Source organism: Drosophila santomea, chromosome X, assembly GCF_016746245.2.
Source record: "Drosophila santomea strain STO CAGO 1482 chromosome X, Prin_Dsan_1.1, whole genome shotgun sequence".
Taxonomy (NCBI): domain Eukaryota; kingdom Metazoa; phylum Arthropoda; class Insecta; order Diptera; family Drosophilidae; genus Drosophila; species Drosophila santomea.
Window position 1 is genome coordinate 19614797 of NC_053021.2, and position 137238 is coordinate 19752034.

General features: G+C 45.1%; 18 protein-coding genes across 44 annotated transcripts; 8 read left to right on the top strand and 10 right to left on the bottom strand.

The window, feature by feature from the left end:
• Nucleotides 1–10460: 10460 nt before the first annotated feature.
• Nucleotides 10461–25102, bottom strand: LOC120454979 (nuclear RNA export factor 1). 2 transcript variants are annotated; one of them, XM_039640771.2, is made up of 10 exons: nt 24476–25102; nt 24247–24407; nt 24088–24180; nt 14196–14717; nt 14019–14128; nt 12316–12352; nt 11875–12104; nt 11633–11804; nt 11068–11564; nt 10461–11003 (listed from the first exon to the last, which is right to left on the bottom strand). In XM_039640771.2, exons 1-10 carry the CDS (start codon nt 24576–24578, stop codon nt 10904–10906), a joined length of 2025 nt encoding a protein of 674 aa, XP_039496705.1. In that variant the 5' UTR covers nt 24579–25102; the 3' UTR covers nt 10461–10903. The 2 variants fall into 2 exon arrangements, with proteins under 2 accessions (XP_039496705.1, XP_039496704.1); XM_039640770.2 differs by having other exon boundaries at nt 24088–24183; nt 24476–25101.
• LOC120454983 lies at nt 16822–17592 on the top strand. Its single transcript, XM_039640774.2, has 2 exons — nt 16822–17076; nt 17137–17592. The coding sequence occupies exons 1-2, from the start codon at nt 17008–17010 to the stop codon at nt 17275–17277; spliced, it is 210 nt and encodes a 69-aa protein (XP_039496708.1). The 5' UTR covers nt 16822–17007; the 3' UTR covers nt 17278–17592.
• Nucleotides 20022–20835, top strand: LOC120454981 (putative mediator of RNA polymerase II transcription subunit 10). The gene has a single exon (XM_039640773.2). The coding sequence runs from the start codon at nt 20118–20120 to the stop codon at nt 20565–20567; it is 450 nt and encodes a 149-aa protein (XP_039496707.1). The 5' UTR covers nt 20022–20117; the 3' UTR covers nt 20568–20835.
• Nucleotides 20972–22997, bottom strand: LOC120454980 (putative sodium-dependent multivitamin transporter). The gene has a single exon (XM_039640772.2). It carries the CDS (start codon nt 22806–22808, stop codon nt 20991–20993), a length of 1818 nt encoding a protein of 605 aa, XP_039496706.1. The 5' UTR covers nt 22809–22997; the 3' UTR covers nt 20972–20990.
• A 350-nt stretch (nt 25103–25452) lies between the features above and the next one.
• On the top strand, nt 25453–26572 carry LOC120456971 (probable 6-phosphogluconolactonase). The gene is made up of 3 exons (XM_039644118.1): nt 25453–25638; nt 25770–26245; nt 26401–26572. Exons 1-3 carry the CDS (start codon nt 25500–25502, stop codon nt 26515–26517), a joined length of 732 nt encoding a protein of 243 aa, XP_039500052.1. The 5' UTR covers nt 25453–25499; the 3' UTR covers nt 26518–26572.
• Nucleotides 26573–26713: 141 nt separating this feature from the next.
• On the top strand, nt 26714–30212 carry LOC120455514 (zinc finger protein 420). Of its 2 annotated transcripts, XM_039641786.2 has the most exons (5): nt 26714–26841; nt 26911–28023; nt 28082–29012; nt 29080–29675; nt 29738–30212. In XM_039641786.2, exons 1-5 carry the CDS (start codon nt 26739–26741, stop codon nt 29803–29805), a joined length of 2811 nt encoding a protein of 936 aa, XP_039497720.1. In that variant the 5' UTR covers nt 26714–26738; the 3' UTR covers nt 29806–30212. The 2 variants fall into 2 exon arrangements, with proteins under 2 accessions (XP_039497720.1, XP_039497721.1); XM_039641787.2 differs by having other exon boundaries at nt 26751–28023.
• Nucleotides 30213–30372: 160 nt separating this feature from the next.
• Nucleotides 30373–32792, bottom strand: LOC120455515 (protein regulator of cytokinesis 1). Its single transcript, XM_039641788.2, has one exon. The coding sequence runs from the start codon at nt 32514–32516 to the stop codon at nt 30546–30548; it is 1971 nt and encodes a 656-aa protein (XP_039497722.1). The 5' UTR covers nt 32517–32792; the 3' UTR covers nt 30373–30545.
• A 299-nt stretch (nt 32793–33091) lies between these two features.
• On the bottom strand, nt 33092–35347 carry LOC120455010 (protein regulator of cytokinesis 1). The gene has a single exon (XM_039640831.2). It carries the CDS (start codon nt 35203–35205, stop codon nt 33367–33369), a length of 1839 nt encoding a protein of 612 aa, XP_039496765.1. The 5' UTR covers nt 35206–35347; the 3' UTR covers nt 33092–33366.
• A 235-nt stretch (nt 35348–35582) lies between these two features.
• LOC120455009 (protein split ends) lies at nt 35583–42336 on the top strand. 2 transcript variants are annotated; one of them, XM_039640830.2, is made up of 7 exons: nt 35583–35844; nt 36193–36284; nt 36355–37035; nt 37103–37297; nt 37493–38796; nt 38860–38988; nt 39552–42336. In XM_039640830.2, the coding sequence occupies exons 1-7, from the start codon at nt 35831–35833 to the stop codon at nt 40548–40550; spliced, it is 3414 nt and encodes a 1137-aa protein (XP_039496764.1). In that variant the 5' UTR covers nt 35583–35830; the 3' UTR covers nt 40551–42336. The 2 variants fall into 2 exon arrangements, with proteins under 2 accessions (XP_039496764.1, XP_039496763.1); XM_039640829.2 differs by having other exon boundaries at nt 37103–38796.
• A 4938-nt stretch (nt 42337–47274) lies between these two features.
• Nucleotides 47275–49476, bottom strand: LOC120456576 (annexin B10). Of its 2 annotated transcripts, XM_039643464.2 has the most exons (5): nt 49328–49476; nt 48152–48863; nt 47860–48041; nt 47747–47749; nt 47275–47484 (listed from the first exon to the last, which is right to left on the bottom strand). In XM_039643464.2, exons 1-5 carry the CDS (start codon nt 49337–49339, stop codon nt 47428–47430), a joined length of 966 nt encoding a protein of 321 aa, XP_039499398.1. In that variant the 5' UTR covers nt 49340–49476; the 3' UTR covers nt 47275–47427. The 2 variants fall into 2 exon arrangements, with proteins under 2 accessions (XP_039499398.1, XP_039499399.1); XM_039643465.2 differs by lacking the exon at nt 47747–47749.
• An 802-nt stretch (nt 49477–50278) lies between these two features.
• LOC120455315 (cytoplasmic dynein 1 intermediate chain) lies at nt 50279–58752 on the bottom strand. 23 transcript variants are annotated; one of them, XM_039641373.2, is made up of 10 exons: nt 58456–58749; nt 57887–58125; nt 57666–57812; nt 57078–57205; nt 56620–56652; nt 55689–55709; nt 54383–54430; nt 52678–52833; nt 51522–52444; nt 50279–51458 (listed from the first exon to the last, which is right to left on the bottom strand). In XM_039641373.2, the coding sequence occupies exons 2-10, from the start codon at nt 58039–58041 to the stop codon at nt 51105–51107; spliced, it is 1965 nt and encodes a 654-aa protein (XP_039497307.1). In that variant the 5' UTR covers nt 58042–58125; nt 58456–58749; the 3' UTR covers nt 50279–51104. The 23 variants fall into 23 exon arrangements, with proteins under 23 accessions (XP_039497307.1, XP_039497305.1, XP_039497304.1 ...); XM_039641371.2 differs by having other exon boundaries at nt 52678–52830; nt 55689–55733; XM_039641370.2 differs by having other exon boundaries at nt 55689–55733.
• Nucleotides 58753–62279: 3527 nt separating this feature from the next.
• Nucleotides 62280–65119, top strand: LOC120456741 (protein obstructor-E). The gene is made up of 4 exons (XM_039643730.2): nt 62280–62449; nt 63464–63667; nt 64174–64377; nt 64442–65119. Exons 1-4 carry the CDS (start codon nt 62401–62403, stop codon nt 64696–64698), a joined length of 714 nt encoding a protein of 237 aa, XP_039499664.1. The 5' UTR covers nt 62280–62400; the 3' UTR covers nt 64699–65119.
• Nucleotides 65120–67066: 1947 nt separating this feature from the next.
• LOC120456800 (protein obstructor-E) lies at nt 67067–70411 on the top strand. The gene is made up of 5 exons (XM_039643834.2): nt 67067–67191; nt 67294–67354; nt 69269–69484; nt 69557–69751; nt 69808–70411. Exons 2-5 carry the CDS (start codon nt 67303–67305, stop codon nt 70035–70037), a joined length of 693 nt encoding a protein of 230 aa, XP_039499768.1. The 5' UTR covers nt 67067–67191; nt 67294–67302; the 3' UTR covers nt 70038–70411.
• A 1056-nt stretch (nt 70412–71467) lies between these two features.
• LOC120455367 lies at nt 71468–74110 on the bottom strand. The gene is made up of 2 exons (XM_039641473.1): nt 74001–74110; nt 71468–73890 (listed from the first exon to the last, which is right to left on the bottom strand). The coding sequence occupies exon 2, from the start codon at nt 73698–73700 to the stop codon at nt 71616–71618; it is 2085 nt and encodes a 694-aa protein (XP_039497407.1). The 5' UTR covers nt 73701–73890; nt 74001–74110; the 3' UTR covers nt 71468–71615.
• Nucleotides 74111–74136: 26 nt separating this feature from the next.
• LOC120455369 (ras-related protein Rab-10) lies at nt 74137–77419 on the top strand. Its single transcript, XM_039641476.2, has 4 exons — nt 74137–74510; nt 74978–75177; nt 75239–75328; nt 75878–77419. The coding sequence occupies exons 1-4, from the start codon at nt 74384–74386 to the stop codon at nt 76073–76075; spliced, it is 615 nt and encodes a 204-aa protein (XP_039497410.1). The 5' UTR covers nt 74137–74383; the 3' UTR covers nt 76076–77419.
• Nucleotides 76736–79749, bottom strand: LOC120455368 (N-acetylglucosamine-6-phosphate deacetylase). The gene is made up of 4 exons (XM_039641474.2): nt 79376–79749; nt 78509–78777; nt 77907–78447; nt 76736–77856 (listed from the first exon to the last, which is right to left on the bottom strand). Exons 1-4 carry the CDS (start codon nt 79629–79631, stop codon nt 77675–77677), a joined length of 1248 nt encoding a protein of 415 aa, XP_039497408.1. The 5' UTR covers nt 79632–79749; the 3' UTR covers nt 76736–77674.
• Nucleotides 79750–89685: 9936 nt separating this feature from the next.
• Nucleotides 89686–91439, bottom strand: LOC120455875 (innexin inx6). The gene is made up of 2 exons (XM_039642353.1): nt 90593–91439; nt 89686–90512 (listed from the first exon to the last, which is right to left on the bottom strand). Exons 1-2 carry the CDS (start codon nt 91268–91270, stop codon nt 89763–89765), a joined length of 1428 nt encoding a protein of 475 aa, XP_039498287.1. The 5' UTR covers nt 91271–91439; the 3' UTR covers nt 89686–89762.
• A 24193-nt stretch (nt 91440–115632) lies between these two features.
• LOC120456976 (chondroadherin) lies at nt 115633–129775 on the bottom strand. The gene is made up of 3 exons (XM_039644124.1): nt 129458–129775; nt 124540–125723; nt 115633–117939 (listed from the first exon to the last, which is right to left on the bottom strand). The coding sequence occupies exons 1-2, from the start codon at nt 129578–129580 to the stop codon at nt 124569–124571; spliced, it is 1278 nt and encodes a 425-aa protein (XP_039500058.1). The 5' UTR covers nt 129581–129775; the 3' UTR covers nt 115633–117939; nt 124540–124568.
• Nucleotides 129776–137238: the final 7463 nt, after the last annotated feature.

Sequence of the window (137238 nt, forward strand, 5' to 3'; positions counted from 1 at the left end):
GGATTTTATTTTATTGGGTTTCGTTATTGATTTTTGCGTAGGTGACAACTCTGTGTGTGGGTGACTTTGGGTGGGCGCTGGATGGTGTGGGTGCGAGCGAGACGGCAGGAGATGCGTGAGTGCGTACAAAGTAAGGCTGAAAAACACTCCCTCCCATTCCTGTTCCCACTCCCTCTCTCCCTCTCTCTCTTTCTGGGTCGGTATCTCCTTTTCTCTTTCTTGCACTTACACTTTGGTGTTTTTGTAAAACCTCAAGAATTCTTGTCGAATTTTTGTTTGTTATTCTTAGATTTTTCACTATTATTTACGCTTTTCTTATCGCTTTTCACTTGTTTTTTTGTTTCAATCTTTTTACGTGCTTTGTCACTTTTTGCTCATACAAGAAAAAACAACAAAAATCGCAAATGGCGGCGGCGTTTGCATCCGTATCCGTATCTGTATCTGTATCTGAATCTGAATGTGAATGTGAATCCAAATAACTATATCTCGATAGCTGTGCGGCGTGAACTATTGACTATTAACTATTTAACTGCGAACTGTGAGCTGAGAGTCGAGAGTCGAACGAACTGACGCAACGGCGACGAGTGAACTGCCTGCCTGCCGGATATACGGATCCCAATTTCCAAGGTGTATGCTCAGCGCGTCGATGAAAATGCGAGGAAAACTCTGCTCTGCTCTGCTCTTCTCTCAGGACCTCTGCCGCAGCGCTGTAGCAGCGGCGTGGGCATTGGCGTTGGCGTCGCATTTTCCCACCCATCCAAAACAGTGAAAGTTGTAAACCAAAATGGCTGACCCTGCTCCTTGGCATATTTGTATCTGTATCTGTAACTGTATCCGTGTCTGTATTCGTATCTGTATCTGTGTGTGTGTGTGTGTGTGTGTGTGCAAGCGTCTATCCACATTATCCGCTTTAAAGGGCAGCAGCCGTCTTACACCACACTCACTCTAAACAGTCGACGACCACTTTAAAATTAAGATTAAGTTAAGAAAAAGGTATGCTTTCATAAGCCATTGATTTATGCCGGTAAACTTGGTCAAATTACTGTACAGTTACAGCCCTTAGAACATCCCTAAGTTACACATTTTTATAACTGATCCCTCAACCTGAGAAGTGTTTTATATACAAAGATGATTTAAATGCATATATGTTTTATAAGTTAGAAAGATATATGGATATAAAACCAATGTTCATCAATGTTCAATGATTTAATGGACGAATTTCTGTTGATCTGTTCTGTTTCATCTAGTGATCACTGTGCCAGCTGTTAGACCTGTACTTTGCACTGCTGTTGCCGCTGCAAAAGGTTTTCCCGACCGAAAAAGGGAAAAACATCCAAAAACGCAACGGATAAACGAATATTTTCCATCTGATTGGTTTGGACCGGCTGGCTGTTGGCAGCGCAGTCGACGCTGACGCTGACGCTGCCGTTGACGACGACGACGACGACGCAGCGGCGACGGGGGTGAGTGTGAACTGTGTGAAAAGCGAAAACCCATTGTAGCAAGCGGAAAACTCAGGGAAAACACTCTGAAAACAAGGGTGGCCCGGGCAGCGACGCCAGCGTTTTTCACGCTCTCTCTTCGCTCTTCGCTCTTCTACTTCCACTTTTCTCTCTACTCCTCTACTTCTCTCCTCTTCGCTCTCCTCCTTTTCTCTCCCTTTTAGCGCCGTGTCTGTTTTGTCTACTGGCTCGTGAAAATGTCAGGAAAATTCAAACTGCCACAGCTGCTTGACAAAAGGCAAGACTACAATTTTGAGAAACGAGGAAAACAAGAAAACGGAAAATGTCTTTCGGGAAAGTGTGGACTCTTTTCCACTCACGATTGCCACTTGTGAGGCAAGTTATTGGCATTTGTAAATTGCGATTATGCATGACTGCAAATGTATCTTTAATTTTGGCCTATAATAAAATTGTATATATTTGCTTTTTATCAATACCATTGTTTAGATTTTAGATATTAAATTGTGGCGCATTTAGACTCCAGAAAGTATGCAATGAATTTTACGACACGCGTTGCTAGTTTATAGCAAATGGTTCATATATAGGTTCCATATGTAGGATCTGGATATAACTCAACTAGATATAAAGTGTCCCAAATGATCTCAACGCATGCTCATCAAAATAGTTTATTCTAGCTATTAAAGCAAATTGTAACAATAACAAGTATCCAATTGTTATAATAGTGATATAAAAGATACATTTGATTACATATATGTATGGTACTTGATACCTCGGCTGAATTTTCCAACTAGACTGGAGGCAATGAAGCTGAAGCTAGCACGAATGTGGAAAAGTCTGCAGCTCACAATCGTGTTTCGATCTAAGACAACCCCTCCTCCCCTCTCCCGCCGTCGCCCTCTCTCGCTGACCTTGCTGGCATCGACATGTCTACTTCCTGCTCTCCTACATTTTCCTCTTTTCCCGTTCCTCTTTGCCGCTGCTTCCACGTTCTTCAGCTAAATCTAATGCGCACCACAGAGCAGCAACAAAAATAAAATATATATATGTACAAAGGTATGTATGTACATACATACATATACATATATCCGACTGTTACCAACTCAACTCAGCCCACACACACACACACACACACAAAAGCCATACCCTATCGCACGCACACACACACAAGCTGGTTGCGTCCCGTTTTCGAATTTCGAGCGAAACTTGCGTAGTTTTTCAACCCCAAAATACGGGACAAGGACAAGGTCGAGGATGTGGCCCTACGCCCCTGGCCATGGGTGCACAGTGGGAGTGGTGCTTGTGGGTAGCCCACTGCACTGCCCCCATCCAAGATCCAACTGCTGGGCTCCAACTTTACGCTTAAACTGGATATTACTGATTGTAGTTGAGAAGTTCTCTAAGACACTTCTCTTCTATATCTATAAGATAACTTTCCTGCTAAGATACAGAAATCCAATAGATGGGTCATTCAAGGACTTAGGATCAACATATGTACATTGTGGTATTCGCGTGTGGATCCTGAAGGATCCATTTACTAGCGAAAGAGTTCCATCTTTAATGGGAGGCTTCTTTCAAACGTGTTCAATGCGTTGATGGAATACTTTAGTGGGCATTTTCAGGAGGCATTTTCAGGAGGCTGTTGAACCCCCGAAAACCCCGTAATTTGTTTGCCACCACCGCTGCTGCCGCTGAATGTGCTGTGTGGTTGAGATGATGCGTTGCTGCGTTACTGAGTTACTGCGTTCCTGAGTTTCTGCGTCTGCCAGGAATGTTTACAGCCGGCTGGGCTGGTCGTGCGTTCTGAACTCTCAGTCTGGGCTCTAGCTCTAGCCTAGTCCAAAGTGGACGAGGGTACAAGTTGGGTGGCGTTAGCACTAATGGTAAAGGGAAGGGCATGGGATGTGAAGGGAAGGGAAGGGAAGAGGGAAAGCCACCACCCACCCCTGAGGCAACTGCGACGCACTTTTGTGTGTGCGTCCTGTGCGTTGCCATGCTGCGATTTCCATTTCCATTTCGATTTGGGATGGCTGGGATCGCATTCGCTTAGATTCTATGGTATAACACGCTGCTTAAGTGTCGCGACTATTAGATACCCGTTACGCACGAGAATGAAAGTTTGAGATTGTGCTAAGCAAGATCCTTTACCTATTTTAAAAAAACTTTAAATACTTATGAAAAAAATTCATTTAAATTAGTTTATATTGATATAAATCATGCTGAATTACATGAAATTATTTTTATGAGTGCGTTGGAAGGGGATGGCTTGGCATGGAAAGGAAAGGAATGGAATGGGTGGGGGACCGTTCCATTCCGCTGTCGCCCAGCTTTTTGGTGGTGGTGTCCCGTTACGCGCTTGCCACTCTTGCCGTCTCTGTTGCACCCACGCCACCCGTCGAGGATCGAATTGAGCTGCGTTCCCCCCCTCCCCCTCCCTTCCTTCACGCTTCTTTGACTTCGCCCCTTGCCTTATTTACTTTTTTATTATTATTATTTCATTAGATTGCAACCCTCGTGTGTCTCTCTATCCTGGCATCCCCCCCTCCCCCTCCCCCTCTCACTCTAGCCCGTTGTTGTTGTAATCGTCCCGTCGTGGAACAAGGACGAATGGTAGTGGGGGCGGGGGTGTGGGGTGGTGGAAGGTTGGAAGTCAGTGCGCACTTTTGAAATCTTAACGGAACTCGCCTGTTTATGGCGTCCATGGCAGATTTCGACTGGCGCTGACGTCATCGCAATTGAAGTGGATAAACTTATGGATGCAAATAATTCGGCTTCCGTGTTTTTGGCTTTTTTTTCCGCTTCTGCTCTTTTGCTAATTTTGCGACTCTAGTTCTGCGTTGATATGAACTCGTTAATAAAGCATTTTCTTGGCTTTCCCCTTGCGATCCACTTAAAAGCTAAGTTGTATAAAAATACCTATGGACATGGGTACAGTCGCGGTATCGATAGCTTTCTTCTGGCATTCTTCTGCAGTTGCTCCCTTCTTCTGTTACTGTTACTCGCGATTCTTCGTGTGCTTCTTTTTCTTCTTCTTATTGTTCTTCTTCTTCTGCTGGTGCGATGACCTCAATGCGTTTTTAATAAGTTCTGGCTGACACGGAGACTTGCATTCGGGACGCGGCTGATTTGATGATGGCAATCTCACGGCAGGACCTGCCACAGCCGCCCCACTTCTTGCACATTTGTGGCAAAGAAAGCGCGTGCGGCATGCAACGTGCATCCTGCGAGCGAAAGTGCTTGGCTGTCCGCGTTGGCACACTCTCCCTTGGGGATTTTTCGGGACCAAGGATCGCGGACAGCGGACGGAGGACTGTGGACTGTGGACTCGGGTCCCAGGACTCAGGACCCAGGACACAGGACATTTCATACATACACAGATACTCGCATATATGTACATACGTATGGAGTTTACAGAAGACCCTATCATCGGCAATCGGCGATCCTTGATCTCGTCGCCAGCTGCACCTGCTTGTTGGTTTTGCGGCTCACTCCACTTTCGCGACTGGCCATTTCTCACTCGCTTGTTGGCCAACTCGGCTAACGGTTCCCGTTCCCTGTTAACGGTATTGCACCTGGGAGAGCAGCCAAAAAATAAACAATAACATCAATTAAAAAACCAAGTGTTGCCACGCATAGATGCTGTCCTTTCCCCTTCCCCCTTCTTTTCCCAGCCTTCTTTTCACGATCCGCGCAATCTTGACTCTCGCTCATAATTATCATATCAAGGGACAACACAGCGATAATGGGAACACGAGGGCACCGAGCATAAAGGATTGCATTTCAAGCGGCAGCGAGCCGTTCAGTCGCGTGGCAATGGCAACCCTCCAGCCATGCATGCAACTGCCACGTTGCATCGTTGCATCTCTGCCTTGCTGCAGCCTCCTCTTGTGTCTTCCTCACTCGTGTGCTGCTTCTGCATCTTGATCGCTCAGAGGAATTAGCATATGCATAACTGGAACAAAAAGGGGATATTTTAATTATTATGTTAAGCAGCAAAAGCAGCAAAGTAAATAATAATAGTAAGTAAGTAGTTTACAAGCGGTTACAATTTAATCTTAAATCATACGTACCCAATGCTACACAAGTTGGAGATGTAACTAAATAGTTTCTAGTAAGTTTATCTTTTATTTTTATTTATTTATTTATATAGAGCTAAGTTACAAAGTGAATTTATAATTTAACTTAAAGCTATAGCAAAGTTTACCTTTTAGTTTTGAATGGACCTAAGAATTTTCCTTCTTTCGTTGTGGCAAGTCGTCCTCTGATAAGACTTCAATGCTTAGTCATTTAATTTGAGATGGGTTTATTTGAGATTTCATGGTTTGAGCAAGACGCTGCGTTATTTTTCCAAGTGTGTATCTCTGCACACAGATCTGCAATCCGATCTGTGTCGGTGTCTCCCAGCTCGCCAGTTTGCCAGTTTGCCAGTTTGCCATTTAAGCAGTCTTTTGGATGCTCCTTTGGCATCCTCGCTCCTTTTTGCATACGAGTGGGGCACCCAAGTGTCTTAATCAGCGCTTAATGTGTTGTGATTGCGTAATCGAGAGGAGGGCAGCTGGCCGGCAGCTTCTTTCGCTTTACCTGTGGCAAGGGCACGCGTCATTGGTTCGCCAACTCACCTGCCGCCACCTGAGAAGCAAACATAACCGAGAGTCGCCCCAAAAGCAAAATGAAAATGTAAATGAAACAAAAAAATGAAGCAATTATGCACGCATCCACAATCGCAGAGCTGAGACTGCACTTTTGAATGACTGAATGGAAGGATGTAGAATGCAAGGGGTCTAAAAAGGCGTAGTTCGATAATGTTGTCAGCTCAATTACAAGCTATTGATGGCCCCGCTGTACACAGAAACGAGCGGCGGAAAACGGCAACGGCAACGGCAAGAAGAAATTAATTCATAAAATTTCATAATGCAGCAGTGCACACAGTGAATGAGTAAATATTGCCCAAGTCCAGGTATTAAATTGCCAATGAGTGGTGGACCCAAAAAAAACACAAAAATGGGGCATGAACCGGAGGCGATACCACTGGTGGTACCTCGGGCATCCCGTTGGGCGATAATGCTCGGAATTGAAGTGGCAAGCTGGAACTAAGCCAACAGAGCATTAAGGAACGACCCGATAATGTCCCAATTAATGTGGATACACTGGACAGGAACCGGGAACCGGGAACCGGGAACTTGGACAATGTCCCAAATTAAGAGCGGATGCGTTAATTACTTTCCCCATTTTCCAATAATCGAATAATCCATTTGCATGTGAATGGCCAAATTTGTAGTTTTAAAATGTGGCAGCAATAATATTTATGTAGCGGCTACATTGCAAACTGAAAATGATCTTTTCACTAATTTTTTAGCTCATTTGGTCTCATAATAATAATCAACTGGTAAGAAAAAAAACACGTACTTTTTAATAATAAAAAAATATATTTTGAAACTCATTGTTTAAAAACATATGCCAAGTCATTAAAGACAATGCATGCTTATTAATGTGCCATTCTTCCACATTTCTTTTGCCCTCCTATCTGGCACCATCAATCTTGGGCAGGACGATCAGGATCAGGTTGGCCTGATCCTGGAGATGGAAGGTGTCAGCGGCGGATTGCATACGCTGGCTGGTTATTATCGTTTATAAAATAAATAGCAGCCCGCAATAACCATAATAAGCAGTCGAAAATTGAATAGCTAAGGGAGACCAGGACGACATCTGCATCCAGGCCACCCAGGCATCGAGGAACGAGGATGCACAGGACACACAGGAGACTACTCGTTGGCGACGCTTAGCCTCATTAACGCCGCGAATTAACGGGCATTTAGCCGGCGAACAAAATGCACACAAAATGCACCGAAATGCGAACGAACGAACACCCAGGAAGCCTGGTTGCCCTAAAAAGGGGGAGGCAGGATCACGAGGAATTAATAAGGATAAGGCGATGGCGATGGCGAAGGACTCCCGGTTGCATGTCTGGCGGCCATAAAAATTCATATTTAAAATGCATAACAATGAGTGCCGCACGCGAAGCTTTAACGGCGCACAGGATCGTTAGGATCAGATCGGCTCGAATGGAATGGAATGGAATATACTTGTGCAGGGGAAGATCAGAGGAATTGGGAATTGGGATCAAGGATCGCGTGGCGGCGACTGGCACCCACATATACTCTCGTGTGTATGTGTGGCAAGCGGGGTTGCTGGCTGCACACTGCACTGCACTGCACCACCTTTAGTTTACATTTATTTTCTCCGCTTTTTACTTATTTTTTTTTGTTGTATTCTTTGTGTGTGTGTTTTGTGTGTTTTTTGGCCACACAACAAAAGACGAAGGATGGCGGCGAAATTAAGCTGGAATTTTGAGTGGCACGAGTCACGTCGATCTTTGCGATCCTCGCGATCCTGCACTGCACTGCTTATCCTTAATTTCGCTGGCCCGGCTGTCGTCTTGCGGCTCCTCGCGCCCCTCTCCTCCCCCCGCTCGTCCTTCCTTTTGGGACAGGTGCAAACAACGCGTTCTTTTCTTTTTTTTTGTTCGGCTGTGTTGGTTTTTCGGCTCGGCTCTGTCCCCCCAAAAAAAAAGTCGCTGCCGAGTGTCCCGAGAGTGTCCTTACCCCTTGATCCTTGAGCACACAAAGCACACTCACACAAACACACACACACACACGCACAGACACACACTCCGCCACACACAGGCGCTGCATTAATTCGCTTCTTTATTTTTTTTGGTAATTGCCGAAAATGTTCCGAGTGAACGAGCGAATCCTCGTGCCCACACACCCTATCCTGCGAATGTCCTGCGAATGTGCTGCCGTGTCCTGATCCAGCGTCAGCCGGATTAGCCGACCCTCTCCAGCCAGCCAGATCCTTTGCGCTCGATTGCGATTGCGATTTCACGTTCCTCTCATTTTTTTGAACAGTTTCAGCAGCCGTGCGATCATTGACTTTTGTCAGGCAACGAAAATATGCACCGGGTGTCCTGCGGCAGAGTCCTTAATGCCCATTTTTCCCATTTTGCCCATTTTCAAGGGGTTGACAGTCTCGGAATTGATTTTGGCAACTTTACAACTTGCATTTTATATCCCTAAGCAAAGCACGCTGCTCAAATATCAAGTTTTATAACCTAATTGATTGAAAAACTTTTCAGCCTGGCATTTGTCATCACTGCGATATTAAACTAAATTAGGTAAATCGTTAACAAAGAAAACAGTAACAAACGTATGCTATTTCTTGAAAAGAGAAGAGATTACTTTAAAATATTGTATTGTGCGGCAGGCAGCTGAAGATTGGAACTAGCTGAACTTGATTGACCATTTTGGGCGCCATTCGAGATCCGCGACAGATGCTGGGCTGGGCATCCTGGTCAGCTCCTCGTTGCCCCGCTCCATTTACTACTCTACACATTCTGGGCTAATTTTGAATGACAAAAGGTTGTAGCTAGATTCAGTGTCCATTGTGTGGACCACAAGAGTGGGCCAGCTGTCCAGCTGGCCATGGGTTTTCACTTGGGATGCTGGGCGCCCGCCGCTTCTCACGCTGCCCACTGACCAGTACCAGTGGTCGCCACCAATGGCAACCAGTTGCTGACCAATTGTTGAGTACCGGACAGCTGTGGCCCTGTGGCCCAAAAACCGAGGAGCGCCGACACCGCAGACAAAGCAAATCCGGCTCTGTGTGTGGAAAGCTGTGAAACTAGAAAAGCTTTTTGTTATTCGACTCCTTTATTGTCCCAGCCCCGACACTCGCTCTCAAAGGCGTTCGCACAATGGGCCTAGGTCCTGGTCCTCGTCCGTGTTCTTGTCCTGGTACTGGCACTGGGCCCTATTCCCAGACACTTTCGGCATTTGGGCGCTGTCTCGTCTCAGCGGGAATGATGACAATGCGCCTAAAGAGCTGCTCCCAGGCGCACCGAACTGGTTACCATTAATGAAGTAGGCTAGATAAAAGAAGCTCGACTTCCCAGATTAGGCCCATTGAAATAGGCTTTGACCCTCAAAGTCTATTTATTATTTAAATTATATTATATGTCTTATTGCCAGTAGCAGAATATCAACTGTGTTCTAGCCGGAATTCAACTTAATAATATTGAATTTTATGATAGTACTCAAAAAGATATTTCATATTATTTCTTACAAGTATCACTAGTATTACTTTATTACTATAAAGTTAGAAAAAGTATAGCTTATTATTGCAACTTTTCGTACTTATCAGTTGTTATTTAAAATCATTTAACTTAATTAATTTAAGTTTTATTTACACGACCAGAGCGCCATCTAGCGACTGGATATATTTGACACGCTATTTACATAGTTTATTAGCGACACCTAGCGGTAGTTTCAGGGTCAGTTTTCTGCTGGTGACACCTCGCGGTAAAAACTGCGTTTGTGTTTGACACACTATTTACATAGTTTATTAGCGACACCTAGCGGTAGTTTCAGGGTCAGTTTTCTGCTGGCGACACCTAGCGGTATAAACTGAGGTGTTCGAATTTCTTGAGAAAGTTAAAACTCTTTATTCTTAAGAAATAATCCAAATCTGTAATTTATATTTGTGAGTTAAAATTTATTTGGTTTCATTGTTCATATTGAACTTATTTGCAGAATAACAAATAGTAAAGTAAAACGCAGCTTTCTTCTTCGATTCAGTTGAATTTATTTATTTTACATTTAAGCCTTAATGTATATAATTCCTATATACCGCGCACTTAAATTCAATCGAACTTACGGCTAAGCGTGAATTGTGAATCTTATCATTTTTGCTATTAAGGAGTAAGGTAATGTTGGTTTCCGAGTTGTTAGAAAATTTATACAGTGGTCATTGTTGTTACTCGTCCAAGATCTCTATTAGCAAAGTGTTTCTTTTATTCGATGGTTTTTGTGTACAAAAGTTACGGCTAGTCGAGGATCTGGGAAAGCGGGAGGTTATAGAATAATTGGCGCGACTACGACATGCACTACGACTAACGCCTTGGTTTGGCTATCGTCGTATATGTTTAAATAATAATTGGGTTTCTTTCGATTTGACAACATTGTTGTATTAAGACTTTTATGGTGTGCACGTGTTGTGTGTGTGTGTTTGGGTATGCTTAGAAATCTAAAACAACTCTAAATTCTAAAGGGCAACCGTTCGCAGACTCGTCCTGGCCTCAAAATGTAAACCATGTAAACGGGTCTGCGGGCGGAACTTAAAGCGAGTTAAAAATACCTATCAAAGGACTGTGACCGCTGTGGCACATTGTCAGCAGTGCTGGGATAACCATCGCTACTGCTCGCATGTGCGCACAACTCCGCAGCTTATTATAATATAGAGGGGAGTCTAGGAAAAAATTTAAAAGGTAATTACAATAAGAAAAGAAATAAACGACACATTCGAATCTGTGTATGTGGCACTTGGCTCTGTCCTTCGGAAACGGAAGCGGGAGCGGCAGCAACTCCTTGTGGTCAACCGTCAGGGATTTACTTGACAAAAGCCTCGGGCGGTATTTTGTTTTCCTTGAACAGTTGCTCAAACACAAAGGCGGCATGGTTGTAGTCCCAATTTGTTTCCTCCAGGCATCTGTTTAGTGGAGAGATGGGTTTACTTATGGATCGAGAGATATGGTTTAACACGTGGATCTTACTTGCGACTCCAGATCACATTCATTTGGCTTTGCGCGCTCATGGCTTGGATCATTTGCATTTTGGTGTTCTCATCCTGGGCGCCAGGTGCCACTGCTGTTGCTGATATGGCGGCACTGCCGCTGTTTACCGGTGCGGTGGCCGCCAGCGGATCTCCTGGTAGTATAGCCACCGGTCCAGTCGCCACGCCCACCGTATTCAGTCGACCCTGCAGACCCGCCGCTGTCCCGGCTTGCGGACTGGCCACCGCAGTGGAAGTGGTGGGCATAGCACCGGGAGCAGGCTGGTGCTGCGATCGCTTGAACTCTCGCACCTGCTCCTGGGAAGCGTTTGTGATGAAGATCGTCTCGTTGCGGATACAAAAGCCAGTATTCTGGGGCACCACCACGTAGGTGCGGGCGAAGTGGCGCAGGTCATACAATTGCATGGAGGCGGGATTGCTGGCCTCGCCGTTCAGCTCCTTGAACAAACCCGTCACGGTGAACACCATCATCGAAGTCTAGATGAACATGGATGAGATGAATTTAGCTTAAGCTCAATGGAGTTTTGAATCTTTTGAATGCTTACATTGTAGATGGTCAGATCGACGGTGAAGGTGCGACGCTCGTGCTGCGTCCTTGGCCATTCATCCAATGTGGAAACACAGGCCAGGCGTCCGTACCTCAAGTGCCGGGTGCGAATCTCTTCGCCGTTTACCAAGCGCCGCAGATTGCGATTGAACTTCCAGAAGCTGTTCAACCTGGTCGACGATTGGGGGAGGCGATTAATGGGTAATGAGTGTTTATTAATTAATCTAGTACAATGCTCACCTGCCCGCCTGACTGGCCGAAGGCATCGATATGGAGAGCATCGCGTTCTCATGGTAAGCATCTAGCAGGGATTGCCGATTGTCCGAGTCAAATATGCGGAAGTACTGGTCCAGGAACTGGCGCACCACCTCGGCGCCAGCGACGTCGCACAGATAGGAGGCCTTCGTTTCGAGAAGACGTCCCTGCTCGGATAGATCAAATGTGACCTGCGGCGCCAGGATCTCTCCATCCTATATGGGATTTAATTTGGTTATGGTCTTGCGATTACCTAGCTGTGTATGGGAATTGGTGAGCCGATTTATCGATAAGGAGATTCCAAACCTTAGATCCAAAGTACAACAACGTATACAAAGTATACAAACAATGGAACTTGTGTATGATTCATAGGGAATTCCCATCGTTTTGCTAACATAGGGGAATCTATGGGTGCTTTGAACTTACCAACTTTACCAGTTTGGGGAACTTGCGGCGTACTTCGCTGTAAATAGTGGATATTCGGCCGTATTTTTGTTGGCATTAGCAGGGTGGCGATGATAGATATGCGAGTTAAATAGCGAGAAATAATAATTAAATGGGGGTTTTTTTTTTTTTGTATTTGTGGGTGCTGTATGCGCTGCAGGAGTTGCGGATTAGCCAGTGACCAGGTTGTGACTCCTCCTCCTCCACCACACGCGGCATATGTCTTTGATCTGCATATTGTTTTACCGTTACTCGACCGACTCACACACACAAATTGGCGGAGCTTTGATCAGCTGAAGAGGCAGAGGCACTGGGTGCTTGGCCATTGTGGTGCCTTCAATGGATGGATGTGCAAAGTGCAGCGGAAAGGTGCGATTGAGCAGTGCATTGTGCCTGGGCATCTTTTTTTTATGGAGCATCTCTTTTTATTTACATTTTTTTGTATACATTTTTTCTTTCTTTTTTTAAATATTTTTTTGTTACATTCTTTTTTTTTGTTTTTTTTTGTAGTGGCCCCAAGCAAAAAGTGGCTTCTCAACCTGACTGCGCTGTGTGTGACTTCAGTATGTCTCGTCATGTTCAAACACGTCGCATCCGCAGGCGGCTCATGCGCCCAACAAAGCCGCACAAACTAATTGCAATCGGCTTGCAACACAACGCGGCGGCCGCTGGCGCCAGCAGGAAGTCGCAAGTCCGCACGTGAGTCTTGTCTTGTCAGTATTATTGTTGTTGTTGTGTGCTTGGTCCTAGGTCTTGGTCTTGGTTGTTCTTGTCTGCTCCTGCTGGACGCTGCGCACCCAATCTGCCTCCTCCTTCGCCTCCTCTTCTTGGCAACCACCGCAAAATCAACAAGCGGCGACACAGCAATGCAACACAACGGCGCGCACAGGGCACGCAGCTTTGAATGAATGTGGCAACAACGCTGCTGCGTGCGGTGGCGTGGAGTGGCTACATGCGTGCGCCCGTGTGTGTTGTAGCGGGGTGCGCGGTGGGTGGGTTGGTGGATCACTTGTTATCCGTAATAAAATTCTATATTTCATCATGTGATTACTATTGGTGTTTGGCCAACGTTGTTGCTACTGCTGTTGCTGTTGCTTCGCTGTGGGACTGCTGCATGTCCGCCTGCTCAAGTGGAAGTGCGCACGGTGCCGGTGTTTGTTTGGTATGTCAAAAGTACAGTTGCGTCCTTAGTTCAGCGTTGCCACATCGTCGAATGTTTAGTGCACTTGGCTTGGGCTCTACTGTACTTATTTTTTCTTGTCATTCTTTTTTTTGTTTCCTTTTTTTTTTGTTTGGTTAAAATTAACTCTTTTTTTTATTTTTATTTTTTTTTGCTCTGCCCAATTTCCATTCCGCTGCTTAGGATCTGTCCTGGCTTTAAGACAGCTGATAGGGAAAATGTTCCCAAAATGCTTTTGCCTACTCAGCTGCTTTTGACTTTGGCTGAAGGCCATACAAGCTGGCAATTGCCGGCAGGAGAGGAAGTTCCACCTGATCACACAATCCACAATTGTGCAGCGCATTCGCTTCAAAGAAAGGCAATGGAGACAACAGAACAATGGAAATATGGTAATCCTAATTCCTCTGTAACTCCCGACGCGGCAAATCCCACGTCGAATATGCATATATGCGGGGCAGCATCCTCTAGAAAGGTTAAAAGATCAACCAATCACACCATAGTATACCTGATAAAGTGCTGGGTATCCTTGTAGCGGGAACGGCAGGGATTGTTCTTTAAAACGAGTTCCAGGATCGATAGGTTGCGAAACACAACGAGATGGGCCAAAGATGGTATCTGGAAAAGGTCAGGTCAAGTTATTGAAAAAGGTAAATCTCTCTCACTTATAAAAATCAACACTAACCTTGTTATCACCCAAATAGAGAATCTTGAGGTTCGGTATGCGTTTCTCCACGCCCTTAAACGCCTCCATGCTGGACATGGAGTTGTCATTCAGGTTAATGGCCTCCAAGTCGGGTATATTGTCGCAGATAATGTCAATGGCGGCGCTCATCACGTTCTGCCGGAAGAGTGGGCAGAAAATCGTCTTGAGATCGGGATCGGTATGAAACCGGGATAGATCCAGCGCCTTGGTTTGCACATTGTAGCGCTTGGCCATGGTGACCTTCATCTTCTCCTTGAAGTTATCATCGATGGCCACCAGTGGTATGCCGCTGCGCACGCGTGGCATTAGCCGATAGCCATCTGGCAGATGGGCATGTCTGCCCAGATGTTGGATGCGTTCGGCCACCTCATAATCGTCCGTGAAGAAGATGACGCAGTTCCGCTCCGCCCGCCAATATTGCGGAATGAAGACATGTGGCGACATCGCCGCCAAAAGGGCACGCAACAGTGTTTCCTTTTCGTATATCTGGGCGTTTTGTAACTGCAAAAAACAAGCAAAAACAAAAAATCAGAATAAGAAAAACCATTAGGCGTCTTCTGTCAATTATATAAACTCATATGGCGCACAGATAGCAGAGCAGAGCAGCGACCGGAATTATCTCATCGGCCAACTCATGAACTGTTTTGCCAGTGCCAGTGCTCCATATTTCGTGTTGGTTCAGCGATAGATCACCCAATGGGGTGGGTGTGTAAAAGGCAGAGATATCACAAAAAAGTCTAAAAATAAGAAACAGCACGTACACGTCTCTGTAGGAACATGCCGTAATATTGAACTTTCTCCAGTTATCTCACTGGAGATCTTTGCAACTTGAGTAATATCCCGCCTAAAGCTCTTTCTACTAACTTTGTGCATACTATAAATTTGTATATTATTACTCTACCTATGGATAATTTTGTAGATATCATCATTTATTCCTTGCTTAAACACATAACTTCTTTACTATGGTAGTTGACTTTGTTTATTTGTCAAATTGAAAACAATTACAATGAGTTAAGCGATTTGCATGCCATTCATTTGCATTAACCAATACGTGGAACTCGTCACCTAATTACAACTTTTTTGTGTGTGTGCAGCAGTCTAATCATTGAAACCTTCAGTGATTTAATAACGAGCACTTATCCGGATATGGTGAGTGTGAGTGGAACGGAGTAACCACTTCCTCTGACACCAATGCGAAGGTCAGAGATCGGGGGAGCGATACGCAATATCGGTCACTTGGCTATTATTATTGGTCGATGGCTATCTAATCGGACTGAGTGCATCCAGGCACATATACACATATGAGCCAATGATGGCTATGTGTGTACTGTGTGCACAGAGAATCACTGGAATCCATCAGTGGAAGGTAATTCAATTTATAGGATCACTTCGAGTACAGTCGACAAAGATGGGGGGCCAGGCCATATGCGTATAATGATCGTGTGAATGATCGCCATGCTCATAGCTCCCAGCTCCCACTCCATCCCGATGCCCCAACTAATACACTCGACCCTATTTATATCAACGGTATCACCATATCAAGCAGATAAGTCCGGGAACAGTCACAGCAACAGCACATCTACTAGCCCACTCATTCATTGCGCATTAATGCGATAAATTTATTTATTACGGGCATTAGCTGTATATTATTTGTATATTTTAGCTCTCCTCCTGCGTTCCATTGGGCTCCTCGATATGGTTAACCCTAGTTTTCCATTGACTGAAACATGCAAACATAAACCCCCTCGTGATATCGCATTTGAAAATGACAAATTGTAGTGTTTTATTAATTTACAACCGTTGTCTTTACGAAATTTCCCACAAAAATTGGTGTGTCATAGGCGCTTTAAATAAAGTTTGGTGTTTACTGCAAAGCTATTGCTGCTTTTCGGTCTAACGTCGCTAATTAGTTGAAAGCCCCATATTGGGGGCCGCAATTTAATCGATAAATGGCCCATTTGGTTTATTTTATTTACTACGCTGATTTGCCAATGTGTAGTACTAAGATCATAGATCATTAAAGTTGTCTGTACATTTGATGCATACTGTAAAGTACACCATCCCTCTTATGGAAGGACTTTTACTTAAGGTTTAACTTTGAGTCTATGAATAGTGCCTCAAAATAGGACAGACAACTTGGGCAGCCTTGAGTTCAAATGCCGCACCTGCTCGATAGGCAAATAGAACCGTTAAGGCGACAAGGTCAGAGGTTCCCATTTGGAAATAAAGATAATGACTGTATTTTGGAGGGAATCAGATCAGATCGGATGGGGACATTCTCGGGAACTTCGAGTTTCGCCAGGGGCGTTGTGGTGGATGGGTGGGTGTTTGAATGGGTGTATGGAATGTGAATGGTTTGTTTGTACAGCTCACAGGCATACATGGGTGCTATACATATGCTTATTGTATTCAACACAATACAGTATACACCGAAAGCGAGTACTGTCTGTCTGTCTGGCTGTCTGTCTGTCTGGCTGAGACATATTTCTAGAATTGATATGGAGCTATATAGCTAAATGACAAGCCAACTCCGGCGTCGCAGTCGCAGTCACAGCTGGCGGCGCAGCTTGGATTGGGTTGGGCCTTCGGTACGTTCGTTTGGCTAACAAGTGAACAGCACACCGAACACCGTACACCGGCATTCGCATTCGCTGACAGACGTGCGCCGATGAAGCAGCAGCAACAAGTAACTGCTCCCTGGACAGCGATATAAACAGCAAAAGGCATCCCCAACGGCATTCATAGCATACAACAAATACGTACTATATATATACACGCTTGAAACCAAAGAATGGGAGGCTGTTGCTCAAAGGATTTGGATGACAAACGCTCCTGGAGTCCCGAGGAGACCAAGAATGGCGTACGACACGCAAATATTCCACATAATATCCGTATCAAATGACTAACATTTCGCTTGCAGAGCACCACATCGACCATCATTGCCCAGCCGCTGGATGAGGTGGGCTCCACCGGTGTATTCACATTAACACGCACCACCACCAGCACCACGCGGCAGGAGAAGACGGTGACCACCACCAACGAGGAGCGGGAGCAGGATTAGCTGCCAACGGATTATGATGAAAGCCAAAAACCTTCTTTTTTTTTTTTTACACCTTTTTGTTGAAACGAATTCAATGCCAATGTGTGCGTGAGTGTGTGCGTGAGTCTGCTGTGAGTGTGTGAATACTAATAAAATAAAATAAAATAAAAAGAAATGTACATACGAACAATGTGAATATGAATATGAATATGCATCAAGTTAAGCTGTTAACGAGTAATAATTAATTGTTATGCGCCTGAAATTCGATTTCGTAATAAATTGTTGAATCGCTAAATACTGCACTTTGCTTTGAATTATCGGCAAAAAGAAAAATCAGAAAACAGAAAAAATGGGTTCTCATCTAAATCAAAGTGGCTTCGATTCAGGAACTCATCAATCAATTTTTTTTTGCATTCAATGGGATTCTTTCATGATCAACAACCTGTAAGCTGTGCATCTATAACTTTAAAACTATCACTAGATAGCATTCATTATTTTCCTGTTTATTAATTTGATCGATTGTGAGTGATTTTACATACAAAATAATAACATCTCTAGCAACTTCTTCAATTTCACATGCATTTGCTAGTTTTTTTTAATTGGTGAACAATTTACATGATTTCTACACAGGTGCGAGTGCGAGTTCGAGACTCACCGCTGCTCCATGAACTTTTAATGAATTACTATCAATACTTGATTAATCGAACATGCATTTGTATCAAGCTATATGTTGACAATAGACAATCGCAATCATAGTGAGAAATAGCAGTGATCGAAATTCTCAGTAGAAAGCAGATTCACCCACCCGATATCTACTGTACAAGTGTGGGATAACAGACGGGAAAGGGGGGATGGGCGGATAGGAGCAGGGTGGAGCAGGTTGGAATCGGCGGAATCTGCCAGTTCAGCTGGCGAGCGATAAGGGGAACGATCCAACGCATTATTGGTCGATGACATCAGGGGAGATGCACACAAAAGAGCACCAAGCGAATGCTTTCAAGTGCTTTCAAGTGGACTGGGTGTTATTGGGTGGAGGCTTCTGGCTTTGGTATTACCCCCCATAGCTCGTTGTGGAGCTATCCTATCCAGTGAGTCAGTTCTGTTTGGACACAAGAACACAACACGGTTATCAACGGTATTCACATTCGGCCAAAATGACTAACTACTAACAAAGCGGGCACGTGTTTGCAGTCTAATAGAAAATAACAACGATCAGTCAGTCAGTGGAATGTTTTGGCCATTCCATTCGCACGTATGTACATTCATTTTATATGTACTATATATAGTAGCATAGGTGACATACATACACATGCCAGATGTGAATCCATTGGCAAAATGCAAATAAGACTGTCAATTACGATTTTCCATTTAGAATTTACATTTATCAATAATACTTTGCCAGTTCGTTCGTTACATGCCACTTGACAATCTCGACTTGTTTTCAGTCTCCACCATTGTCACTCTAGAACGTCGTTACGTGTACTTGTCAAATCGTTATAATTCAACGCATAATAGAGCGATATATTTAAAAATAATAATAATAAGTACCTTTATTGACATTGAATCAGCGTGCAGTGCAAGCGAAACTATGCTAAGGAATTTGTTTATGAAAGAGCTTTTCCCAACGCCTGAAGGCAGGCAAAGTAATTGAAAAAAAGCCAATTGCCGATAATAATGTAGAACTGTAGACAAGGTAAAGACTCACTTTCCATTGTCTAAAGCATTTCACTTCGAGCTGTATGCTTCGAAGATAAAGCAAAAGGTATATGAGCAAATAAATCACTTGTTGCTAAAACTGATAAATAGTCACAATCATCAATATTTCGCACAGTCAAACGGAGTTCTTGGGCTAAAAATGCCCGACTGATTGGTTCCTTGAAAAAAAAAGAAAAGAAAACATTGCGAACGATTAACCCATATCTAGAGCTGAATCATTGAAAACTCTAGACCATTACAACTCGTTCAATTGGTTATGAAAAAGAGCAGATAAGATTAGGCCAAACAAACATGCAGAAAATGGAAGACGGCGAGCGGGCAAAAACTGCGCAGATAAATTGAATTGGAGGCGGACAGTAAATAAAAAATAACGTAGTCCACGAAAAACAAAATAAAAAACGACAAAATACGAAATACGGAATACAAAAGGCACAGACAATTAAAGAACATATGTACCAGACCCCGAACGAGAGGGGTCGATGTATAGTGTGCTATATGGTATATGCTATGTGCTGCATATGCAGATAAAATAATTTAACCGACCCTACACACTGACTTTTCAATCAAAAAGCAGCCCCCCAAACGACAGTGCTGCGCTTCGTTTTTAGCGGAAAAATCAAATGGAAATTGAAACAGTATGGCTTAATAATAATATTCCTTTAAACCCAATAAATATGGATAGCTTATGAAAATATAGATTTCTGAAAAGCTACACTTTTGCAAACTCAAAACGGCAGCTACTTTATGAATGAATATAGAAGAGAGCTTTCAAAATTGTATGCATTTGGTTTTTGCAAACTGTTTAACTAGAGTTTTTTTTGTGGAATAATTTACAATATATATTAAGAGTTTAAAAAGTTTTAGAAGCCAAAGAATATAATTCCGGGCGTACTTGTAGTTCATGGACTTCAGCAACCAAAAAGTAGCCAAATGTTGGAAGAAAGCGAACGTCTTGGCCCGCCAGCACTGCCACACGGGGCGTTCGCGTTCGTCGAGTGAGCGATAGGGAGGCGAGCCAATGAGCGAGCGGGCTGGAAGGCAGATAGAAATTGGAGCGCACCCCGAGAGTCCAGGCCACGATCGATCGACATGCGAGACGGGCAGCAGCAGTGCCACAGCAAAGCTACTCGCAGTCGGACGCAAGCATGAAACCCATGGGGGGCAACAGCACAACGGTCATCTTCCTGGTGATCCTCGGCCTGGTTAGCCTGGTGAGCCTGGCCAGCTCACTGCCCATGACTCCCGAACAGGAGCTGAAGGATGTGCAGGAGCCGTTGGGTCAGCAGCAACAGCAGCAGCAACAGCAGCAGCAACAACAGCGCATGGTGAAGAGCGAAGCGGAGTCAGAGTTCGTTGGAAGAATTGCGCCACGCAATGAGCACAATCCGGAGGAGGAACAGGAATACGATGCCGTCACATTGGTGGAGGAGTTGGAGGCCGCCGGAGTGAAGCTAGCCGATCGACGGGATCTGCGCAAGCTCACCTATACGGAGCTGGCCCGCCTACTGGCCCTGTGGCATCTGTCCCAGAATCGCAATGTGTACAATGCCAAAGGTCCGGAGGAGCAGCCCAATCAGGCCATCGATGCGCGTTAATTTAATTGCTTAATGAGTAAGCTCTCAGTTTATTTAAAGCCAAAGTTCACTTAATATATATTGTGTGTGACAAGTGTAGAAGGCTAGTACGCTCTTGGGCTAACGAAGTGGGATGACCCATGCAGATATACTATGGCAACTACATATATGATATTCTCTAACCCGACTTGCGTTAGAACATTGTAACTTCAAAAACCACTTCTTCAAATGATAGTGTGTGCCCCATTTGGAGTCGTATAAGATTGCAAATAAACTAAACCGTAGTGTATAGCAAAGTAGTTATCTCTTGGAGTGATGGGTCGTATAACCAACATTTGATACACTGATGCTGACTCAGCTGAATGCCAGCACCAAAATAAGGTAGACACAGCAAGGGTATAGAGTAACTATGATCAAAAAATAAACTATAAAAGTAATGCTCAGCTACGCCACTGCCTTGTGTTTCTCCCACTCGATCTCGTCCAGCCGAGGAGGCGCCGTAGCAGTCTCTGTCGTGATGCCGCCAATCTCCGAACTGGTGCCGGTGACCACCAAGAGCGGCATCTGTCGCCGTTGCAAGCGTTTGGCTATTGGCGGCACAAAGAGATCGTGCTTGATTAGCGTGCAGTCCGCATCCTGGTAGATGCGTCGATTGTTATCCCATTTCAGCAGGGCAAACAGCCAGGACAGCAGCCAACCGCCAAAGAAGGTAATCAGGAAGCCTAGGGCAGCGTACCACATGTAGCTGATCCTGTACAGGTAAAAGTAATGCTGCTCTTCCTCGGCCAACGCTGTTGCAGCCTTGAGAAAAATGTCGCTGGCAAAACTCCTGTCCACCGGACAACCAGCCGTGGACATATCCAAGCTAACCAGTGGTGGCTTTGGCTGCCCGAATCCGATCCAAAAGCAGAACGCCAGCGATATGAGCAGCCCTCCAATGGCACCCTTCTCATTCGCCTTCGTCACGTACATGCCCAGCGTGAAGAGGCCCAGCAGAGGGCCTCCAATGATGCCGAAGATTGACAGTGCCGCCTGCAGTAGTCCACCAATCGAGCCCGCCATGAATGCCATCCCAATGCAGAGGGCTCCGAAGAACAGCGACAACAGCTTGGAGTACCACAAGGTCTGGCGATCGCTGAGCGTGCGTTTGGCGCAGCAGCTGACCAAGGGCTTGAGGTAATCCTCCAGGGTGACGGCCGCCAGTGAGCTGATTATCGAGCTAATCGTGGAGAGGCTGGCGCAAAAGATTCCCGAAACGAAGAGACCAGCCAAGCCGGTGTACTCGCCCATTGTGTCCACGACGAAGAGCGGCATCACCTGATCGCGGGAGTTCACACGTCCCTCCAGCAGAGGATCGCAGTCGCGGTAGTACCAGTAGATGCACAGACCGGAGAAGCAGGTGCTCAGGCTAAGCAGGCAAAGAATGGGCAGGCACCACCACAGGGCCGCTCGAGCAGCACTTAAACTCCTCACCGCCATCAGGCGCTGGACCTGCGTTTGATTAACTCCATAGATGGCCAGGTAGGTGGCACTGCCGCCCAAAATCTGGGTGAACCATGTGTGTCGTTCCGTGGGATCCACACTAAAGTTGGTCAGATTGATGCGTCCGTTCTCCTGCGCCACGCGCCATATCACCTCCAAGCTGCCCGCCTTCACCCAGGCACAGATAATCACGCTAAAGACAGCGGCAAACATGAGGAGCGACTGATAGATGTCGGTGATGAGTACGGCCTTCATTCCGCCAAGCGTCGCATAGAAGGTGCACACGACTCCCACAATTACGATGGAGAAGACCTGGTTCAGTCCAGTTACAGCTTCCAGGGCCAGAGCCGGTGCATAGACCACAATGCCCATGTACAGGACCATCTGGAGTGTGAAGCTCAGCGATGCGGCCAATCGGGTGGCATAGCCAAACCTCAGTTCCAGATACTCGTACACACTGGCCGTTTTGAGGCGATAGAAGACTGGAATGATGAGGTAGGCGGCCACCGGCGTGGACAGCACATACGACAGGTTGATCAGGACGAACATGGTGCCGTACTGATAGTTCTCCATGGACACGCCCAATATGGTGACGGCCGACATGAAGCTGGCCATCAGGCTAAAGGCCACGGGGGTCACGTTCATGGAGCGATCCGCCAGAAGGTATTCGGTGGTGGTGCTCTGCTTGCCGCCCACGAAACGGTAGTAGATGCCAATGGCCACGGAGATGACCAGCACTACGGCCAGGATCGCGTAGTCCCAGGCGCCCAAGGTAGCCATTGCAGATGACGGGTTCAATGGGGGCACGTGTTAAGCTGGTTTCCCCGACGGAAAACCTAATCGCACATTTAATCACTCCTAACTGATAAGTTGCCCCTAATCGGGCCTCTTGAGATTCAGCGATATATATTCTATGGGACGTCGGACGTTAAAACACGTCTTCACCGTCTGCCGGCCGTCGATGAAATAAAGGCCCAAACGGAATGAAACCGCAAGCTTTTGTTGGTGAGCCAGCATTGGGGCATTTTACTATGGCATTTACGACCCCGTCGAGAGATAGCGACCTGTTGTGTTGCACCACGTGCGGCTGGATAGGCTGGCGAAGCAGGCGAAGGATAACACAACCGCAGGCACCAAAAGCCCTTTAAATGGGAAACCATTTAGGTGAGGGTCAGGTCATCCCAACTGCCAAACCACCAAAGGCTCGGCAGCGCAGTGCACTGGCTCATGCGGACGAACACTTGTGGCTGGCACTGTGGCCAACTGAGTTTAGCCATCCATAAATATTTATTTGCCCGCTCGTCGGCTTGCAATTGTAATTGTTGTACCCCGATTGTCGTTAGCTGTGTAGAGCAACTACCTCCCCCGGCCCAACTTTTGCTTGTTTGCTTTACGATTTTTACGAGTGAAATTAATTAATAAACACAAAGAGCACAGGCGGGAAGTCAGCAGTGGAGCAGTGGAGCAATGGAGCAATGGAGCACTGGAGCAGTGTACAAATAAACAAATAAGCCTCAACATTTCGTGTTTACAAGAAAGTTGCAACTTATGCGATTCTTGCCGGATGCTTTGCTCTCTCAAAGCGACCTTTTTATCAATAGCAAAATAAGCAACAGACAAATCACATGATTTTTCATGGAGACCAAAAATAGTTCTTTGGCTGCCGTCGTAAATCTGGTATCTATATGGACCAGTCTAAAGTTTGTAGTTCTCTTTAGTGGCGGGAAATTAGTGAAGCACTGGATCTGCGTACACATTTTATGTTTATGTGGTTTGTTACCATAGACGATGGTTAGTAAGTCTGGGGTTTTTATGTGACTTCAGTAATTGAAATACATAAAACTACCTTGAACATATACTTTGCAGTCGATTGATTTGTAAATGGCGGGCATAATAAATCTGGAATGTATATGGATCATGGATCTTAAGTGATTTCTAATGGTAGCTGGAGGACTAAAAACGACCTTTAACTTGGTAACAAAACTAGTATCAAATCACATGATATTGGTCTAGACCATTGCTGCTCTGATATCTATATGACATAGTTGTCCAAACTCACCGTGACTTGGTACCAGCCAAAGCTGTTGGGCATCAGTTTGCCGAACTTGCCGCGCGGAATGGGCGATCCCCGACGTCGGGAGGTGGGTCTATCCTGCTGAAATTACATATGACATTAGGCATTTGCATTTGGATAAATGTGATAAAAAGTGGTGGGCACCTTGACGGTCGTGGTCATGTCGCTCATGTCATCATCCTCGTCCCATCGACGCAAATCTTCGGGTCTCAGTTTGATGTCTTTTTTGTTATGTGGAAATTGGGAGGGCTTGAAGCTGACGCGTCGCTTGTTGCGATCCTTGCGTCGCTGGCGATCCTCCACTTCTAAAGGAATATAAAATTATGGGTTACTGGAGAAGTTATTTCATTTTGTTGCACATTCATGTACTGACCATCAAAATCCTCGAGAGCGGCGTAACGTCCGCCGCCATTGCCCACGTTGTTATTGTACCGCTGGCCACCGCCGCCGCCTCCGCCTCCGCCGCGCTTGGGCATCCTTATAATTTTTGCTCCAAAATTAATGCAACAACAAGAAATGCGAACTACAGCACGTTTTTCACTGCGTGCGTGTGTGTGCTGTTGTTGTTGTTGTTATTGCGAAAACTGTGTTGCGGACAAAAAACTGTAAGCGATGTATTTTTGCGCATAAAATGCTTCACGCACAAACTGCCGCCAACTTCTGGAATAATTTCCTCGACTTTGTGCACCTATTTGCAAACACTTTGAACTATTTTGCTGCTGTTTTTTGGCAAATTTCAACTGCCAAAGTACAACGCAATTTTGTGAAATTTAATTTACTTATATAGTGACGAGCGATCTTCTTTCGATAGCTACTGGCCGATGGTTTGTACAAACTGGATGGATGATAGCTGGATTTTCAGGGTCTGTGGTTCGCGGAAAATGGTTTACTTGCGTCGAAAACGGGAACGCAAAGAAAATAAACAGGTAATATGCAGCAGGCGAAGGATTCTTGCTTGGTGTTGTTTTCGTTTCCTCAATTTCGGAAAGGTCTATCGATGATGGCGAACCAACTATCGCAATGGTCGTGATCAGTGATGACAATCTAGCGCACAGCATTGCGATGACCTAAGGGAGTTTTGGCTATTTTTGGTTTTAAAGATATTCTCATATTTTATTAACGTTATTTTATTCGATGGCCTGTTTTTTGGATTTTAAAATCATTAATTCATTCTTACTTTAAGTATTCTATTATTGTAGCAATCAATTGCGCACATTAAATTTACTTTTGTTTTGTTTGCCTAGATAGTGAATGTTTGTGGATAATATATCTTTTACTTTATTTTTTTTCCAAACGGTTCAGTGTACTTCATTAATTGGTAATCGATAGTTAAGAGAGGGACTGATGATTACTGGAAAATCGAAGTCGAGTCGGGTTTTATTATCAGATCAAGCAATATGTCGGAGCGAAAGAGTACGCTAAAGGTAATCCCGTCCGCTTCGGAGGAGCAATTGGTTCAGGCCCTGGGCGATCTGCTGACGCGCTGCTCCCAGGAGGCGTTGGCGAGACAGGATAAGTTCAGCGTGGGACTTTCGGGTGAGGATCACGCATAGGTCATGCAGGTCAAGTGGGTTGGCTTGTGATAAGCCCAACTTGAAGGGTGACCTTGCCAGGTGCGATCTGCATAGTTGCGCTCACCAATGTCAAGTGTCTTGTTTCGTTTACAGGTGGTTCCCTTATCCAGTTGCTAACAAAAGCTCTGAAATCTTGCAACTTGAAAACCGCCAACTGGGTGTTCTTCTTCTGCGACGAGCGGTATGTTCCCCTGGATGATAGCGATTCCACCTACGGTGCCTACAGGGCCGAGTGGCTGACCCAATTGCCCTCCATCCAGGAATCCCAGTTCGTCCGCGCCGATACCAGCATACCGTTGGACGCATGCGCCGCAGATTACGAGGCGAAGGTTAAGAGCCAAGTAGATCGGTTCGATCTATTGCTGCTGGGCATGGGACCTGATGGTCACACCTGCTCCCTCTTCCCCGAGCAGCCAACCACACTGCAGGAGACCCAGCGTCTGGTTATCCCCATCCGGAACTCGCCCAAGCCGCCGCCCGAGCGGATCACCTTCACCCTGCCGCTTATCAATAACGCCCGGAATGTCGCCTTCGTGGTTACGGGCGGCGGAAAAGCCAGTGTCGTCAAGGTGAGGTTTTTAGCTTAATATGAATATGATAAAAAAATATGAGAAAGAAATCAGACATTTTGCCCGCACTTCAGAAACTTAAATTTTAGGTTTTTATGTTGGGCTTCATCATTATAAAGATTTTATTTTAGTATTACTTTATATCCCTTTTTCAGAGTGTGTTTGTCGATCTGGACAAGAAGTTTCCCGCTGCGTGGGTGAATCCGACAAATGGACAGTTGACGTTGATGGTAGACGCAGGAGCTGGAAAAGAAATTGAAACCTTAAAATGACATTCCCTAGAGTACTATTATATATTGTAAATAATAATATTTTTGATAAACTTTATGAGTGTTTTTAATTTATTGAGCTACGATGGTTGGAGACAATAAACATTATCTCTCTTACTATCTGTATAATTTACTATACTTTCTGAGCGTCTGAAATATTTGTATTTTTTTTTTTCGAAAATTCTCAGGAAATCCAAATTTGGCTTGAAAGTGCTATCGGTAACATGAAACTTATCGATATTTGCGTAGTGTGCCCGCAGTCAGTAACACAACAAATGACGCTTCCAGTAGGACCGCACTCGATTCCACAACAAACGCTTCGTATTGGTAAAATAAATGGAAAATTAAGGAAATGCAGCAGCAGTTGTGCTAATTGTTGATGCCCACATGCAATAGCAAGGATTGAAGGAAGCGCAACAGCCATGGCAACGCCACAGCCGCACTTGCATCCGCAGCTGGAGCCGGGTTCGTGCCAGGAGACGGAAACTGAGCCGGCGGGCAGCAAGTTGGTGTCCCAGTTGGAGCCCCTGACCACAATAGACACCGTGGACGCGGAGCGTGTCTGCCGCGTTTGCCTAAAGGACGGATCGCTGGAGGGGGAGCTGCACTTCATCTTCAACGAAGCACCCGTCGAGCAGGGCGCCAACCTGGCCCGTATTCTGGACGAGTGCACCCTGCACCAGTGCGAGCGGTACGACGGGATGCCCTCACATATGTGCGGATCCTGCGTGGAAGCGGCCCGCAATGCCTACCGCTTTAAGCGGCACGCGGAGCGCTCCTACTGCTCACTGGTGGCCATGCTGGGCCGTTCGCCCCAGCTTAAGGCACGAGGAGCCGAGGCGGCCAGTCAGACGGATCAGGTGGCCTTGCTGCCATGCGAAATGTGCCACGACCAGTTCCTCAACAGCCTGGAGCTCCGGCTGCACCGCAACCAGGTTCACAGAACGACCAAGGAGGGCACGGCAACTGGAACAGATGGGCTTCCATCCGAAGAATTTAAGTGCAAGTTTTGTCCGCAGCATTTCCCGCATCTCCGACAGCTGCGCAGCCATTTGGCGCGCAGCCACGAGCAAACCGCACGACTTCAGTGCGCCCATTGTCAGCGCACTTTTAGCCGCCGGGATCATTTGCTGCGCCACATACGCAATCAGCACCGGGATGTGGAGGAGGATCTTCTACGTACCTGGACGCCGGCGGACGAGAACACCATGAACAGCGATGGCGGTGATGAGCTGGTTTCTGCCGAGGTGCTGTTAAACGAGGAGGAAGACGATGATGAAGGCGTCGCAGAAACCTTCCAGTGCAATACGAATCCCATTTCCAGCAACGACGAGGATGACGAAGATGCCAATGGGGTCAATCAAACGCTGTGGCTGCACATCAAGCCGGAGCCCTGCCTGGAGGCGGAAGAAGTCGACCTGGCCATGCAGCTGAAGCTCGAGAAGAAGCGTCGGCGGCGGGAAAAGGCGGAAGCTCAAGCTGAAACTTCCATCGATCGGACTGTGAAAAGTATGTGTCCTATGCTTAGATAAAGAGAAAAATATAGTACTTATTTATCATTCTTTAGACGAACCCATTGCCATCGGCGACTCTCAGTTCAGCATTAAAGAAGAGAGTCACCTTGTGGGCAGCGAGGACGAGGCGTTAATGGGAGTGGAAGACTTCATGAAGCTCCATGTCAGCGGAGAGCTGCCTCTCAGCGATGAAGAGCGGTTTGATGATTTTGCAGACGATAACAGTGACCTTGATGATGATGACGACGACGACGAGGATGGTGGGGAAGATGATGACGGCGAATTTCGGTTTAAACAGGAGCCGCTGGACGGCGAGAAGCCGCTGAAGAAGTCGAAGTCAGGCAGGCGCCGGCGACGCAACAAGGGCGAACCCAATCCCGAGAATCGCTGCGAGGTGTGCCAGCGCACCTTCTCGCGCCACTGCCACCTGCTGCGCCACAAGTTGTCGCATCTGGAGAAGAAGCCCCACAACTGCCCGCACTGCCCCAAGGCGTTTGCGCGCAGCGACCACCTGAAGGCGCATGTGCAAAGCCTGCACAGCAACAAGGAGCACAAGTGTTCGCTCTGTGAGGCTGCCTTCTCGCGTCTGGACGCCTTGGAGCGTCATAAGGTCAGCAAGCACAACGGTGAGGGCCTGGAGCCGGGCAGCGAGCTGAAGCTGCAGCTGGCGGAGCACACTTGTGAATACTGCTCGAAGCGCTTTTCGAGTAAGACCTACCTGCGTAAGCACACGCTGCTGCACACCGACTTCCTCTACGCCTGCAAGACCTGCGATGAGACATTCCGCGAGCGAGCGCAGCTTAGGGAGCACGAAAAGACCCACACCGGACAGCGTAACTTCCTCTGCTGCATTTGCGGCGACAGCTTTGCCCGCAACGACTACCTCCGCGTGCACATGCGGCGCCACAACGGTGAAAAGCCTTACAAGTGCCGCTTCTGTGTAAAAGCCTTTCCCCGCGCCACTGATCTCAAGGTCCATGAGCGGTAAGTGTTGAACATACTTCACTGCTTCTTCAGTTTGGTTTCCTAACCGATTTTCCTCAACTTGTAGTTACCACACGGGCACCAAGCCGAATCTGTGCAATACCTGCGGCAAGAGCTTCCACCGCGCGTACAATCTAACGATTCACATGCGCACGCACACCGGCGAGCGGCCGTACAAGTGCGACCAGTGTCCCAAGAGCTTCACGCAAAGCAACGACCTAAAGGCGCACATCCGGCGGCATACGGGCGAGCGGTACAAATGTCCGCACTGCGATGCCTACTTCCTGCAGCTGTACAATATGCGTAATCACTGTTTGAGCGCCCACAACAAGCACATCGAGACGAAGACGGGACGTCTGCAGCGGACGGGTCTGCTGGAAGATGGTGGTCAATCGCATCTGACCACCGTCGTTATGCCGCCGGCACGGTATCCAAATGAACTGGATCCCCAGCTAGCGGCGACTGCAGCTGCCGGGGCTGAGAGCTCATCGTCGACCACCGTCATTCACTCGCCGGGTACATACAACGCCACATCTGCTGGACTGTCCACGGGAGCAGCGGCCGCAGCTCCAGCTAATACGCTCGATGGAGCAAGCTTCGCACCCGCGGCAGTGAATACGTCTGCACCGTTTGGTGCCTTCAACTTTCCACCGGTCGTAATGGGTAAGCAAGAAATATCCCCATCCTTGTCTTAACTAACTCTATCTCTGTCGGTTTCGCTTTAGCGCATCTCATGTACAACCACGGAGGAAGCAGCCAGCATAGCCAGAGCGGAAGCGAGACGGGCAAATAGCTATCGATGCTGAAGTGCGTGATCCTGTTCCACCTGGGCACACGGCTCCACCTCATCCCGGATATCAAACTATTCCAGTGTAGTCTTAAGCTTCCCTCTGTACATAACCGACGGAATTGGGAGGAGTTGTTGCTCCGCACCGGGATTTGGCCAACTGAAGGGTTCATCACAGGCGCAGGCACGACCCATGCCGGCCATTTTAATGTGTTAATATGTATTTAATAGTCGAATAAGAACTGCTCTACATCTTAATGCGCAGTGTAGGCGGTTGGAAACTTTTTATAAACCTTACATCAGTGCGCATGTATATTAAAGTAAAAATAATAACTCCCATCCCCCTAATAAGTAACAAATTTAGTTGATGATCAAATAAAAATCGTGAAAGCATAGTAAAACATCGAAATCTATACCTATAGCGATTTCTTCTTCACAATGTTCATAATATACTTGGTGGAAAACTGAACTGTTAAATGAAAATAGCAAACATAATTAACAAATTTACAACCTTTAGTCCTGAATTTAGACCACAACTGTTTGTCTCCCTTACAAAAGTGAAATACACTCGAATCTTGTGGTCAAGCGAAAAACACACACATAATTTTTATTATGAAAACGTAAAACAGAAAATAAAAAATGAAATACATCAAGAAACGCCAACTGTTATGAAATAGTAAAGTAGGTACGTGTTAAGCTAGTTAATCTCCAGTGTAACTAGAACTGTCTGCGCGGCTGCACGATCATCAGGCGTTCCGTGGCACCGGCAGATTGGCACGACGAGCTCGGGGCAAGGCCAATTGGTGACGCTGGCGCGGCAGCATCGAAGAGCGACTGGACGGCTGGAATTCGTCATAGCTGACTCCCTGCTCGCCATTCTCGTCTGTTGTGTAGTCGGTGTCTGGTGGGGCGTTCTGGTCGCTCGACTTGGTGCGCGCCTTTTTGCTCGAGCGCGTTCCAATGCTGCGCCTGCCCAATCCGCCGCTGCGTCGCAGTGTGTTGTCCAGAACGCGCACGCGCTTTAGCGGCGACTTGGTGCTCTTCAGCTGGTTTTGCTGCTGGCTGGCGGCTAGCAGGTGCTTGGCTGGCGATGCCTTCATGGAGTTCAGGGTGTTCATCAAGCTGCGCTTGGCGTTCGGTGTTTTGGGGCCTGTCGCCAGGCTGGATGGATTCATGCGCTTGTGCAGATTGCCCGTGCTCTTGGTGATGTTTAGGGGACGGAGTTGCTGCTGCGAGGGTGTCATGCGCAGCGACATGGTGGAGCTGGAGAAGGTCGACATGTTGCGCAGTGTTCGTGGCGTGCGAAGGGCCGTCGAACCCGCTGCTGGTGGTGGCATTATCTTGCTGGCCGACGCCGGTGCCTTCTTGCGCGCCGAGCTCTGTTGCTTGGTCTGGCGATGACGCTCCCAGTCGGCGGCCATCAGATCCAGGATTTTCTCCCCGTGCACCAGGAAGGGTGTGTTCTCCTGTGCCTCGTATGCCTGCACCAGCTCCGTGATCTGCTGCTCAATCTTGGGCAGCTTGGAGGTGATGGCCTTGCGCTCCTTCTCCTCCTTAAGCAACTGGCCGCCGCGATTGTTGAAACGATTTGGCTCGCTCGCCTTGGCTTCCAGTGCCTCCATGCGCGACCAGAGTTCGGCTCGGCTTTCGTACAGATCGAAGATCTCCTTGTTCTTGTTGTAGAAGGTCTTTAGGTCGTCCAGCTCCAGTTCGTGCAGCTCCAGCAGATCTTCGTTGTACCAGTCGTTGTAGTAGTTCGAGAAGCGCTTGCGCTCCTGCTGGCTCTTAAGTGTGAGATCCCACATCTCCTTGATCTCGATCCGCAGCTGCTCGATGAAGGTCTTCAAATTCTGACGTCGCAGTGCCTGGCAGCGCTGGAGTTCCTCTCGCAAGACATCGTAGGTGCGTTGTGTGTATGACGTGGACTCGCGCACGCGACGCATGGCATACTCGTCCGTCTCCTGGAGTCTGTCCCACAGAACATGGATCTTTTCGCGCATGTCATCGATGCGCTCCCTCAGCTCCTTCACCTGGTCGGCGAAGTTCTTTTGCATGTGACGCAGGCGCTCGAAGGTCTCTGGCGTTAGGCAGTGATCCACCTGGTTGAGCAGACGCTCCTCTGTGTCCGTTTGGGGAAGGCACTCCAGCAGCTTCATGTCGTACTTGATGCTCTGGCGCAGCTGGTCCATCTCCTTGAGGCGCAGCACCCGCTGATCGCGTAGCTGAGCTAGGCGATCCCGGAACGCGTCCATCTCCTCGGGCAGCGGCAGTGGATCGGCCAACAGTGGCTTAGGCAGTTCGCCCAGCTCCTCACACAGTTGCTCCTGCTGGAGCAAAAGCTCACAGATCTCCGCACGCCGTCTGGCCAGCTCCTCGCGCAGATGCTCGATGCTCTTGTCCAGCTTCAGCTCCCAGACGACCAGCGGCATGTCGTCCGGCCGCTCGCCCATGTCCACCGGCTCGTGGAGCAGACGCGTCAGGTCTGTTGCCTCCGCCCTCAAGGCGGCTATATCATTGAGGATCGCCTGCTGTTTTTCGCGCGACTCGTTGAGCAGATCCGTGAAGAAGCTGTGCACATGGTCTTTCAGCCGGAGAAGGAACTCGCCGCAGGTCTTGGCCTCGAACAAGTGCGACCACATCGTGTGCAGCTGGTCCACGTGCTCGCCCGTCATCTCCAGGATCCGGGCCTTCACCGCGATGGCACTCGGATTGTTCATGTTCACCGTTTTCGTTGCGCAATTAATTGTTTCTTCTATTTTTTTCCTTTGCGAAAATGCTCACTTGTTTGCTTTCGTTGTGTTCACTTGGGGAAAATAACAATGACTACTTAATCAGTCTGAGTTAACTTGATTTGTAGTAGATGCCCGCCGCTGGACGGGATTGGCTCGGGAATGTTACGGATTGTGGTTTATTTAGAGTGCATCGTTGCACGAAATTTTGCAGCTGAATGAATCGATGACGCTAGACTGAAATTTCGGTAAATTCAAATTTAAATGGCGGCCAAAAATGTTGCCACCGCATTGCGGAGCAGCGTTGCCACGTTGCGGTGCCTTCTGGCAAATCCAGGGCTGGAGCATACGATTTTTTTTTTAATAATTACAATTCGTTATTTTTGTTTTTAAGGAAATAAAATGTATATTTCTCTTGTTCGCTTATAAACAACTGATGCGACTGCTTAAACATTTGTTATGTTCACTTATATCACAAATTATGCAAATAGCACAGATCGTTGACAACCTTTTGCATAGAAATTAATTGGTAAAAGTGTACAAAATAATTTGAATAGTCTGGATAATGTAAAAATTTTTTTTTTATTTGACTATAATTTAAAAGTTGACAATTGCTCATATACTCAGTTGCAGTCCCAGCTAAAGCAAAGTAGTTTGATACGCGCTAAATATTGTAAATTTAGATAGTCTTTGTGTTATGAAAAACCTAAAACTATATACATATATATTAATCCGATGTGTCTGCAACTGTGAGCGAAATACTTCAGTACAGGTAGATATAGAACACAGATCAGTTGCCGATGCGATTGCAAATCGATTTGATTAGAGTGTAGCTCACTTAGTAGACAGCGAACGCCTCCAAGTCGCCGCTCTCTTCGTCGGGGCTTTCGTTCTCCTCGCCCGACGGCGGACGCACATGGATTTGGGGGATGGGCCGATTCCGCTGATGATTCCTGTTCCCTGTGCTCGGCCTGCCGGATGCCTTGCCGCGGCGCACCGAATATTCCAGCACGCGCACCTTTTTCTGCGGCGACTTGATCGGCTTCTGTCCATTACTAACACCTATCATGGGAACTGAATTGTTGCACTCCAGCGATGTGATAAGATTTCGCTTGGCCGCAGCTGCTGGCTGTGGACTGTTTCTGCCGTGGTTGGGATGCCGCCTCTTTTGCAGATTCCCTGTGCTCTTGGCCGTGGTGTTCGCATTCAATTTGGACGGCGTCTTCTTCAACGAGGATGAGGATCCATGGATTCCCCGGTTGCCCTTCATCGTATTGGGTGTAAGAGGCGCCATTGGCGGCTTCATTTTGATGCTCGCATTATTTGTATCCTTCTTCTGGGCGGAGGGCTGCTTTTTGGACTGGTGATGGCGCTCCCAGTCCGCCGACATGCTGTTCAGTATGTTCTCGCCGTGCACCAGGAACGGCGTGTTCGCCTGACTCATGTAGACCTTCACCAGCTCCGTGATTTGCTGATCGATCTTGGGCAGTCGGGACATCATAGTCTTGCGCTCCTTTTCCTCCTTGAGCAGCTGTCCACCGCGATTGTTGAACCGATTGGGATCGTTGGCCTTGGCCTCCAGTGCCTCCATGCGTGACCACAGCTCGCCTCGAGTCGAGTAAAGCTCAAAGATCCTTCTATTGCTGTTGTAAAACTCCTTAAGGTGGCCCAACTCCCTTTCGAACAGCTCTAACACATCTTCGCTCTGGGTATCACAGTAGTAGCTGGTGAAGCGCCTGCGCTCTTTGGTGCTTTTCAGTGTGAGATCCCACCACTCGTTGATCTCGATGCGCAGCTGATCGATGAAGGTCTTAATATTCTGCTGCCGCATAGCCTGGCAGCGCTCCAGCTCCTCGCGCAGTATGTCGAAGGTGCGTTGGTTATAGGACGTGGATTCACGCACACGACGCATGGCGTATTCGTCGGTTAGTCTGAGCCGCTGCCAGAGTAGGTCAACCTTGTCGCGCATCCCGTCGATGCGCTCGCGTAGCTCCTGCACCTGGTCGACGTACTCCTTGTGCATTGTTTGCAGCCGCCCGTAGGATTCGGGAGAAAGCCTATGAGTATCCGAATTGAGCAGTTGCTTTTCCGAGTCCGTTTGCAAATGAAGTTCGAGTAGTTTCATGTTGTGTCTGATGCTGTGCCGCAGCTGGTCCATCTCCTTGAGGCGCTGCACTCGCTGATCGCGCAGCTGGGCGAGGTGATCCCGAAAGGAGTCCATCTCCTCGGGCAGCGGCAGGGGATCAGCTAGAAGGGGATGTGGCAGTTCGCCCAGCTCATCGCAGAGCTGCTGCTGCTGCTGGAGAAGCTCACTGATCTCTGCCCGTCGGATGGCCAGCTCTTCGCGCAGATGATCGATGCTCGTGTCCAGCTTCATGTACCAGATGGTCAGCGGCACATCGTCCGGCCGCTGGCCAATGTCCACCGCTTTGTGGAGCAGCCGCTTCAGGTCGGTGGCCTCGGTGCGCAGAGCGGCCATGTCGCTGTTGATGGTCTCCTCCTTATCGCGCGACTCCTTGATAATATCTGTGTAGAATGAGTGTGCGTGGGCCTCGAGACGGACGATGCAATCCTCGCAGGTTTGCGGCTCGAACATCCGTGTCCACATTGCCTGCAGTTCGTCCACATGATTGGCCGTCAGTGCCAGGATCCTTGCTTTGTGTTCACTGAATTTCATTGTTTACGTGTTGTTCGTTTTCATGTGGTGTTCTCGTATCAGTGGAGTGGAGTAATGTAAATATGAAATTCGATTCGAATCAGAAAAATGGACGCCAGTTTGCTTTGTTACAACCGGTTAAATTCAAACTGTACATCCAGCCGTCCTGTTCAACACTGGCCAGTGTGTGCAGTAGTGGAACTCCAGTGCTGCTCAGTATTGTAATTGAAATATAAGGGGTATTTCTGCTACCCTTTTTAATTCTTCTTACATTGTTGGGCGACCTTAATTGTTTGCATATGTAAAGTATGATATAAAAAGATATTTAATCGATATTTTAACCATCTGGCAGCACCGATAGCAGCGCATACCTATCGCCACCTACTTGCCACCACTAATACCGATTGCATCCCTAAAAAAAAATACTGCGTGTGAAAAAGACCCGAACTTTTCGCATACCTTTTGGGTGCCTATTTATCAAGCGGAAAAGCGCGCTCTACTGATCAGATCGATTCGATCGCAAGACGACTGTTCAAAATGTTATAAAGCACCGCTCCGTGTCCGTAGACAGTCGCTGTTCTACTTCTCTAAATAACACACACACACGCGCGCGCCGCCGAGTGTCAACAGCTGCCCTGGCGAAAAAATGTCGGACATTAAGTAAGTGGTGGGTGCGAAAAAGTATGTGATCGAACAATGGACGACGTCCGCCAAGGATTGGGCAACGATCCCGGTCAGCGATCGATTGGTGGAGCTGAGAAAATCGCATGCAAAAGTCATTGTCGGTGGCGGGGGCGGGGGGTTTGGCAATGCATGTGTATAACATTTTCGAGCTGCGTAGGTGTATGTGTGCCAGTGTGTGTGAATGCCCCCCGGCTGTGTGTTTGTGTACGTTTGTGTGCGTGTGATATTTTCAATGGAACCTCAAAGGAGAAAAAAGTCTTACCTTGGGTTTCTCCTTTCCCCTTTACGATTTCTCAACTCGCATTATCCATTATCCACCCGCAGCGATGACCTGCTCAACTATGAGCTGGGCGACGACATCGATGACCAGGCTCTGCTCGGCGCCGACGAGGATGAGTTGCTACTCTCGGACGAAGGTGAGTGCTTGAAATGCGATAATTGAAACGATCTCTGATTGATACCCTTTTACCACTGTTTATGGCACAGAGCTCGAAAAGGATGTCACCAGCGAGGTAAAGCAGCAGATGCGCGCCGAGGCCGAGGAGTGGGCCCAGGAGCAGATTAGACAGCACGAGCGCAAGCACAAGGAGCAATTGCAGGCAGGTGCGACTGCAGCGGCTGTTACAGTTGCAGCCACGGCCACGACAGAGGTGGCACCTTCAAAGGCGCACCCAGAGCACGCCCCAACTCCTGTGTCGGATCCTGTTCCTGCAAATCCTCCAGTCGCCCAGGTGGAGAAACATATTGAGCACCACACGGCTGTGGCAGCTGAGCCAGCGAATGAACTGCTAACGGCCAGTCGCTCGGATCCGCCAGTACAGCATTCTAAGGCGGATGCGCCTTCAGGTGATGGAACCGAAAAGGAAGCGACTCAGAATAATGGCAACAGCGAGGAGCCAGCAGAGAATGCTGGCAGTCAGAGGGAAGGTGAACGAGGACTGGGCTTGTGCTCGCTACTGGCCTCATCCCAGGAGAGCCTGCCCAGCGCCAGCTCTGCCTCTGTGATTTCAGAGCTGCCCGATCCGCGCGAGGACGACGAAGAGCGCGAGGAGCGCACCAACTACAAGACGGCCAGCGAACGATCCGACAACAATCTGCGCCAGCAACAGGAACACGCACACATGTCGCCCTACCAGCACCAGCAGCGCCGACACCACGGCCATGGAGGTGGGTTCAGCACAAAGGAAATCCTTCGTAATCCACAGCTAATGAATGTATTACTTATTAATTGAAGACAAACCCCGCGTTGGCGGAGGTGGACGTTATATGCATGGCCAGCAGCAGCAACAGAGCCAGATGGGCAAGCCGCCGCGTGGAATCGGAACTCGCCACCATCTGCTACGCAACCCCTCGCCAATGTTTGGCATTCAGCAGCAGCGCATGGGCATGGCCGGAATGCAGCCGCCGCCACAGCTATACGGCATGCCGGGTAATGCTCAACAACCGCAGCACCTGGCTCTGATGAGCACGCCAGTGGGTGCTGCTACCACCGCCGCCTGTCTTCTCCCACTAACCGTTCCCGTAACACCCCTCACCCTGTCCATACCGCAAGCCCATCCCAGCCATCAAGTTCATCAACAACAACAGCAAACACTGAGCAATCCAACATTCATTCCAATTCCAGGCCAGTACCCGACAACTCAGCCACCCAACCAGTCACCACAACAAGCACCGACCAACACACAACAGCCACACAGCGCTCCCGCCTCTCCCCTCCACACTCCCACGCATTCGCACATGATGCACCACAGTCACAATCCGAACGGAGGCGTGCCGCCCCATCTGCTGCCGCATCCGCACGAGCAGGTGCGTGTGGGTCTGCTGCAGCCACCGCCGCTGGCGTACGCCCCCAATCCGGGTGGCTATCGCAATGGAGCACTTCTGGGTCCGGGACCTGGACCTGGGCCGCACCAGCAACACCAGTCGCCGCACCAGCAGCAGTCGGGCATGCGTCCGCCGCTGTACCGAAACGCCCCGCCATCGTACGGCTACGACCAGGGTCATCCACCCCAGCATCCTCCGCAGTTTATGCGGCCGCACAACGGCTGGCGATCGCCGGGCGACAATACGCGCATGCAGCGACCCCCACTGCAGACGCTGCCACCGCACATGATGCCCGGCGCACCGCCGAACTATGCCAACGGCATGGGGATGCGAGGTCCGCCGCCCCCGCAACAACAGTCGCAGCAGCCGCAGCAGCCGCCAGCACCGCAGCAAGCGGGCAATCCTTTACAGCAGGCCGCCAATCCTGGCCAGCCGCCGCAGCAGCCGAATGGACCGCCGCAGCAGCAGGGCTCTTCATCGGTGCCTCGGGTCAGCAAGGTGCTCATCAATCCGAATTTCAAGGGTGGAGTCGAAGCGGCTACAAACAAGTTCATTAAGGAGACCCATTTTATGCCCGCCATCAATAGCGAGGCCGAGTTGCTGCGCCAGCAGGAGGAGTTCATCAACAAGAATCGCCAGTACTTTGAGAAGAGACGCATGGAACGCTCGCCCCCGTCGTCGGGCTCCGCCACCGGAGCCGCATCCTCCGGACAGGCAGGCGAACGGAGGCGGACACGTAGCCGCAGCCGCTCCCGTGGCCGCAGTTACTCACCCGTCAAGCGCATGGAGAGGGATCGCGAGCGGGAGCGGGAACGCGAGAGGGATCGTGAAAGGGAGCGGGATCGGGAGCGCGACCGTGAGCGCTATGGAGGCGCCAATCGGGCGGCAGGAAACCGAGGGTTCCGAAGGGCATCCAGTCGGGATCGGGACGAGAATCGTGGTGCAGCAAGCACAGCCAGTGCCCAAGGAGCGGGCGGAGCAGCATCCAGCGGCGCTGCGCCGCCCAAGCGACGGAGGAGTGGCTCGGCTGGTGGTGGCACTGCCCGCAATCCATTCTCTGGCGAGCCGCGCGGCCGACCATCGGAAACAGGCAGCCGCAGTATGGTAAGTGAAATCAGTAAAGTTCATTCTTCTCTGGCACGTATTAATTTCCAATTTTGAATGCAGCCCAGCGACGAGGACGAGGAGACTCGCAACTACCGCCTGGAGATCGAGAAGCAGAAGCAGCTGCGCGAGAAAATCATGCGGGACAAGGAGCTAAAGCGTCGGCGCGCAGCCGAGGAGAAACTACACGAGGTAAGTCCTTGTTCTTCTATTTATATTGTTGGGTTGCAGATGTGGCCGTTTCCACAATAGTTTGATGCCCTTGCAGAAGATTGTTGGTTTCGAAAATTAACGCCGAAATGTATAAAATGTTCTTTTCTCTGGCTAAAAATGGGTTAACTTTAAAGTTTCTATGTTTGCTTGCAATTTGAGGGGGAATTTACGAGATATAAGCGTCCACTTTAGAAAATGTATTTAATTTGTTGCAGAAAAAATATTATTTTTTTATTTAAGGCCTTTTTAAAGCAGTTTCGAGTTGTTTTTAGCATTATTTTGAGCAAACAAGGACGCACAGCTAAAAAAGTTATCCGGACTGAACTAGAACTTTCAATCAGATTTAAATGAGTTGTAGAAAGCATATTCTGCCTGTGGTAGCAGTGATTTGTGAGAGATATATTCAATATCATTAACTTGTGAATAAGGAGTGTAAGTGCAAGGGCATTTGATCCTTCGGTCTCCCGAAGCTAGCCTTTCAATGTAGCTTACTGTAGCGATCCGAAACCATGAGAAATCCACGAACGAACTAAACTTTTTAGGAGAAACGCGCCGAGCAGCACAATTCGCCAGCCCGCGACGACCAGGAGGTGGCCGCCGGACAAGGATCTGCAGTGTCGACAGGTGCTGCGTCAAAGCATCGGCCTGCCCAGTCAGTCGGCGAGCGCAAGGTGATCTCGCTAAAGCGTCGCGATGATCAGGATGTGGGTAACGTTCGCAGCAGGCAGACACAGGGATCGCAGTCCCAGCTACAGTCCAATGCTCAGGCAACCCAAGGCCAGCAGCAGCAGCAGCAGCAGCCGGCGCGCAAGCAACTAACGGCGGCAAAGATAGCGCCAGAGGCAAAGCGCAGCATAACCGATCACCTGGCGCCATCCTCCAAGCAGCAGCCGCATCATAATCAGCAGCAGCAACAGCAGATGACTGCAGTGGCGCCGGCGAGAACGGTGGGTGCGGGATCGGGATCGGGAGCTGCGGCCGGCGGCACACCGCCAAAGCCGCGTGATATGCTGCGCCTGGGCACGCCCAGCGACGATGAAGTGGAGCTGGACTACGATGACGATGACCTGCTGCTGGACGAGGAGGATCGTTTGTTGGCCACGCCATCGCCGCCGCCGCAAAAGGCGAGCAGCAAGAGATCGGCCACTCCGGAGCTGTTGGTGGTCAAGCGCAACCACAAGGCAATGCGCGGCGGGAGCTCGACGTCAGCCCAGCCCAGCTTTAGCTCCAACCAGCGGCGGGTGGTGTTGAAACCGAACAGCAATGGCAGCAGCGGCAGCGGTGGAGATCAGCAGCAGTCGTCGCATGGCGGCAGGCAGCGGGATCGGAGGCGAGGTGGAGAGGATAGCGCACTGCAGCGGAAGGGCGGAGCAGGAGGTGGTGGCGGAGGAGGCAGCAGCTCGGGATCTGGCGGAGGGATCTTCGATCGGCTGGAGAAGCGTCAGGCCGTCTCGGGAGGAGGGAGCAGCGGTGGAGGCGGCGGAAGCAGCCATAAGCAGCGCTCCAAGGCGCCTGCCCGCATCGTACTCAAGCACGATTGATAAGAATATTTAAATTAAGCGTAACCTTTTCTATATCGATTATCTCTGTAGTGGATAGCAGATGTACGACGATGGGGAAGAGTAGTGCAGTAAGCGGAACATTAGCTTTAAGAGTTATAAAGTTGCAAGTTGTTGAGCTGTAGACTTGTATACCCAATGTCTATATAAATAGCGGATTATACATATATGTAGATGTCATGTATTTGGTGAGTATACGTGTGGGTGTCTACCCCGTACTCCATACGGTATACTATAAATATATATATATATATTTATATATATATATATATATATAGAAATTCATTTAGCTTTAAGTGTACAAATCTTATCAATGACTAAAACGTGCTTCGTTTTCTTAATCGCAATTTGTATTTAAACGTAGAATTAAGTGGGATGCTTAAAGCTTGACCTGGACAAGAAAACAAAACAATTACCATAACTAACTATAGCAACACAAACTAGAATCCAAATGTGCATACTATGTGCATGCCTATAGCCTATGTAATCAATTGAAAAATATTTACACCTCTATCTATATATTTATGAATACTTCAATTTAGTTTTAAGCGCAAAACCTGAGCGTCTACCTTTTTTATGATGACGATTCTAAAAGATTTTATTGAAAGAAAGAAAATTTAAGAAGTGCAAATGGTTCTTAGGAATTTAACATATACCTAAATTAGTTATTTGATTTATTTTATACATTGTGCCCCGTTGATTGTAAATGAAATTTATTGTCTGTCCTATTGTGTTCTATGTAACTACTATAAACCCACATACAAAACTATGTTTGCTTGTGAACTAGTTTAACTAATAAACCTGAAATATTGTAGCATATTACGTGAATACGTAAATGTACACAAAACGCAATACCATAATGGCCTGGAAAAACGCAGACACAGAATGGTACCGATCACTGGTAATGCAGAAAAATCAAACCATACAATAGCACATAGCATAGCACATAGAATACCACATGCCACACATTTAACTTTAACTTAATTGGCCAGTTAAAGAGTAATCAGCGGATTAAAATCTTTGCTGGTGGACCGCAGAGTTGACGATTGATGGATACCCTAGCCACTAAGTAAAATTGTACATACTACGATCGCACTATTCGTCTAGCCTCATTTATGTAAACATACCACACTTCCTTCGACAACTGAGAACATATGTCCCAATTAAAACAGCAGCCATAACTTCATTTAGATTATTTGCGTCGAAGAAATTGCGAAATGCCTAGGCTAAAGAGATTGTTAAATTATTGCCACTCCCACTTCCCAAAAATAAAAATATATACTTAAATCCTTGAAAGATATGCAAGAACCATTGTCATTGGACAGCAAGCGTTGTGCTTTGCAACTATTCTCAGAGCAGGATAATATCTAGAAACCCCAATTGTATCGATAAGCTCATGATTATGTTAATATGAGTCATTTTTATTGTAAGTTAGCTAACTAGATGACATGAAATGTACTAAAGCCGCTCTAATGAATTCGCTTCTAATCCCAAATTGGTACAAGCTTGACTTTGCATTAATGTAATTGGCACATTTAGTCATGTGACAACACAAAGAGATACAAATGTAACTATCTATCTATGTATGTGGCAAAGGTCAAGCTAATGCGTGAAAACGTTTAATTGTTGAGGGTCGCTGGAAACACTAGAAAATGATAAGATTTAAATGGAAGCGCATAAAGAAGTCGTATATGCCTAGGTATACGTATAACTCTAGTAATCGTAATGCTACACAATATGATATAATATATGGACTAATAAAAACCAATTATACCACGTGCACACATAAAACGCGTGCGGCAGCATAACTGTATAAACATCTAAAATTATTCCAAGTGATTTTAGCTTTTTAAGAACCAAGTCGATACAAACCGATCATGAACAAACTGAACACTCGTAGTGGAATACATAAAAAAGCTTAAAAAAAAAACAAAAAAAAAACAAATGACAAAAATTAATATGATTCCAATCTGCAAATCCGAGTCTGTGATTATTTTTATATTATTCTTATTATTATGCATATATACTATATTACGATATAACAACTATCCATTACGGCCCCACTATCCCAACATAATAATTTGTTTACCCCACCCGCCCGACCGTTTTTACCTAATTTCTTATTTTGTACACCCTAAAAAGACCACAACTAAAATCAAATACTAGAAATAAGTGCTAGTTAAATCGGTTTGCGACCAGGCTCCAACACTCCGTTCGCAGTAAGATTACTAGGGATTCGTCATTTATGTGTGATATACTATATATAGTACTGTAACGTTTTTGCGGGGTGGGGCGGAGGGGAGTGTTTGGAGCGTTGTGATCAACGCCTATTTAGTGTATAAGCGCATAGCATTTTCGGCACTAGTTTCAATACTGGGCCCACACACACACACACACACAACAAGACAACAGAACACCACTTAATATTCCTTGCATTTTAACAGCTTTATTTTCAGTTCGAATCGTCAATACATTTTACCTATGTGTATAGTTAAGAACGACACTATTCGATGTTAGCTATGTATACCTAGAAAGTTACTCTCTATGTGTGCACGAACCTATCCGTAAATATTTATTATAATTTTAAGCATTTTGAACGAAATCTCTGTTCCTACACTTATACACACGCCTCAAGTTTTTTGATTTGTTATTCCTAGACAAATAGTTTGATTTTGTTATAGTTTGTAACTTATATTTTCCACTCCCCTCCCCCTCCCTCATATTTATTTATGCCCCCGTTACCCAGCCAAACTGTTCCTAACCGAATTCCATTCCATACCAACTCTATGCCCCATTTCATGTAACATCCACCATTTAAAACTAACCTAAAAATGTCAATGGAACTTTTTTTCGATGGCAACGCAACTGTACCCCCAATGCTCCTCACTTTCTTACTTCCTCACATTCTCATTCCCAGTCCCACTCGCTCTCTATCAACTATCTCTTTCACTGACACCTATCTCTATCTCTTACCATCGCAATAGCTATGTCTCTGTCTCGCGTATGCACTTGCACTAGAGCAGAGCAGAGATTCCCAGATATTAACCTAATTGTAATCATATATAAAACCTATGCCTAATTTTCTTTCAGCACTATTCTTTGTACAAATCGAAAGAAAAAATTGACAAAAAAAGAACGTACAAAAAAATGAAATCAAATCAAATGAAACGAAAAGAATGACAACAAAAAAAAAAAAAAAGAGAAAAACAGGAATGAATAAATTGCAGAAAGTAGTTAGATTGGGCGAGGTGCCATTTGACGAGGGAAGCTCCGCGGGCAGCTCGCCAAAGAACTTTTGAAGAAGACTAAATAAACTGATATATACATGAGAATACATGATATATATAGAGACCCAGTCCTGTATATATTTGTATATGTATATTTTTTACAGCATTCAAACCGAAAGTGCCTTTTCAATGGGTTGATAACGGGGGGTTCTCATTTTTATTTTTGCCTAAGATTTATTTGTGCCTCGTCTGGAGATTTACGGATATGTCAGGCATTTTTAAACTATTCATCTCATTCAATCGAAGTGAATGAGAACTGGAACTCATCGGTGGCGACAGCGAATCTAGTTATTCGCAATTCAGAATTCAAATGATTCATTGCGAGAGTATCCTTAACTTTAATATTACATATTGAATGCTATTCTAATTTCGGTCCTTGGTTCACAACATCCTGGACGCTTCTAAAAATAAATCGCCAGCACCAACGCAGATTTAAGCAATTACTTCAACTGAATCCACGGAACTTCCGGTCCAGTTTATGGGCTCTCAAAGGGGACATATAATGAAAATTAAACCACAACTAGTTGGGAATTATTTGAAAACGTAATGGATATAAGTTTTGAATTATAAAAAACGATAACCTGGCCAAGAGTTAGAAAGATGTAATGTCGAATGCATGACACCAAGAATAAATTAATTCTATCTCCAAAATGTAGTTTAGTTATTAGACGGAAGTTAACCATAAATATTCAACATGATAAATGTTTTTATGCAGCAAATTAAATCATATGATATGTGGTGCATATAATAATCGTGCGAGCTATTCTTGGTTTTGGCAGATTTTTTGTTTGTTTATTATTATTTATTAAGTGAAGAATCCGTACATCATAATATTTTTTCTTAACATCACAGGGTGGAGAAATATTCTTAAGAATTACCAAACACTATATAAAAATTAGTGAAGTAGGAACATAAGTGAATAGTTTTTACTGCTGTCCAATTGTCTTGGCAAAGCCTTGCCGTTTAAGTCGTCTCAGAGGTCGAGCAGGGATAAGGCGTCTTGAAATAAGACTGCTATGACTCAGGAATTCTCAATTGTGTAAAGATTAAGGTCCTAATGGAGTGTGGAGTTACGAACATACCAGAGACAGTTGGTTATTTGTCGTAGTGCGCGATTTAGATACGTTTATAATTCGATTAGGATGCAATTCCCCAAATCTGGATCCCGTATAGCCACATCGTTACGATACAGTGCGCATACACAGCTCTTTTACACCTCAGCGAAAGAGTGCTCCTTCTATTCATGAGCCATCTCAGCTGTTTTGATCTGTGACCACATTTCTTTACTGTGTTTGATTCAGGGTAACTCCTTCTAGTCGGATTGGAGGTGTGTTTGGGATGAGCGTTTTCAATGTAAAACATGGATTTGTTGTTTTCAGTGCGTTTATTATTGGGTTCCACCGTTTACACCAGGCTGCCAGAGCATTAATATATTCTTGTAGTCTGCTGTCCCTAAAGTTATACACAACTGCGATGTCATCTGCATAGGTTGCCATAAGAGCCTTGTTGGGTGCTTCCATGTGTTCGAAGTTCGGGCAAGGGATATCAGCCGTGTACGAGGAGGATAGTAGCGGTCCAAGAACACTGCTCTGTGGGACTCCAGCTCTCATTGGATATATAGAAAAGTAGTTATTTCTCACTCTGATTTTAAACTCTCGTCCTTCCAGATATGACTTTGAAATACAGAAGTAGGGCGCAGGTATGAGGGGGGTTTATTTTGTATAATAATCCAACATGCCATACTTTGTCGAGGGTTGGTTACATATCTATAAAGACAGCGTTGGAGTACTCGCAGTCGTCAAAAGCCTGTAATATATGTTTCACCAGTCTGTGGACCTGTTCTATAGAGCCGTGTCCCCTTTGGAAATCCAAATTGATAATATAATAGGTCTCTCCAATAATATAGAAAGACAGGCTAAGAGGCTTATAGGCCGATACGACTCAGGATCAGCTTCTGGTTTCCCAGGCTTGTGTATAAAATAAATCAGAATAACAGCCAGTTTCCACCGTTTTGGGGACACTTGGACCCTTAAAATACCATTGAAAATTATTGCTATATAGACTATGGCTATTAAAACCTTTAGTGGCAAATCCTGTCAAATCCTGGAGCAATAGGCCAAGACATCTGCCATGGCGTTTGTAGGTACTGGTAAGTCTCTCTTATCTGCTCTGTCGTGGCGAAGTCATAAGGAGTGAAGCGATCCTCTAGGTGGTAGCCGAATGCATTAGCCTGTTCCACTTCAGTTTTTGCAATTTCCCCGCCTGGACAACGTACGCTTTTGTGCACTTTCACAGGCAGTAGTTCGCATCAACGGTGTAGTCGATGGAGGATAATTTTTGCTCAAAGAAATCACTTCTGAGTTTCCTTAAAATGATTTTGAGTTGCTTTGCTGCTCGGTTCCACAAGATTCAGTCCCCTGGATTCTGAGTTCGAATTGCTCTTCTTCGAAGAAGTCTTTTCGAGACGGTGGGAGGCTACGATGTGCATCCATACTCATATCCTATGTACATATGCATTTTTCTTATATTTTAATGTATAGATGATTTTCTATGCGGATAATTAAAACGATCGACTGTTCAAGTAGATGGTACAACTCAGAATGACAAAGCTTTATTAAAAAAAAAAAAAGGTACATATGCTTCTATGCTAGAACTTTTTATCCCGTTAGTCGATGGCCAGGGAGTAGAGACGAAAGCTTATTAGATATTTATGTATGTCACTATTGATATTCGTCGGTGCTTGTGATCCCGTTCCTTGATATGCACAGAGTAGAGACGAGTTCGTGATGAAAGACAAGGTTGTCGCTGTTATGGTAACTCGCGCATAACTTGGTTAAGTGATTTTCCCCACAGCGAGCACACTGGGTGTGTGGTAATATCGTATATGTCATTAATTTTTTCACATGCCTTTATATTAATGAAGAATGTATTAAGTTTTCCTTCTCTATTACTCCTGGATCTTGGGTTATGTACTTGTAGAACATTAACGCCATATATTTTAAAGTTGGCGACAATTTCGTTAGTTAGGGTGCTATGGTAAAAGATGACCAATGGCTATGTAAGTATCAGCGTCTTTGGGAAATATTCACGCTGTTTCCTCTTGATTGACTTTAACTGTTAAATTATCTTGGCTAGTGGAGAGTGGAGATTTACCAGTGGAGATTTACCAGCTACTTGCCGCATTTTTTCATAATCATTCGGGTTATTACAAAGCTGAGAGTTAGAAGTTTTGTTGTTCGTATCCATTTTACAGTTGTTAATTCTTTTAGAATTAATTCGTTTTCATCTTGCCAAGTAGCTCGCCTTAATAATTGAATTATATTTTTCAGCAACGAGCAGACAACGGAGGACGAGTTCAAGCCTTTCGACTGAAATTTTACCTCCACCTACCATGGCACCATGAACAGAGATTCTTCGTATAGATTATAACTGCTGCTATATGCGTTTATTTATTGCCAACAGTGTGCGCATGCGCAGACGACATTAAAAGCGATTTTCCTAAAAGGCACACTACGAGTAATGCTATTAACACGAATACAATATGGGACGGACCAGCTGCCACATCCTCGCATCTAAGCGGATCCAAGTAGAGCAGTCAGGGCCCGCTTGTAGTCACCAGAAGTCTCCGCCTGGAAAGTAAGAAGAGGAACGTATTGAAGCGAGATCAAAGTTATGGCTTATACTATGCCCTCTACACTACAGTTACTACGTTGTCTAAGAATACTTTTTCGCAAGCCAATGAGATTTTGAAAAATTTTCAAGAGCCAGTTTGCTTTAGGAATAATTTGGTGAGTCCATAGGAATAATTTTGTGGGGATTTTGGCAGCATATGTAGCGTAAAAGGAGCACTTGATACCGATCCGTTTCACCAATGGCGTAGCCAATACTTACGTCCTAGGACAACACAAACACCGCAACAAATACCGACGAGTACGTGAAGAAAAGGGGAAAGGGATGCGTTAACCATGTGCGAAGCACTCGCGATCCTCGCGAGATTCACTTACCTCCACGGCGCTGTGCAGCGTACGGTTGTAGATCCGCTCGAACTCCTGCTTAATGGTCTCCAGGTCGATCTCCGAGCGGCTGACAATGATGCGGATGAGCGTGGCGTCATCGGTGCCGGCACCATTCATGGCCTTGTACAGGCGATTGGCGAAGAAGGCCGCCGGTGACTGGACGCACTCAACTGAAAGGTTAAGGAGTTATGATTAAACGAGCAGGAGACTTGATTAAACCGCCACTTGTTCAGCAAGTTTCAGTTGCAATACTTAGTAATAAATTAATAAATATACTGACCTATGGCCATCATGGCCTCGTGCAGCTCGTCGGACATCTCGTGCTTGATGGCCTGCTCGATGGTTTGCCCGGAGAGCTCCTTGTACTCCTCGAAGACGAGTCGCAGCTGCGGGAAGCTAGCGTGCGACATGATCCGGTTGAAGACCTCCTCGTCCGTTCCCAGCTTGGCCTCGCCGGCGGAGTAGAGCTGGGCGGCCTGCTCCTTGGCCTGGGCGGCGTCGACGGGCGTGTCCAGTCCGTCGCGGACTCCGGTCACGATCAGAGTGAGCAGGCGGCGGAAGAAGCCGGAGGTCTCGCTGCACATCTGCTCGGCCAGCGGGCGCTGGTAGCGCTCCTCGTAGACGGCCACGATTTGGGCCATCTCCTCGTTGGTTTTGGTGCACAGGATCTCGACGAGCGTTGCCTCCTCGGTTCCGATGCCTGCCATGGAGGCGTGCAGTTGCTTGCACAGGTACTCCACCGGAGGCATCATCAGTCCCACGATCACGTCCTCGAATTTGCCCCCCAGCTCATCCTTCAGATCGTCCACCAGATCGCGCTCAAACTCCGCCTCGTAAACCGCCTTGATCGTCTGCCTCTGCTGGTTGCTCCTGCCGACGAGAACGTCGATGATCTCCTGCTCGTCGGTGCCGAATCCCTTCATCGCCGCCCGCAGCACCTGAGCATCCTGGGAGGCGTCGAAGGGAGCTGCGTCCTTAACCGTGGGCACGGGCTGCACAGTGAACAATAAAGTTGACATAAAGTATAATAAGAGGTAAGGTAGATATAATTCCATAAAAGAAGTTTTAATATTGCAGCTGAATAACATCATGTAATGAATACTGATTGCTATGATCGCTGTATGTATGTTCCAAATATCCATAAATAATATCTGGAGCACTCATAGTTAGGAAGGTCTGGGTTCAATACCATAGCTGCCTCTTAAACTTTTTTTTGTTTTCACTTAGGCGATTGAAATCCCAGTGGTTAGTTCTTAACTTTCTTCAAAAGAAAAGTTTTGGAAAGTTGATACCTCCAAATGAAGGGTGATAATAACAAACTCTTAACTGCGTGTGAAATCATCAAACCAAATGCATTTTTCTCTCCGTGTAGCGAGTGACGCATCGCCGTGGCAAATCAATAATAAGCAATGGTGCAGTAATGGAATCATCATCTTCAGCCTGACAATCCACTCACTTTGTAGTCCATTATGCAGCTGGAAGATTCCTTGGGCTCCTCAGTTGACAAATTCGCACAAATTAGCGTTTCTTCTGGGACTTATTTGCGAATTCTCCTTGCGACGTCTTGCCGTCTCCGCCTGCTTTTGGTGAATAATTCGGATTGGGAGGCACTGCACCCGGTTCTCTTCTCCGCTCTCCGAATTGCGCTCGTTGCAGAGCACAAGTTTTACACACAGAGAAAAGTAAGACTTCTTTCGATGGTCTCATATTTAGTTCAGCATCTGAAGGCAGCTCTCTGGTTTAGAAAATATATACGCCTTCTTTGCCCTTAAAACGTTCGATTGTTATTTGAATTCAAATGTTTAACAGCATAGAAAGAATATAATTTGTTTATAATATTTTTTATATTTTCAAATTACTTTCGAAATAGAAATTGTTATATGAAACGTTTTCTTAACAGAAAATATACAATCACGTATTGGTCAGCGGCGGGTATAAGCACAGACCTTTGCTAAAAGATTTTTATTTTAAGGCACCACAGTTTTCTTTTTTTAATAATAGATCTGATGTCAGATGTCACACTGACATAGTTACCTGTCATTTCCCATTTGAAGTCTATCTGTTTTCTCTCGGTGTATAAGCTTTCGTGAGCGCGACTTTCGCGGGAGAGCTTTTAATTCCGCTTCTAATGGGGCTGCACTTGAATTCCAAAGCAACTGATTCATTCGGCACATTTCTTGAATTAATTAATTAAAACCTGCCGATGAGATCGCGAAAATACCTTGACGTAAAGTGTGAGCAAACATCTTAGTTTTAATGGAGTGGCGCTTTGTATGCCAGTGAAGTTCAAAATTGATTCAATTTGCATGGAAACAGCAATTCCAAAAGTTTGTAAATTCAATTTTACAAAACAATGATTTTCTGAGGGATTTACACTTTATATCCGTGGCAAATAATAGACATCTCCTTCTCGTATGTGTATATAGATATTATGTTTATTTAATCTCGTTAAATAGGCTTCGCTCTAATACATTTACATTTGGGCTCTTTCAGTTGAGTGGAAGTAGCTCCCTCTTCAGCGCTCGTACCTTCAATCCCGAGCCCTCATTTCCTGTCTGACTTCCCCTCAGGCTTAAGCTTAATACGTTGTTGTATATAATATGTAGCATTTAATTTATTTATGTGTTGCTCTCAGCCTGCCCGACAGTCGAATAAACGATCATTCTTCAATCTTGTTAGTTCCACAAATTTAAAATAAAGTATGAATCCTATTTGGAGTTCCGTTGCCACCACCAATCAAATTTGAAGGGATCGGAATCGATAAGAAAATGTCCAAATCCCCGCCAATTTGGTTGCGATTGGAGGTGAGAACGGAACTGGGGAAATAGCTATGGAATGAAACCAATATCGAATAAACAAAACAATGAATATACCAATCAAACATGCGGGTAGACAAACTTCTAGTTCTTCTTCCACTGCTCTTCATATATATGTATGTATGTATATCTATATTCCGTCGAGTTTCATTGAATAAACCCTCTAATACAGTTACTGTGGTTCTCTAGAGAATGTTGTAGTTTCCCTTGTTTTCTTGAGGGGCTTTGGAGTGGATGTGGTCAAGGGAACTCTGAGCACGGACTGCGGATGAGTTTTGAGTTCTGGGCTTTTACACAACTAAGGAGCAGCGGGATCACAAAAGATACAAAAATACAAATTAAATTTCATTCAAGGACGCTCTGTTAAGCATAGCAAAAATGGTATCAACTATCAACTACCAGCTAACAACTATCGTCCTAGACTTCGTCGCTCTGGTTCATCTTAATCTCGTTAAGATGGGTGTTGAAACGCGACCATTCGTCGCGCGATGGCTGCGCCAGGTTCTCGGCCACGTCGTACACGTACAGTTTGCCGGCCTCGTCGCCGATGCAGACGTGGAGGCCGGATGGGGTCCAGGAGACGCGGTTCAGGGCTGGTGCTCCCGCCACGACAATCGAGGCTGTCGGCACCTCGGTGTCTTGATTGAGGTTCCACAGGTCCAGGCGGCCGCTGCCATCGACGGCGGCGAAGAGTGCGGGATGCACGGGCGACCAGGCGACGTCCATCACGTAGTCCGAGTTATCCTCAAAGGAGTACAGCGGCTTAGTGTCCTGAAAGAGATGTGGCATATAAAATTTCCCTGAGAATAGACCAGAGAGCTGACGACTGCGTACCTTTAGAGACCAGAGCTTGATGGTCCAGTCAATGGACGAGGTTAGGAAGAGGTGGCCAAAGTCCGGCGACAGCTGGTTGTAATGCGTGGATATGCCAGTGATGGGGCCCAGATGGCGTTCGTACACCTCGTTGACCCCGGAGCGCAGGCCATGGCGCGAGGCGGAGTAAACGTAGCCGTCCTCGCTGCCCATCACCAGGCTGTTGATCTCGTTGGCCGGGAAGGCCATCGACGTGATGGCAATGGCCTTCGACTGGCGCTGCTGCAGCTCGAGCGTGTCCTGTGGTTGCGAGAGCATGTCCAGCGACCAGGAGCACAGCTTGCCGTCCGAGGATATGGAGATGACGTTGTGCGCGTTCTGGGTGCCCACCATCTGGAGGCAGTAGACGGGATGCGTGTGTGCGGCGGCACTGAGGGGCGTGCGCTGGATGGGCGTGCGCTTCTGCACGCGATTGTCCCACAGCACAATCTGGCCCGAATAGGTGCCGCCGAGGATCAGGTTGGGATTGAACTTGGCAAAGCAGGTGGACATCACCGCGCTCTGACAGTGGAAGACGTCCTCAGGCGTGCTCTTCTTGAACTTGGTGTTCCACACCATTACCACGCCGTCCGGCTCGTTGGGACTCTCCTCGTTGTTGTGGTACGAGGCCACCACCAGCTCGGGAAAGTGGGTGGACCAGTCCATGCTGGTGATGCAGCGGTTCTTCGACCAGCGCTCGTCGTAGAAGACGCGGTTCAACGAGAGCCGCGCATGCGATCGCTCGTCGTTCGCCTCCTCGCTGTCGCCGCCGCCGATGTAGTCCGTGTAGATGTCCACATTCTCCGAGAGTGCCCGCTCGATGACGCGACCGGCGCGCACCACGAATCGCTGGAAGTTCTCCGACAGTATGATCATCTGCTTCTGCTCCTCGGACAGCTCGTTGACTGGGAGTAAGATGGGGAGAGGGCTTGTTACTTTACATTGCCAACTGTGCATGTACGCGAGTTCTTTAGCATTTTACGGAGAAATGAAAATAACATTTAATATAATGAAAGAAAGACTTCTTCGATAAGTTTGGGACTTGAAACCCGTCTTTCACATTGTCCTATCCAAAAATATGAAGCTGATCTTCGCTAAAGAATTCTTTCTTCAGAGAAAGTGAATAGATGTGACTCACCCTCCTTCTTCACTTCGGTCTCCTTCTTGATCTCGAGGGGCGTGATGGCCGGGGCGACGTCCTTGACGGTGGGCAGGCCATGGGTGAGATAGCCAGGGGGCAGCTTGGAGGTGAATCCGTTGTCCAGGTTCTGCAGGGAGCTCTCTTCGTCGTCTCCTTGGGCATCAAATGCAAGCACTGTTTAAGGTATAAAACTAACACAGCTAGAGGAACATGACAATCGACAGAACAGGAACAATTCTACTTTCGGCTCTGATTGATTCTATTCGATTCGATTCGATTTGATTTGATTTGATTTAAATTGATTTGAGTTTATATTGAGTTTGATTTCGAGTTGATTCGTTTTCATTATGCGTTCTTCTTCGTCTTCGTTTTGCTTGGCAAGGAACTGCAATTTTTTGAGACATTTGGCTTTGTTTTCGGGGCTCCTGGAGGCGGAATTGTGGTTTTCGATTTTCGAATTTAGGGATTGCATGGGATAGTGTCATGGTTTGGGGTGGCAGGGGGGTTATATGAAGCTCAGAGTGTGAGGGGGAAAGCGAGAGAGAGAGAGAGAGGAGAATTGCAGCACATTGATTCTTCTCGCCAGTCCTCGTCTTCTTTCGAGTGTGGGTGTGTGCGTGCGTGCATCAAATCGGGGGAAAGGGATAGACAGAGGCAGAGAGAGAGAGAAAGTGATAGAGAACAGGAAGATGTGGCGGCAGGTGCATGGCTGTTAATAAACTGTTAAACACTGTTAAAGGCACTCACACAGGTGCATATATCAGACTGTAGTTGGTTATCGATATATACAGTGTTAGAGCATGGACAGGTGAATATGCGAGTGTGTGCGCTTGGTGTGTTTGGTTTTCAGTTTTGTTTTTTACCTATGTATGTAGTTAATATACAAAGCCAATTACTGAAATCAAAAATTTACAATTTTCCTACTGTGGTTTAGCTCTGGTTCTGTTTCGATTAACACTATCAACGTTATCGCTATTGTACATCGTTTTTGCATTTTTCTCCACCCAATTTATAATTGCTTGCACTTAAAATTATTTAGTTTTATGCTAGAAATATATTACACATATATTAAACCAGGTAAAGTTAACGGCCGATTGATCGATTTCGATTCTGTAACAGTGCTGTAATTGAAGACGGTATCGGTTATCGGGATCAATAGCTAAGAGAGAGAGAGAGAGATACAGGCATGGAGGCGCTCGCTGTCGAGTTTGCGTGAGAGTGAGTGAAATGGAGCAAGCCTAGCATCCTTTCGCTGCTGCGTTTTCGTTGTTTTCTTGTGTGGATTGGTTAGTGATTAGGACATTGTTATCTCGGGTTTCAGGATGAATGACTGGGATTAGCAACACGACACACAAGGAGGGGCGGGCAATGCAAGCGCATCACCAGTCATGCAAATGTAGGATGTACACAAGCAGAGATGAAGGAGCGAAGGAGTCAGAAAGATAGAGATAGAGAAAGCGAGGAAGGGCACGGGACCGTTATTTTTAGTGTTGTGAGGGCGCGTGTGTGTCTGCGGTTTAATTCACTTTCCAACACTGACACCTCACAGGATCGATTTTAACGCGCTTTGCTTTTCTGTGCTTTTGTTCTGGGTTCTGATTTTGTTTCGCTGGCAAAGTGAGAATTGGAACGTTCCTATTTTGCTTCATGTCGATTCCGTCACTGTTCAATATTTTGGTTCGGGCGGCTGGCCTGTACCTACCTGTGAATTCATCCTCCCACTCTAAACCCGGATTAAGATTGTATTCATCTTGAAGAAATATAAAGAAATAAATATATTGTACAAACATTGCTGGTATTTGGGTATTCTGTGACTTTTCAAATCAAAACGAAAAAAAATCATGACTTTGGCTTTAGCATACCGCCCATTTAAATCGACAAATCGATCAATAGTCAATGTTTAAACAAAATGCATACGATAAGAAGTGAAAAATGTTGGTTTTTAGTGTGCTCAACTCTTGTTGCTTGGCGAAATTATCACACGAATATGTATAATTATAGGGTATATGTATAAGTACTATTAGCACACAAGCCTGGCTCATATGATGGAACACAAAAGGTAGCGAGGGGAGGAGAAAGTGTTTATAATACAACTTAGGATGTTTAGCTAATATATCTGATACGCAATCATAAAAACGATATTAATATAAAGGCTATTCGTGCTTACAGATGGAGATTCGTTTATACGTGTGTATGTTTGTGTTATGTACTTGATTCTTAGAGATTAGCATAGACTTAAAAATACTGTTGGGAAAAGGAATCGAATTCAAATATTTAAGTAATAGATCGGTTATGCTAAAAAATTAAAAAAATCGAAGTTACAACTTTCGCTAGAATGTTTTATAAGAAACCCTCCATACTTATAATGGATTATACATAAATTAAAAAAAAAATTATATTAAAACTCAACTTAAAGCGATTACGAAAACTACTTAAACGAATTAAGAACTTAAAAATTGGGTGGAGATTACAAATTGGTTTTTCATTTTCGATTCAATGTAAACGATTTTCACACAAGGTCTATAAGGTCTGATACGAACTGAATCTGTTATCTGTTTTCAGGTAGTTTTTGAGCTAATTGAAACAAATGTCATATAAATCATATAAAATGTATACAAAGTTATAAATATATGTATATAATCCCGGTTGGGATGCAAATCAAACGACCAAATCGGAAACGAAGATCGAAGAAGCAACTACGAGAGGCTAGTAAATAGACGTAGATGTATATTCTAGGATAGGATTACGATATCAGGCGTACACTAAGCAAGTCAGAAAAACTCTAAAGAGGAGCATAGATCGTGTTGTGAATAGATATAGAGCAAACTACACAAATACATAATGCGAGTATATAGAGAAGTTCAGCATAGAGAGGTTCAGATTTAAGGTAATATATATACGGTTACGGGTATAGGCATACGATACGCTTTTTACGGGTGGTACACAGACCGCTACGGAGGCTGAAAAGTTCTAAGTACGGAATTACGCATACAACGAGGACTACTCACCATAATAATCCGTAGCATGAGCTGCAGTTTTTTTTGCGTGCGTGCCAAAAACAGATAAGGGGGAAGAAAGAGAAAGTAAATAGACAAATTATTAAATGCGCTCAAACAGTGTACACTCTAATGATCTATGGGTTCGGATGTGGACATGGATGGATGTGGAGTTGCGTGTGGATTGATGGGTGGCATAACTGATAGATGCTGGACAGCGGTGGATATGTGGTAATGAGTCGAGACTGCTGCGTAAATGAAGCGAAGCAAGGCCAATTTGTGTTATGATTCAAGGGAGCTTGGTGCTACCAACAACCTTTACAAAAATGCGACAAAAAGTAAACGAATAATTATAAAAAGGGGTTTAAAAGGGGGTAAACATGACACACTGCGTTTCAGTACCATTTACAACCTATATTAATGAATAATTACACTTCAAAAGGTGGGACAGGCACAATAATGATATAAATATTTCAAAAAAGTTCATATTGAAGTGTTCAGATAGTGTGCTGAATATTGCATATATGGGTCACGAAATGACAAATAAAAATTCTGGGGTAGATAGGCCAATTTAGCAGCACTGAGGAAAACATAAACCAATAAAGCGGAAAGGGCAAATAAAGAGAAAGCTTTCACAAGATGATCAATCGATCAGCCACTACTGTTCTTGGCGGCTGTAACCGAATCGAGTTGAGGCAAAGCAAAAAGAAGCTGTCTTAATTTGGGCGGTTGAGTAGATAGTCCACCGCATTGTCTACGCTTGTGCGATGCTGACGTCCTTCTGCCCTCACAGCCTTTCAGCGAAATTTTGACTAAATCTTATGAGCGGTTCACATGGCCCTCTTTGTACAGACATGTGTATGCCGCTTCGTTTTTCTCACAACAAAGTTCGTGTGCTGATGTGTGATTAGGTGTAGAGTTTGCTTAAAATTAAGATTAGTACCTTTACGTGGACGCCACCAGTCCTCCATATATCCTGACAGAGGCGAGGAGTGGCAAGAAAGAACTGTATTTGTTATTTTATTTCACTATGGGTTATGGTTTCTGTTTGCATCTTTGCGTTTTCTCTGCTGGGAGGGACGGGAGTTGGGGGCATTTGATGGGGTACAAAGCGCGGAAACGGTTCAGCATGCAGCGGTATGAACTAGCACCAGACAGAAAGGGACAGTTGGGAGTACAGACATGGACAGAGAGAGAGAGAGAGAGCGAGAGAGAGATGCACAGCTCCTCCGACGGACGGAGATGGAGTCGGGGACGGGAACGGGAGCGCAGGGAAGCCAAACACAGTTAACAACGAGACCAAGAATAAGAACGGCAACAGTAGCGAAAGATGGAGTCAAACTATGGATAGTGGTTACAGTAGAGCCCAGACCAGATCCCCGCCACGGGGGCAATACGCACCATCGCCGTTTCCGCCTCCGGTACTGGTCGTCTGGGTCTGCTTCGTGTAGACCAGCGTCTCTTTTGGTGGAATGTTCGTAGCCTGCACATTGTAGACGCTCAGATTGAGGGGCTGTTTCTTTCCGCCGCTGGGGGTGCACACAAGAAATCGGTATTAGTTAGAAATTATATAAAAAGCTTGTAAGCCTTTGCTGCATCCTATATCCTATATCGTATACATTGTTTATCTTTGTTGAAAAAGTTTTAATGCAAAATGAGGACAGATTATTTGAATGGACAGCCATGTTACCCCATATAAAAAGGCTTTGATCGTAACAACAAAACCAGTACTCAACTATTTGACGACTGCAATTTTAAAAACGGCTAAAGCTAAATATTTATGGTTACAACTTGTTTCAATTAAATAGTTTCTAATTAGAATTTAAATTTTGACTACTTGTGATGTTAAAACCACAGATTTGAGTTATTTTCTAACCATATTCAGCGAATCGTTTCTTTATGTCTAAATGACCTATGTCAAGTATTTCCTGCGAACTTCAGCTTAAGATGGCAATTTCACCCACAAGGCTTTGGTATAAACTAGCTCACCTCTGGCCATTGACGGTGGCTTGGAGGCTGGCGTCGGGGGTCTGTGTGTTGGAGTTGTCCGAGGTCATCGAGTTGACGGAGGAGAGTGAAGAAAGGACCTCGGAGACGGGGGCCACGCCCAGCGATGACAGCATTTCGTCGAGATCCCTGAAAGAGGCAGACGAAAGACGGATGATGCCGGTGATGAGTCAACTCCGGGGAGAAGAAGATATCAAACCCACTTGCGCTGATCCTTGTCGATGCCTGCACCGCCACCAATGCGACCGGCCGCCTCCTCCATGTCCTTAATCTCCTTCTCGCGCCGCCGGCGATCCTTCTCCTCGCGCAGAGCGGCCAACTTGGCCTTCTTGCGTTCCAGCTCAGCCTTGCGATCCATTTTTCAAGGGGGATTAGCTGCTAGGACTTGCTGTTCGAGTGGGCTTTCGGTACGGGGCTCTCGATCTCTGGTGGGCCAAGTTCTCTGCAAGGGGGATGCATGATTAATGGTCGCCAATATTGGTAGCTCTGATGATGTCACCAACTGCTGGCCAGAAGCAAAGAAAGTGGGTGCGCTGTGTGGTTCTTCGGTGCTCACTTGGCGTGGCGCACCCACCGCATATGTTTTCCCATCGCCAAGTGGAGCTCATTCCCCGGTAACCCAGTGAGTGGCCATCACCTTACTTTCCTTTGCTTGGCAAAAAAAATCAATAATCCAGCGATTCGACTGTGACGTCTTTTTGCACTGGCTGCTTTTTCAAATCACTTCTCGCATTGCTCTTGTGATTTTACGATGAAATGCACAACAACCCACCTCTTTACTTTCTTTACACGTTGCTCGGCTGTTTTTTTAAGTACTTAAATCATATTTTTTCAACAATGTAAAAATGCGACTGACTTTAATGTTTTGACTAACTAGAGATGGAACGTCGCCCACGACCAGAAACCTTGCACAATTGTTGTCACGCGTAGGAGTTAATGGGCGCGGTTGGTTTATAAAGATGCCCAAAGGGTATGGAAAACTAGGATCTTTAGCGGAATTCCTAATTATCACAGTGTTAAACACAAGAATTAGTTATTAATGCTCTACGACGATAGCTGTGAACAGCTGTCGTGACAGCGATAGTTCCACTACTCCCATGCTCTAGCGCAACGATCTGGCAGCACTGCTGCGCTTAGCAGCACACTGTAAGTTACAGTTACATTTCGCCTACACTGAAACACACCTGTGTGCAGTTCTGCACATTTTGTTAAACTGCACTTGAAATCTACTATTATATTTATTTATAAATGGATGACAGATATATACATAGTAATGTAGCTCATTAACTGCACTATTACTGCACGATTACTTCTATTCTCATCATTAACTATGGAAATTATCTAATGAATTTTTATGTTTGTATCTAAGACTTAGCTTGTAATTAATGGATTTATAATAAGACAGATTTGTAATAAACAGGTACACAGATGGCACCTATACAAAATTGCAGATGTGCAATACTATAGTTAATAAAATAGTTAATTTTTTAATAATAAAAAGGTCAGGGTTGTACCATATGTGGAATACTACGAAATGTACAAATTTATGAAGTTACTGTGCACAATACTATTTTTGTGCATAAGTAGTACTTATTAAGTACCAATGCCTCTGAAATTCTCTTAGTGACTCCACAGAAGTTAGTTTACAAAGTACGTTCGTGGTTCTGAAAATAGGTACACCCATGTCGCGTTTTAATTACCCCTCCAAGTGTCAATTACATTCAATGCGCGTCTATGGGCAAGTGAAATCACCAGAACCCGCCGTGGAAATAGAAAGCGCAATTAAGCGATGTGTCTTTTCCATAATTTATGCCACCAATGCCAGCTGCTGCTGCATCAAATGCTGGCTGGTAGGTGATTTAGCTGTAAACAGTAGTACGTGCCTCCGATCGCAAGTACTCGTATCTGCAAGATACCGAACCCGAACCCGAAATGCCAAGGAAGAGGTTCTCAAAGGCCAAATGCGTCCATGAAACCCTTTGGGAATTTAATTTCGGCTCGATTTTGGCGCATCTGCATTTAAATGCCAGCATTCGACGACCCAAAAAGTGTAATCCGAGTGGCTCATTTCGTAACCGCATTGATAAACCGGACTCGAACTGGAATCGATCCCATGTTGCAGTAAAAACCTTGAATTGCCAAATCTTCGACTGCTCAACTTTTTGCTCCAGGCCGGGCCGACAAATCTTGCATATGGGCGGGAGTTGGCAAACCGATGAGCGGATACTTAATATCTTCGTCTTTCCCCTCGCGCTAATTGCAGGCCGAAACCAGTCGCACTGAAACAGAGATATTCCAGCATGATTAGTTTACAAATTAATTTGCCAATTGAATTTCAGATTTAGACTGGCTGGCTGGCCGGAGCTTCCAAGAACCACCTTCATGGCGGCGGGCGAGAGTAAAAGTGTATTTTTAATTAGCCACTACACGCCGCTAACCTAAACTAGTTTCCCAGCTCGTCTGGTTTGGCCCCATCTCCGATCCCCACTCCCTGATCTGCGATCTGTGATCTTTGATTTTATTTTTGTTATTTTTGATTTCTTTCCTACTCCGAGCGGACGGATCGCATCTCCCAAGGACAGCGGCTTTTGGGTCATTGCGTGGACGCTTAGCATATTTATGCATATATTATGTACATATATTACCGGCATGCTCCGCTGCTCGCTCGCTCGCTGGAAACTTCGGGATGACACAGTTTTCCATCCCATGGGCGTAGCTCCTCGGAAATGGCCACATCTCGCAATCCTCTGTCTGGTGTGTGTGTGTGAAGTCTAGCTGGCTGTAGACCAGTTCCAAATCAGGCCAAATTCGTATTTTTATTTTATAACAGATACTTCTGGAATTTCTTGGGTTCTTCCAGATCTGTATGTTCTCTATTAATATATGACTTTGGATTTATATAATAAATATCATTGCTGTCTCAAAAATGCGAAAGAAAGATTAAAGTGTAAATTTAACTGTTGTACATTGTTAAATTCGAATGCCCCATTTGCTTGCACTTGTTAATTTATTCATATTTTAATAGATAAATATAATATATAATTTAGTCGAGACGATGGCCGCAGTAGCTAGTTACTCTTCTCTTTAAATTAGTTGTTATATTATAAATTTGTTTATGTTTAGTAATTAATTCTGTGCTATTGAAAATGATAATTTAACTCATTAGACTACTGTCTTACTATCAGTCCTATTTTATTTATATTTATCATTATTTTTTCTCACACCACACAAAATGATTATAACACGAGGCGTATGAGACAATACTCTGCAATTAATGGATGTGTTACTCATTACCAAAACTTAAAAGACAAATGTATATATATATTAATTGCAGAGTAATGTAATATATTTATGTATACGGTTACTGTTACGGACCATATTAGTAAGAGCTACGCCCATGGTGAGACCTCTTTAGCCTTGAAGCCTTAAATTTTGGCTGTGCCTTCGGATGAAAGGACGGTCTTGCACTCCATCTGGTCGCCAATTTGGTGGTACCTGTTTGGCCACATTTGTTATGGTCATTTGCGTGCTGGCCTTTTATCGGTGTAAGCCATTTGCATGCGGACCATCAACCCGGCCAACTCACATCAACTCGATTCGAGCCAACTGAACTCGGGACCGTTGACGCATATGAATTTGTTTATGTTCATTTTCGTGTGGCTTTTTCGGCCACATCGACACACTGATCGCAGGGAAGGAATACCCTACTCCAACCGGATCCATTGGCCACGCGATCGCATCTGGCTATTTGAGTTCGATACCCGGAAATATGCATTTGACCAGGTGTCTTACTAACTGAGATGTTTTTTTTTTTTGCGCAATAGTCAACTATTTCTTACCCTGTATTGTTAAAAACAGACAACTTTTGGCATCTATTTCAACTTTTGTTTAGTAGCACAGCATTTCACAAAACTCATACAAATAGATAATATAAACAATTGAACAATCTAGCTGCAGAAATGACCGCTAGATGGCTCTACAGATCAAGAACCAGTCGAGTCTCCCTAAAGAATTCGCGGCATTCAAATATCAGATACGAAAAATAACATTGTTTTTTTTTTAATAACCTCTTAGTTTTCTAAAGAGTTCGCTTGAACTCAGATAGACGCATGCGTGCACTCAACAATTCTGTGATTCTTTCAAGATTCCGATAGAATCAACACACCTGATTTAACAAAATCAAAGGTGGCGCCCTGAAGAATTCGCGTGATGCATGTAAAGCTAGTAGGGCATATCGCCAGCGGTTTTCCGTGCCTCGCCTCTGGACTTTCTTGTTTTTGTGCCATTACATCTCCGGCTCGCCTTTCTTCGCCGCCTTTGGAGCCCCGGCTCCATCCCCATCCCCATTCCTATCCTACCCATTCCCAGATCCAGCTCCAGCTCCAGCTCCAGCCGCAGCTCGTTTGGCTTGGCTCGGTTTCGTGTGGAAGTAGTAGTGGTTGGTGGTGGTGCTGGTGGTAGTGGAAGTGGCAGTGGCAGTGGCGGGGGCGGTAGTGGCCCCGCCCATTGGCATCACTCTGCCGCGGCCGACGGCGTCGTCGACGGCGACGTCGAGCAGAGCCGGTAAAAAGTCTTGAAAAGTGCGCCTCTTTGGCGTTCCGTTGTTAGTTTAGTTTAACCATCGCAGCGCTTGAGTCGCGATTAGTAGTTGCTCAAGTGTACCCAGTTGCCAGGATCTTCGCTCTGCCGTTTTTTTTTTTAACAGATCGAGTCCAAAATGAAGTTATTTTTATGTGCCATTGCTGTGACCCTGTGTGTGGCGACAAGTGAGTGTGAATCAATGGATCCGTGGGATCAATCGATCAATCGATCAATCGTACAGTGGTGCCCAGCCCAAGTGACTACTACTGGCCAACCCAGCATCCAGCATCCAGGCAGGCAGTCAAAGTCGCAAATTGTTGCTAATTACTTTGACACTGACACCGAAATCAAGACTACTTCGGTCCGCTCTGTGTGTTTTGCATATCGAGAGTTTTTTGGCCAGCTGAAAGCCATAAGTAGCTAATGACATTTAGACTGAGCCCCAGCCTTAAATGTTAAATCTGGTCGCGATTGCGGATCTACGATCTACGAGGGCCGTTTTCCGTCTGGAAAAACTGGAATGCTGGCCAAGCCCAAGAGGCGCTGGCTGTCTGGCTGTCTGGTTGTCTGGGCCGCTGGTTATGCAACTCTTGCAGTTTGTTGGCCAAGTGGAAATCTGCTCTTCTGGGCCGCAAAACCGCGCTCGTCCACGGAGCAGTGCGTTGAACCCGGTGCGAACATCGTAATCTTGGCATCATGCTGAGTGGGAAGCCTTCTCTGACATTTACATTTTGAAATCACTTAAAATCACCGGTGTGCTACGAAAATCTATAGAATTCGCGTAGTATTGGCTGTTGAAGGTATTTTCAGCATAGCGAATGAAAAAGTGTTTAAAAGTATGGAGTGATTTTCGCATTGAATGAATTTCGCAACATACTTTTAGGCACTTGAGTTAGAGATTTCACACTGGTTGTAAAGAACCCATTTTGAGTAAACAGTACTCCACCTATATCACACAATAACCTACGCTGTACCATGTACTATGTACTAGAGCAACCTGTTTCGATAAAAAGCAACCAATCATTTCGTGGGCACCAATCAGGAAAAGGAAACCGCGAACGCGGAATTGCCATCGGTAATCAAGTGCCGTTCGATCTGTTACACTTTCGAGTGCGACTGGGGGTCGCCAGGAAAGTGAAAGTGGGAAAAACCAGTTGACTGAAGTGCCTCTTTCCTTTGTCTCCCCCTCCCACCAACAGCCGTGTCCGCCGCCAACTTCGAGTGCCCGAAGCCCAATGGCCAGTTCGCCGATGAGGTGCAGTGCGATAAGTTCTACGTCTGCGACGATGGAGTGGCCAAGGCGAAGCTCTGTCCCGATGGCCTCGTCTTCGATCCCCTCAACCGCAAGTTCAACAAGTGCGACCAGCCCTTCAATGTAGACTGCGAGGACCGCACGGAGCTCCGTAAGTTGCCCATCCCATCAACATTACCATCCCTCGGGAGTGGTTTAAAAACTGTGTCAAGGCAAAGCTAAACTGGTTATTCGAATTACATTACAGCATCATTAACTATGTATTTATGCGCTTTGTTTATCACAGTTCAAATGTAAATTGTAAAACTAGGGAGTTTTAGGTCGCATAGGTTGGTTAAGCCAACTAATAATATATACATACATACATACATATGTATATGATATAACATCAGTTGAAAATACTAAAGTTCAAAAATCTAAAAGGCTTTACAAATATTTATTGGCAAGGAATACGAGAATTCAAGAGGATATTTTTGCAAAAAAAAAAACGTAGCATACTTTTGGACTTCTTCATATTCAGGGCAAAGAAACCATTATCATAAGCTGTCCAAAAGTAGGCCTACGTCTTTCGTGATTGTGGTAAAATCTTAAGCTTAGCTTATAGTTATATGTTCTTGGTAGATGGAGAACGTAACCCCGTTTGGTTTCCCTTCACAGAGGAGCCCAAGTCCAGCAAGTACTGCCCGCGCAAGAACGGCTTCTTCGCGCATCCCGATCCCGCCGTGTGCAACATCTTCTACAACTGCATCGAGGGCGACGCCCTGGAGACCAAGTGCACCGTGGGCCTGCACTTCGACGAATACTCGGGCACCTGCGTGTGGCCGGATACCGCGAAGCGTGAGGGCTGCAACCCGGAGCAGAGTAAGTGGCTCGCAGTGGAGTGCGGCGGAGTGGGCTAATGGTGCCATGTGGTGTGTGCTTTCAGGAACCTCCGAGACTGGATTCGTGTGCCCCAAGGATCAGCCGAAGACCGATGACCGCGGCCAGGTGGTGACCCATCCCAAGTACCCACATCCCACCGACTGCCAGAAGTTCTACGTGTGCCTGAATGGCGAGGATCCCAGGGATCTGGGCTGCCAGCTGGGCGAGGTCTACAACGATGCCACCGAGATGTGCGATGCTCCCGAGAATGTGCCCGGCTGCGAGGACTGGTACAAGGATGTGGACGACAAAAAGGACTAAGCCACAATGCGGTCGGCCCTCCTCATCACATCCACACTCACACTCATGCACACACAAGCACACTGAGAGAAAATCAATCAAATCAAATCAAATCCAATCGAAACAAAACAAAACAAAACAACACACAGATTCGCGTCTTAGTCACTTAAATTTAGTAGTTCTAGCCCATTTCCTATAGAGCGTATAGTGTATGTGTAGCAGTTAAACTTCAATACTCGGACTATCTATTTCTGAACTATATTTCCCTTTTCTCTGACTTTTCTATATCTACTTCTTAATACTTTTCTAACTATCCAATCTCCACATCCGTTCATTTCTGTGCCCAACCGAACGCTGCCAAATTGTTGTGTATATATTTCACGCTTTCAGACTTTCGCCTTATTATTATACAAAAAGAATAAACTGAATTTTTTATAAACTACTCCTGCCAAAATGATCTATCTTCCCACTCTTCTTCTATCCTGTATACCGTTTCAGCTATCCTATGTGATCTTCGCCTAATATCTCCATTTCTCTCTGGCTTCTCTGTCTTTTTTACATTCTTTTGATATTTCTTAACCTTTCTTGTCTATAAGAAAACCCTCTTGACAATCTTCTGTCCTCCTTTAAGTTTCAAAACTAAATCTTCCTCTTTGTTCTTACTTTAAAATTTTCAAATTCTATTTTTATTGCTACAGTTTGTTATTTCTAAAATTGCCTTTATAAGCATTCGGAACCTATAATGCGTATTCCTCTTCTACCTCAAGTTTAGCTTTCGATTTCAGTTTTCTAAATCTCTCCTATAATCTTTTCTGTCTTCTTATACATACTTTCCTGTACTTTGGTTATACCTACATTTAAATACTCTTTTAGACTATGCTATTTTATAGTTCCTTTATGAGGAGCGCCAGGCTATTTATTAATAAACATCTTGACTTGCCTCCAATAACCCAAACGATACGAAATTCGAATCTGTACTTGTGATTTTTGCCTATTTTATTTAAGTCATCATTCATCCGACTGTAAACATTCTCCGCTTTTTCTCGAATTAAAAAACCATTTCGAATCTATACAAAATTAGTGTGCATCTCGTGGGGAAATAGCGTTGAGGGCGATTGACTAATCCATCAAACCTTTCACTCCACACGCAATATCGGGTAATCACGGTGGACGGGGGCGGGATCGGGATTGGGATCGGTCCATCCACAATCCACTATCCATCATAGCCCTTGGTCCGTCCATCGGTTACAAAGAGTCGTTAATTGCCCGAGTGGCCAAGCGAACCGAAGACCGAGAAAAGAGCGGCCACCGCACATGTAAATGGACACAAAAAGCAGCCCAGAGTGCTTATGCAATCGGCGAAGCACGAGCAAAGCAAAGCAAAGCAAAAGCAAAAGCAAGAGTTTTGCAATAGTTAACAATGTAACGGCAAACGGCAATCGGCAAACGGCAAACGGGGCCCAATCATGAATGAAGCTTATGGTCTGCGCAAGCTTTGCCTTTTACTTTCAATCACACATGTTGCCAGAGAAGCTCGATTTCCTCCTTGGCGTGTTTTTAAGCCAGGAAACGTTCGCAAAGTAGCTAGAAACCAGTAAAACATTTTACGGGTGGGACGAAGGCGACCTTTTTCATTGCAGGGATGTTGAACAGCATACTTTTAGACAGCATTATAAATGAGTTTAAGTACAACGACATTTGATCGATATTTGATCGTTTTTGTGGATCACTTTCTTATGTAACATCTTGAAAACACTATAAACCAAACGGTCTGAATTTTCAGCATATATTTACCTGTTGCTTTAAGATACAAATTAATTCTATAGCATGCTGTTATACACTTTTATGATTGGTTTCAAAGCAGCAGAGATTTCTGCGAGGGAAAGTATTTGATCGATATGAAATTTGGTATCTGGTTTGGTAGTGGGATATCCAAACGACTTGTCCTCAGTGGTAAGATGTGGCGGGAAAACGGCTGGATTGGCAGCACTGGCGATCCCAAATCCCGTTTTGCATTAAACGCCAGCCAGCAACAATGCAACCATGCAACAACAATGCCAGCTGTGACAACACACAGCACCACCCACCGCCCACCGCCCACCTTTACCGCCCCCCCAAAAAAAAAGAAAAAAATCAAAGGCAAAGCGGGATTGAAAAAAAGCGAAAAACTTAGGTTTTGCAAAACTGTGTGGTGTCGTTTGTGGGGTTTTTGTTTTTTCGATTCGGCTTGGCTTTGGTTTTGTTCCACGTTTCTTCTGTATTTTTGTTTTTTGTTTCTTTTTTGTTTTTGGTTATTTGTTTTTTGGGTTTTGGTTTTGGTTTTGCTGGCGAGTCAACGCTGCGCAGTCGCAGCTCGGCCGCTTCTTCTTCTTCTTCTTGGAGCGCGGTACAAATCTTTTCAGTTGAGTTTGGAACGCGTAACCGTTAAAACGTACAATCTTGGAGCGGAAGTTTCCAGTTTCTCTCCATTCCATTTTTTTTTGCGCGCATTTGAATATATATATATTTTTTACGGTGCGTGTGTGTGCCTTGTTTGTGCCTTGTTTTCACTTAACACCCCATCGTGCACTTCCGCCTTAATAATTTCTATATGTATTGTATGTATTTAAATGCCAGGCACCAAACATGCAGCGATTCCAAGTGTGCAGCGTCCTAATCCTGGCCTGGATTGCCTGTGGTAAGTGCCTCACCATTGCTAATACTCTCAGCAAAATATATTACAATAGGGCCTTGGTAACTCAATCGATTGGCCACTCCCGCTTGCAATTAGCCCAACCTTTCAATTACTCGCGTGTGTGCGCCTCGAAAACGGAGCTTTTACTTTCAAAAATTCCACTGCAATCGCGTGGAGTGTCCAAATGCGATCTATAGTATATATGCGAATGTATATATCTTGGTGCCCCCTTCGAAACTGGCAAACCTAACGGTCTCTTTTGTTCTCGCCTCGAATCGAGAATCAAGAAATGAGAAATGAGAATTAAGAATTAAGAATTTTAATTACTGGTTTTTCGAGCCGAAGGCTGCTCCACTTAATCGTGGATCGCGCTATAGCCGCCGATCTATAGACATATCTATACCCTATAGCCATAGCTGATTTGGCATGCAGATCAGGCGGCCGAACACTTTTGCTTTTGTTTCCACCACTGACTCACTCACTGCAGAGATCTTGGAGCTGGCCGCCAATCATACACCATATATACCTACATATATGTACATACATACATATGTACATATGTACACCCGTATACTTGTACATATATCAGACGTAAGACAGCCGATCCGGCAAGTTAATGAACTAAATAAAACAAATGCCAAACCCCGTCAAAAGTAGAACTTGGGCCCGTCAAACCAGTTGACAATTAGGTACGATAGCGTTCACATTATACGATCTAGTTCTGGGTTAACCAAGGCAACCAGAAAGGTAGGTGCATAGATCACATCTCCGATGTCCGATCTCCGATCGCATCGGATTATCGCCTCAGATGGATCGAATAATTCGCCACACGCTTTGGCCTTTTCGGAAAGCCATCAAATGTCACTTATGTCACAAGAAGGCTGATATGGCTGGCTCAACCATTTCCGAAGCACTAATCCCACATCCTTTGATTGTTTTCACTTTCATAAGCAGTACCATCTATGGTGCTACACATCTCCATTAGTAGAACAACATGGAACTATCTTTCCTAGGGAAGATTGTAGTCCCTTAAAGACTTATATTAGATAGCAAGCTGATATCACAGATCAAATGATTGGAGCAAGCTGAACCTCTACGATAAGCAACTAAAGAATGAGGCAGCGATGACATTTGAATCCATAACTTTTGACTAAAATACCGGAAATCTATCTATATTAAAATATAGCTGCGTGTGTGTGTGTGCCTTTGATTTTCGCTTGGTTTGGGGACTTCGAGAAAATTGTGCGCAGGCAGCAAGTCAGCCACTAACCACTAACCATTACCCATTAACCAACGACAGTCAATAGTCAACAGTCAACCTGTTGCCCGATCTCGATGGCAGCGGCGTTTCGGGCTTACATCACACCAGCTCCAAAGCTCCATCTTCACATCTCTATCTCCAAGTCCATCTACATTTCCACATCACCACCTCCATTTCCATTTCCAAAGCGATTCGAATCGCTAGACGCAGTGCGAAGATGCGCGAAAGTGTCGTGGTCGCGATTGTGGCGTCACTTGCACTTGCATCAAAACCAGTTGGGCAGGTGGAAAGGTGGAAAGGCGGTGGCGGAGCCGGGGCCGGGGCGGGGGCTCCAGGTGGAATGGAGGTAGACCGACTGGCGGACAGGAAGGAAGTGGACGGCACTGCGATTCGGGTTTGACAATGGTGGGAACAGTGGTCACCGCTTTCAAGCAATCATCGTCTCAATCGCTCAGCTTACATATGCCAATAGATCTATAGAGCACTTTTACACTGAAAAAAAAAAACAAGAGAATGTAATGTACAATTTCAGTACACTATGAATTCAATGAATTGCATTGGTTGTTGTTTCTTATCTTAGACACCTTCCTTATAAGAAGTCCATATTTGATTTCATTGACTCACTCACTTTCAATTGGCATCTGTCCCATTTGCAGGACATGCCCTGGCCGTGGGCTCTCCGGAGTGCCCCGAGAAGTACGGCGTGCAGGCGTACGCCCACACGGAGAACTGCGACCAGTTCTTCCTCTGCACCAACGGCACCCTGACCCTGGAGACCTGCGAGAACGGACTGCTCTTCGATGGAAAGGGCGCGGTGCACAACCACTGCAACTACAACTGGGCGGTGGACTGCAAGGGCCGCCAGTGGGATCGTGAGTAGCAGCGTGTTCATCGAGCTGCAGCCGGATTCCTTAACTGAAGCGCTACACTTTCTCGTCCGCTAGCCACTCCCATTTCCACGCCGGCCTGCGAGTACCAGTTCGGCCTGTACGCGGTCTCCAAGGACTGCTCCACCACCTACATCAAGTGCGCCCACGGTGAGCCCCACGAGCAGGACTGCGACGCTGGACTGGCCTACGACGAGAGGATCCACGGCTGCAACTGGCCGGATCAGCTGCTGGAGCACTGCAATCCCGAGGGTAAGATCTGAGGCAAGGCTCTAATTGACTTCAAACCTGAACTCAAACCATTCTAGCGGTCGTCGGCTTCAAGTGCCCCACCAAGGTGGACCCCAACTCGGTGGCCGCCCGCTTCTGGCCCTTCCCCCGCTTCCCCGTTTCCGGTGATTGCCACCGCCTGATCACCTGCGTGGAGGGGCATCCCCGCCTGATCAGCTGCGGCGAGGACAAGGTCTTCGACGAGCACACGCTGACCTGCGAGGAGCCGGAGTACGCCAGCGGCAGCTGCGCCAACTACGGCAAATAGGGATCGCCGGCCACTCTGTATATACTCACGAACAAAGTGCAGTGCAATCTCGATAATGTGAACGTTCAAATTAAAGGAGTTACATACTTGTTTGCTGCAAACTTGGAGTTATGTTGTTTTGAAGCCACCCCCCCTAGGTTTTTATTGGTTCGCTGATTCGAGTGTGCACTGTAAGCTCCGACTAACCCGACTACTTCCGCCCCTTCGTCTTCGCACCCTGGCTGCACTGTAAAAAACTTCCTAGCCCAATAGCTTGTTAACCTTCTTGCTTTCTAACCGTCTGTGTCCCGCTCTTCTTTCTGTATTATTAACTTGTTTTGTTGTTTGGTCTCTTTTGTATATGAATCGCAATAAAGTTAATTTTATTTATTGTACAATTCTTCACGGCGAAAAAAGCCATTCTTCGAGGGGGTCGGGCTTGAGAAGGTCTTCAAAGACGTTCAAAACACTTTAGATTTCAAGATATATATAAACGCGACGATATTAGGAAATATATTAAATATGTTTTATTAAATTGAAATATACCAATTTAGTCTTGTGTAAGTCTTAAATATTTGCTTGTTGATCTACTTACAAAACCTAAGCTCAAAATAATTACGTTTGGAAGAGAAATATTTAAGTGGTGTTCGTTAAGAGGGAATTTCAGATAATCAGATAATCATTATCATTCGGCAGCTAAAATCAAGCACTCAAAAAAAATAAATGCATAATTGGCTACAGCTATACAGCAGAAATTATTGAACTTGGCAATAAACTTGTACAAAAATGATCAAAACAATTGCAGTCTGCCTTTGCTGATCTGATCTCCTTTCAATTGAGACAATTCATCCAGACAATTGATCCAAGGTATTTTGCCAATAGAGATAAGGAACACATATCTATACATATGGTGAGTGATGTAGAAACTATGCACAATCAGTTCCCAGCTTGTAAACATGAAATGGGAAAAATCCAGCTTACAGATCAAATAAGAGAGAACGCTATAGTCGAGTTCCCCGACTATCTGATACCCGTTACTTAGCTAGTGAAAGTGCGAAGGAGGTCTTAAACACTGACAGTTTTTGGCGGTTTGTGGGCGTTAGAGTGGGCGTGTCAAAAAGTTTTTTGGCAAATCGATAGAAATTTACAAGACTAATACAAAAATGAAAAAATATCACAACATTTTTCAAAAGTGTGGGCGTGGCAGCTTTGGGCGGTTTGTGGGCGTTAGAGTGGGCGTGGCAAAAAGTTTTTTGACAAATCGATAGAAACTTACAACACCAATACAAAAATGAAAAAATATCAAAACATTTTTCAAACGTGTGGGCGTGGCAGTTTTGGGCGGTTTGTGGGCGTTAGAGTGGGCGTGGCAGCATGATTCGACAAACTTGCGCTGCGTCTATGTCCCTGGAGCCTGTATGCTTAATCTCAACTTTCTAGCTTTTGTAGTTCCTGAGATCTCGACATTCATACGGACACACAGACGGACTGTACGAGTAACGGGTATACAAATTTCCATGGCCCAAGAGGCCAACCAAAGCCTATCACATCGAAAATACAACAAAAGAGCTAAACTAATGAACTAAAATTGCTCCGGATTCAGTCGACAAGGTGACGGACGTTGTCCTGAGGCGTGGAGAAGATGATTGCGTAGATCAGGCCGTCGCGAACGGATTCCGTGGGGTTGCCGACGTTGAACATGAACTTCACGCGATTGCAGTTGGCATCGGGCACACAGGAGTACATGGGATACCAGCCGGCTTTATTGAACACCACGTAGATCTTGTAGATCTGGTTTCGGTATATGTACACTGGTCGATCGAACGTAATGTCCAGCAGCGAGTCGTAGCACACGCGTGCCGTGCAGTGGGTGTATGTGATCCTTGAGCCGTGCATGTCCTGGATGTGGGCGTACAGCACCTCGGTGTATCGCTCCGTAAAGCCGGGGGAGGTCATCAGCTCGCCGCACATCACGCACGTTGGCACCTGGACGCCCAAGATCCAGATGTTTGTGTCCACCTGGAAGGTCACGCCCGCATCCATTACGCTGGTGTTACGGAAGTCAAACTGGCGGGTGAGCGAGCGCGTACAGTAGGCGCGCACAATGTCATTGTGCGAGTTTCCAGCTGCGGATCTAGATCCTCCAGCTGCCGCTCCGCCGGCGGGCGCAGGTGCGCCCCGATCGCCGCCTTCATCATCATTGGCGGGCGCTGGAACTGGCGCTCCGCTCTCGTAGCCCTCGCCAAAGCAGCGCAGTGGGGCTGGCGCCGGTGCTGCATCTGGTGGGACGCCCACTGGTTCCGAGGGGCGCATGACCAACTCCTCGCCTGCGAAGGCGAATCCCGTGCCAACAGATCCGAAACGTGGTGCATTGCCCATCATTATTCCGCCGCCGGCAGGACCTCCGCTGCGGACTGCTGGACCCGGTCCCGGAAAACAGACGCCCGAGGGAGCGGCTCCAGTGCGATACGAGGAAGACAGTTCTCTCTGGGCGTGCCGGTGGCCCGACTCGTAGAAGTTACGCGTGCTGCGCGACACACAGAAACCTTCTGGCATGTGACAATCGTTGAGCGAGGGACTGGAGATCTTAATCAGGATGGAGAGGGCCTCGTGCTGCTGCAGCAGCTTGGAACGGGCCGGTCCCTCGGCGAACTGCTGCGGCGTCATGGTGAGAAAGCGGATCTTTTTGACCGCCTGCCGGAGCATGGCTCCATCGAGTATGGTGCGCTGGGCGTCCATGATGTTGATCATGTTGGCGGCGGCATCGGCCGAAGCGTCGCTGTCGATGATCACCAGGTCGTCAGAACCGGAAGCCACATCCAATGGCGGGGAGGCAGCCGAGGGCGCCGCTGCTGCCACGGCAGCCGCAGAGGAAGTGGATGCCATGCCAGCGTCCGTCTCGAAGCTGTCACCCTCGTCGTCCTGGTGCATGTGCTGCACCATGGCCGCCACATCTGGCTCCATCTTGATCTCTTCGACCAGCACATGGCCAGCAGCATTTTCGGGCGACTCCTTGGTCAGCACCTGACCTCCGCCAGCAGCCTCTTCTTGGCCGGACTCGTTCAGGATGCCCCGCTCACTGGCAAACTTTAGCAGGCAGTTGAACAAATCCAGTTCGGAGTCTATGTTTAGGCGGTTCTGGTCAAGTATGGCCATCAGGGTGGATACCTCGATGTCCAGAAAGCTGGGATCGGACAGCACCTCGCGTGTGTTGGCTGCGATCAGGTCCATGCTGCTCTGCATGAGGCGTGGCTCATCGAACAGCTTGGCGAACTCGTATGCCCGGCAGGCATTTTTCGGACTTAGGTCGGCCCATAGGAAGTGGGTACAACGGGTGACAACGTGGGGCAGCATGTACTTCTTGGCCACGTAGCACAGCTCGCAGGCCTTGTCGAAGGACCCAATGGTGATGCGGTCCGTGTAGATGTACTCCAGCATCGCCTCGAAAGCCTCCGGCTGCACGTCCGGTATGACAATGGGATCAGTCTTATCTGGCAGATTGCCATAGAACATCCGTTCGAACACCGGCGAGGACATGGCCAGCAGCAGCTTGTGGCCAGCGATGAGCCGCTGGACGGGCGCGGAACCCACCAGAAAGCGGCAGTCGGCCCATTTTTCCGAGTGCAGCAGGTACTGGCCCCGATCCTTCAGCTCGGTGAGGCTGTTCTGCCAGTCGATGTCCATTGCCTGCGGTGGATTGGCTGGGCTTGGGATCACTTTAATCCGAACGTTGTCCGCTTCGATTTGTGTGAATAATCTACCTCTTTGCGAATCGGTTTGGGATTTTGCGAAATTGTTATTATTTTACGATATCGATAGGCGATAGCACTACTGGCCGGACCTTTCGATGGACACTTGTACCGATAGCACGGGGCTGCCAAGCCGCGCAATAATTAGAAAGTCATTTATGAGTTTAATGGCCAAAATTTTCAATTTAAGGTATTATTAATGTATCAAGAGTAAACTATATAGCTCAAAACTTACTTCGGTTATTTAGCTGTGATTTGAGAACTGTGACTTTTCTTCAGCTATCGATATGGGTTGTATCATCGAAGTTGCCACACTTCTTAGAGCATCGATGGTATCGAGCAGATATCGATTCATGTTCCAGCTCTAGTTCTAATAGCAACAATTGCAAGCGAAAATATTAATTAATTCGGCGCATTTAAACCGTGAAAAGAAAAAAAGATAACACGAGATCAAGGATTACTGTTTAAGCGGCCATAAGCAAGAGAAAGCGCGAAAAAAGGGAAGCGCGTTAATAATAATAATATCGCTTGTCACCTGCGCCCGTGCGTGTGTGTGTGTGTGAGTGTGCGCGCGTGTGTTTGTGCTTTGTTCTGCGAGGGTTTCGTTGCGTTTTGGAAATGGCAAAGAAAACCTACGATTTGCTCTTCAAACTGTTGCTGATTGGCGATTCGGGAGTGGGAAAGACGTGCATATTGTTCCGGTTCTCGGATGATGCATTTACGTCCACGTTCATATCGACCATAGGTGAGTAACGGGACCTTACGCACATGCATGCATCTGTCCACCCGCACCGCGCACACACGCACATGTCAGCTGCACAGCCAGGATATCTTTGTGTGTGTGTGTAACTGGGCGTGGCACTGCCTTATCGACTGGTGCACGCACTGCTTGATTCGATCGCCTGTGGAGTGAAAAGCAAAAGAAAAGCGGGCAAAATATTCCATTTATGTGGCTATGTAACTCCCTGAACTTGAACTTTTCGTACTAAACCACGATCGCAACACGTAACACAGACGTGCGATCATTCAGTTGGAATGCTTGCTCCATATACGACTGTGTAATGAATCATCGTGATATCTCTTTGGTACTGCTTTATTTTGTTCAATTCCAAGTCCAACGTAATCGATAACACCGCCGTGACGTCATTCGGCTCCAATTGCGTTGGTTTTTCCGCACTACATTTGTTTTTCTTGTTCAAACGTTTTCCCCAGGCATCGATTTCAAAATCAAAACAGTTGAGCTGCGCGGCAAGAAGATCAAGCTGCAAATATGGGACACTGCCGGCCAGGAGCGATTCCACACGATAACCACCTCGTACTATCGGGGCGCCATGGGCATAATGCTCGTCTATGACATAACGAACGAGAAGAGCTTCGAGAATATAGTTAAATGGTTACGAAATATAGACGAGGTAAGTGATCCCCCTGAGAGCAATGGCCTTTTCCCGTCTAAAGTGTACCTTCTTCTTTCAGCACGCCAACGAGGATGTGGAGAAGATGATCCTGGGCAACAAGTGCGACATGACAGACAAGCGGGTGGTCAACAAGGAGCGCGGCGAAGCGGTGAGCATCCCTCATCCTTGGAGTCCCCATTAAACATCAATCAGTCTCAGAGATTAGCAGATATAGCTGCAGTTAGATTCTATAGTTCTATTCGTTCTATTCGATTGGATTTGTTAAATGTGTTGTTTTGTTAACAGCCAATGATAAATAGGGCACATAGGAGTTTGGAAGTCATATGTACATATTAGTGCATCATAGGTCCCATAGCCAGCTTTCTGTTATATGTCCCTAAATATTTTCCAACTGTTGTAATTCGTAAAGGTACAATGACAAAAAAGGCGTGAAAGAGTTTATAATTTGAACACAGAGCGAATATATTGGTTTTCGAACAATTTAGACAACACTATTTAAATCCTATGGTACATATGTCAGTGTTAATCAAAGCAAGGGAAAATTCCCGGAAGACGCAGGCACACAATTTATGTTAGAACTATTCTGGTTATTTATTATGATTGCTACTCAATGATCGCACACGCCCAACGTCTGTTTGATCAATTTGTTTACCAAGCCAATAACTTGCTTCCCTTTCCCATCTCTGCCCATGTTTAGATTGCCCGTGAACATGGCATTCGGTTTATGGAAACATCCGCCAAATCGAACATAAACATCGAGCGGGCCTTCTGTGAGCTCGCCGAGGCCATTCTGGACAAGACATCGGGACGCGAGTCGGCGGAGAACCAGGAGCGCGTGATCATCGACCGCCGGAACCAAGAGAAGGCGCCGGGCTACAGCAAGTGCTGCGCGTAAAAAGCGGCGTTACAGACGAACGGGGCGTGCTTTGGCCCGGTTTGTGCTTAGCTGTACGTGGGGAAGGCGGCGAAGGACAGAATGGATTGGACTGGATCGGATCGGGACGAATTGGAACAGAACGGAACGGGAAGCGGTGGGGATCGGTTTCTGAAACCGATCTGCACGAACGAAGGGATACAAAGCAATAGAGCCGGGGTCATTCGCACGTTGGGAACTTACTTATTACGAGGATACGCAGATGGAACAAGCAACAGAAACAACCTACCTAAAGTTTAACAACAACAAAAGCAACAGATATTGTAATAGGAACATTTGGAAGCAACTTTACAAAACTCCGAACGATGGTGGTCAGGTGGAATGGACCACGTTAGTTAACGCACACCTAACTTGGACACGGCTCCGTTGAAAGAAGGAGCACGGATCTGCATTTCGGGCCGCTCTCGATCGGTTAACTAACGTGGCCAGAAGATCAGCTCCAGCCACTGTCCAGCCACACGATACGATAATGATAGCGAAGACGCAGACATAAGCAACTTTTGTAACGTACTTTTGATATACATATAGTCTTACGATTCCTGTACTCAGTAATTCGTTCGTCATTCGATTGTTCGTTCGTTCGCCATCAATCGCCCTCCCCTGCCGCCTCACTTAGTTTCGTTTCGTTTTGTTTTGCGTTTCAGCCTAGATATAAATAACACCTATACATATTATACATCGGATAGTATATAGCCTATACCTAGCTTGCTTTCGCTTTGTTTGTCGATGCTAAGCCACCCAGGAGTTCGATGGGGCGGGTGGGGATGAACGCCCTGCTCTGCTCTGTTCCCTGGCCACTCATCAAGCCAGGTCCTCGGCCAGAGCTGGAGTCGCAGTAGGAGTTCGATATAGAGATCGAGGTGAACCGAAATTGTTTTCTGATTATTGCCTATATATATACATACATATATATATGTCTTTATATATATAACTACACACCGTATATCGCATCGTTTTTATGTGCATTCGCGCTCGCACACCCAATTTATATATATATCTGTGTACACTTAAGGGGGCGTGGGTGTGCGCGCGTGTATATCTCCATGTTTCTATGTAAGGATCGTGTAAGGTGCACGCCATCAATGTAGCATTCGCATTTGCATTCGCATCCGCAAGGGAGGAGCGCCCAAAACCAACGCACCATCAAGCGCTCGCCTCCCGTCTCCTTGTAATTTTATTCTACTTTTTTTTTTGTCGTGTAAACCTATTATTTGTAACTGTATATGGATTTAGTTTAGTTGTCCACACCAAATGATTTACCGATTAAAATATAAAGAACAACCTAAACCATGTCATATAAACCAATGACTCATTTTTGGCTTTGGCTTTGGCTCGTTTGGGACTTTCGAATGGTGAATGCCATGGCACTTTATTTGAAGATCCTTGGCTGTTCTAGGCAATCCCGAATTCCTTCAACTGAAATGATGCGATGTTAGTGAAATGCTCTCTTTTTTAAACTGGAATGTATAAATATAACAATTTAATTGGAGAATCTTCGGTATAAAATACATCCTGTATCAGGTAAATGAAAACAATTGTAACAGTCGTACATTCGATGCACTACTTGGCAGTCCTATAAACACATACACCCGCGATCCAGGTGGATAGCACCCGGAGCTGGTCATCTAGGAGAATAAAGTCCGCGTCCGTGCCAAAGTCCAGGGTTCCCTTCTGCTGCTCAATCTGCAGGCACTGTGCCGGATGCAAGGTGGCCGCCTCGATGGCGTAGACCACGGAGCAGTCTGCAAAACGAAGGATTTAATGCGAGTTCTAGCGGGGATCTCCCACTCACCGGTCGCCTTCTGGAAGATACGCACGCACTCGTCCATCGGAGCGATGCTGCCGCACAGCGTTTCCGTGCCAGCGATGAACGCCTTGCCCTGCTTAACCTGCAGCGGCAGCTGTCCGATGTGGTGGACTCCCTCCTCGAGGCCCAGCGCCGATATGGCGTCCGTGACCAGAATCAGGCCCTGCGGATGCGTGCGGTAGGCGATCCTCAGCGCCGCCGGATGCGTGTGCACTCCGTCTGAGATGATGCCGAAGTACACGGTCCTTCCGTGCGGCACTGCGTCCGAGGCCAGCAGGCCCACCAGGCCGGGATCGCGGTGGTGGAACGGCAGCATGGCGTTGAACAGGTGCGTAATCAGCGTGGCGCCCTGCTGCACTGCCCTCTCTCCATCGCTCAGCGAGGCCATCGAGTGGCCCAGGGCCACGGTGATGCCTCGCTCCACCAGCTGGCCAATCACCTCCGGATCGGTGACCTTCTCCGGCGCCAGGGTGATGATCTTGATGCGTTCCAGGGAGCCGTACGTGTCCTTCAGCGTGCTGAGTCCCTTCAAGAGAAGCAAATGACAAGTTACTGCTGGATATCAGCAATTGAAATTGGTCGCTCACCTTATCAATGGTCTGTATGCAGTGCTCCGGATGTGCGCCCTTTTTCTGTGGATTGATGAACGGACCCTCGGCGTGGATACCCAGGATGCCGGCTCCTTTGGGAACCACTGCGGGAATGCGCGGCAGTATTATGTGGTAGCTGTCGCTGGGCGAGGTTACCAGCGTGGGACAGAAGGAGGTGACCCCGCCCTTGACCAGACCGCGTGCCACCGTGGCCACGCCCTCCTCGATGGTCTCCGTGTCGTAGGAGAAGTCTACGCCATAGCCACCTGTGGAACATTTGAATTTTGGGTTAATCAGCTATTGAAGGAATTACCCGATGGATATGGATGGAATTACACCACGGATTATCTCCATCGCATGATCAGCCTTTGTCTGCCGAAGACAAAGCGGCAGCTTATCGCGTCCCAGTTTGACCACAGTGGGCCTTCGCTGCAAGTGCCCACTGTAGCCCACTTGCGGTTGAGCTCAGCCGCTTGGGGCCTGCGAAGTCACGATAAGATTAACTCGCTCCGATTACGGGTGCTCCATATTGCGGCTTGCCGCTTGTCAACGGGTAAACAGAACGGATGACCTTGGCGGCTGATTGGAGCGCGGCGAAAGTGCCAATTAATGGAATTCCAGGCAGAGTGGCACAGAATAACAACAGCAACATGGTTTTCATGTGGGAAAAATGGTTCATGTGGGACATACATATCTACATTTATCTTAATCTATATCTATCAAAATGTTATCTTGGGAAATCATAAATATGGAAATCGATGCCCTTGGCAAAGATTTCCTAACTGTGTAGGAGAACCCTTAAACTAAACTAAGCAATTAAGCCGACACAGGTATTTCTCAGTGCAGCGGGGGGATGGTGCTCACCATTGATCTGGAGGTCGATGTAGCCGGGTGCAATGATGGCGCCTCCACAGTCGATGCGACAGTGGGCCCTGGCCTGCTCGTCGAAGAAAACGGGCTCCGGATTCACGATCCGACCGTCGCGCACCCACAGATCCTCGTGGATGATCTGGTGGCCACGTACCAGGCGGCAGTTGGTGAACTGCAGCAGGCGGTGGTTTCCCGCCGGGATGTCCTGCTCCAGAGGCTGCTCGCTGGTGCACTTCGTCCGGACGTCCATTGGTGGGGGCTGTGAAACGCAGGGGGCGGGGGTGGCGATGCGGGCGGGTTGAGCGATGGCTTGCAAATAAACAGAGGAGCCGAAACTAAACTAAAACGAAAAACAAAAACGAACTCAACAGCAAACAGATGTAGTGCTGTCAAATCAGCTATATAAAATAGCCTTGTGTTACTACTTGCCTTTTGGCTAACTGCTGTGCTACATCATTTTGTAATGCAAGTAGTGGTACTACATGGCTGTCTAAAAAATCAAATGCCATATATTATCTAATCCCACTTATATGCATTCTACAAATAATGCTAATGTTCTTGTATTAAAACAAACAGCAACATTTATAAAATAACATTTGTAGTAGCTATTCTCTAGCTAATTAGGCGGCAGCACTGATTAGCCAACTGGCCGTAGCAATCAGCTTTTGGCCGAGGGCATTCGATTCATGCCAATCGGTATCGACTAGATTCAAATTTAAATCCAGCGAATTAACTCAGTTTCCGGTGCATAGTCATCCTTTTGTTTAACCAGTTCAAGCGGCCTTGCGCCCTTGCGCCACCGACCCCTTCCAATTTGTTTTTATAGCCAAAGTGCCGGCTCCTTCGATGGCATCTCGTGGACGCTGCATAAAATGGCAATATTTACCCAACATGCCATCGGTGAGCAGGCCGAAAATGCAAATGGAAATGATAATGACGACACGGCACCCAAACAGCAACAACAGAAGGCTTCAGCTGACTAGGTACACTGGCAAAAACATGCGTGATTTCACGCTTATGAATAAGACCAAATTTTTCTTTAAATACGTTGAAATTGTTAGGTACAAAAATACTTTATAAATATATATATAAACTTATCAAATAACAAATGTTGTTTGAGTGTTGGAAATTACTTTAAATATTCTTCAAAATTGACAAAAAAACTGTGTTTTTTCCAAAGCGACTTCTGTGTGGCTTTCATATTTTTTGAGTTATTTTGAGTGCTTTCTGCACTATGTTTTTCTTGCAGTGCATCGTGTTTGGCGTGCTGCTGGGTGCTGGGTGCGCCTCTGTCTCAGCTAATCCACAATGGCCGACATTTTAAATACAAATTGCAGCGCTGTTGCTGTTGTGCCCATCCAGGTTGCCCAGCCCACCCCTCCGGGCCACCCACTTCCAAATGAGTTGCAATTTTTGCACACACCCAGGCACACACATTGTATGAACATGAACTGCACTCGAGGTGGGATAGGTTCGCTCTTTTTTGTCTATTGCCAACTGATTAGCATTTAAATTAAAATGTCGCAAAGTGGCCTTACCAAAATGCTCCACTCTGTGTGTGCTGGCCCCATGTTTCCCCTTTATGGCCATGGAAATCTCAACTGATTTGAAATCACTTGAAAGCTGGCACAAAAGTATGCTTTAAACAATGCACTTCGGCAGTAATCCTAAAAAATGTACAATCATTAGTTTCGGAATAAAATTGAATACCTCTGCATAATTTGAAGTCAAAGGCTTAAGTATGTATGCATATGCTTCAGAAACAACTTAATAAATTAATTTAAAATCATGTTAGCCCTGGTATCTTTGTGTTATCAGGCTGGCTGCACTTTTGTTTTGTCACTTATTTATAATTTAGAGGTTCAGAGGCTTTTTTATAAATGGTATTAGCCTGGGAATGACAGGATTAAAAATCAACCGAAATATGGCTAGTTATAGATTTTTTGCTTTTTAATTAATTTTTTTTTGTTTTTGTATTATATATTAATTTTTTTTGTTGTGAAAATTTACTGAAGTTGCAAAGAGAATATACTAATATAATATGTGAGAGAATAGTGTAATGAATTATAATGTAAGTTAAATTAAAACTAAACACATTCGGGAAAAAAAAAAACTGATCCGAAAACAAAAACAAAGTAAAGTAAATGTAAATTATGTAAAATACAACGCAAGGTAAAAATCTATATGTTTCTCTCTATTAAGTAAATAAAAAGTCAATTATCAATCAATTAATTATTTTTAAAGGCGCTTTGAATTTAATAATTTAATAGCTAAGCTCCTATATATACTACCAAATTCTTATTATGGAATACATTCTTTTGGCTTTCGCTAATGATTTTATTTTATACTTAATATTTATTATATATAACCCATTATATTTTTATATACATATGTATCTCACCATGTTAGAAAGTAAAAAAACTTATTTTAAAATTTAGGATTTAGGTCAGGACCCTGAAGTTGGTCAATTTAAATGGCGAAATATGTTGAGAAATTAGTATGATAACTAAAATGTATGAATTAGAGATGAATTGCTAATCTATTGCCGATCTATTGCTAATCATGCCGAAATATGGTAGGGTATTAAAAACGGAACTTAAGCTTAGGGACCATTTGAAATTATTTTTTTTTTTTTTGTTGCACGGAATTAAATTAAATGGGTAAAGGTTGGGCGGGCTACTACCAGTTGCTATATCAAAAGCAATAGCAACAAATTTCCTTGTTTTAGAAAGTTTCCTCAATGTTTTCTTTGGTTTTGTTCTTTTGGATTTGAGTGCACTTTTTCTTTATTTCACTTAGCACGCAAATTATAATAATTCTTTTGCATACGACGCCAGCAATTCGAGTGATACACTTAAAGAAACCCAACCATCGTCCCGATCCTGATGCCACGATTTCCTTGCTGCTTTATATCCTGACCTGCAGTTGGATACCCTGTGATTCGGTGGCCAGAAATTGATTCATCTGCCCGAAATTGATCGAGTCGCCTTCACAATCGGTGTCGCGACTCCTGTCCATTTTTCATGGCCACTTATTGTCCCGGTGACTGGCATGCCTTCTGTTCTTGTGTTCTTCTGTTCGGGCGATATCCTTGGGCGCCTCCAACTGCGAAAAGGACCTTATGCATATGTATGCGCTACTTATCCATTGTGTGTGCGAGATTGTGTGTCATCTATGCTCACGTATCAATAAGTGCTCGGGACGTGGGCTGAATTTTTTATTGCAGCTTGTGTATGCACAATAGTGAATGTCCCAGGACCACAGGACCCATTCGAGGACCAAGGCGAACACGCTCGTGTGGGCGTGTGTCGTTGTGTGTGTGTGTGGGGCTGCGAAATTGCCTGTGAAATATTTTTTGTGTACACACAAAACGCCGCAATACGGCCGTCCACAACTGAGGTCATCACACTAAGCCGCCGAGCAAACAGACTGCAAACTTAATTAATGGTGTACCTACACCATTTGCCTTAGAAAGAAAGTCGTTAAATGGCTAACTTTGTATACTATATATATATAGAATTATATATCAAGAATAATTAAAAATATGACAGAAATAATAGCTTGTTAAGTTCTGTTAAGAACTCGAAGTGCTAGCCTTGTGACCCCGGGTGTGTCGATGAGTCCTTTTTCGGAACGCGGTGCGGCAGGAGTGCTTTTAAGTCGTTCCCTTTGTCATGGAGCGCTTAGCTGTAGGCGTGGCAGCACGCCCAGCCGGCAAAATTGGCCGAGATGGAATCAAATCAGTTGCAAACCTAACCAGCCATGGCCAAGGATGTAGGATACGGCCGCTAGGGCCAAAACTCAAGGACACGTTGTCGTAATGCGAGTAGCGCCGGCTTTAAGACTAATCCAGATGGGCAGTCAAGTCAGGACATTCCCTTTGAACTCTGTGGATAGTTTAAGAGGTGGCATTCTCCTAAGGATGCAAGTAACAAACTCGCTTTCGGGTAATTTGTCTTTATTAATTAGGGCCAGCTTCGTGGAGCGGGGACTCCCCGGTGGCTGCAATTGATTTATAAGTCAATGGAACGATGTGCATAAATATTTGCCCAGGCAATCTAAATAAATTACAGTGCAGCTCGTGTGCTCTGTGCGGAATATTTCGCCCGAAAAACCTCATGCAAAATGCATGTGCCATGAGAGGCGAGAGACAAAGGAGGAATGGAAAACGGACAGGGGCAGCCCGGATAAATGCTTCGGCTTACTTATTAACTGGCCTTAGGTCCTCTTCTTCTGCTCCTCTTCTGTCCGCCTGTCCGTTAATCTGTCCGTTGGTCTGTCCGCTCGCCTGTCCGTTTGTCTGTCTGCCCGTCCGTGTCCGTTTCTGTGTCCGTGAGCCAGATTTACTTTACTTTGGGCCATAATTTGATGTATTGTGCAATATGGAACGCAATTTAAATATGTGCGCAATTACGTAAAATGTTTGCCAACCGCTCCCCCTCCCCCCAAATCCATGTCGGTATATTCAACACCCAACCAAACCCCCAAGCCCCACAAACCCGCCACACGGACTCCGGATTTTCATGGAATCCGATTCAGAACCGAGCGGCCCAACGAAAACCAACATCCGTTGCTGTGTGCACGGTTGACCAAAGCGATTCTGGCCATTTCGGATGCTGCAGATGATTGAGGCAGGTGCCAACTAATCAAAAATGGTAGCAATTATAATTGATTAAAACGGTACGGATGATGGCCACGGCAATGGACGTGGGCGTGGATGTGGGCGTGTGGATGTGGGTGTGGATGTAGGTGGGCGTCCTGGGAATCCGATGATGGTGTTTAAGTCTGGGGACCGAAAGTGCAATTGCATCAGCACTGTTTACAGCTGTTTCTGGTGGAGCGTTTAGACCACGCACACTGGCATTGCGAAGCCAGTTTTGGCCAACGATAGTTTTGTTAAATGTGCGACCACTCGAAAAAAAAAACTTTGTATTTTGTTGCAGCTTGAAGGAGAATAGGGTACACCTTCTTCTATAAAGCAAAGCCTTTTAAATGCTAATGAGTCTAGATTGTGTTGTTTTTAATCTATTAGTTATTGTTCTATTTCATAGCTATTGAATATTCATTATGTACATATTTCCAATTTATGTTAGAGTATCTAACGATTTCGGTTATTGGTCAAAAACACAAGATTAATATTTGAATGTAGATTTCTTGATAATATAACTTTGAAGTTCTCTATTCTATACATTGCATGCATTCTACATTATTTTTGGCCAGTGTAAACAATCCGATCGCATTTTGAGCTTTGGACGCGCTATTTGATGCGGTCCGGTGGTTTGCAATATTCATTCGTTTTCCAAGCAAAAACTGATTAAGTCAACATACCCGTTTTTGAACTCTTATTTAAGATTGTCGACAGGCACAGCTGCAAAATCAAATTACAGTCGGTGCTAAAACCACACACTTCACGCCTATTATATTAATCTAATTTGAGGTGATTATTTTCAATAGTATGCTACTATAATTAGGCTATTATAATTGAATATAATAAAAATAGAGTGATTAAACATAGGAATTTAATGTAATGTATAATGTATAATTAGGATATTACTCACTTTCTCAGCCAGAAGTAAAATGATGACTGAATGGCAGGTTTTCCAAATGCCAAAGCAATTTCAATTTGCTCCCCTTCACCTGTATTTTTCGCATCCGTGTGATCAATGGTCATTCAAAATGCTTTGCATTTCGCATTCACAGAAATGCCGTGAAATCAATTTTGCAGCAAATTTTCAATATGCAACAATCGGGGCGCGAATGCGAATGTGAATGCCGCCCACTTGGCACTTGTCCTTCTGCCCCTTTTTGGTGCAAAAGCATTGGCCACCCACAGTTTCAGCCACCATCATCCCGCCATTTCACCATTCCACCTGCCATGTGGTCATGGTCGCCTTTTTAAGGGACCAAAGCCAGAACCGCACACGAAACCCGAAAATGTAATTGAAAAATGATTTTGTTGCACATGTCCCACACAGGCCGGTAGGATCCGGATGCGGATGCGAAACCCACTGCCAGGTGTCCAGTGCCCAGTGCCCAGTGCCCAGAAATGGGCCCAAAAGCCAGGACGGGCCACTGGTCACTGGTCACTGGCCACTGGCCACTCCTCGAATTGGGATTGCATTTTCCGCACGAGGCTTTTGTGCTGCGGCGGCGGGCCTTTCGCCAATTTCGAGGGCGGACGTTCGAAAAAGTTTAATTTATTCGCCGAGCTGGCCGGAATCAAGCAAGTTGGTTAGGCGAGCTGCTTGAGCTGCTTGAGCTGGCCTCAGCTAATTAGCATATAAATGACATTGTCGCTTTATGCGTGCCATCGTGTTTGCTTATTGATTTAGCATTAATTGTTAATTGTTAATAACCGGCGGCGACCGCAGCCCGAACCGCACAGTTTAACGCACCTGACAAACCGCAACGCACTCTCACTCGCATTCGCACACCAGCACCAGCACACAGCACCATCAGCAAGGACATTCGCCAACAGCAAGGACACTCGCCGCCGGCAGCGGACGGGCAGAAGGACACAGCTGCCGTCGAGCGAAGGCGTCCTCGTGATGGGCACATGAATTACTAAAATCACTCAATTTACCAGCCTGTTCATCGAAGTCGCCGCCAAGCAACTACACACGCGAATTCTTTAGGCCCTTTTTGTTCATAAATTCTTTTAATTAATTTCTTTTTTACTTTGGCTTAGCTTATTAGCCTTTTATGGTTAATAGCCCTAGTGCAATAAAAACAAGAATTAAATTAAATGTTTGTAATACTTGCATCTTAAAGAAAGCTCATTTTAATGAAGGCGTTAGTCTACATAAATAAATATTTCTGAAGGTTCTTACTTATTATTTTCCTAAGAATAAGTTATAACTGTTGTTTGTAATTGTTGTCAAATACAAATATAAATTAAGTACTTAATATGCTTAACGCAAACATTAAAGCTCAACCAAAACGACTTTTTGGGTTTTTATTTTCCCAAGTGTACAAATTTGTATGCATATATGCATATGTACATATGTTTAATTTCGTGACGATCTGAATTTTGTAAGTTTAGAAAACAACTTCAGTCTTTGTCAAACGAAATTCTCAATTCTTCGAACTTGGCTTGGAATAGTCTGGAAATTTTAAAAGTGGTTTTGGACAAACTTCTGGTTCCAAATTTCAATCCAAAAAAATAACCAGTAGAAGTAAAAAAAAGGAAGCTTACTCGTATGTACTGTCATTCCTAATTAAAGCAACTTGAATTGCAATCCTTTGTCACATTTTCGAAGTCCCCCAATAAAGTGTGGCCTTTTTGCTGGCAGTGTCAATATATTTGGACCGCAAATGTGGAGGCGAGGCCCTCACCTGGCGACTCCCACTGATTATTGGCCATAAGGCTCGGTCTGAGGTCTCGGTGTTCGGTGTTCGGGAATCGAGTTTGGGGTACGGGGCATGGAGTATCGGGTTCCTGGTCCCATCTGGTCGGGATCACTTTCGCTCGCTGCCTAAACACGAAACTCAATTAACTTGTTAATTTATTTGAAATCTTCTTTGTCGTCCTTCGCCATTGAAAACCACTTTGGGGTTACCAAGGTGACGGTTTGGATGCTTCGGATGGAAGTTGCTTCTCTGCTAGCTAGCTAATCTATTTTGGCAAAAGGATGCCAGCCCATTAACAAGGAAATCAAATTGTAGTGATGCACATGGGAGGTTTATGGAATCGACTTGTGTTCTCCTGATTTAAATTCAGTAAAAAAAGGCATAACTTTTGCCCTTTTGCGACAGCATGGATAAGTCTTAGTATTGTGTTGGTTTCAGTGTATGCGGATAGTTGCCAAATCCCAAGTAAAAAATGTATGTCTTCAAACTACAAATTCATTAGAAATTTTTTAGTTCTTATTGTCATCATAATAATAAAAATGTGTACATATATAAGGGAAATCTCTCAAATAGGGTTATCAAAATTCTTAAAATTTGAATATACTTCTTAACAAAGTTAACCCAAGAAATGATAGGTAATTCACCCATTTTCCCTACTGCTTGTGCACTTCAGTTTTGGCGTTCCAAAATCCTTCTTCCATCAAAACCTCTTCAAAGATTTTCCGTTAAAAGGCGAAAGAAGCTTGCAGGATGAGTAATTTCCATGTGGATTGGGGGATTGTGGTTCGCTAAAAATCGTTTACCGTTGCTCACTTTAAACTTTCTTGCCACGGAAAAGGGGGGTGGGGGATTGTTGGGGGGTTAATTGTGGGAGGTGGTGGGTGGTGTTTGTATTAGAGTGGTGTTGCAAAGTGCGGGCAAAGTTTTTGCTCGGTATAATTAAAACTAGGCAGAAACAGCGTCGAAGACAAACGGAATTGTTTACATGTGTCTTTGTTCAGTTACAGTTATCCATTGGTGGCGCAGAATCCCGTGGGTGGTGGGTGGTGGGTGGTGGGTGGGGTGTGGGGTGGGGGGGTTGTGAGCGGAGAAGGAATATGTTATGCTTCAGTTTCAGCCTACATTTCAGCTGGCGGCATGTTTTCTCTGCCACTCTGTCTATACCGTTCAGAGATGTCAACTTTCCATTTTCCAGATAGATTAGGCTTTTTATTTAACCAAAATTGAGCTCTATTAATATGCTAATGAAGAGCGACTTTTATATTTTTTAATTCTACAAAAATCTTCATATCCTTTTGTGGGGCATTGGAAATAGTTTTCCCAAAACGCACAAGCCCAAAAAGAACAACAGAACTTGGCGTTATCACGTATACGTTTAGTTGCGTATTCATCTTATAACGTAAACGCGTACTTGTACATGTTTCGGGAATTACGTATTATTTACGTTATTAATGTGTGTTATGTAAAATATAGCTCCTATTTTGGGAGAAGTAATCGATCGTACTCACTAGATTTTCTGCTTTAAAACAGCTGACAACACTGATTCCCCCACCTCCTTCGCTTTCTCTCTTTATCGCAGTTGCATATGCAAGACATCCGGCCCGCTCACTCACTCCTTCGACGTCATCGTTATCGTCATCGGCTTCGCTGAGTCACTTCGTTCACGCCCATTTTATTTAGCATTTTGTTGTTTTTTCGGTTTCCTGCGGTTTTTAATTAAAATTAACTTTGTTTATTTTGCGCTTTTACCCACCTCTCCACCGTCCCCCTCTCTTTCACTCTCTTCGGCCGCCTCAGACAAAGTGATGTTGACTCTCTCACTGTCCTTCTCTCTTCCCCCACCCACTGTTGTTGTGTTATTGTAGCTGCATGTAATTGCCGCCATTTGCGTTGTCGTCGCCTCTTTTTCCTTTTCCACTTCCATTTCCATCTGCTGCTCCTGCCAGTGCAGTCACTTCAGCTGTTTTTCAGTTAGATTTTACATTTGCTTGCCTTGGTGGAAATGTCTCTTGTTACAGACATGCTGTCGCCTGTTCAATTATTTCTTTGCGTATTAACTAAATTACTTAAATCGAACGAATTAACCGCTAATTTACTATAAATAATTGCCTAAAGAGTGAAAGAACTTTTGGCTCCTTTTCGAAAACGGCAGCACTGACTGCCGTTCCCTGCCCTCACTCAAATGGTTGTTGTTAGTTTTACCTGTTGTTGGCAGACAGACAAAAGCTTAACCAGCGGAAGAGAAGAGTTTCGCAATCATCGTCATCATCTCTCAGCGAGAGCGAACGCCGTTGGCCCCCTACCCCCCACAAACCCCGCCACCATCGCATCTTGTAGTCGGCTTGTTTAACTTTTGTAAGTTTGTTAAAGTTTTTGTTATGCCTGCTGGTATTTGGAATTTGGTATTTACCCCGCCGGCCACCCGCTGTCATTTTGATTAGTGCATTTTATTTGCATTCTGATGCAATTCACTTATTTGCCAAACTGATAAAGCTCCTTGCGGGAAAATGCTGCAAATGGGGGCGAAAACATGCGAAATGATACGGGCGCGATTTTAGGAGTAATGTGTTTGAAAACTATGTACACTGTACTGTAAGAGTGTATGTTTAACCATCAATAAAGGCAATCAAAACGAAATAGAGGTTAGTTTCTGCTAGCCGAAGCCTATTTACCCTATCTATTCATATATTTAATTAAATAATATTTAATTTAAATAATAAATTTACGATTATTAAGAAAATTAAGAAATTTAAAATCTTGTAATTGCGATTGTTTCTCCTAACAAGGCAAGGACGACTATGTAAATACACTTTTGCATTGCACAATCGAAGCAGTTTTTCAATGTGGCAGCTATATAGTATTGCACTGCCTTCTACAGTGAATAAAAAATAATGAAATAAATGAATATATGAATGAATATGGAATAAACCTAGTTAATTGAAAATCACTTGTGCTTAATTCGACTTATTAAAGCTCATTTGATTAAATTGGTAGTAAACAGTAGAAAGTTGACAGGCAAAAATTAGGGACTCTAGGCGTGGCTCTCGTGGTAGAAGCGATCCATGCTGATGATCTCGTCGTTGGGCGCCATTAAGTTGAGGGTCGGAGCCGTGGGCATCGCTCCCAGCCGGTGGCTGCTCAGCGAGCCAATTGAGTGGCGATCGGCCATGGGATCGAGCGTCAGGCTGCAGTTGCGACTGGGACTCCTGTCCAGCTTGGTCTGGGAGGGATGTGAATGTTGCTGGGAAGGAGGCTTGGCCTCCGCGAATACGGTCTCCGTGGAGCGCGCCTGCTTTTGCTTGGCGTAGAGCTGCTCGAGGAGCTCCCGGAACAGCGAGGGATTGACGTTGATGCTCACGCACATGAGCACGAACCAGTCGCCGTATCCTGCGCTGGCCAGGACCTCTCGCACATGCGCCTTGGGCATGCCGCGCAGGTGGGTGCGCAGCAGCTGGAGGCGCAGTTCCGGGCAGCAGATGAGCAGCAGGCGGTAGAGGATGTTGATCGTGGCCAGCATCGCGATGAACAGGAACCACACGTACAGCACGGCGAAGATCTTCTCGTTCAGGATGTTCAGCGGCAGCACGCACAGGATGTCCAGGACGTTCGGGGTGCCACTGGGCCCGTAGACGAACATCTCGCACTTGGCCACCTTGGGAAAGACGCGCGACGTCATCAGGTTCCAGAGATTCCAGTCGTACACGGGTATGGCGGCCAGGGCGTGAATGTACTTGTGCCAGAACCCATTGAACACCACGTCCATCAGCCAGAAGTTCAGGATCTGCAGCAGAGGCGGAGGCGGAGGAGCAGTTACACAAGTCACCAGATTCTGGCATTTTAATGCCAGAATGATTAACTCACGCTGATGAGCAGATTGAGCAGCTCGCAGAAGGCGTACTTGATGGAGTAGCAGCAGTGGATGGGGGCGAACTGGGCGCGGAAGTACCTGGTCAGCATCTGAAGGCGGGTGCGGTAGGTGACCTCCAGGATGAGCGCGTCGCCGACCTCGCAGCACAGCTGCTCCATGCGCTGGCCCTCCCACACCTTCCACAGGAACGAGGGGAAGTAGAAGAGCAGCGACTGGAAGAGCAGGATCATGAAGACCCACTGGTAGTAGCGCAGGTACATCCGCTTGGTTACGCCACGCGTCTCCGGGCCGACGCCCTCGGCAATCGAGATGAGCCGGGCGTACTGCTCATTTTGGGCCACCAGGGTGCGCAGGCTGCTGAGGTTGAAGGCCTCGGCGGTTCCCGTGGATGAGTAGAAGGCGAAGGCCCAGCTGCTGGTGTCATCCCGCTCGTTTTCCGCCGGCAGGATGTAGGTGCCCATGGTCCAGCAGTAGGACTGCACGTACTCCGTGTGCTTCTCGGAGCTGAGGCACAGGATCGGCTCCCCGAAGTACTGTTTCGCGGAGAGCAGAAAGGTGCAGGTGAGCAGGATGACGATGGTGCACTTGGAGTGCAGCGTGAAGATCGGGTCGTATATGCGCACGGTCTTCAGGCGCAGATAGTTGGACAGCGGCTTCACGGCGGCGTACATAGTTCCGGGAATCCAGTGGTTCGATTGGTTCGATTGGGATCACGTCTGGGTCTCCACAGATCCGGCTTACTTGGGCTCGAAATTGTACGGCTGTCCTGACTTTTGTGTGACAATACGTCTCTCTACTGAGTGGATTTTGAGTTGCCAAGTGCTTCAGAGTTGCCAGGTGTTGAATGTTGAATTTGTTAATTATAACCAAGATTTTTTAATGTCACCTCTTATAATTAAAGCAGAATACCTTATGCTCGCCTAAGAGTCAGTCTTCTTTGCCTGGATTACAGTTCAATTTCATTGATTTACCTACATTTTTGTTATATACTTTATGGTTTTATATATAACTATATATAATAGTTAATTGAATAGATAGTATTTTTAACTTTTCTTGTTCTTCCAATACTTTATAATAAAAACCACATTAAATAAGATTCATATAAAATGATTTGTTTTGCCAATAAAACAGTGGCAATTTAGGATCGTTGATGAAATATTCAAAATATTAAGTCACAGAATTTAACCCATTTAAAACGAGTCTTTTCATTGGTTTTATGCTGTTTTGCTTACTTCCCTTTTATATTTTATAAACACGATACTTGGCAGCATCGAAAAATGATGTAATTAATTTAATTAAATTTGAAACTAATTTAATCTGCGAGAAGTTTGCTTTTCAAGTTGGGCTCACATCCCATTTCAGTTAATTGAATTGAATTGTATTGTATGTCTTATTATCTCTCCGAATGCTGATATGCATTGCTGATATTAAATGTATATTAGGGATTATTATGGTAGATAGTCCGTTTCGTATTCACAACTAACTATTGAATGGAATGGCCGAATTAATGGACATCTCTGCCGGATTTGTGAACCCCCCCCCGATGCGATTATGAACAGCATTTGGAATTCCATCTAGGAGGCTACGACTTTTCAGAGCTCGTATGTATGAGGATCACGAGCTGTGGGAACGCCGGCGAATGGCAATAATAATAAAATGATTAATCGATGCTACATGACTGCATATACAAATAATTCCCAGCGGTGTGTCGTCATCAGCGTCATTACCCACATCGCAGTGCCCGTCATCGTTATCGCCATCAGCATCACCATCATCATCATCATCATCAGCATCATCATCATCAGCATAACCAGCATCATCATAATAAGCAGTTGGGGCTGGTGGGTGGTGCTGGGTGGGTGGTGCCTGGTGGGTTTGGCAAATACATCGTCATCAACATTATCATCATTTGCCGGTGCAAATGTTTACTGTGGGAATTCGCTAGCTGCGACGTGTCGACCAGCGAATGGCGAATGGCGACTCCAAGTTCCTGCTCCTGCTCCAGCTTCAGTTTCAGTTTCGGTTCAGCTCAGTTCCAGACCCCATCGATTCATCCATCCATCCAGTTATCCCACCATCCTGCCATCCTGCCACGTATTCCACAACGGCACAACTCTCGCACAAAAATTAAATTTATGAATTGTTTCGTTTGTGCGTGACCAGAGATTTACAATAATCAGAAATCGGGAATCAGGCAACACGCTCAGGAGACTAATTAGTCCTGGCCGTATACTCGTTATATGGTGCCAAATTGTAATTATAATTTCTCGTGTCTGCCGCTTGTCCGCTTCTCCTGGAATCTCCTGTATTCCCCGGCATTCCCTCCGTCCATCGATTGTTTGGCAATAAAACGAGAACGAGAACGAGAACGAGAATGACAATGAAATATGATTCGCAGCATTGGCAGCGCACTGAAATCCGATGAAGAAGTCACACTGTTGGCCAATTTGGACTGGCCAGTCGATTTGGCTCTCCGCCTTGGGCCAATTAATAAATACTGTTTAGGAATTAGTTATACATGCCTGGCTCTACTTTGTGGGTTAAACAATAAGCATTGAACACAAGGTGAATTAATGGGAAAGTTGAGATGAAAATAACACTGCAGCTTATGTACTTAATATAATCGGATTTCTATTTCGGCACTTGAACATAACCAATTGTACCCTTTTTAATTAGTCTGTTCATTTTTGCATGATGTACAGAATTAAGGTCCACATTAGAATAAATTTACGAAACATGTTATACAATTTCTACAATTTGTGTGTTTGTGGTTTCGCCTTCGAAGTGTTTTTGCCCTTTGAAAATGATTAAAAATCAGTTTTGTACTTTACTTTTTCTCGTAACTTTAAGGGAGTGTATTCTTTTCTGAAGCAGAAAACTCCTGTTAATAACCGAAAATGGGCTTTAGAATAATGGAGACATATTAAGTGAGTGATGTGAATATAAATTCTATGGGGCCATCAAAAATGCAGAAGTATCCAAGCTAAGGATACCCTTTGCCCGCCATTAGGTCAATGTGGAGCACAATGTGGGGCGTGAACCGGCGTTAACCGACACCAATCAATCGCAGCCAGGTGATGATCCTGATATAGTCAACCCATTCAACTCGCAGCGGAGCACTCGAACACAACTAAAAACTGGAACTGGAAGTGGAAGTGGAACTGCGTGCGAACTCCTACTGGGCGAGCCCATAAAAGTTCGCTGACAGCTTTTTAAATATTTATTTAAATAAAATTCATTATTTAAAGCGATTTTTCATTGACCACAAAAACCGAAAAACGTTTGCCGTACTGCCAGTACGCAAATAGTGGGCGTTTTTGTTGCCTTTTCAGTGGGGGATGCCTTTTCCTGGCAGGATGGCTGGATGGCAGGATGGATGGCCGAAGAGGATGGATGGCGTTGGGCCATGGCTATGGCTATGGCTATGGCCACGCATTTCGTGCTTAAATAAATAAATTTAACAATTATGCGTGGTTGCGGTTGTTTTGGCTTTGATGGAGCCCAAGCATAATCCTATTACCAGCCGATTCGCCAGTTGCCACTTTTCCATTCGACACTGGCCCACTTTCCACTTCCCAAAACCAATCCCGACTCCAATAGCAATACCAATACCAATCCCCATCCCAATCCCATGCCCATTTTTACTAGCATGGATGTAACTCCTGAGTGCGGTGACTGCTGTATGGTGAATGGCAAATGGCGAATGGTCGATGGTCGATGGCGGTTTACTTTTCTGCATAAATATGGCAAAGCCAAAGCAGCTGGCCCATCTCGATTATTTGATGCCCAATTTAGTTGAACTTTGTTAAAGTTGGCTACGCGATTTTTGGGAAAATTAACGAGCCACGTGTTCATTTCCATAATTGCCGTTGTTTTGGCAGAGAGTTTTTGCGGGGAGGGGGGGTTTTTTGATTTAGTCGCATCATCGCAGGTCAAACTGATTGGTCGGCACATGTTTATAGATAAAAGCTTTTAATTATCAGCTTGTATTCATTTGTATTCATTTGTATTCATTTTCATTATTTTATTTATTCGATTGTATCTCCCGCCCGCTGTTTATTTACTCTCAAAAATTATGAGTTTCAATTCGTTTTTTAAATCGATATCTAATAAAGAAATCAAGTGCCATGCCATTTTATACTATATACTCGTATTTAAAATTATTTATACGCAACATATTTCAAGTACGTGGCCTGACGGCATTAAAGCCTTTAATTAGAGACTTTGATTTAATGATATAGGGTGTTTTTTTTAGAGGTATAGAACTTTAAATTGCAATAAAACAACGATGGATTATTCGATTGACATGAATTTTATTGACATGAAAGATAATCTTGTGGCATTACATTTTAAATATGATTTCTGGCATATGACCGCCACGGCTGGCTCGGATGTAGTCCAATCTGGACGTCCAATTTGCAATGACTTTTTCCAACATTTGGCCGTATATCGGCAATAACACGGCGAATGTTGTCTTCCAAATGGTTTAGCGTTTGTGGCTTATCCGCATAGACCAATGACTTTACATAGCCCCACAAAAAGTAGTCTAGCGGTGTTAAATCACAAGATCTTGGAGGCTTATGAAAAATCGGGAACAACAGCAATCTCGTTTTGGGCCCATTCGACGAATCTACGCCTTGCTTGATGATCGTTTGGTTTCAATTCTTGCACGAGTTGGATTTTGTAAGCACGCATGACGAATTGCCAAACCAAACTGAGAATAAATCACTTGACAGCTGTTAAATCGGTCGCCATCTTGAACAGTAATGCCAACTTAAAGTTCTATACCTCTAAAAAAAACACCCGTTAGATGACAGAGATAAACAAATGGAAATTTGTAAGGCCAGAAAAAACATGGCGTGTCACAACATTTTAGTCTGAACAACAGCATTTATTTTCACAATGGCGCAGCTCATTATTAAATCACTTTCGCAAGCCAAAAATGTTTAAACAGCTTGCTAAATGATTTGGATTTAATCAATTCCGCCCAAAAGTAGTTTGTTTGCCCAAGCTTAAGCGCGGTTTAAAAGCCATTCTATACTTTTAGGTTTTACTAATGCTAAAGAATTCGCGTTACTAGTTTGTTCGCTTTGGCACAATTACCAGTACTTGTTTTGCATTTCGAGCATTAGCTAATTGAAGTAAAAACTAAATTACAAAGAAATCGCGCTTTTGTGTGATGTGCTACACAGTTTGAATGTTATTTTCAGAAGCCAAACTAATATATTTATTTCTTTACTTTGATACGATATGCTATATTTGTGAGATAAATATTCAATTAAATAGACATCTACATACACATGAAATAGACATGCATTCTACTGAATGCTGAAGAATTCGCGTTTCTATGTTATTCATTTGATACTCCCCGTTTTGGAACTTTACCTGAACTTGTTGTGTGCACTTATATCCTAGAAATACGCAATTACTTTAAGCTTCAAGTGTGCTCCTGGCCAATGAACCATGATGGGCCACAAGCAGTTCCAAAGAGATATGCGGTTGTCTGTGCTGTCCACCTCCGGAATATCGTCGTCCGCCGGGGCGTCTTGTCAAATGCACTTGGAGTGCGCGACCACTCACTCAGCGACCGTCGTCACTCGGCACGGAACGGAAAAGGATTCCCCTTCGTCCTGGAAGCCCATTCGGGGCTCCCCGCCACTTGACTCGAAATTTATGCGTTTAATAATGCATTGTACAGTCCAAAAGTCCAAGTTCCTGGGCGCGGCCCTTTACTGCGATGGCTCCCGCGTTGACATTGCTCACCTCAAAGGCCACATCAGCATCGCCATCACCATTACCATCCCCATCCCCATCGCCATCCCCATCTCCATCCCCATTTCCATTTCCATCATCCTCATCATCGTCATCGTCTTTGGGGGCCCTGTCCGTTATTATGTGCCAACATGGTCGTCAATACGATGTCGTTGGCCAAGACAAAGGCTAAGGCCAAGTTAAATTAAAGGCGACGATATCAGCATATGTCACGAGTGTGTGTGCGTCGTGTGTGTGTTGTGTGTTGTGTGTGTGTCGTGTGTGTGCCCACATGTTTCTGCCGTGCATTGTTCGATTAATGACTTAACGACGTGAGTTGAATAACTTTGATTTAGTGTCATCTCATTTTGCGTGCCGCACAGAACACATGCGACGGGGAGTCTCCATCTGCGTAGCTCCACAGCTCCAAAGCTCCGATGCTCTGTAGTCTGTAGCTCTGGAGCTCTTCCATCTCCCAGCTAATTATATTTATTTACTGGGCGTGCCCAGAGTCGGAGGAGAAGTGGTGGTGGTGGACATGGGAGGCGCCAGCAAGTGGGACTCACTGGCTGCCTTGAGCCTTTAATTATTATCGGAATCCCCGTAGCAATCAAACGGAGGCGCATGATGAACATATTTGATATGATATTGCCAACAAAAGGGGCTCTGCTCGAGCAGCTCATCCAAATAAAATGGCTACATCACTCGGAACAATGGGTCAGGCGTTAAGGTGGGATCTGCCAGGTCCTTCAAGTCATTTCAAGTCATTTCAAGTCATTTCAAGTGACCAGAGGTTAAGTAGGGTCACTTTTTGACGATTGTTTGCTAAGCACTTAACCCGCACTCAAATTGTTTAATATTTTTTTAATATCAGCAAGCGATTGTTTCGTGCCTGATAGATTGGTAGCATTTATTTTATTACCACTTATGTTATTACCATAAAGTTGCATTTCATATTTTACCTTATACTTAAGCTTAAAGTTAAAGTCACTGTATTCCCCAAAGTTTTAAAACCAGAGAAATTACGTTGGTCCGTAAATGTTAATATTCGTGTTTTCGGGTTTCATGCGTGCAACATGTACTCCATATGCGATCCATTACATATCCTGGCAGGTGTGTCATTCGCCGCATTTGCGCCGACTGCATTTGGCTCCAGTTGACCGTACACGGATATGGGATATGGGATATGGATAAGGCCCGGTTTGGAGTCCGGTTCTGGTTCTGATCACGTTTAATTAGCTCTAATGAATGGCCGGCTGACAAGGCACGTTCCTGTTTTCCGAGCTGCCTTTTTCGAGGGCAGCCGGCGGTGGAATTTCCCACACGATTTTCTATTAGTCCAAACAGCCCCAAGCCCCAAGCCCCCAGCTCCATTTCCACTTCCCCCAATCCGCCACAATCTATTCCGTTTTAACGCCAGTTCGGCGCTGGACTCCGGTTTTTGGCTCGTTATTTGTAATTTGTTGTAAGTTTTTGTTTCAGTTTTCATGCATGCCGTTTGAGGACGAATAGGGTATGTTGCATTCGTGCTGAGCTATGCAACATGAGAGTTCAGTTTTCACCATTTATTTCTTTAATTAACCATATAAATGGTAAGTGTGAACAGATATTTAACTCCTTTTAGTACGGTACATATACTATATTATGTAGCAACGAACTCTTTCGTTTTTTAAGCAACTCTGGAGTTATGCTAGCATGCGAGTCAGAGGGTAATGGGTATTCCGGAGTCGTACTGTTAGTTTGCCAGTTTGGCCACACATGCTGTCCACACTCCTTGGCCTTCCTTGAACTCCCTGTCACGCCCCCCGGCCCCAGCCTCCACCACCCCGAACTCCAACTGGCAGGACTAGAGGACCGTCGTTGTTTTTATCGACATTGAAATGTGGCCCCAAAACAGTTTCAGCTCATAAAAATACAATTTGCTGCTGCTTATTTTTTACGATGCACCAGAGGGCGATGCTTGGTTGGTCTGGTCTGGAGACCCGGGGTCTTGGTCCTGTCTCATATCCTGTCCGATTAGCTCGGACTCCTCCTGGCAGCCAGCACCGACGCCTTGCCCAATCGTTGCCCAAAAACTATTTTCGAGCATGAAATGGTGCGGACACATGCTCCAAGTGCGTCCAATGTCCACTTTTTCCTACTCTATACCCTTTCTTTGGGTTGGAGTCGTCCGCTGAAGTGGAGGAGTTTGACTGGCCAGACAAAGCAGGCTTGCAAATTATCAGAACTCAATTAAATTCAATTTTACAAGATACAATTATTATTTAGAAGCAAGACTATATTTTAGACCGAAAGGTTGTCTGCAATAATATTAGTCTCATATTATCATGTTTTTCATCATGAAAAAAGCAGAAATCAAATATATTTGATGACATAAGACAATCCATATAACTAGTCACTATACTTTTGATAGTTGAGAACTCATAATTTAAATATATATTAAATATAAATAAATATAAATATATATATGTATAGATATATATAAGACAATCCATATAACTAGTCACTATACTTTTGATAGTTGAGAACTCATAATATAAATATATATTATATATAAATAAATATAAATATAATATAAATATATATATGTATAGATATATATAAGACAATCCATATAACTAGTCACTATATTTCTGATAGTTGACAACTTATAATTTAAATATATATTAAATATAATATAAATATATATAATATATATATTAGTTTGGAATACCAAATGCATGCGATCGATGAGACTGAAGTTCGGATAGTGTATAAATAGTTCGCATGACCACTACGAACTGCCAATGCTGTTCCCTTTGTTTTGTCTATTCGGTGTCTTTTTTTCGTTCGGTTTCCGTTACGTTTGTGGTGGTTTCACAAGGACGAAGGCGGGGGCGGAGGGGGGCGTGGTCGCATGCAGCTGGGCTCCGGCATTTAAAACGTTTAAGGGATTTGTTTATGTGCCGAAGCGAGTTGGACTCAACTGGACGGACCGAATTGGACTAGTTCAGGTGGCCGGACATATTTCGCTTGCCCTTCTCCTTTTTGGAATTGGGGAAAAGTTTGGCAAAACATAAAAACAATGAGCGGCCAGAGCGAGAACGGCCTGAACGAATGAGCCTATCTATTCATAATCCTGCTTAATAATCCCATGACCCATTCCGTTCTCCATTTGGCCCAGCTTTCGGCTCGGTCAATTCCCGTTTTGGTATTTCCGGGAGGTGAAGGGATATTAAATAAATTAGCCTCAATTCGCTTAAGTTGCGAAGGCACATACATACTTGAAGTTCTCTAAAACATAAGTGATGCAAATTAAAAGAAATATAATATTTCAGATCTATGGTTACTGGTTATTGTTAGCCAAAAAGCTTTATGTTTAATTAGATAATCCAAAGCAGTAGAATCTGCTTAGTCTCATATTTTATGCTTTTACAATTCCCGAGATCACGAAGTTTATACGGACAGACAAACGGACAAACGGACAGACGGGCATGGGTATTCTTTATAGGGTGGAATACGTGTCCTTCCACCTGTTACATGCTTTCGATCGAATTTAGCGACTCACTATATGAGTATAATAATGTTTTGAATTCAAAAGTTAGTAGCTGGCATTTATAACGTGGTTACCAAATGAAGGATTTTGTAAAAAATAAATTATTTGCATTTTCAGACCCATTTTATTTGGTTCAGCTTATGTTGAGCTCATTGCGATTAAGTTTCCTGTTTTCTATAACATGTATATGTATGTATGCACATACATACATGTCCTTTGCATTCGATTAGATCCTTTCGCACACACACTCACATGTGTGGCGTTTGCACACAGGCCACATCAAAGCTGTATGTACATACTAGCACATATAGTACGTATATGTATTCGGTAGGGCGGGGCTGGGGGCGTGGCAGCTGTGGGTGGCAAGGCGCAGTGCGTGCGGTTTGGCGATAGAGCTTGTGGGTGGTAGGATCTGGGCAGTGGGCGGTGGGCGTTGGAAGGTGGGAGGTGAGTTGGTGGAGAGAGAACTGGGCGCTGGGCGGAAGGACGCTGCAAAGTCGGTGCGGAGCCATTGCACTTATTGTATAATTATGCAGTTTAATGAATACTAAAAAGATGCCAGACTGGTGGCGAGCAGAGGGGCGTTGCAATGGGGGGTTTCTCGCAATAAATACAAAGCTGCGTGGAGGGGGAGGGGCGGGTGGCTGGAAGAATAAGCCGCAGCACAGAAAAAGCAAACAGAAAGGCAGCAAAACGAAAATAAGCGTATGTATAAAATTAAGAAAACGAAATGAGCAACATGCAACAACAGTATACGTGAGTGAGGGTATGTGTGTGTGTGGAGAGGGTGTGAGGATGTGAGGATGTTTGTGCCAGTGGCCGCATGTTGATTATTATAGTTATTATTGCGCCGGGTTAGGGACTCCAGCGAAATGTGTTGCAGCATTTCAGGCGCCGTGGGCCATCGGACCGGACAACTCGACTCCGCCACTTCAGTTCGCTGCAGTTCGCCAAAGGACTGCGGCTCGTCCTTTTGCGTGCCTTTTGCAACCCAACCCAAACCATTTCGCCGTGGAGATAACGATGCGGTATTTAACATAAAACGTTTTGCTTATTGCCCTGCTTCGCCTTTGCACCCGCCGCCGCCACCATCTCGAGTTGCCATCTGAACTTATTTTCCGGTTTTTAGTGAAAGGATTGATACTCTGGGCTTCAGTGCAATCCGCAAACTATCCGCTCAGCAGACGCATTCTACGTGCGATTATTAGCATACGAAAATCGGAGTTGGACAGAGCACGTAGTTGGGGCAGGAGTCCTGTGAACTGAGTTCAATTTTTATAGCTAACACTAGTGGACTTATGCAAGCTGAAAAAAAAGGAATATAATATAAATAAAAATGTACAAAATGCTAATTATCTTAACGCTAATAATTGTATTATTCACTTATAATGAAAATATACTGTACCTGCTTGCATATCCGCGGAATATCCGCGCTTTTAATGAAAATATATTGTGCGTGCTTGCATATCCGCGGAATATCCGCGCTGGAATTACCTTAAAACAAATTTACTGGTTGTGCGAGTATTCAAAAATACGCCTCTAATTTCGTTAAGCATTCGAATTTTGATTATCCGCGGAATATCCGCGCTGGAAGATCAGCAGCAGCCATCTACTGCGATCCTGCATTTTAATCCTCATATCCTCAAGAGTTCAACCTAATCTGTTGCTAAGTTTATCTACAAAGATTGTCTATCAATATGTTATCTGTGCTTCTTTGCAAACTGTGTTTTGAAAGTGAAATCTAAAACGCGAATGCACATAACTTTTCTGTTATACAACCTTAGTTTTTGCGCTCTTTTTGTTTATAATTAGTACTCGTCTAGTCTGCACAGCTTGAATATCCGCACTGAAAGTTTCCTTGCAGACATTTACCGGCAGTGCGGATATCCGCAGTCATTCGGAGCACACTTAAGCGGGAACTTTACACTTTTTACTCTCTATTTTCTGGCCATCCTGCCACTGCGCGTTTTTCTTTTTAATTTGGTTCCTCCTCGAGCTGCGTGTGTGTGTGTGTGTGTGGGTGGGTGTGGGGTGGTGGGTGCGGCTGTAAGTGTGTGTGTCATTTTATGCATGAATTTTTTAATAGCTTAAATATGCGCCAATAAAACTTTAGCACGCTCATCTTATCGCCAGCGCCTAGCAAGTTCTCAAGACTCCACGCCACCTCCAAAGCCAGATGACCTCTTCCACTTCCCACCTCCCACTTTCCACCTCCTACTTTCCACCTCCCCCACCATCCACTGCCACCCTTTGTGACCGCCTCACGTAGCTAATAAAAGCCTGGCGGGGTGGGCGGCAGTGGGTATCCGGCGGAGTGGAAGGAACGATGGCAGCTGCCGACATGGCGCCGTGCACGTGCTCATCGAGCTGCAGCAGGTGATTCCGCCTTCCACCTTCCGCCTCTCGCAACTCCAACTCCCGACCCCACTTTGCCACCCGCCACTTGGTGGCATCTTGACTTTTAACTAGCTAACTTGATAAGACTACAAAACTATACAATAAATATGCAAAAAGGCGAAAAGAAACGCGTGAAAAGAAGCGCAAGGTGGAATAATGCTGGCAACACGGAGAGAGTGCAGAGTGGGCCATTGGGCAAAGAGTGCTCGGAAGGACAACAGAATCCTGCAGAGCATTTCGAGTGTCCCATAAGTGAGGCGGAAGGCTCTGTATTTATATTGGTACACTTAAAGAAACCAGGAGCCATGAGTCCGGTACTCGGAGTTACATGCACTTGACTCAAGGATCTCGAGTACACAAATGCATACTTTATAACTAATATTTTCAATTACTTTTTGTTTAATAAAGAAGGTGCTGCTTTACAAAACGGAAAGTAATTCTGAAAAATAAATTTAACAAAAAACAAACCAAAGCTAAATGAGGTTTAAACTAGTATTAACTAATTATTTTATACCAACCCAATAGGATCAACATCAGGTCCTTTTGTATGCATCTACTAGTTTACGTTAAACAGTACGCACATATCTAAAGAATTGTTCAGTTTAGAAAGTACACAAAATGTATTTAGTAACTACAAAGTTTTCGTAGAAAATATTGTTAGTATAAATGAAGATGATATTACAAAAGGAACCTTTAAGAAAACTGTTTTCTTAAATTAAAATTCTTAAATTAAATTTTCAAATTAAATTGCTCAAATTACCAGTAAATTGATTCCTATCGATGGAATAACTATACATGCTTATATGCATCCTATCTATAATAAAAATCACTTTGAAAGCCTTAGAATATAAGTTTTGCAATAGTAAAAATGTTGAATTTTGTTTATGTCTGATTGTTATGTTGTTGCATTAAACTTTAAAATATTCTTTAACTTACCTAAAAAGCGCTATAAAATGTAAAATTGAACCGCAATGTTGTACGTCGAACACCTGACCATCAAACAGCACTAATGTTTCCCGATTTTATTCTCCAGCTTCCCAGCCCCGGCCTAATTTGGCATTCTCATTTCCATTTAGGGCAGCCCCTTTTACGGCTCAAATATGCGGAACCTTTCCACTTTACACCTCCTTTCCCAGGATACCAGCATTCCGGACGATGTGCGTGCGTGTGAATGGGAATTGGCATTGACATTGGCATAGTTTTATTTTTTGCACTTCCATTACCCATTTACCGATGCTCTCGAGTTCTTTTCAGTATTATAGGCTTGTTATTTCATTAGCATAATCAAATCGCCGGCGGCTGGCAACTGGGGCAGCTCGTTAAGGGGCGTTAAGGGAAGTGCAAGTGGAAGTGGAAGTGGAGCATGTTGGCCCGATCGTATATCTTAATTCTTTAGTGAGGTACTTGAGCGGCGCTTGTGCCTTGTCCTGTGTCCTTGTGTCCTTTGGCTTCTCGGAGCCTTCCCACTATTCAATCAATTCCCATAGCTCTTACCGTTGTTTCCCATATCGCCTTTGTGCCTTTCACTCCTGCCTTCCTTCACCCCTTCCGTCTTAAGCTCTCACCACGCCGCATCGCAACTGTCGTTCCGGTGGCAAATCTCTGCTGAACGCCATCATCTTCGTAGCAGTGTTGGCGACATAACAAGGACAACCCAAAGCCCAAGCCCAATACCGAACCTAAAAGCTGAAGTTCGAGCTAAATCACGAGCTGTTTGCGCTTTTCTCGCCCGCCAAGGCACGATAAAGACTTGCACTGTACGAAATAATAATTTTCATCGAAATTTGCTAAAATTTGCCAACAAAAGCTGTCAAAAGTAGGCAACAATATATGTAGCAGGAACTGTAGCTGCACAGGAACTGTATCATTTCAAACCCCTTAAGACTTCCTTTTCGAACTATTTTACTTTTTTTTTGAAAAGTTGTATATTTTATAATAAATATTTAAATTTAAGTTTGTTAAACCGTTTCATACTTCATAATGGAAGCATTTTTGCTTTGTGGCGCCCAACGTTTTTCGCTTACATGCGAATTCTTTGAAAACTAGATTGTGCATTTTAATATTTACTACCTTTTGAACTATTTTACTTTTTTAGAAATGTTGTATATTTTATAATAAATATTTAAATTAAAGTTTGCTAAACCGTTTCATACTTCATAATGGCAGCATTTTGCATGTTTATTTTTTGTGGCGCCCAACGTTTTTCGCTTAAATGCGAATTCTTCAAGAACTAGATTGTGTATTTTAATGTTTACTACCTTTCGAACTATTTTATTTTTTTTTAATTTTGTATATTTAATAAAAAATATTTAAATTTAATTTTGTTAAACCGTTTCATAATGAAAGCATTTTGCATGTTTATTGTTTGTGGCGCCCAACGTTTTTCGCTTACATGCGAATTCTTCAAGAACTAGATGGTGTATTTTAATATTTACCGGTAAATTAAAGCTTGGGAAACACTTTACGATGAATGCGTTTCGCCTAGTGTGCAAAGTGTGATGCGATAGTGAGGAGCAAAAAAGTTGTGCGTTTTGCATAAAGTGCGCTTATCCCCGCAGGATATGACTGGCAATGACGCGAGTCAGCCCCACTCCACCGCCACCGCCGCCGGTGGATCCCTCTGCATCCCTTTGCCGGGTGTACCGATGTCCCGGTGTCCCGATGTGCCGATGTCCTGGCGGTGACGCTTCTGGTTATGCTCTGTCTAATTTCGCTCAAAGCCGGCAGAGAGCACTGTGACAACTCCGTTCGTGGAGTTCTTGGGGGCCGCTCGTCTTCTTGGCTTTTCAATTGCACGTGCTGAAATGCAGGTGGATGTCTGTCAGATGGCATTTCCGTTGCCGCGCCCACTGACTCATCCCCATCCTCATCCCCTTCGCGTCCACTTCACAAGGATGCTGCATCGTTTTGTCTGTGTTTGTGTGGATGTCCTTTTTCCTGTCGCTTTGTGATTGTTTGTGTGCTTCTGGTTCTGTCGCTGCGCCTGTCGCTCGCTTTTGAGCTCCGAGCTTTGATTTATGTTAACGCCACCTGAAAGCCCCACACCCCCCCACGCCCCCTAAACCATTGTGCCGCCCAATATCCACCGCCCACTCGAATTGCCTGCATCTGCTGAGAACACGGAATAATGGTCAAGTGAAATACGGCCAACAAACTCATTCAAAGCCACACGCTTGCAGGCACACACTCGCGATTTACACAGCGGCGCAGTCCAGAGTTCACCGAATGAAGGCGCTTTTAAAAAAAGACGTTTTCGAAATTTACTGCCTCAGATTTCGTGGTAAAGTACCGCCGTTTGGTGAAATCAAAATGCATATATGCTTGCTAAAATCGACTTTTAAGCATCTTAATCCTGGAATCCTGATCCTGTATGGTCGAACAAAGATGGCTCTACATATATGTATATATCGACTAGTTAATTTCGGCAGTCCCTTTTTGTGCGATGTCACTGCCATCTGAAGACACCGTTGACAGCGAATGTACATACACATATCTACATACGACCTGGCCATTTCCATTGAGCCTTCGTTCGGCTATTCAAAGGTGTCTCATTGTCCTTCCGCCTGCTCGCACCATTCCCCAATTTCCCAATCCTCCAATTTTCCAATTGAGGGACCATCATCCGCTAATGCCACTTACTCCACTGTGCGTGGATGCAGGCCACTGCCTTTGTGTCCTGCCAGGACCTGCCACTTGCCTCAAAAAGGGGCAGCCGTAGGCAATTAGAAACGGCGGCCGTCTCTATCCGACATCAATAGGTTTGTACTTGCACTTGAATTCTAACTGACAGTCGGTCATGATGAAAATATAGTTATAAAATTCTGAGCTGAACCAGCATCCTAATATTCCATGCAATTAAAAAAAGTAAACTGATAGTTGTCCTTGCAACGTCAAAAACTTAATAACTTGCTAATTTGATTAAAAATTACTAATTTTATTTAGGAAGACTTTGAATTCGTTGGGTGACTTTTCAATTAGTTTAGTTAACGTGGCTTTCGATCTAATAAAGAATTCACGTTGATTTTTAGATGCTACTTAACTCCGTCATGTTAAGAAATGTTGTTAATAGCAAATTATAAATAATAATTCAAATTATTTAAAGTAAGAGATGAATTGGCAAATTAGCAGCATGCTAGTGCAAAACTTGGGCTAAATTGTAACTTTCGCTGTGGGCAAACTGAACTGGGATTCCTCCCAATAATACATCCATGTGTCCACCAACCTCCGATTCCACGGTGGTCTGCTGCCACTTTCACTTTCACCGAACAACTTTCACCACAATTGGAGGCAGGCGCATCTGCAAGATGCATCTTCAATTTGCAGCACAATGCGAGGCAATCACTGTGAAAACAATTGGCCGACCGCGAGTCCGGTATTTATTTGTTGTTGAATTAATCAAATTTGAGTTCGGCTTTCATTCTTTTTTTATTCAGCTGGGTATGTCCATGGTTCTTATTTTTTTTTGTTTGTATTGTTTTTATGGCCGCTGTTGTTATCGGCGAACGAATGAGACTGAGACAGAGCGAGAGCGCTTTCAACTTCCAAATTGAATCAAATCAATTTCGCTTCATTGAATGTTTACCATTTTCAGTTACTTGCCCGCTGCTTTTTTGTAGCCGCCTTTTACGCGAATTTTCCGGACCAACTCCAACCGACTCGAAGGACAAGGACAAGGACACGGGCAAGGACGTGCAGGCGTCACGCTTGAACATCGGTTAAAGTCACTCGCCACTGGCCACTGCCACTTCCACTGCCACCGGCACATTCATTTTCCGCATTCGCATCCGCATCCGCATCCACCTCCACTTCCGCATCCGCCGCCCCCAAGTTCGAGGTGGGGGCATGGTCAGCGCGCCAGTGGGCCATGAAGGTGTTTTTCAACCCGACTGACCCGCACACAATTCGCTCTGTCAGTGCTAATTATAAAGCATCCAGATCTGCGATCTAAAGTTTCAGCCCGAATTCGAATCCGCGTCCGAATCCACATCCACATCCCTTATGGCTCAAAGTTTCCACCTCGTTTTCTTTGTTTTTTTTTTCATTTTTCGGCGAGCCACTCGCTGTGATATTAAATTGTGAATTAAGAGTCACCCCCTGGGCTCACAAGGTTAAAGCAGCTGACAGCGACAGACGACAAGGACGCAGGATGCAGGATGCAGGACGCAGGACACCGGAGCTGCGATCTGGGATCTGGGAGTACTGCTGTTAATTCACTGACATCGCTGCGTTTTGGGACTGGTCTAGCATTCTTAAATGCACAAGTTAAGCTGCCATCGGAAGTGGTTGAAAATGTGTCTGGCTTAAAAGTGTGTAAAAGTTGTAAACTAGCTTTAATAATGCAATAATGACTCCGAAATACAGGATAGGAAGAATAATAATATACAAATTAAAGTATTGTAAAAGATACACGGGTGCACATACATATACATACTTCTCTAGATATCGAACACACCTCATAATTATATTATATTCAAAATTAATAAGGTACACTAGTTTATAATTGGTACTGCAGTGCGCGCAGCGAAACCATTTTAATTACATAAAAATAAAATAGTATAGAATAACACACACATAATAACACACGATAACTGAAATAAACGGAAACATAACTAAATGAAAATAATATTATTTCCGCAGCCTAATGGCAGTAGTAGTATTTTACTCAACTGCGCGATCCTGAATAAGGATACAAATATATTTCGTTTTGTATTTGGTGTAACGCCTTTTAAAGCCAACCAGTTTTGGCCATACCGCAGGTGACCGTGCCGCGTTAATCGGTGAACAAAGTCCGTAATGGCCATGGCCAGGACATCGATGATTCTCCGTATTTCGCGGGGGAGCAGCTGTCAGCCGCGGGAAGCGGGGGATCCATCGGTTCAGAATTAGTTCGCTGCCACTGTGAGGTAGTTATGGCACACACACACATTTACACTCACACAGCTTCAGATCGGAAACTCTTTGGCCATTTTCAGTAAATTGAAAAAGTATTAAATCAATAAATAAAAGTTGCACACACACACACCCACACACACTCATACACACACACATCGATGGGGCGTGCAACTTTTTGGCCATGTGCGTGGGTCCCTGTGCTCCATATTGCTGCGCTTACGTTGCACATTTTCACAGTCCCAGTGCGAGAATCCCCTGCCACGCCCCCAGCTCCCAGCCTCCAACCCGATCTGCCCCATCCGCCCACTGATGGTATGACCATTTGGGGTTACACACGCCGCGTGTTAATTACTCAGAACATTTTAAACGGCACAAGGATCAGATGGCCCCGGGGCTGCAAGGGATGCAAGATGGACCCAGCAAGGACCAGCGGAGAAATGGCCAAGTGGGATGGGGAATGCGGGGCACAAACAGTCAATGGCGACCCGCGAAATTTGTTGTATTGATTTAAAGCGAGAGACAGCCGCCACTGGCGACCAGGACAGGACACCGAAGCCATGAGGCATGAGGCATGAGGCAGCAGGAGCGGCCAGGAGCGGCCAGGAGCATTGTTGCAGGTGGCTGACAGGTGGCAATCAATGCAACTGAACGGGGCACGTCAGCAGTGATGGTTGCGAGACGCGGATCATTGCGACTGGAGCATACCCCGCAGTGGTGTGTATCTATGAAGTGCCCTTCAAAGAAGCAAGCTGATTGCCAAGTAAAAATCTATATCTATTTTAATTTATTCATAAATGCAACTAAAACTAATAAATAAAAGTTTTTCAAACACAAAGCTATTCGGGCAACTATAGCGTTAATTAAATTGCAAGAGACAGCAGCAAACATTACTTTAAGTAGATTGGGTATACGATTCGTAAAAAACATAATGGTACGAGACAAGTCACTTAGTAAATATAACAAAACTATACCATGCTATATTACCATTATATTATACTGCACTACAAATATGCATAGTATCCACTTTGACCAGAATTAGTATCTTAATTTGGCCAGTGCCAGAATGCCCAGAGTGGCCCAGAAGAAAGGGCGCGATGACGAGAGTGAGTTTTAAAATTGCAACCAGTGCAGAAAAAGACGTGGTGAACAGGTTGAAAAAGCGAGCAGCGCAAGAAAGCAATACTGGTAAATAAAAAACAATCGAATGGCAAATATAAAACGAATTGTGGGATGCCTTTGGTGGCAAGTGGTGGAGGTGGGGGATCCAGGAATCCAGGAATCCAGGAATCCGTGAATCCAGGAATCGAGGAAGCTGAGGAATCGGAGGCATCCCAGAATCCCAGAGTCATCTACATGGAATCTGGCCATTGGCATTCGATCAGATTTTATCCCGTGACGAGGAGCTAAAATGTCTTTGTCAGTGCCATGTCAGGGATATTGGGCCTTAATAAGGGGTATCCTCGATGGCAAGGACATGGCCCAGTCATGGCCATTCCATCTCGTTCCCGCAGAAGTTTATTAAAAGCGAATGCAAATTTCAAGCAGCGCCGGCAATTTAATTAGCAGCAAATTCAACAATTTCCATGCGCACACACACACACACACACATACACACCGACATCTGCACCCACACAAAGACACCGAAAGGGCTCGTTATTGTAAGGACCTTCCGCAGGACTTCCACTTTTGTTACTCCTTCAAAAGGGATGACACGGCCAGTGGGTGGAAGGTGGAAGGCGGAAGGCGGACGAAGGGGCACACTTTTTATTAGAATCGTAAATAGTCTTTACGAGTTGTACGTGCCCAAAATTTGCAATAAGCCAAAAATATTCGGCTGGCAGCAACAACAAATTATCGGCTATGCCTAACATCCTCCGATATTCCAACTCCACCTCCAAGGACTCGTCCTCGTCCTCGTCGCCCCTTTCAATATGATAATCATAATAATTATTATGTAAGCAATGTTTATGGCCCTGTAACTAAAAACAATCTGATGAATTATAAACTTGTTGACCGGGTATCTTACATTCCGAATAGAAATGGAAACGTGGAACTCCCTGGAAGTTTTTTCTTCCCACATAAATAATATCCATTTGCTGTTTCTATTAAACAACAATATTGTAGTTCTATTCTGGTAATATCTTGCTTCGTAAGATGAAAATAACAGAGTTTTTGGTTGTCAAAATGCTGCATTAAGTTCTGTTTTGTTATCTTGAATTTTGAGTCCAAACTTGGGTATAGAAAGCGTAATATATACATATATATCCATACTAAAACCACATGTAAACTTTAAGTACCTACAAGACTATACCTAGATACCAACTATACCTAAATGTGTTCATTTACATATAGCCAGCTCTTAAAGAGCTCTTAAAGTCCGGTTCTAGAAACGCACACAATCTTCGCTCATAAATGCGTGTTGCACTTGTGATTCCCAACCAATTCAAGCCGTTGAAACGTACGTACATACATGTGTAAATGCTTTTATCGATGAATATAGATGGAGCGAATAACTTTTCCTTTTTTACTCATTGATGCACCAACTGACTGACTCTTTATGCACTCAACAATGCTCTGGGGTGAAAAACGGCAGCGGCATAGATAAAAGTGTAAATATTTATAGCATTAAATAACGAAAACAAACACCGTTTTTGACATTTTAATTGAATAAAATCGTTTTGTGGTCTTTTAAGGATCATTTCATTGCCAGCAGATGGCGCTGCCGTGCGATGGAACCCCCCAACCCCCCGCCTTTTACCACTTCGTTGAGTGTTTGTCTGGGGCATCGAAAATGCAAAATGCATTGCATGCAATTGCAGTTCAATTGGTGTTTGTTGTGTTTGTGCAGCAAGTGAAAACAGTGAAAGGGGGAGGGTATGGGCGGTTTTGGCCAGCCAAAGCCGGCATTGCACATATGTACAAACATACATACATACATATATACATACATATATACATGTATGTAGAAATCTACGTATACGCGTCACACACATCGATCATGTGCCGCCTACACAAAGAGAAATAGGCCGCTCTTAAACTAATTTGGAGCGGCCCCGATTTGACTAATTGGTCCCTAATCAAATTACACTTGAGACGACATGCCCAACCGAATACCCATTACTTATGTAAGTAGCTTGAATTTCAGCTAGTGAAAGCAGCTAAATCCGCATTTCTTTTTAGTACCTGATTTCAGATAAAATCGCCCACATTTGTTATACAGGAATTGTATTTTGTGTAAGATTGAATGAATGTTTAAGTTGTTTAGCTTTAATTTTCTGAATTTTTTTACAAATGATGTCCCAATAACTTTCAATTTATCGAACTTCTAGTTTAAAAGTATAGTTTATAAATCCATCAACGATACGGTAGAAAGCATATCCATAGCATAACTTTGTTGGTCATGTAAATTTTTCGTCCGTTCCGAAGTCAGAAGCTAGCCCTCTAAGAAAACATAAGATCGACTATCAGATACCCCCTTGAAAAGGAGCCATAATAATAACATGAAAAAAGAACGAAAAACAAAACAATTTTTGTTAAGTGTGGGCGTGGATCACTGCTTGCGCAATCTTAACTTTCTAGCTTTTATAGTTTTCGCTGCCTCGACGTTAATAAGGACAAACGGACGGACAGCCGGACGGACAGAAAGACGGAGGAGAGGACAGTGTCCGAGTATAACATTTGTTTACCTTTTGTTTACGTATAGAGATATACACGAAACTTTTAAAGTATTTAAGATAGAAGATAAAGCTAGGAAAAATTGTTCGATTTAAGCTGCAAGAATGGAATAAGTGGAAATCCAACCGAATAGGTTTTTGTGTATGGCAGTACATAAGGTGAGTGCTGTTCCAAATGTGTTTACCCATGTGCATTTGCGAATGACGATGACGATGATGATGGTGATGATGTTGGTGATGATGATGGTGATGATGACGATGATAATGATGATGGAGCTGCTGATGACGATGATGCATGACCGGCCAAACTAAACAGCCAGCTGGCCGTAGAAATAACAGGCAGCTCAAGTGACATTCAGCAATGCCGAATCACCCACCGCCCAACGTCCACCGATCCAGTGGGCCACCTTGCTCCTTTCGAGGACCAAAGCCCCTCCCTCCCCTGCCCACCTGGCTACATACATGTATGTATGTGCATGTATGTATGTGTTTATCCTTTTTGTCGGCTGATTTGCATTTAATTTCAATGATTTTTTGAGGACTCAAAACCAGCACACCAACACAAACGCACCAACCAAAGTAGCATTTTGTGTGCAGTCACACACACCGATACACACATTCGCACACACTCGCAAACACTCGCACACACACATACCACCCACGCCTTTTGCTACCCATTCGGACTTTTGCCAGACTGTTTTTGTTTTCCTCTGTTTTGTTTCGTGTTCATCGCTTAAGCTGCTTTAAATTTATTGGTTTGCACAGTTTAAGCGATTTTCGTTTTGTATTTTCCATTTGCAGACTCGCTCGCTACCAGAACACTACTGCTCTCGTTCCTTTTGGTCCTCGGCACTACCATTACCAATGGATACAACTTGCCAATTATGTTCGTTCTCTGGCCAATGGACTGCACCTCTCCACCTCCGCCTCTAAGCCCCCCTAAAGTGAATATGCAACTGCTCATATTCGTGTGGCATATGCCAATGTCGATTGTTGCCATCCTACACCACATAAAAATCACAGAAAAAAAAACAAAAAAAAAACCAAAATACCCAGAAGCCCTGCATACTTTGGGGCGCTTTAAACCCGAGTGGGTGGTGTGCTGCATGGGGCATTGTCGCCAGCGCTAAATGTGGCATTAAAATTTTCGACCAACAAAACTGGCAAAGTCCGCGGAGCGAAACAGGAGCAGCTTCACCCACACTAGAGATGGCCATGGTGGGCAGTTTTTACATTGGGACTTAAGGGAGACTGTTCGATACTGAAGATATATTTTAAATTATTTCTTCCCTTAGGATGAATGGATTTTTAAGACATATTTATACACTGTACATTGAGTATATTAAAAATTTTGCATTTCCATACACTGCACATTGAGTATATTAAAAATTATGAATGTATTTTTTTTAAGCTGGTAAATTATGGCATTGTATATCATATCATATCATATCATATCATATCATATCATATCATATCATATCATATCATATCATCTCACATCATATCACATCATCTCACATCATCTCACATCATATCATATCTTATCATCTCACATCATATCATATCATATCATATATCATATCATATCATATCATATCATATCATATCATATCATATCATATCATATCATCTCACATCATATCATATCATATCATATCATATCATATCATATCATATCATATCATATCATATCATATCATATCATACTGTCAGAGTGTAGTGCGGTCTCTAGTGACCACGCACAAATTGTGGGCGTGGCTGTGGGCGGAGGGCGGAGGGGCACACACAACTGCTAACTACACTAAAAATATGCGCCCTACTGCATTGGTATGAGTGCGCCGCATTGTTGCAGTTCATATGCTCACACACACTTTCATGGTAGAGGGTACAGGGTAGTTGGGGCAACTTTTTTTTTGAATTTAATGGGGGATAATTAAGGCAAATTCAAACGGGCCTCTAAAATAGTTTGGCTCAACTTTATTCAGTCACAATATCTTAATAATGGTTGTCTGCTACTACCAGTTTTTCAAGCCCATCCATACGATTATCTTGGAGACAGGGTAGCAACTAGTTCAGCTGACTTCTCGTCCTTCGTCCTTTGTCCTTCGCCCTGGCACAGTAGTTGTCGTTGATAGTTTGCCGCGGCTGCTTCCGCACTTAGCAGTACTTTGGACTAATTTTTAATGCCGCTCATATTTCGCGCACAGGAGCAGTCCTAGCCGAAGGACTAACTCTGCATCTGCATGTGAGTGTGCGTGTGAGTGTGCATCTGTATGTGAGTGTGCGTGTGAGTGTGAAACAGGTGCCGCCGAAAGTAATTGGCCAAAAGAGTGCCATCAGGCTGCGCGGTGCGATATTTATGCCAGCGAGCATTCATCAGATATGTTTTCTTCTCGCTCAGTTTGCAGAAAAGTTAAGATTATATATCTTTAACTTTTGAAATGTTAGCTGCAAAAGAAGTTATTTATGGATAGCTTGAAAAATAAGATAAAGAATCTATTTCATGTTTACGCAGAGAGACGAATTACATCCACATTTTTGAGTCATATTTAAGGAATGTCTTGGCTGTTTCTAAAAAGACTCATTTTTGGTAAGAAAACAAATAAAAAAAAAAATTTTTTTTTTAAATATAATTAGAATTTAAAATTTATATTATATTTAGAATGATTTTTATGCATTGAACTTTCTTTTGGGCTCATCAATCTATATTCAAACATTTGGGAAGCATCCTGGGAAAAGCAGTAAAGTTTCGATGAAGGCGATATCCTGTAATATTCGAATTTGTATAGTATAATATTTTATATATAGTACAGCCGTTTAAGATTCATATTGGGAGAATAACAAAAGCTTTTAGGGATTAAACACCGCTGAGCGCCCTTAACTGCAGGGTGTGTGTTAGTCGAGCCGCTTTGCTGATCCCTATTCCGAGCAGCGATGGGAGTTTCCCTACTTTGCGGCACTGTGCTTGCCCCCAAATGCGGCAAGTACTGGCTGAAATCATTTCTGCAGACACTGCGTTGGCGACTTATGCATACATTTGTCCTTTTTCGGGGGGCGAAAAAATACGGCGTTTGTGTTTGTGCGGCTGCTGCCTTATTTTGGTTGCCGTTGCCGTTTTTTGTTTTTTGTTTTCTGTTTTATATTTTGTGCCTTACTTTGTACTTTTTAGTTTTTTGTTGTTGTATTCTTTTTTTTGCATTTTGCTGTGGCTGCGGTTGACTCGAGATATTTATTATTGTTGCTGAAATTGCTGTGTATCCTCGCGCCGGGAGTCCTCCTTCCTCGTCCCGCCCCTTCGCCCGCTCGGCTTTGTCCTGGCATTTGTGCTGCTGCTGGTGACGCATTTAAGGCTTTCGCATCATATAAATAAAAAACTAGCAAAGCGGAACAAGCAACATGAAATGAAGGAGCCGCGGCGGCAGAGGAAAATGTTGCGAAAGACAAAGGCTCCGTGGAAAGGGCGGGGAATCAAGGACATCAGGACATCAGGACATCAGGACCGGAACGGGTGGTGCGAGGGGGGGGGGGGGGCTTTGAGTCGCGGCCAGTGTGGCGGAGAAAAGCATCTGTGATGCGCCAATGCTTGATTTATTGCACCCTGGCAACCCTTATCTGCCGCCCATTGGCCCGGCCACGCCCACTTACAGGGCACAGTGGCCGCATTTATTGTCTGCCCACCTCCAGCAGCAACAACAACTCCGCCGGAAATAAATAATCCTTTGGCTTGGCTTTTGAATTTATTATGTTTGTTTTATTTTTGTCTTGCTCATTTTTTTTATTTGGCTTCTCCATCGATAGTAGGTTTTGACTATTATTATTATTATTAGTATTATTATTATAGATTATTAATTTTTCATAGGGTTTAGTTCGGGATTCGTGTTTGTTTGCCTTCGCTTCTTTAAGTTTTCTTTGTAGCTTGGTATCCCATTTATCGTAATCGATACCGTTATCGTTATGCACCTGTATATCTCATATTTAGCCTACAGTAAACATTACTCTTTGGGTATAATAATGCAATGTGTGCTATGATGGCTCTTCTTTGAGTTAGACATAAGAAATTGATGATGGGAACTGGAGCGGAAATGGGAATGGGAACTTACTTATATGGGTCACACAATTATGCTATTTTACAGTTAATCGGAGACGTTATCGCAGTATTAACAATCGATAGTTTCTATAGATACTTTTCACTAGTTTTATTATTAGTTATATGTATAGGAGTTGGATTCTTATAGCAGCTTTGGGGTTGACAAGGAAATATGCTTCTCTTATTATGGGTGACAAAAAAAAGTTTTGCATATCTAGTCGATAGTATATGTTCGTTTGTATGCAGATGATTATATCTAAGTGTTGAACTATGTATATTGCACGTGTTGTGTGTTCTTTTTTTTTCTCGCTCGTCAACACGTCTAATTGGAATAACAATTCTCCTGGGCCTCAAAAAAGGATACGCAATCACACACACACACACAAGCATACACAGGCCAATACAACACAAATACCATGTACGCATACACCTAGAAAACAATTTGCTCGGAAACATTTCCTATTTGCCGGAACAAATCGGTTGTTGTTTTGTTTTGTTTTATTTGATTTGCGGCAAACTGTTTGGACAAATCGACACAATTTACATTTAATTTTGTGTTAGATGAAATTGCGTTTCGGAGGCTGACTTATAGATATAGTCGGGTTAGTCTGGGCATCGCTATATAAAATGTACATTGCACCGGCTCACACTTCCTCAGATAAGCGAGTTAGTAATTGATAAGAGTTGTCCACCTGTAACCTGTTGATATGTACAGCCTGCAGTGCGGGAAAAGTGGGCGCTACGGTTGACTATAGCTATGTATGTATATACATACTATATATGTACATATGTATGGCCACCCGTAACGCCCACATCCCAGATCTGTGAGTTTGTGGCATTGCAAACGTTTTATCACATATTTATCCATATAATAATAATAGTGTGTGCTCCGTATATAGCGGATTCGTATAGTTTCACTCGATTTATAAATAAGTACAAATGCTTGTTTGCTCGTTTGTTTGTTTGTTTGTTTGCTTGTTTGCTTGGTTTCTAGATAGCTATCGTAGATACAAAGATACAAGATACAATGACATTAATTGACTAGACTCTCTATGCACACATCTATGCATTTACTTTATCCATCTGGCTAGGTAGTGCAGATTGCGTCTCTGCCGCTGTTTATTTTCATATATATATAAATATATGTATGTATGTACTAGATGTTTGTATAAGTTCGCATCTTTATTAATTGGCCAATAAATATCCCAGTTATTTATGAACTATTAACTATGATAAAAAAAAAATTGCGTTCATTCGCACATACAGCTAGGTTCATATATATATATATATTTAACTTTCACATATACAAATTCAAGTACAAATTCAAATATAAATACAAATACACATGCTTAAATACGCTTACATCGGATTTTGTCTATGCCATCGTCCATATGCGTTCACTTTATGATTTACACACATTTGACTCGAAATTTGATATAATAATTTAGTGTTCAATCCGCAGTCCGCATTTTGTATGCTACATGCTGCATGCATCATGATGCATTCGGCATTTTGCATTGTGGATTTAGCATTTCGCGTTTCGCATTTAACGCAAACAGAACGAAATGGCAACACAAACGTAAACAACTAACAAACAAACGTAGTTGGGCCCTCGGGCCCAGGATATGCAGGATGCAGTCGGATCCTGGTCGCAGGATTAGCCTAGGGTTCAGCATTTTTTGGGGCAGGATGGCGAAGAACGGCGTATGGTAAATGGAAAATGGTAAATGGTAAATGGTAAATGGCAAATGCCAAATGGCAAGAAGGGAAGTTGGAGCGACATCAGACTCTCAGATTTCGCATGATGATAGCAAAACTGCAGAGTTTTACATTTGGCAATCTGCAGCTTTTTACTTTACGGTGCAGATACATAAACGCCACATATTTATGCGGTGTACAATGGATGACAGATACCCTGGCGGAGTTGGTGATCGGGAATTATCAGGAATTCACGTGAAGCTGCTGCTGCTGCCTCAATGATCTCGAGCTGAAGTCTGCAGTTCTCTGGAAGAAAGTAAGAAAGTAGGGTTTAAAATTATCAGTGCTGGAGGTGCTGTTCAATTTTCCACTTGAATAGACGGAAGGCATAGGAGCAAATATATATCTCAGCAAACCGAAAATGAAACCGAACGCTAGGAGATCTTTGAAAGATTACGAAAAGTTTACCAGTCGAGTTGCCCCTCGAGTGGAATCTCAAGTTGGATGAAGTTTCTTCAGGACCCAGAACGCGGAACTCTGAACTCTGACTTTGGGATGCCTTAAAGTTTCGACTTTAGACATTCCACTTTAAACTGATTTGAAACGCAACTTGTCAAGTAATAAACAAACTGCTCAGTCGAAAAACTTGAGATGCAGCCCGTTTAGCTCGTTGAATTGGCAGTTCACAGGGTCCCAACTAGTTGAGCTCTTCACAGGACACTCGCCATTTTTATATGTGTGTTGGTGAGCTCACTCTACCCCCCACCCACACAAACAAACACACTCTCTGTGTGCCTGTGTGTTTACAACAATAAAACGCTTCGTTGTCATAGCTCAAGCAGATTGATGTTCAACACAGCATTTTCCTACTCTCAGCAAGGACGAGTACGAGTACGAGTACGATGACAGAGAGGGGGGCAGGGAGGACAGGACGATGACGATGACGATGTCATCATCGCAACAAGCAACATTCGAGTGCACTTACATGCCTATCTATCGTATATCGTATATCGTGTGTCTGTCTATATCTATATGAGCGGATATATCTGTGTGCGTCCGCCTCCCCTGGGCACTGGTACATTGGTATGTGGTGGAGTACCCAGCCTCTGGAGTCGCGGGATGTCCTGGCTCTGTCTGATGGCTGACTCTATCCCGAATGTCCTGGCTCTCTCTCCTGGTTGTCCTTGCTGTCCTGGCTGTCCTGGTTGTCCTGAAAGGCCGGTCGAGCAAGTGCAAGTGCAGTGCAAAGTTGCCGGCGCCTTGATTTATGTCCCAGTTGAATGCCTGTCTCTGGACCGAATCCGAATCCAAATCCGAATCTGAATCTGAATCCGAATCTGGATCCGAGTGTGAATCCCTCGCCCTCCGCATTCACCGCTGCCTTGGATTTTCGGGCATGGCAATCTCTCTATGGAGTTTACTTGAATTGTGTACACACTCGCGGCTTGTTTGTGCTTTTGATTTGATTTATATTGCCGACTCAAGTGCATGAAGATGTTGTTGATGTGAATGTGAATCAGAATGTGTATGTGGATGTGAGTGGGCCAGAACTTGTGCTCCGATTTTGGGGGCCACCATGATGATGATGATGATGATGATCTCTGTCTGGTGTCGGATGTTGAGTGAGTGAGAGGATCGGGACGGATTTGTATATTTGAACCAGATTCGCACCGACACAACCGACAGCCAAAGCACTTAGGCGGCCTAGACCCTGGCTCATGTGATTTGCATGTGTCACATCAGGTCGCATCTCGAATCTCACGCATCTCGAATCTCGCATCTCGAATCTCGCATCAGGTCGCAGCAGCTAACAGCTCGCATCTAACAACTCGCACCCGGGCAGCAGAAAAGTTTTTGGCAACTGAGACAAGTCGAGCCTCGGGCATAGGCGATTTTTCAATTAGTTGGCTGTCAGCGGCCCCAGGACTCTTCCACTCCACTTTGCTCCTACTCCACTGACATCTACAAATTCAGCAGGGCTTTGGGCTATGAGCTCAACAGGGAACTTGGAGCTTGGAGCTGGAAGCCAGCAGCCAGGAGCCAGGAGCCAGGAGGAAGGAGCCAGGAGCTGGTTGCTGGAACGCAAATCCTACATAATTAAAATACTTAAAGGCTTTAAAGGAAGCGGCAAAGTTTTTAACTTTTAAATTGTTGAGCCTGGCCCATGTTACCATTACCATTACCTTCTGCCCTGCTCCCTTATTGAGTTTCAATGTAGCATACAAAAGGGCGCACATGTGTGGAAATGCTTTATGGGTTAAGAGGGAGTTGAGTCCCCTGGCTGCTTGCGGGTTAAGCGGAGTGGGTGCGGTGTTGGGTGTCTAAGTGGGTGTGTGTGTGGGTGTGCCTGTGGGGTGTGGGGTGTAGAGTGAGGGGTGTGGGCTCAGCTCACTAAGCTTACTTAAGCATTTTTGCCTCGGCCTCGACTGTGTGTCAGTCGCAATCTCAGTCGCAGTCTCAGTTAGCGGCCAAAATCGCGTTGATGAAGTTGTTCCTCTGCTCCTTGGGCCTTTAACCCCCTTTAGCCCCCCTTTTAGCCCTCCTTTAGCCCCCCTTTAACCCCCTTAACCCACAAGCTGCCAAATTTCTACCTCCTGCGCCCATTTTCGCGTGAACTGTGAGTTATCGGGACTGGCAGGCGTTCTTTGTGGGACTCCTCTTGGAATTTGGAACCCTGTTGCCTGGCCAGAAAATAGACGAATTTATTAATTCAGACGATTTCAACATTTTAGCCCCAATTTAGTCGGGTTATTATTAATACAACACCATGTATCCCATGGGATATGGCGTATCTGACTGGACCAAAGATATTCTATATCATCTTATACTTCGTACTCTTAAATAATATCTGTTAATGTAATTAGAGGATTTTAGAAATCAAAAAGTTATTACGTTTTTAGTATATTCAAACATATAATTGTTTCTTTTTGTTGATTTTTTTACGGGCCAACATTTGATAACGAAAGTTCTTCTTTCTAAGTTTTATTAAGGTTTTTGAAGTCTATGACATGTTTTTCAAAAAAGTAATATACATACATAGTAAGGTATGTATAAAATTTCCTTATAATTTCGTTTTTTACGCTTTTAATTACATCTATTTAAAGATAAGACTCTTGCAAAAGTTAAATTTAAATAGAGTAAATAAATAAAGATCACTAGCGATCTTAACTTTTGCTAAAGAACAGCAGTAATAATGGAGCAACCATCATCTTTGTCCTCCGGCGATTATGCTTCCTACAAATCGTTGGATCTCCGGCTGGTCACGTCAATGACCCATCTATGCAGCAAGCCCTTCCATTCCCCCGAAAAATAGTGACTGTGGCCCGCATTGCTCATACGCCCCGTGTGTTTGGGGCATTGCAGGCGACGTTAATTGACAGGACACCCACATAGAATTTCATAATTTTTGTTATTAGATAAACACACGCACACGCACACGAAACGAGCAGCTGTCGGTGAGGTGCGGGGTGCTAAGTTGGGGTCATCTGGCTGCATATTTTATTGGGTTTGTGTTTAACCCGAGGTCGTTTGACTCACTCGTTTCACCCAACCCGCATTTTCAGTATTGCCGCTTTTCGTGCCACCTCGTTTCGACCTCGTTTTAACGATTTTGCTTTGTCATTTGGTCGTTTAATTATGTGCATGGAAATTTATGTGCGACTTCTTGACTTTAAATGAAGTGTAAGGACCAATGCCAATCCTTTTTCGCCGCCAGCTGTTGGCCACCTTCCGCCAACGCCAACGCCAAAGCCAAAGCCAAAGCCAAAGCCAAAGCCCGACTAAATCGACCCCGACCTTGGACCCAGACCTTACTTTCAGTTATTTATGGTGGACTCGAGTCTGATAATACACAGAAAAGTGCAGAGGACGAGAGAAAGTGGATGGAAAAAGGACTCGAGGCAGAAGGCAGGAGGAATAGGAATATAGGCTGATTAAATTTTGTATTAGCCCAATAAATTGTCGACCAGGCAAATATGTATAAAAATGCCCTATGACACGCAAATGGACGTCGCTTAACCCGCCACTGGCCGTTGTCATATTTCAGGCGCACTCGACCAGAGTCTTGTATCCATTGTGGTGGTGGGGTTCTAATTTATGTCGCTGGTAATTTGCCAGGGATTTTGGAACGATTTTGGAAGGACGATAGGCGATGGATGAATTGTGGATGGGTGGGCGCCACGTTTTGCTTATGATGAGTAAGCAGTTCCGATGATGCGACGATTGGACACCAAATGTTTTGGGAGCGTAACGCTAATGGGTATCTGAGATAGAGAAGATGGAGCGAGAGGATTTATACGCATGGGTTCATCAATGGAACTTGGGAAATTGTTGGTTAAATTTCCACACATGGCTCTGCTACTACTACAACCGCATGGTTTTGTCTCGATAATGAAGCAAGTTAACCCACGGCTATTTGGCTATCGGTTAGCCGGGAACACTTACTGTGGATAATCTGCAGATTCCACTTGGGGCACCAACGCAAAAATACCTCATCCTCTAATCTAGACTTTTCAATTTGCAACTCTCAATTGCATTTCACTTTTCGCTGCACGTTTTTACAGCTCGTCGTCGTCGTCGATGATTTTATTTATCGCTCCTCACTTTCCCATGTTTGCTTTGCTCCGGAGTCCGGAGCTCCGGACCTTGGCTGAACATTTATCACAGCTGTGCAGGGATACGGATAGATGGGTATATAGATAGATGGATGGATGTGCGGATGTACGGATGTACGGATGTACGGATGAGCAGGATAGACAGCCAGTGCTGCGGGGGCACGCCGTTTCGGGACTCCAATTTAAGCTTCTGAATGGCAAATGGGTAAATCCGGCGGCGTGGCCACCTAGTCCTCCATGTTGGCCCCGCGTTAATTACGCGACTTTTGCTGCGGTCGCCTATTTGCTGATTGCATGACAGCGTCAACGTTGGCCGAGGCACGCACGACTTGCGCCCTTCTGTGGCTGCCGCCGGGGGAGTGGACCTTGGGTCGTCCCATGTCCCCAAAAACCCCTCCAAACCCCTCCACTCACTCATCCGCTTCTCAGCCGCGGGCTGAGCTCATCTGCAATGCTCGCATCGCTCCCAGAGCTGAGTTGGTCACGCCAATTTTATTGCATTCCTGTTCCTGTTCTTGTTCCGGTTCCTCGTTCTCGCCCACGTCCTCGCCCACGTCCTCGTCCTCCTCATCGTCCTCGTGCTCATGCTCATTCTCACCCTCTTCCTGTTTCGGTTTGTGCCATAGGCGTTTGCCGAGGGGGCGTGGTCGCGGCCATTCACGACTATCAGTCGCAACAATAGCGTTGGCAGTTTTCGGATTTCAAGCGGAACAATTAAGTTAACGATCTGCGGACGAGTGCCAAAGCGCCAAAGAGCAAAGTGCGCCTACAACATGCTCCACCAAGCAGGAATCCAGTGGGGAGGGCGGTGCCGTGGGCCCAACTGGGCGTGGCAGCAGGAAAAGAACGGGGAACGTGTTAAGCCGGCCACATTGGCGACCATCGCACGTCCATGTCGCCTTGCCAAAACGGGGCAGGATGCGGCAGGCGGCAGGATGACTGGCTTTAAGTCTTAAAGTGGACTCAAATTGGCCCATCCTGCCCGTCTGTCCTTCAATTAGCCAAAAAAAAAAAAAAAACTGATTAAGTGAATAGGCCATCTAATGTGGCCAGCAAGGAGGGCCATGCAAATGCAAACAGAACGCAAGTGCACACAAAAAATGTCCTTTTTTCTTGTTGAACTTTTTGGCCCCGCTTCTCGTGCTGAAGCTGCTGTTGCTGCTGTTGCTGCTGCTGCTGATTCTGGTTTTGCCTTCTGTCTAACTGCTGCCAACTCAGACGAAGAAGGACTTAAAAGTAAACAAAGTTTTAATTTCCTTCAATGATTTCTCTGGGCATTTGTTTTAGGCCGAGATCCGAGATCCGAGTGCCTTTCCCCTTTTCATTGGCTTCCTGCGGGGGAACGCCAAGGGAGCAAAGGAGCAAAGGAGCAAAGGAGCACTGTCCGGCCTCATAATCAAGTTAGATAAATCTAAATCCTTTGCGATAAGCGGCTGAAGAATAGCCTGGCCTCGCTCCTAAGGACCCAACGTCTCCATCAAAGTTTCTCCGCTTGTCCGCTTGTCCGTCTCTCTGTCCGTTCGTCTGTCCGTTTGTCCGGCTGCAAGGCTAAATGGGTTAGGCGATTGGGTGGCCTTGGGGCTGGGACCGCTTCCCTCCAAGCTCTCCGATTCACGCTCCACTCCGGACTAGGCACTTTTGGAGTGGGGCTAGGGTTTCAGCTCCAGCTCCAGCTCCAGCTACGACTACGGCTACGAATTAGAGTGCCACAGTCGGGCGAGTGAATAGAATTTGTAATTTCCGTTTTCGTTTTGTATGCTAACCCGACAAACCACCACCCTGCAGCACACTCTTAAAGCACACTCCACAATGAAACTGTATCCGAGTATCCGAGTATCCGTAGCTGATGTTGGCTGCACTGCAGCATTGGGTTTTCAAGCAGTTCAATTGGTTTTGGGGGGACTAGCGGATTCGATTGGATGGGGCTGCGTGGAATACTTATGACGATGACTAAACACTCTGTTGGCCATGTTTGCGATTGCATTTAAAGATGAGAGGCTATTGAAACCGTTTTCCATTTGCGAGTTGGCCAAAAACGGTTGAAATAAGGGGCACCGAAAGCCGGATTTTGTGGTTCTAAGTGATTCTGCGACTAAAACTGAACCCAATCAGGTGTTGCTTGACTCACAACCTACGTATACCGCAGAAAACGTGGATGGATATCTTTGTTACTAATTCAAAATGCATAACAGCTCACCTTAACAGCTAACCTGATCCGGCTCAAAGGACCATTACATATAACTTTGGGAAATGGCAGGGAATGATGTTGTATCGCAAATGTCAGGCTACATACCTCGGGTAATCGGTGCAGAACATCTCCGCCTAATTGCCCTTTCGCCTTTTCCGACGCCGTCGCCAGGCCACATGACCCAGGAGCTGGGCCAGCCGGTTGGCCAGGAGCCGCACGTGACGCCACTCCGCGCAGCTGGCGACCGCGATGAGCAGCATCGAGTTGATTCCAAGGGCCAGCGAGGCCGCTGAGCTGCCGAGATTGCCTTTGGTCAGCTGATCGGAGCAGCGGCCAATGGAGTCGATGTCCAGCTCGCTCATCACCCGCCCGTTCACCTCCAGCGGCGAGATGCAGTAGTTCTTCTGCAGAAAGTCGGTCAGATTGTGGGCGCCCTCGGCCAGCGGTCCGTCCAGTAGGGTGTGAATATGGCAGCCACAGGGGAAGTGGTTGCTCACCAGCTGCAGGTGCTCCACCCCGTCGACGATGATGGAGTTGGGATCGGGCGTTTCCAGCACGTGGTTGCCGAAGAACTTGAGGTGCTTGATGGCCGCCGTGCTGGTGAAGTTGAGCTCCTCGATCGAGTCGATCTTGTTGTTCAGGATCTGCAGTGTCTCCACCTGGGTGAGCCCGGTGAAGGCATCCGCACAAATCACCCCCAGATCCGACTCCTGCAGCGTGAGTAGCAGGACATTCGACAGGCCGCGAAAGGTGAAGGGCGCCACCTCCTTGAGGTCCATGTAGGCCAGCTTCAGCAGACCCACCGTGTCCATGCCGAAGAAGGCGTCCTGCTCGATGCTACGGATGCCCGAGGGCAGAATCAGGTGGCCCACGTTGGTCAGGCTGGAGAACGCCGAGCTGTCGATGCGGATCAGCGGATTGTTGGTCAGCAGTATCAGCTTGATGTTCGAGGTGCCCGCGAAGGCGTTGCCCTCGATCCGCTGGATCTGGTTGTGGCTCAGCAGGATGGTGGACAGGTTCTGCAGACCGGCGAACGCGAATTGGGCCACCATCTGCAGCGGCGTGTACTGGATGGAGAGCTCCTTGAGTCGCGGCAGTCCGCGGAAGGCGAACTGCTTGATCCGCGTGATGTTGTTCCCGTCCAGCGAGAGCTTCTTCAGCGCCCGCAACCCCGCGAATGAGTCCGGCTTGATGATCGGGAAGTTGTTCTTGGTCAGCGCCAGGTTCTCCACCGTCGCCGGCAGCTGGCGCAGCGGGATCTGCTCGAGGCCGCCCGTGTTACACAGCACCTGTGGACGAGATGTACTCTCTTGAGTGCGGGCTTAAATCGGCAAATAAATATAATGGTGAGTCCAAACTCCTTGACCAGCCAGATAACTTCTTTATATGCTTATATGAACCTTTGTTAACTGGTTAACGAGGCAAAACATAGGTGACGATGGCACCGTCAACATACAAAAATTTTCATATCGGTCTTTGTGACAAAAAGTGATTTATCAATATAAACAATATAAATGCATTTCATAAAATCTAGAACGCATCACTAAACTGACTAACAACGAAGTAAATTTTGGTAACTCGTTATTTTCCGATTCTTACTTATCCCTTTTCATCTCTCTACTATTCGTATAAGAATCATTCATAGAGTTACATTAGATTTGAAAGTAATGGCAATTAAAAAAGTGTTTCATAATAAATCATAATAATTTCATAATAATCATAAAGTGATAGTCAGTTTTCAACGGAGCATGATAAGTTAACTTACAGGTTAGTAGCGAATTTATTTTTTGAAAAATTTCTAGTAAAGCTATTGAATTAGGTTTGGGTTAATGTGATCATCACTAGTTTCCCAGCTCATGGAATGGTGGTTATTCTTTGCTTATACAACTTCTCCGCCACATCGACAAAATTTGCCCACACCCAGATCCTGTCACATTGTCCGGGTCACCTTTTGATGTTACATTTATTCAAGATGGGGACGAAGATGGAGATGGAGATGATGGAAATGGAGACGCCGGGGCGGCAAGTTAGCTTTGTCAGCGGACTCATCGACTCATCAAAGGTTCTCGCTCTTAATCAGTTTGTGTTTTCCTGCCTTATGACATTTCCCCGCCCGCTTTTCCCGTGGGCGCCATTGATACCGCCGTGGACTCCAACTCCATCTCCATCTCCGTGGCAACTAACAGCCGTTGGGCAATCAGATCAGACGCCGCATCGGAGGAGGGTCTTCAGATGCCGTGGTCGGAAGTTAAAGGACGAAGGACGAAGGATGAGGCAGGACCGGGGAGCGCGACTTTGTTTGATGCGTGGCGCGAAAATTGAATTTGTGGCTTTATTGCTGAAAATAAAATTAAATCGAATTCTTGTTTTCGGCGGCGGAGCGAGTCCGTGGTTACTGGTTACTGGCGAGACCCTTGTCTAGCATTGTTCTTTGCACATCCTTCGTCCCTGGTCTTCGCCGCCTTGCTCCTCATCCTCGTCTTCGTCTTCGTCCTTGGCCATTCTGCTTTGAGCCTTCGTTTTTTATATCTTTTATGTGTGCTGATGTGTGCGTTTCCCTGCCAGGAATTTTCTTGGCTTGCACTTCAAGAAAAGGAATTAGACTCTGTTTTAATGATCTTAAGAGAAACGTTTCTGAACTGAGTTCCCACTTCAGAGTGAGCTTCTAATACATTTATCAACCAATCTGCGTTTAAGTTTGAGCATTGCATATGCATAGAATTCCACAATACCCATTAATATAATCTTAAATGCTTTCGCTTATACAATTTCCATGAGAGCTATGAAAATCCATTAAAACCAAAAACTTCAATCTAATTACAAAATTAAAATGGTTGCTAGAAGTGGAAATCATTTTTCGAGTGTATCCATTGGACCAGAGTCCACAAGTTCCCTTTCCGGTCGCCAAGTAACTGTGCATAACTGTCCATCGCCTGTCACGTTCCTCTTGACCCCAACCCCCCGCCCAGCCTCATTTCCACCACCCACCACCCCACAATGGGAAGACAAGACACCACCGGTCCCCGCTTGCGAATTTCCTTTTGCTCACCTGGTTTTTCGCCCAACCTTGGCTGCACTTCTTGCGTAACATTTGCACAATTTTCATACGCTTCACCTTTTTAAATGAACGAATTAAAAGTTTCTTTCCCTGGCTCTCCACTTCCATGTCCTGCCAAGGACCTTTCCCTTTCGCCCAGTACAATACCCCCTACAGGATTGTTATTTTTGCCTCAGTTTCGCTGCGTACTGTTCAGTTCTGTTCTGTTCTGTTCAGTTCTGTTCTGTTCTTTGCCGTTTAATGAAATTTCGTTTCTATGCATTTACAGTCGCGAATTCAAGCGACTCGGTTAAAAAGTCGCTTGTTCGCTGAACTTTAACTGCCACTGTGTTCGGTGGAGGAAGAAGAGGGGGGCGACGGTGAAGAAGAAGAATGGGTGACCCCAAAAAGTGTGCTACACTTTTGGTGCCTTTTTTTTGTTGGTGGCGGGTGGGGGGATGGGGAGAGAGGGACCTGAACTAATTTCGCCTCTTCAATACAGTTACAGTTAAGCGTAGCGAAAGGATACAGGCCCCTAGCCAGGCTCACAATTCCCAGAAACAGAATGAAATCCAACCAAGAAATGTGGAGAGCGCAAAGTGGAGAGCGCAGAGTGGAGAGTGGAGAGCGGAAAGCAGAGATAAGTGGAGAACGAGAGCTGGGTAAATCATTGCATTGTCTATAATCCGGAATAATGAAATCACTTAAGTTCTCAATTTGGTAGAAATGACGATGCCGACGTTCCCTCTGGTAATAAGGATGCGCATTAAGCGTGCTCCAAGGCTCTCGCGGGACACCAATGAATACGGCCACACACACACACAAATATGCGTGAGGCGGCTGCGGCTGGACGGGATGGGGGCGTGGCATACGGACAGAGACGCAGAAACAAGGAGGAAAATAACCATTTCCCTGCATTTTCGATTAATTCTCTCAGCTCTTCACTGCGCCGAAGAGGCCGACGAGCAGCTGTGGCCATTGCATGACCACCAGTTCCCCAGGGATCCTCCCGATGCTCTAACTCTCCAACTCTCCAGCTCCATCTTCCTTCTCCACTCTCCATTCTCCCTTCCCTCTTCTCCAGAGTCCTGTCTTCAGCGCCACCTCCTTTGACCACTGGCACTTCCGGAGCTCCCGATGTTGACGGTTCTGCATACAACTCCATCGCACTGTGGAACTGTGCCCCAACTTGAAATGGAATTGTGAAGCCGTAGTGACCCCGACAGGTGCACTTTTGGCCATTTGTTCATTTAAATAATCTAGTACTTAATTGGAAATTACTACGAATTTCGGTTCTATGACTTTCTAATTCAACTAAAACTGGAAGGGAAAACTTGTAGATCCAACCAAACATTTATCTGAACATATTTTACATTAATCTTCTACTTATAATATACATATTAATGCAAATATTTTCAGCTCAGTATAATTTTCAAAAAAAAATGACTGCAATTAATATACATAATATGAAACAAGTCATTAGGAATATGAAATAAAATCATGAAACTGCTTAAATTTGGCCTAAAACCCCAATTTAATCCTTGGTTTTCATTAAATCAAGTCTTTTGCGAGTATATTATTGAATCAGTCACTTCGTTATCATTTGCATGCATCCATATGTGTGGCTCTGGGTAATTAGGTAATTGGTGTTGACTGAGCTCGAAGAACCTAATACTAATGCTTATATGGATCGGATGGGAAACCTGTTTGGTGGTGAGCCCATGTGCTGGAGTCTTGCCACAAAATCCATTTTCTGCATTCAGCACAGAAGCCATTCGATTGATTATCGCCAGTGTTCCTGCAAAACAATTATGTGTACATAGTGCCTGTGTGCCATCTATCTACGAATGCTATGATATCTCGTATCCACTGTGCGAGGCTGCCCCAATGTGCAAACCTACCTACCATAAACTCCCGATACTGCCGGCATTTGGAGCTGGGTGGGTGGACAAGTAGACAAGTGGACAAGTAGATTGTTAAGCTTACTTGAGTCTGGGACAAGCAGATGCACTCGGCTGGGCATGATTTGGATGTTTCGGTTTGTTGCGAGTTCCACAGGCAGACGACAACGGAGAGCGCAATTATGAGCACCAGCCAGGAATTGCACATTTCACGTTGTTGCTGACACGACAGTTTGGCGGCGTAATTGAGCTCTATTCTCTCTTGTCCGGCTGCTGTTGCTCCGCTCCTCCTGCTCCTACTGCTCCTCCTCTGGGCCAGATTCTCCAGCTCCTGCTCTTCTTGCTTCCCTGCTTTTGGGGGGCCAAATGGATGCCTCACCGCCTCACTGCCAGCCTGCGTAGATTTTCAACTGCTCAACTCGGCAGCCTCGGCTTTTGTTGCCTACTTTTCTGGGTTCCTCCTCGCTGCTTCTTCTTGCTCGGCACTTCCCTTAGTTATTTATGTTTTTATATTGCGTTATTTCATTTAAACTTTCCCTCCTCTGCCGCTCGCTCCTTTATTATATATTCTTAAGCTTTATCATATTTATTTACGCTTCTTCTTCCGGCTTCGGCTCCAGCTCCAGCTCTTGCTCCTGCTCCTGCTCCTGCTACTGCTCCTGCTCCTGTTTCAGCCCCTTTTGCTACGTCTGGCGGGGGCGGGGGCGTGGCATGCCAATAACTGCAAGAGATGGAAAGCAAGAGGTGGATATAGATGCTGCTTGGATGTTGGATATTGGGGCACAACAATATTGGAATGGGTTAGTATAGTTCGAGTTCGAGTTCGCAGCTTGCAGTTGCAAAGTCCAAAGGCCGAGAGTGAAGCAATGCGACACTTAAAAGTTATGGCTTACTCCAACTCAGTTGCAATACAATACTCCTGGACTTTGCGATGCATACTGTGTACGAGTATGTACAAGTATGTACTCGTGTCAAGTACATATGTATATAGACGGGCACATAGCACGTGGGCCACTAAAATATTTGAGCATAAGCCTCGTTCATTTATATCAATCAGGTTGGTTGCGGGCCAATTATGCCTTTGACAGCTACGGGACACAGCAGTTATATTTTAATTAAAGCGGACAGATCCTCTCTCGAAAACCGCCCCAACCGTCAGTTTGAATATCGGAATCACTTTGGCCACACGGCCATTAAGATGGCATGCAAAAATGTGATGTGGAAAATATATCTGGAGGGGAATTACAAACTCAAGGTCGCCTGTATTGTTTATTTGTTTGAAATTTACATGCCAGAGTAATTACTTTTAAATGTAAGCTCAATATATTAAACTACAGCTTTTATCAGGCAGTTGCATTCGGGATTACTAGTTTTATAAATATTTACAATAACTTAACATAACTTATATACGCTCAAGAGAACGATTATCATTATAGATCTTGCTATATGAACATAAAATCATAATTAGCTTTATCCGAAACTTGAACTTTTTCCATTAATTCCTAATTGGCTTGAAGATTCCGAAACAAAGATAAGCAGAAATAGAATGCTTGGAAAATGATAATCCGACGGCAAGTCTGTGCAATAAATATATTGTAGAGATTTAAGCTTGAGGTTTCAGTGCCTGCTGCGTTCCGTTCCGCCTTTCGAGGCTTCACTGTGGCCAGGCCGCAGGTGGCATTTAATTTCGCTTCTTTGCTGGTTCGCCTGTGGCAGGCTGAGTCTTTCCGGATTGTCCGCTCAAAGCCTTCGACACATCCAACATTTATGCCCGGATTAGAAGACGGCTGACCAGGGGGATGGAGGCGGGGCGGGGCAGGGACGAGGTGACAGGACAAATGCCAGATGTGACAGCCGGGATGGAAGTCCAGCCTCAGGATCTGGGCATCTGAGTATCTGGGTATCTGAGTATCTGAGTATCTGAGCTGCAAATTCAGATAGGCAGGCGGCAGAGATGCAAATGTAGATGCAAATGTTCGATGCCTCGGCTCCGCTCTCCAAATAGCCCCTTGTTAATCATGTATAATAAATAATGCCCAGGTAGGAGTTAAGTTGCAGCAGCATCAGCATCGTAAGCAGCAAAATCACCAGCAGTAGCAGCAAAAGCAGCAGGAGCAGCAGGAGCAGCAGGACGAACAAGGATGAACAAAGCCAAAGCAATATAATAACTGAAATTACTCTAAAGAGAATTTGCAATGAGGCAATGTCGCTTGCACTTGCCACCGGGCTGAGATGGTGGGCTTGGGTTGACACAGCTTGTTTGAAATGTTTAAATGCACAAATCAAATATGCAAGCAGTCCGGCATCCAAACTCCGAACTCCGAACTCCGATGCGAACCAGCAGAGCACCTGATGTTAAAGGAGTTAACCCCTCCTAACCCCAAACGACCCATCGTCCACAAGACTCCAAATCCTTGCAGCAGCATCGGCTTTTAATTGGACACCGAGGATGGCAAAAAGGAGCTGGCTGGCTGGCTGGCTGGCAGGACAACTGAGCAGTTGAGCCTCGGATTCGAGAATGCAGGATGCAGAATGCAAGCGAACGGCCAGCATCAGCACAATAATAAATAAGCGCAGGCATAAATGCGTGACATTATAATTGAAAATCAACAAAGCAGGCCAAGCAAAAAGTGCTGCAAAATTAACTATTGCCCAGTTGGTTAAGTCCAACTCACTGATGCATCTGCATCTGGATTGTCGAGATAATTATGGGCAATCTTGCTCTAAATACTTCAATATACATATGTACATAGCTGCATGATGGGATGGTACTCTTTCTCGAAAGTATATAATATAAATACTAGGCAAAAGCCACAATTTCAGTACGCGAAAATTGTATTGTATATAGATCTCCCAACATTAAATAATCTAAATTTAGTAAGGATGTTAAGCTATGCAAACTAGTGTTATCAAAATGTTGGATAAGAGGTAACGATTTCCTACTGCTTTCTATATTATTCTGCATAATTTGAAACAAATCTTTTGAAATGCGGATTTTTTTGCCTGGAAAATGGCATTCGATGGTAACCCTTCGGTTATAGAAGGGCACTGCATACCGAAAACCTGAACTTTCCGTGGGAAATCAATGGAAATATTCGACTGTTTCGGCTGGCAGCAGTTTTAAAAGTCGCGCAGGAAAGGCAGGGATTTGTGTGCTACTTGCTGGCGATAAATACATACATTTTTTACCAGATTCTTGGCTACCTTCTCGGCGAGTGCTGGATGGGGATGTCAGCTAGATGTGCATTGGGATGGGGATGGAGGTGGGGATGGAGATGGAGATAGAGATGGGGATTCCCCGGATTCGCGACTTGCCGTCCCGCCCGCTTTGTCTGAACCCGAATCTGAATCTATTCCCGTCCCATGCAATCGCATTACTTTGCGTTGCCTTCATCTAAAAGGATAAAGCAAAATAACAAATGCCAGCACAAACTCAAATAATGTACAGACAATTGTGTAAGCAGCACAGGCAACGGCGGCAGGACGACGGGTATGCCAACTGCTGCCAACTCCATTCTGCCAGGACTCCATCGGCTCCGTAAGTGAGTTCTACTCCTCACGTGTGTGTGTGTGTGTGTGTCTGTGCGGAATCAGGACAATGGCAAAAGGAATCGCAAATGTGGCAGAAGGAACCGACGAGCTCAGCATGGGAGTCGAGTTGAGTCGAGTCGAGTCTGCGATATGGCTTAGCATCCACTTGAAACAGGAATCAAGCCGGGCATCAATGCCTTTTAACAAGCATGTGGAATATGTGGTGGTGGCCACCAGGATATCCAGAACCCCCGTGCCCCTTCCCACTGTCTGGCGGATTCTTTGCCCTGTGTTGACGACATCGTCTGCCATTTTCAACTAATCAATCAATTTTATTAAACATTTTATTTAATTTACACAAGCAGCGAGACCAGGCTAATGTCAGTGTGGTCATTCTATTACTTCTTTTCAAGTTCTTGGAAGGTTTGTAGTGAAAATCCTTTTAAATTGTAGTGTATCATCCTTATACACACCTTAATAGGTGATATATTGTGATCTTTATCATTATCATTAGCGCTAAAGTGAAACAGCTGAGAAAACGCAGGTTAGATGTTCAAAGTGAGTTGTGAACCATTTTTTGTTTGGCGAAATTTCACAGAAACAGTTGAAACTATTAGGGAATAGAATTGACAGGAAAATATTGACAAAGCGAGTGAATCAATTTTGATGGATGGTGCGATTAGAAGAGGCGTACTTCTCATTCATTTCAAAGCCGGTGATTAAAATTCAAAAACGAAATCCGCAAATTGAAATCAAAACGAAAGCAATCAGTGCAGCTGGCCCCTATATGAATGCAAACATGTGCCAATAAATAAACCAAAGATGAAAATCAAAATTAAAATTTCAAAATAAATAAATAACATTTCAATTTACACTCTCCTTAAATTTTCCCCTAATTCTTTTCCACCGCCAATTGCGTTTGTTTTCAAGTTTCAGCAGTTTCAGCAGTTTTCTCCTTCTGGCCAACCCAGTTGGGGATTATTTCCGGGTAAACTACGGCGATAACCAACTGCCAAATGCCAGGAAGGTGAAACTCTTTTTTGTGAGAGGAAACTTTGAAATCTAATCGAAAGCATCGTCGTAGGTCACAGCCCTGAAACATTCACAGGCCAGAGTTTATTAAATGAAAATAATGAAAACAAATAGCAGTGCACTGCATTGAAAATAAGTTTTATTAGGAAATCACAGATTATTTCTATACTACTATATATTGTATATGCAGCTGCAACCAAATACCATTCGCCTAACTAAGTGCGGCAAAATTGATGTCTAAGATGTGCGTATATTTCCAGGACTTCGTAAACTATATGCAAAAGCAAAAGCAAAAGCAAAAGCAATAAGCTGTGTTTGGTTTCTGGTTGAGCATTCAGTCGTGTCATGACAGCAGAATGTGTAAGCTGTTTGGCAGTCGAGACATGACTTTAATATTTTGAGGGACTAGAAGAAGGTGTTGGTCTTTCTCTAAACTCTAAACAGAGTTCAAAAGCAAAATAGTTGACCATAATTACAGATCCCGAAAATAAGCGTATCATGTGCGCTCAAGCTCTAGTCATTACTTTGCAGCAAATAGTAATATGTAGCAGTAAATCAGTAGTAGTAGTTACTGCTGTTTTAAAAACGCTTTTATTGGTTTCGGGCGGCAGCGTTTATCCCCAAATGGTTTAATTTCGAAACGTATTTTGTGTGCGTTTCGCTTGAATAGAGAAGTTTATTTAAGTTTTCCAAGCTGTGTCTGTCTGGGCACTGCTGCTAATTCCCCCGATTCCTGCACTGTTAACTACATCGAAGCGGAGCGATCCAGTTGGTGGGGCAGGAGCAACTGGCGGGGTCATAACTCACAGGCTGGCTAGCTGTGGCAGCTGCAACAAGATAGAGGAGAAAATAAATAGGAAATAAATAAAAAGCACGCGAATAAAACAAACATCTTTAACTGGATAAGTGATAAAAAAAAGAAGCCAGTAAATGGAATTATTTGCCGAAGGGCGCGGAGTAAGGAGCGCACTGGAGAGAGAGCGAGCAAGTCCTTCAAGGATGTGACTGCCATCTGTGAGTGGAGTGGAGTGGAGTAAAGTGTAGTGGCGTAGTGTAGCTATTGGATGACACTGCGTAGGTGGTCCTCGAACACGGACCCATCCACCCATGAGGATAATTCCAGCAACCAAACCACAGGGCAGGCAGGGCACACGCATTGGGAGCTGCGAAGTGCCGAAGCAGCCGGAAGGCGAATGCATTATGTGCTCAGCGGTTGCAGCTCTTTAAGCTGCAATGTCCTGTTCGAAGGACACTTCATTAACGATCGACTGGCAGTGCACCGGTTCGTTTCAGTTCGGTTCTTGCTTCTGATTCTGTTTTTGTTCCTGTTCCTGTTCCTGTACCTGTTCCGGTTCCTGTTACTCATCCGCATACACTTCCTGTAACTGGCAATCGGCTTCAGCCCTGGCAAGGTGGCTAAACGAGTCCGACGCATCCTTTAATTTAATTGCAACTTTGGCTATTTGCCAGGCATATCCAGACACCCATATCCAGTGCCCAATGTCCACAGTTGCCATGTGTGTGTGTGCTGGTGTGTGCATTCCTTATCTTTTCGCCCAAATGCCTGTGCAAAATGTCACTAATCAAATTATGAAATGTTTGTTAACCAAGACCCCCGGCAGTTAAAAACGGCGACTCGAGCGAGGACAATGAGCGAGCAATGATGATGGGCAGATTGATAAGGCGGAGTGGAGGTCCAGGATCCGTCCACCTGGTCACTGGTCCACTGGTCACTGGCCACTGGACGCTGGACTCTGGACACTGGACACTGGACACTGCTAACTGACCGGTCTCTAAGCCGATAACGAAACCGCAAAGCGCCCCTCAAATTGCATACAGAAATTCGCATAAACGTACGAATACAGTTGAGCTGCCCATCCCATTCCATCCAATCCATCCTTCCGTCTGGGAAAGGGATTTCCCACAAGACGCCATGCCCCGAAACAGCCTGTGGCTCCGAAATGGCTCAGACTTGTCTGCTCCTCTGCTCCTCCCTCAACGCCTCTTTGTGCTGCGGACGGCTTTGGCAGGCCAAAATTTGTGGCTGTCAACGGCACTGCCAAGTCCACTACCACTACCACACCCAGTTCCACTCCCAGTTCCACAGGCTCTCCTCAAAAACCTTGGCCGTGTGTGGCTAGGCTTGAATGGCTGAGACTTCGACGCCATCTTCATCTAAGCATCATATCTTGGCCATATTCTCATGAAAGCCAAGTGCGTGACCTCCCACCATGGCAGCCAAAACCTGCCGCAGGAGGGCTCAGTCTTCCATCTGGTTGCTGGATCACCGAAGGTCCTTCTCACATGTTGAATATGTTCGTGGTGGAATTTAAGGGCAAGTGGCATATTGTAACATAAAATATGGCATACATTTCATAATATGTTTTAAAGTATTTATGATCAAATAATCTAAACGAAGTAAATCTGTGCAATGATTATCGAGCATTTAATACATAATTGATAATTTAAAGTCAGGATTCTTTGGTTTCCATACGTAAGCCTCTTTGAAGAAGAACATTACGTTAATACATGATACCATTTAGTTAATCGTACTGAAAATAGTTTCTTATCTAATGGTTAAGCACCAGAATTAGAGTCTCCCTTAGAAATCATATCATATCACCATCATATGAAAATAAAGCTATATAAAGCTAATTGCTGTGGTTCGCTCTATCCCTTAAATTCAACAATCAACGACTTTGATCAATTTGTCCAAAAAAAAGGGGGAAAACAAAAAGACAGGGATAGTCCATCGACTTGTTGGCATTTTTCTAGTTTTTGGCTTTCGCCTTGGGGCGTGTGAATAGAATGCCCATAGAATTCACATGAGTGAAGAGGGATGTGTGGGCGTGTTTATTGGTGTTGCTGGCAAATTAATTGGGCAAAGGTCCAAGGTTACAGCACATTCTCTATGCTTCTTTTGCTCTTCTGGTGGGTCGATCGCATAATTCAATCATTTAGTCAAATAATCAATCATTCAAGTGAATCATTAATTAATTCAGCATCAACCATTTGGCTTTGACCCCAAACCAAGCTCCCTAGCAAAACACTTTGCTCGAAAATGGGTAGGATGGGAATGAGAATGGGATTTGTGCTGCTGAGAATGGTGGTTAGTGGGCGAGTAAATGGTGGTGGGTGGGTGTTTGGTGCTAGTGGGTCATAGCCTCGTCCTGGGTCTCGTCCTGGCGCCAATCTGGGTCCTTGGCCGGCTCGTGTGTATTTGTAATTAACTGTTATTTAATACGATTTGCTTGATTTCGCCGGATGATGGGAAACAAAACTGTTGAGGCATCCCCAAGAGGA

What these genes read in the sequence shown, in the direction of transcription:
- LOC120456741 (XM_039643730.2), top strand. Translation starts at nt 62,401, where the DNA reads ATGAAGTTATTTTTATGTGCCATTGCTGTGACCCTGTGTGTGGCGACA. An exon ending in GACCCTGTGTGTGGCGACAA is followed by an intron (nt 62,450 to 63,463) that starts GTGAGTGTGAAT and finishes TCCCACCAACAG; the next exon opens with CCGTGTCCGCCGCCAACTTC. An exon ending in CGAGGACCGCACGGAGCTCC is followed by an intron (nt 63,668 to 64,173) that starts GTAAGTTGCCCA and finishes TTCCCTTCACAG; the next exon opens with AGGAGCCCAAGTCCAGCAAG.
- LOC120454979 (XM_039640770.2), bottom strand. Translation starts at nt 24,578, where the DNA reads ATGCCCAAGCGCGGCGGAGGCGGAGGCGGCGGCGGTGGCCAGCGGTAC. An exon ending in TCTATTTGGGTGATAACAAG is followed by an intron (nt 14,129 to 14,195) that starts GTTAGTGTTGAT and finishes GACCTTTTCCAG; the next exon opens with ATACCATCTTTGGCCCATCT. An exon ending in TCCCCAAACTGGTAAAGTTG is followed by an intron (nt 12,105 to 12,315) that starts GTAAGTTCAAAG and finishes AATCCCATATAG; the next exon opens with GATGGAGAGATCCTGGCGCC.
- LOC120455315 (XM_039641365.2), bottom strand. Translation starts at nt 58,041, where the DNA reads ATGGATCGCAAGGCTGAGCTGGAACGCAAGAAGGCCAAGTTGGCCGCT. An exon ending in GTGGGAGGATGAATTCACAG is followed by an intron (nt 52,834 to 54,382) that starts GTAGGTACAGGC and finishes TTGATGCCCAAG; the next exon opens with GAGACGACGAAGAGAGCTCC. An exon ending in TCAAGCTCTGGTCTCTAAAG is followed by an intron (nt 51,459 to 51,521) that starts GTACGCAGTCGT and finishes CATCTCTTTCAG; the next exon opens with GACACTAAGCCGCTGTACTC.
- LOC120454980 (XM_039640772.2), bottom strand. Translation starts at nt 22,808, where the DNA reads ATGGCTACCTTGGGCGCCTGGGACTACGCGATCCTGGCCGTAGTGCTG.
- LOC120456576 (XM_039643464.2), bottom strand. An exon ending in CGAGGCCATGATGGCCATAG is followed by an intron (nt 48,042 to 48,151) that starts GTCAGTATATTT and finishes TTAACCTTTCAG; the next exon opens with TTGAGTGCGTCCAGTCACCG.
- LOC120456800 (XM_039643834.2), top strand. Translation starts at nt 67,303, where the DNA reads ATGCAGCGATTCCAAGTGTGCAGCGTCCTAATCCTGGCCTGGATTGCC. An exon ending in CAAGGGCCGCCAGTGGGATC is followed by an intron (nt 69,485 to 69,556) that starts GTGAGTAGCAGC and finishes CTCGTCCGCTAG; the next exon opens with CCACTCCCATTTCCACGCCG. An exon ending in GGAGCACTGCAATCCCGAGG is followed by an intron (nt 69,752 to 69,807) that starts GTAAGATCTGAG and finishes AAACCATTCTAG; the next exon opens with CGGTCGTCGGCTTCAAGTGC.
- LOC120455009 (XM_039640829.2), top strand. An exon ending in CCGACACCACGGCCATGGAG is followed by an intron (nt 37,036 to 37,102) that starts GTGGGTTCAGCA and finishes TATTAATTGAAG; the next exon opens with ACAAACCCCGCGTTGGCGGA. An exon ending in AAACAGGCAGCCGCAGTATG is followed by an intron (nt 38,797 to 38,859) that starts GTAAGTGAAATC and finishes TTTTGAATGCAG; the next exon opens with CCCAGCGACGAGGACGAGGA.
- LOC120455368 (XM_039641474.2), bottom strand. Translation starts at nt 79,631, where the DNA reads ATGGACGTCCGGACGAAGTGCACCAGCGAGCAGCCTCTGGAGCAGGAC. An exon ending in CATCGACCTCCAGATCAATG is followed by an intron (nt 78,778 to 79,375) that starts GTGAGCACCATC and finishes AATGTTCCACAG; the next exon opens with GTGGCTATGGCGTAGACTTC. An exon ending in TATCTTCCAGAAGGCGACCG is followed by an intron (nt 77,857 to 77,906) that starts GTGAGTGGGAGA and finishes TTCGTTTTGCAG; the next exon opens with ACTGCTCCGTGGTCTACGCC.
- LOC120455875 (XM_039642353.1), bottom strand. Translation starts at nt 91,270, where the DNA reads ATGTACGCCGCCGTGAAGCCGCTGTCCAACTATCTGCGCCTGAAGACC. An exon ending in TGCTCAATCTGCTCATCAGC is followed by an intron (nt 90,513 to 90,592) that starts GTGAGTTAATCA and finishes CCTCTGCTGCAG; the next exon opens with ATCCTGAACTTCTGGCTGAT.
- LOC120455367 (XM_039641473.1), bottom strand. Translation starts at nt 73,700, where the DNA reads ATGGACATCGACTGGCAGAACAGCCTCACCGAGCTGAAGGATCGGGGC.
- LOC120455515 (XM_039641788.2), bottom strand. Translation starts at nt 32,516, where the DNA reads ATGAACAATCCGAGTGCCATCGCGGTGAAGGCCCGGATCCTGGAGATG.
- LOC120456971 (XM_039644118.1), top strand. Translation starts at nt 25,500, where the DNA reads ATGTCGGAGCGAAAGAGTACGCTAAAGGTAATCCCGTCCGCTTCGGAG. An exon ending in GTTCAGCGTGGGACTTTCGG is followed by an intron (nt 25,639 to 25,769) that starts GTGAGGATCACG and finishes TTTCGTTTACAG; the next exon opens with GTGGTTCCCTTATCCAGTTG. An exon ending in GAAAAGCCAGTGTCGTCAAG is followed by an intron (nt 26,246 to 26,400) that starts GTGAGGTTTTTA and finishes TCCCTTTTTCAG; the next exon opens with AGTGTGTTTGTCGATCTGGA.
- LOC120456976 (XM_039644124.1), bottom strand. Translation starts at nt 129,580, where the DNA reads ATGTGCAATTCCTGGCTGGTGCTCATAATTGCGCTCTCCGTTGTCGTC. An exon ending in TCTGCTTGTCCCAGACTCAA is followed by an intron (nt 125,724 to 129,457) that starts GTAAGCTTAACA and finishes TCTCGTCCACAG; the next exon opens with GTGCTGTGTAACACGGGCGG.
- LOC120455514 (XM_039641786.2), top strand. Translation starts at nt 26,739, where the DNA reads ATGAAACTTATCGATATTTGCGTAGTGTGCCCGCAGTCAGTAACACAA. An exon ending in ACAACAAACGCTTCGTATTG is followed by an intron (nt 26,842 to 26,910) that starts GTAAAATAAATG and finishes CACATGCAATAG; the next exon opens with CAAGGATTGAAGGAAGCGCA. An exon ending in GATCTCAAGGTCCATGAGCG is followed by an intron (nt 29,013 to 29,079) that starts GTAAGTGTTGAA and finishes CTCAACTTGTAG; the next exon opens with TTACCACACGGGCACCAAGC.
- LOC120454981 (XM_039640773.2), top strand. Translation starts at nt 20,118, where the DNA reads ATGAAACCCATGGGGGGCAACAGCACAACGGTCATCTTCCTGGTGATC.
- LOC120455369 (XM_039641476.2), top strand. Translation starts at nt 74,384, where the DNA reads ATGGCAAAGAAAACCTACGATTTGCTCTTCAAACTGTTGCTGATTGGC. An exon ending in CACGTTCATATCGACCATAG is followed by an intron (nt 74,511 to 74,977) that starts GTGAGTAACGGG and finishes CGTTTTCCCCAG; the next exon opens with GCATCGATTTCAAAATCAAA. An exon ending in ACAAGGAGCGCGGCGAAGCG is followed by an intron (nt 75,329 to 75,877) that starts GTGAGCATCCCT and finishes GCCCATGTTTAG; the next exon opens with ATTGCCCGTGAACATGGCAT.
- LOC120455010 (XM_039640831.2), bottom strand. Translation starts at nt 35,205, where the DNA reads ATGAAATTCAGTGAACACAAAGCAAGGATCCTGGCACTGACGGCCAAT.
- LOC120454983 (XM_039640774.2), top strand. Translation starts at nt 17,008, where the DNA reads ATGGGAGGCTGTTGCTCAAAGGATTTGGATGACAAACGCTCCTGGAGT. An exon ending in CCGAGGAGACCAAGAATGGC is followed by an intron (nt 17,077 to 17,136) that starts GTACGACACGCA and finishes TTTCGCTTGCAG; the next exon opens with AGCACCACATCGACCATCAT.